This window comes from Ursus arctos, unplaced genomic scaffold (assembly GCF_023065955.2).
Source record: "Ursus arctos isolate Adak ecotype North America unplaced genomic scaffold, UrsArc2.0 scaffold_31, whole genome shotgun sequence".
Taxonomy (NCBI): Eukaryota; Metazoa; Chordata; class Mammalia; order Carnivora; family Ursidae; genus Ursus; species Ursus arctos.
This window is the reverse complement of record NW_026622997.1, coordinates 30,996,211-31,140,389: the sequence shown is the minus strand read 5'-3', so window position 1 is coordinate 31,140,389 and position 144,179 is coordinate 30,996,211. Positions and strand designations below refer to the sequence as shown.

Genomic DNA, 144,179 nt, shown 5'->3' with positions numbered 1-144,179 from the left:
GCCTGCTTCTTCCTCTCCCACTCCCCCTGCTTGTGTTCCCTCTCTCGCTGGCTGTCTCTATCTCTGTCAAATAAATAAATAAAAAAATCTTAAAAAAAAAAAGAAAAGTTGTTTCATTTAGTATCAGGCTTAACAAAGTTTTTGAACACTCCATCTGAAGTGTGTACCATAGAAAACATACAGACATGGTGCCATGAGTGCGTTAAGGGCTGTGGACAAAGAGAGTCGCTACAGCAGGATAGCCAATATGTAGATTAGTAAACACACAATGCAAGATAAAAATCTACTTCGTAGCTAAAAGCACTTGCACGAAGGAAGTCAAAGCATGCAGACCTCGGAAGAAATCACCATAGGTTTTCCAAGAACTGGCAAATCCATCGAAATACAGGTCAGTCTTCCAATAGTACCAGCTACTGTAAGGCCATTACAATTTGTCCAGGCAGTTAAGGCCAGAAGGCGCTTCAAGTAGCTACATAAGCAGAGCAAAGCACAATTTACCACATTATGACAATTAGTTATTTCCACAAGTCATCCTTCATAACTAGTTGAACCCTTTTTTTTTTCCCAGATAGAAGAAATTTTTACTATTAGGTAAAAACGCACTTTATTGGTCATAATCAAATTGTCAAAATTTAAATCCTAGATCTGGTTCTTTCTAAAACAACCACTGAGACCTAAGATAATTCTTTTCGGTTCTCTGTAACAAAAGTAAAAGGTAGAACAAACAGTTAAGGAAATCAACTTAAGGGTACTAGGGTAATTACAGAAAATAAGAGAGGAATATTCTCTTCACTTCTAAGTGTTCTAGGCAACTCCAAGAAAGCATCCACAGGCCAGAGAGTTGAAGACGAGGAAGAGGACCAGTGGCAGGACCTCCCTGATGCTACTGCTGCGTGTGAGCCACAGTTTTCAATGTGACAAAACCCATATGGACAAAGCCAGAACATCAGTGTTTGGAGGGTAGGAGATCCTCCTGGTGACAGGATGGACTAGAAGAAGACTTAACCTACTTTCTTCTCTTCCTGGTTGTCAAAATAGTAATTTTCACTGTCACATACACAAAAATTCTTAAGGTACTCTAAGTTTGTGGACACACATGAAAATTCCAACCTTTTCTGGGAAAAAAAATTTCTATGTTTTCAAGTTGGGAGAAGAAAAGGCAATTAATCTAGTGAAATATTTTTCTTCTTCAACATTTATTAGGACACTTGCTTTTAGTGTCTGAAGTAAAACTGCTTTTTAAAATGAGAGAGAACAGGGGCGCCTGGGTGGCTCAATTGGTTGAGTGCCAACTCTTGGTTTTGGCTCAGGTCATGATCTCAGGGTCTTGAGATCAAGCCCTGAGTCAGGCTCTATGCTGGGCAGGGAGTCTACTTGAGATTCTCTCTCTCCCTCTGCCCCTGCCCCTCCTCCCTTAAAATAAATAAATAAATAAATTCTAAAATGAGAGAAAACAAGGGTGCCTCGCTGGCTCCCTTAGCTGGTGGAGCACGCAACTCTCGATCTCAGGATTGTGAGTTTGAGCCCTACGCTGGGAGCAGAGCTTACTTTAAACATTTTTTTTAATTAAAAAAAATAAAATGAGGGGCGCCTGGGTGGCACAGCGGTTAAGCGTCTGCCTTCGGCTCAGGACGTGATCCCGGCGTTATGGGATCGAGCCCCACATCAGGCTCCTCCGCTATGAGCCTGCTTCTTCCTCTCCCACTCCCCCTGCTTGTGTTCCCTCTCTCGCTGGCTGTCTCTATCTCTGTCAAATAAATAAATAAAATCTTTAAAAAAAAAAAAAATAAAATAAAATGAGAGACTATTTGAAACCAGTGACTGCAAGTGAGGAGTAGATACGACAGGAAGGGGTCACCACAAGTTTTTTTTTTTAGCTCTATTGGCATGTTTTATCTCACGATCTGGGAGCTATGAACATAGGTGCTCATTATATTATTCTTTGTCTTTCTGTAAGTATTTCATAAAATGTTTGAAAAAAATCAAAGGAAGAAATGAATAAAGCAGAATTAAGGAACAAATTTAATACACTAAGGAAATTCATATGGAGTAAGACAGCAGCTAATGGCAAGTGGATTATAACTCATCAGCTCCATCATCCTCTAGTTAACATCTTTTAAGAGTATCACTTCTATTAAAATGAAAGAAGGAAGAAAGTTTTACACATTTAGGAAATTCATGTGATTACCTAGGAAAGGAAAACCACAGCAAGCAAATGCTGTGATCTCTGAAAGAGAAAACAGTATCTGGTGGGTAACAGAGTTGTGAAACTCATTTTCTCTCTTCCTGTAGGCTACAAACTATTAAGTCTTGGTAAAACTATTTTCTAACTGGTCACGCTTCTCAAAACCAATGGCATTTGAAATAAGTTAGCACTAGACCTGAAGAGACATTCTGTATCCTCACTCTCTTCTAAATATGACGTGCTGCCAGCCATGTCCACTTGATATTCCTAGTCAACTGGACTTACAAGGCAGGGCTTCATTCTTTAAATAAATAATACTGTTTTTGAGCTAGATGGAAGAATCTACATAGTATAAACAAAAATAGTTTCTAAACTAACAATATATAATTAGCTTTAATACAAAAATTAGTATTTCTTATACCTTTAGGGAAACTCTAAGGATTATTAACAACCAGTACTAAAAGAATCTCTCAAGGAGGGGACTAATTACAAAAAAAAAAAAAGAGAGAAAGAGAGAGAGAAAGGTAGAATAGAAACAAGACTTGTAGAGATCTAAAACTGCACTGTCCAATGCAATACCAATCATGTGTGATTAATTAAATTTAAATGTAATCTAAATAAAATCTAATAAAACTTGAACTTTGGATTAAAAACACTCATAAAACTATGAATACCAAGGAACTTCTCTGGCATGATGCTTCCTCGACATGATAAAGAGCATTTATTGAAAAATACACAGCTAAAATCATAGACAGTGGAGAAAGACTGAAAACTTTCCCTCTAAGATAAGAAGAAAACGAGGATGCCCACTTCACCACTGCTATTCAACACTGTACTGTGAGTTCCAGCCAGAAAAACTGGGAAGGAGAAGGAAAACCATCTCTATTTGCAGATGACACAATCCTATGTATAGAAAATACCAGAGAATTTAAAAGAAAGCTACTAGAGCTAATAAACAAATTGAGTAAAGATGCAGTGTACAAAATCAACCAATTATCAGTTGTGTTTCTATACACCAACAATAAACAACCTGAAAAGGAAATTAAGAAAATAATTTCAGGGGTGCCTTGGTGGCTCAGTCAGTTAAGCATCTGCCTTCAAATCAGGTCATGATCCCAGGACCCTGGAATCAAGCCCTATGTCAGGCTCCCTGCTCGGCAGGGAGTCTGCTTCTCCCTCTCCCGCTACCCCTTCACCCGCTTGTGCTCTTTCTCTTTCTCTCAAATAAATAAATAAAATCTTAAAAAAAAAAAACACAAAAGACAAAAAACAAAAAGAAAAAAGAAAGCAAAATTCCATTTATAATCTTTTATTCTAAAAGAATAAAATACCTAGGAATAAATTTAACCACGAAGGTGAAAGATTTGTCCGATGAAAAGTATAAACCACTGCTGAAAGAAATTAAGAACTAATAAATGGGAAGACATCAGTATTCATGGATAGGAAAACTTAATACTGTTAAGATGTCAATAATACCCAAAGTGACCTAAAAATTCAACACAATCTCTATCAAAATTCCAATAGTCTTTTCCGCAGAAATGCAAAAGTCGATCCTCAAATTCGTACGGGATTACAAAAGACCCTGAAGAGCCAAAACCAAAACCAAACACTTCACAGTGAGAACAAAGGTGAAGGATTCATACTTCCTGAATTCAAAACTTACCATATAGTTTCAGGAATCAAAACAGTGTGGAACTGCTATAAGGACAGATATACAGACCAATGGAACAGAATTAGCTTTTGACAGAAGTGCCAGGCCCATTCGGGGCGGAGAGAATAGTCTCTTCAACAAATGGTGCTGAGACCACGGGATTTCCACGTGCAAAAGAATAAAGCTGGACCTCCAACCTGACATCGTGTACAAAAATTAACTTGAAATGGATCAAAGACCTAAATATAAGAGATAGACCCATACAATTCTTAGTAGAAAACACAGTAAATCTTCACAACCTTGAATTTGGTAATATATTCTTAGATATGACATGAACAAAAGAAAAAATAAATTGGAACTTTAAAAAATCAAAATCTTAGTACATAAAAGGACATTATCAAGAAAGTGAACAGACAGCCCACAGAAGGGGAGAAAATATTTTCAAATCATGCATTTAATGAAGGTTTAATATCCAGAATATATGAAGAACTAAAAACTCAACAATAAAAAGACCACCCAATAAAAAATGGCTAATGGACTTGAACAGATATTCCTCCACAGAAGATACACAGATGGACAATAAACACAGGAAAAGATGTTCAACATTATTGTTCATTAGGGAAATACAAATTAAAATCACAAAGAGGTACCACTTCGTACCTATGAGGACGGCTATAATTTTTTAAAAAGGGAGCAGGGGGGGAGGTGGAAGAGGACGGAATAAGTGTTGGTGAAGATGTGGAGAAATTGCTCATATCACTGGTGGGCAAAAATGATGCAACTAACTGCTGTGGAAGACAGTTTGGTGGCTCCTCAAAAAGCTAAACACAGAATTACCATGTGACCCAACAATTCCACCCCTAGATTTACACCACAAAACACTGAAAGCAGAGACTCAAACGAATAACTGTATGCCAATGTTCACTGTAACATTAATCACAACTGCCAAAGGTGGAAATAACCCACGTGTCAACGAACAGATGAGTCCAAGAACAAAATGTGGCCTACACACACAACGGCCATCGCAACATAACGGAACATAACAGTTCTGGGTAACATGCTACGACACGGATGAACCTTGAAAACATTATGGCTGAGGGAAATAATCAAGAAATAAAAGAACAAATATTGTGTGATTCCACTTATAAGAAATATCTAGAATAAGCAAATTCAGAAAGTAGAAGAGAGGAAACCGGAGGCTGTGGGAAAAGAAAAATGGGGGAGTTATTGTTCACTGGGTACAGAGTTTTGGTTTCAGGTGATGAAAATGTTTTGGAAATAAGATAGGGGTGATGGCCGCACAACTTTGTGAATGTAATTAGTGCCAGTGGACTGTACATTTTAAGATGATTAAAATGGTAGATTTTGTAGGCATATTTTACCACAATAAGGAAAAGTTAAAATGGCACATTTTATGTTAATACATTTTACCGCAGAGATATTTTTAATCAGTTCCTAAGTTTCACTAGCCACATTTTAAGTGCTCCATAGCCACATGTGGCTGGTGGCCACCAACCACCATAGTGTACAGCACAAATATAACACACCTGCAACACCACAGAAAATTCTATTAGCGCTTATCTAGAAGCCACCAGCTCTAAATGCAAGCTGATTAATACAGGAGGAAAACAGGGAGAAAACTGCACTCAAATAAAGAGCACTCTGCTCTAGAGGTCGCCTCAGCATGCAGATTCATTTAAAAATCATAAATAAGAGGTAGCTGCATTCTTCTCTGGGCAAAGGAAGAATATGTGGGCCCAGCACATTCTCCAAAGGTTTTAAGAAGAGAAGTTCTAGAAATTAGGGGAATAGGCAACAAATAAAATAATGGAAAGAAACTGTGACCTGAGTCATAAATAACAGTTTTGGATCTATCTTCTCTGGGTTTTGGTTTCCTCACATCTATAAAAACAGGGGGTTCCATTAGAGGTTTTCTCACATCCTTCTAGGCCCCCAAGTAGATAAGTCCAAATTCTTAACTTTCTGATCTCATGGGTATATTAAAAAAAAAAATGAGGGAAGACTGCCTAACTAAGTAATTTTTTAAGGATCAGCCTAAAAGATTAAAAATAAAAGTCAAACGGGTTAAACTCCAGTTGTGCTCGACACCTGCTACACACTAGAATCAATTGGGGACTTAAAAAATATGCCAGAGCCCATGCTTTGACCCCACATCAACTGTAGTTGAGTCTCTGGGGTGGTGCCCAGGCATTTGGAGTTTTTAAAAGCTCCCTAAAATATTTTGATGAAAAAAGAGGGTTAAGAACCACTATGCTAGACTATAAGCAATTGCACACTTCAGGCAAGAAAAAAAATAGAAAACACTTCCCTCTTCCCTTGTCAGGCCACCAAAACTACACCCAAACAGATGACAACTGACACGATGGGGGTTCTGGTATATTACAAATACAAATCCTCTGATTTTGATTTTTATGATCCAGGAGAATATCTGTCTCAAAAAGAGCCAAGCAGAGAAGAAATGGTGTATTACTAACATAAGAATCTTGAAATGAATTTTCATGTATTGAAAAAAAGAAGCCCATCGTAAAAAATCTAAATGCTAGGTTTTCTAGTTAAAGCTCATAGAAGGAAAAGAAGTACGCATAAAAAAGGAATATTTCTTACAGGCTGAAAGCTAGCATTCTTTTATTTTTTCGAGAGAGTATGTGCATGTGCAAGAGAGGGGAGGTGGGGGGCGGTGGGCAGAGGGAAAGGGAGAAAGAGAATCTCAAACAGGTTCCACGCCAACATAGAGACCGATGTGGGGCTCGATCTCACAAACTGACAAAAACCTGAGCTGAACTCAAGACTCAGATGCTTAACTGACTGAGCCACCCAGGCGCGCGTGAAAGTTAGCATTCTAAAAGAGTCAGACACCAGGGAGTAAGCAGCTGTCTGTGAGATAAAACCACAGGGCACAGCTGCTTTGAAACCTTTCTACCAGTAGCCTGCCGAGGGGACCCACCTTTACTACTTGTTACAATAGTTAAATAAAACAAAAAAATTAAACTTCAATGATTCAGAGGTAGACAACAGAGTGGGAAGGTAAAGGAAAAACTGTTTCCCAAAAGTCGCTAATGAAGATGATGACAAATATTTCCTGGCAGGCTCTAAGAACTTTCCAGATACTATCTCACCTTGTGAGGTATATACCATTAACATTTTATGGTTAAGGAAACCAGGAGATAGAGGTTAGAAAATATGGTCTAAGTCACACAGCTGGGAGTAAAAGAGGTAGGATCTAAACCCAGGAAGTCTGATTCCAGAGTATGTGCTCTTGACTAGGACACCCGGCTGTCTCTCTCTCTGCACCACTCTGGTTATCTATGTAGGCATAAGTGTCTGTGGCTGACTGAAGACAGACGGAGCTACAGATAATAAAGGAGACGAGGGGGAGAAGGGAATAGAGCAATGCATCAGAGTAGTATGCTCGGGAAGACAGGCTAAAGGATGGGACTCTGAGATACGTACCTGAGGAAAGGGGGAATTACAAATTTTCCCTAATTCTCTTAGCCTGAACTGTAATGTATATGCCACATTTCTAAGATGCAGACATAAGGTGAATGAAGTAAAGGACAAAGGAGAAACACTAGGTATTTAAACTTAGAATCTGGGAATGAGGAGCAATAATAATAATAGGGAGACAGAGCTCTGTATCAATGCAGAAATATTCAGAGGGAAATAAACAGCTTTGCCTGAGGGGCAGAAGTTTTTCAGTTCATTAGGAACGTACATTTCCTCTAGCAGAAGATAGAACACGTCGATAGGCAATATGAACACCACAGTCACCACAGAAGTATATCCCAAACTGTAAGCAAGTAAACTTGATGTTCTGGTTTATCAACTCAATGAGTTTGCTTAGGTGAGGGGCTGAAACAGCTTTTAGGTCTCTAAGCATGATAGAACACATTCATAGCATAACTGCAGTATCTTTAAAGCTCAACCAAACCCACTCCCCCCCAAGCTAGTCAGATGAATTTTACAAAAATCTTCAAACCTAATTGTAGACACATAAGTCAGCATTCTTTCTCACCTGAACATTTTCCCCAAGTGAAAGAAATGGGAGTTCCAACAAACCTATTCCTAAACCATGAAATGGGCATGCAGCAGATAGGAAAGGACCTAAAATAAAAGGGCCATGATAAACTATAAACTAATAATAAATCTGGAAGTAAATTAAGGTTTGGCTACACTCCAGGCTAAAAACAAAACCGTACTGGGAAAGAAAAAGGCACACGTCAGGATGACCTTATCATTTCTTGTTTTTATTATTTGTTGTTAAACAACAAATATAAAAAGAGGCAGCAGGTCCATCATTATAGGGACCAAATACAATCTTTTTAACATGTAAACCAAACATAAAAGCTAAAGATACCCCTGATTTGTAAATGGGTACCTTGTGCTCATTAAGTGTTGGACAAGCAGACTAAACCAGTCATTGAGATCTGGAGCTTCTCAGGAATACGCTCAGGTTGCAGAACTGCTGTGGGAAGATTAATATAACAAGGGACTCACTGCCAAAAAGATGAAATGTGAGAGATGTAAAGAGTTCTCCAGCTTATGAAGAATTTTTCCAACTCACGCAATTAAATTGAAGCCTCTTTCTTGACAAGGCAAGATACTAAGCCAGAGGGCAGATCTCGTAACACATATCTGAACTATTGAAGCAAGTAACTGAGAGCCTTCCCTAGAGATAGATAAAAGCAATATACTTCCGTGGACACTGGAATACAAGAAACAAGAATCCAAAACTTTTCAAAGGATACGGTCTGTACCAGGAAACAACGTTCTTCCAGTCAACAGCTCGGCCATTATGCATCCCACTGACCAAATATCAACTGGCAAAATTAAAGAGAAAAGGGCATATGATATCACTGTTATCATACTTGACCACAAATGGAACTATAACTAGAGGTGAAATACTCAAATTAATATATAATACATCCAAGTTTCAACAATCATACTCTTCTTTATAGAAGCAAGCCTATTAAGACATTTACCCGACTAAAGGGCTTCTTAGGTAGGACGTCAAAACATAGTTAAAGCAAGAGAAACAAGCTGCTCGCAAAGGGGCACAGATTCTTATTGGTAGGAATGGTAGATTCTCCAAAGTAATGTGGAGAGGTTAAAACTGAACCCATTGTCTTCAGGTGGAAGTACTCACAGAATATGTTGGAAATCTAAATAAGTAAAAACCCAACTGCTAAATCACAAAGTTTGAAAGCTGTGTAAAAAAACCCCACTTTCTATCTGAATACCTGAAATATTTCCTGTAGACTTTAAAAGGATCACTGGGTGGGGGGGAAAAAGATGTTTCCTCCCACTCCCATCATCTCCACTTCTGAGAATCCCAAATACCCCCAACGTCGTGACTAATAAGGTGCTAAATAACCAATAAAAGCAATACCTGTCTGGTTGTAATGCATCCAGTTCAGCATGATCTCAGGAGCCCTGTACCACCTGGTGGCCACATAGCCTGTCATTTCATCATCTGTATGTCGGGCCAGTCCAAAATCCAAGATCTAAGGGAGAGAAGAGAAATCAGGCACTGGAACAGTCAAGCTCCTAAGACTTATAAAGCAGGAGGGGAAAAAACTCTAATGCCTTAGAAAAAGGAAGAACAATATAGTACTTTCATAAACATACTTCCTAGTCCATGCTTAGAATGTATGATAAATGCAGCAAAAACTTTAAAAAATAAAATTACAAAAAGCTAAACAAAAAATGCTACTCCTAGGGATTTACCCCAAGAGAAATAAAAACATACATCCACCCAAAGGCTTGAATATGAATATTCATAGCAGCTGTACACAGCCCCAAACTAGAATTAAAGCAAACGTCTATCAACAGGTAGATGGATAAACAAATTGTGGCATATTCATAAAATGAATACTACTCAATACAACACAGATTTCAAAATATTATACTGAGCATAAGTTAGATACACACACAAATACTGTAGGATTCCATTTATATGAAATTCCAGACAAAATAAATCTATTCTAAGTGTCAACGAGCACATCAGTGGTTGTCAGAAGCCAGAATTAGGGGTAGTGGAAGGGTGGGGGCGGAGGACTGGCTAGGAAGGAGCACAAGGCAACTTTCTGAAGTGATAAACTGTTTTTATTTTAATTGTGTTGGTGGTTAAATGGATATAAAAATTTTGCCAAGCATACACTTAAAATGATGCATTTTATTATATTTAATTATGTTTAAAGATTAAGAAGAAGAAAAAACATTCCAGAGCTGCTTGCTCTCTACAGACTACCTACATTCTATTTGAATTATTTTGAATGAGTGGCTTCTGCCATTTTTCTCTTAGGAAACTGATCTAGTAATTATTTCTTCAGGATTGCTTACTTGATATTCAGATTATACTTTTCCTTTATTATAACTTATAAATTAAATTTCTTACTTAACTTTACTTTAAAATGAAAACAAGATACCTGATGCCATCTTCAATGTCCTGTAAACTAAAACTTACGAAGTCTGTGGTTCAAATTTCAAAATCTGATATTCCTAAGGACGGTATGAGTTTTCAGATAAAAAGTTCCATTACTGGAACTGTTTCATTACTCTGCCTGGTTAGCCAAACATAAAATTACACATCGAAACAAACAATTACCAGTGTCTCTTCATCTCACCTTCAGCTCACAGTCTTCATTCACAGCTAGATTACTAGGTTTTAGGTCCTAGGAAGCAAGTACAGAGAGGACACGATCAACATCATGATACACGGTAGGTTTTCTCCCTACAGGTAATGACGAAGATCCAAACATGAAGGTAAGACTTTATCCAGCCATCAGTGATCTCCATCTATAGTCATAGCTAGTCTTAATTAGCCTTAAAAAACTAAAAACTATACATCTTCTTTCTTTAATCAGTTTAAACCTAAAGCAAAGTTAGAATCAATCAATAGTTCCATCGCTAAAGTAAATTCAGATTAGGATTTTGGCTGAATGCCAGTTCTCTCCACTTCAGTACCCCCCTCCTCCCCAAATAATTTAATCAAAATCACAATACATTACCCTGTGAATTATGTCAGCTGAATGTATATACTGTGAAAGAGAAAAGTCAGTTAATCAAAAAGTTATCTCCAAACTCTTACAGTCATATGACATAGTTGAAGTATATTTTCATGAGCCAATAAGAACTGCTAGTATTAAATAATGGGATTAGAAATGGGAACAAGTAATTAACAGTAATCTGTTCATTTATACATATCTACAATGATTTCTATACCATCAACTCTACTGATAGAGTTGAGGCATGAGTTAAACAGAGCTTTCAACCTGTTTTCTGGTGGGTGTTATGGAGCTCAATAAGGACTCAAAGCCGCTAAATGTCAAAGGTGGCTTAATTTTAAAACATTACTTACCTGCCCCTCCCACAAATAAATTAGGCTCCTTGAGGAGGTTTTTAAAGTTTCAACATGACACTGACCAGATATTAGATTATATCAAGAAATTATTACTACTCTTTAGATGTAAGAATGAAGTCCTGAGCTCTTGGACATACATACTGAAATATCTATGCGTGGAATGACAATATGTCTGGACCTGCCTTAAAATAATCCAGGGATTGAGGAATACAAAAGAAACAAGATTTGCCCATATGTTGGTAACTGTGGTCACTGAGTAAACATAGGGGTTCACTACACTGATGTACTTGTGATTTTGTGAGTGTTTAAAATTTTCCATAAGAAAAGTTTTTTCCCCCTCCCTTTTCTTAAGCCTTGGAATGGAGAAAGGAAGAACATACCTTGAGACCTCGGAGAATCTGGTAGATGAGGAACTGAACATGGTCATCTGTAAGCTTCTGACATTTCACAATGTTGTTCAGATCTGCTCCCATGAGATGGGTCACCAGATACCTAGAAATTAATGGAGAGTTACACAACAATCCAGAACCCCTATGAAAGCTCTTATCTTCATAAGACTTCCAAAAGTTTTTAAGAAGAGGCCACTCCTAAATGGCAACCTACTGAATAGAAGATATTTGCAAACGACATTATCTGATAAAGGGTTAGTATCCAAAATATATAAACTGATACAACTCAATACCCAAAAACCAAATAATCCAATTAAGAAATGGGCAGAAGACATGAACTGACATTTCTCCAAAGAAGACATACAGACGGCCAACAGACACATGAAAAGATGCTCAACGTCACTTATCATCAAGGAAATGCAAATCAAAACTACAATGAGATATCACTTTACACCTGTCAGAATGGCTACAATTAAAAACACAAGAAACAACCAGTGTTGGTGAGGATGTGGAGAAAAAGGAACCCTCTTGCACTGTTGGTGGGAATGCAAAATGGTGCAGCTGCTGTGGAAAATGGTATGGAGGTTTCTCAAAAAATTGAAAATACAACTACTCTACAATCCAGTAATTGCACTATTGGGTATTTACCCCAAAATATAAAAGCACTAATTCAAAGGGATACATGCACCCCTATGTTTACTGTGGCACTATTTACAATAGCCAAACTACGGAAGCAGGCCAAGTGTCCATCGATAGATGAATGGATGAAGATGTAGTGTGTGTGTGTGTGTGTGTGTGTGTGTGTGTAACGGAATATTACTCAGCCATAAAAAAGAATGAAATCTTGCCATTTGCAACAGCATGGATGGAGATAGAGAGTATAATGTTAAGCGACATAAGTCAGTCAAAGACAGATACTATATGACCTCATTCATATGTAAAACATAAGAAAGAAAACAAATGAACAAGGGGGGGGGCAGAAAGAGAGAGACAAACCAAGAAACAGACTCTTACCTACAGAGAAGATATCTATACAAACCAGACAAGAGGTGGGTGGAATGATGGGTGAAATAGGTGATGGGGATTAAAAAGTACAGTTATCATGATGAATAAAATAAAATAAAATAAAATAAAATAAAATAAAATAAGTCACCCAGTAAGTGCCACAGTGATAGCTAAAAACTTAATAACTACTCATGGGGGCTCATTTTTAACACCCCTATCCTAACTTTACCACCTACCATCTATTTTTCTAAAAATTTCTATACTCGTTCCTACTTGATATTAGTTTTTTATCTAAAGAGAAAAGAAAAAAGCAAAGATGAAAATTAGAATGATGTATGTGTTAGTATCCGTTTTTTAAAAAAGTGTCGTTGCATGAGAAATATGCAGGGCTACTAAATGCACTGCTGTAATAAAGTATCTTGGATTTTTAAATCTATCATTATATTTCCACCTCATTATAAACCAAGTTGTAGACTCTAAAATCGTTATCTTTAAATTTTCAAATTATAATTCTCCTTTTTTTAAGATTCACTGGCAAAAGGATATTGTTCACTGACAATATTCCTGCATTTACTTTAAAGGAAGGAAGAACATTATCTATAAGCAAGACAGAACCTCTCCTCACAGGTGTGGTGCTGGTTATTAATCCTACGTGGTCAGATTAGGGAACAATTACATTCAAGTCCAACAGGTTCACCATGGATATTCTAGATGCAATGCCTTACCCACTCATTACTGTATTACACAGCCATGGGAACATAAAAACCAGATCAGTACTAAAAAGGCTGAATTTTTAAAAAGCAGGTTAGGTTTTATCTACCATGTAAGAATCACTACGCATTCCTGAGGCTGAATAATAATGTATACCAGCTGAGCTATAAAGAATGCTGATTTCATTTCATTTCCATTTTTATTTTTTATATAAATTGGAGGGAAAGAAACCAGGCTAGTAAATTTAAATCTACTATTAATATATTGTATAAATAAATATGTACAGACTTCTCTACACACACACACACACACACTATATTATTATTTAAATTTCCTCAAAAAGGAATTGAATTTTTTTCTGTTTCATAATTTCCCTGTTGGGATGATATGGTCAGTTCCCAATTTCACAAAGATCAACAGAACTTAGCCTAGATGTAAAATTAAGGTTTTAGCATTTCATACTTTTAAAGCTTGCACAATTCAACTGCCTTGAGGAAAGGGCAGAGTCTAAATGTAACTTAAAGAAAAAACTGGACTGTCTGAAATGTTTCATGGAGGTAATTCTCTTGTAAGAGATGTTTCAAGCTGAACACAACATAACCAGAGGCAGTCAGTGTGTATTCTGTGCCAAGCACTATTTATGATGCCTGTGTCTCATGGTCTCTTCCCGACAACTCTGTAAGGTTAAGTTCCATTAGCGCTCCCATTGCATTGATGAGGAAACAAGAGACAGAACAAGGATATGTAACCTGCTCAAGTTTTAGAGTGGTAATGTCAGGGGTGGAATCGAAAACTGTCTGCTCTCAGGACCATTCATGTTCTTAATCACAGCACACACTGCCTCCAAATTCTTCCAGATGACTTCAAATTTAAGTCAAGAGAATGATCTTTTTTAAAAAAGTTTTGTAAGTATCACAATAATCTGGGAAGCAGTATCTCCAGATAATTTCCGTAGTAATTCTCAATACTTACTATCAAAGTTAATCTTTAACGAAAGAAGAAAGCTGGCAAAAACCTAGCAATATTCCATTAATCACAGTCACTGAAGTTTTTAACACCAACTGACACATAATCTGACAAATAAGAGAATGTTGCCAATAACTGGTTAATGTTTTGAAATCAGAACTTCTCCCAGAAGATCTAGTATAATGGTTGCCATATCCATATCAATTATGACAAATTGCAAAGCTTAGGCTGAGGAAGAGAGAATCTGATTTCTATTTCATAAGTGTGTTTTGCATAAAATTACATTTTATGACTTTGGATAGTACAAGGATTATTCTCTCAACTTTAAAAAATAATTTTAAAGAGAAAAGGTAAAGAAATTGTTCTAGATGATTCCACTTAGAATCTATTAATTTGTCTTGAAATAAAACCTAAAAATCTTAACTAATAGGTCTGTGCTAGTTTACAAACATGTTAAGCAGTATTACCAATGCAACCATAGTAACTTCAAGTATAATTACCGTGTTTAAATGGTTACCAGTAGGGGCGCCTGGGTGGCTCAGTAGGTTAAGCATCTGCCTTCAGCTCAGGTCATGATCCTGGGGTCCTGGGATCAAGCTGTGTCGACCTGTGTCAGGCTCCCTGACGAGCAGGGAGCCTGCTTTTCCCTTTCTCCCCACCCCCCAACTCGTGCTCTCTTGCTATTTCTCTCTCTCTCAAATACATAAATAAAATCTTAAAAAAAATAAAATAAATAGTTACCCATGACTTAAAGCCTACACAGCCAGAAGACCACTGATCGCACAGTCTGAGAAAAAAAGAGCATGCTTTTAATTAGAATATTCCACCACTGTCCCCATCAGAAACCACATCCACTTTATCACTAAAATTTCCAGACAGAGGGTGAGACTGTCAATACAAAAACATGATGTAAGGATATAAGATTAATCGGTCGAAATGGTAGTAACTGTCAAGCATTGCCACCAGGCTACAATGAAGTAAACTGAAAAGCATTATTCATGGCTGAAGTGTCTTGCAGGAACTAACCTAATGACTGTATGCCATTTCCACGACTCCCAAAGACCAATCTGCAACCACCAATTGTCAAATTCCAACTCATCACATATAGAAAGGGTTCCAAAAATAAATCTTCCAACAGTGGACAAAAGCAAGCATCACACAAAGTTACTGAATGTTTATGGAAGTGGTATGAACTTTTAAATAGTGAACAAGGGAGTGAGAGGAAAATACAGATGAGCACATTTTAAATAAGTCAATTCCAAAAAGAGCATTCACGGATAACCACGTAATTTCTACAGCATTTGTCTCTGGAAAGCAATTTAATTACATTTGAGTAAAGACGTAACTACTATTGTCAGTGTTCCTAACACCTCAAACAAATCAACGGAGGTTTGACTTAAGAACAGCTGGAATGCTATCTAGTTCTCCCGTCTTTTTTTTCCCTCCTTGTTTATCTTTAAGCTAGAAAGGAAAATCAAATGTAGAACAATTATGATGGACTTTTCGAAGGAACGGGTACCACAGATTTGGGGCCCAAGTCTAGTCAGGATTCTAAAATACCTAGTTTCTTCAACCCGAGTTGGGCAAAGAAATATACTGAAAGTTTTCTTTCAGAAAAGGAACATTTGACAATATAAAAAAACATTTATTTTGGGGTAAGAGAGAGATTTTCCCCAAATAACAAGATGAGTTACAGTTACACTATTTCAATAATTTATAATTCAGCCAGTCACAAAGAATGAGGCCTATATAACCATTTTTCTCTTTAAATGAGAAGCTGAGGCACAAGTGGAGTGGAAAAAATATGATAAATCTTAAAAATTCAAATGACAAGTTCCTTTTGGCTAGAGAGTGAGACAAGGATACCACACAAGCTCAGACTGTGCAATCTGTAAAGACAGTGATAAAGTGACTGCTTCACAGATGAAGACAGACTTACAAGGGACCTCCCCCCGCCGCCCCCAGTGTGTGAGAGGGAAAGGAAAGAATGTATTTTAGCATAATATGCAGTTGCATTTACACCTAAAGAAGGGCTATCAAAATGAATATTTGAGCAGTTCTCCATGGTAACTTTAATGAGTCTACATTTCAGCTCCGTGTCCTCAACACCTTCTATCTGCAGCTCAAAGGCACACAGCATCTGCCAGCCATGCCCACAAATTCCTGAGGTCCCAGCTGAGGGCCTCTGCCTCTGAGCTTGACAGTGGTTAACCATATCCAGAAGGCTCTGGAAGAGGTCTGCTGGGCAGCAGGACTGCTGCTGCTGCTAAGAGGCCTCCTGTTGGACTGGAGACCAGCAGCCAAAATAATGTCCAGAAGCAAAAATCCACTGGTGCGTCAGCAAAGCAGGATGTTTGGCCTGTCAGCTTCATCCTTCCCCCTCTGAGCTATTCTGAGGACCTCCCACCGCAGCTGCAGGCCACGAGAGCAGAGAGATAATGTAGGACAAGATGACCATGCTTATGATGGCAAAGAACATCAGGATGAAAATATCCAGCATTATGGAGTCCTTAGCCAAGGAGGCCTCTGGATTCCAGGCAAATGTGAGCTGTGAGCACAGAGGCTGCAGCTAGTGGAGAGAAATGGCTCCCTATTCTCCCTTCCCTACTCCCATCTTTAAAAATGAATTAAGTAGGGGCACCTGGGTGGTACAGTCAGTTAAGCCTTGGACTCTTGGTTTGGGCTTAGGTTGTGATCTCAGGGTCGTGAGATGGGGCCCTGCATCAGGCTCCACACTCAGCAGGGAAGGGAGTCTGCTTGAAATTCTCTCTCTCTTCCCCTCTCCTTCTGCCCCTCCCCCCCCCAAATAAATAAATAAATAGTTAAATAAAAATGAGGTAAGTAAGTAGGACCTTATTACTTTAAAGGCTTAAAAGACTATTACATGGTCTGACACAAATCTCATTTTTCACTTTTCTTGTGAAGATGGTCTCCTTTAAATTTATTCAAACTTAAGGAGCACAAATTACCATTTTCACTTTCTACCCTACGATCAAAAACGCAGAACTCTATAATAAATGGTTTTCAGTACTCTAGACAGCGCCCGTTCTAGAACTTCATTTATTAAGCACTTCTTGGACAACACCCAATTGTCAAGAGCCCTCCCCTACCACCTTTCTTTTTAAAGCATTATACGACCAGAAAAAAAAAAAAAAAAACTTATGTAGAAAAAAAAGCCTCTTTTCTATCTATAGATTGGCATGTTTACTACTGTCAGCCCTATTTGATAAAGCAATTACCAAAAAAAAGCAGAAAACATTTCCGTATTTAAACAAAGTATTTAAAATAATCACAGGGATTGACAATTTGTAACCACAAGGCTCTGAAATACATCAAGTGATCCTTGGGACTTGTTACAGTCTATTTGCAACACAGCAGCAGAGTAACTCTTTAAAAGTAAAAATCAGATCATGTCACTTTTCTCCTCAAAAGCCTTCCCTTTTCATTTAGAATAAAGATAAAAACCCCTTCAATGGCCACTAAAGCCTTACATAATCCGGTACCCTGTCCTCAGTTATCTCTCTGCCCTCATCGTCCACTTCTCTCTGCTGTTCACATTCAGCTCCACACTGGCCTCCATGCTCCAGGCACACAGGCCCCTTGCTGCAATTCCAATTCAGCATGGGGGTCTTCCACCCCGGAACTTTTGCAGCGGCTGTTCCTTCTGGTTGGAAGGCTTTCCCCCCAGATATCCATGGGTCTAATTCCTCTCCTCCTTCAAATGTTTGCTCCAAAATTCCCCTTCTCAATGAGGGGAAAAGCATTATTCATCTAAGCATTATTCAGTCTATCCTTGGCCACCCATTTAAAACTGCACCTCACCCCCTACCCTCACACTCCTAACTCCCCTTCCCTACTCTACCTTTTCTTTTTGTCCACAGCATTATTGCCTGCTAATATACTGTCAAATTTTTTGTATGCTCGCTGTTTATTGTTACCTACCTGTACAATGCTCAAGGAGGACAAAATTCTTTTTGTTCCTGTAGCAGCTAAAGGAACTAGAACGGTGCCTGGTAGATAGTAAGCACTCAATTACTACTGAACAGAATCAAATGACCCAGGACAACGCATATAGATATACTAGTAAGACCAAGCAAGACACATCTCATTGAAATACTCCTGCCAAAGATCTTCTGGTCAGCAGACCAGATGGTTCTAATGTAAGGAGTGAAAGCACCATTTAGCAGCCAAGTAGACAGCTTAGCCAGCTTATTGCACAACAAACTATTCTCCTCATCTGAAGCAAAGACTACTGAGAGGTGTCTTCTACATGACCCGCATCGACCAAACTAGACTCCTTAGTCTCCATATGGTAGAAAATTGAGTCTAGTTATATCCTGTATATCCTGTTACAGGATAAAAACAAAAAAAGCTACTCAAAAGAGAATGCACTGAGCGAACTACAGGAAAACTAGACCATCAACCAGCTATAAACAAGACAGCACAAGGGTATTTCTTCTATCACTCCACCAATAAATATTAACCATTGAGCACTGGGGATGCAATGATAAACAGGATGAGAGGAAGGCATATATAAGCATAAAATAATAATAGAGCATGATTAGAACTGATTAGAACTAGAAAGGGAACGCCAAGGTGCTAGAGGGCCCCAACCCAGACTAGAAAGGGAACACCAAGGTGCTAGAGGGCCCCAACCCAGACTAGAAAGGGAACGCCAAGGTGCTAGAGGGCCCCAACCCAGACTAGAAAGGGAACGCCAAGGTGCTAGAGGGCCCCAACCCAGACTTAGGAAGGAGTTAATGAGGGAAAGATTGAAGGATCCAAACTCTAAGCTAGACCCTGAAACGTCTCTACGTTTTGAAATCAGTCCATCTGAGAAAAGGGGGCATCTTACTGACATGTCAGACAAAACTCAGAGGTATTTTCTTAAAGGATGTGTAATTTATTCAGTTTTCAAGTGTACGTCAGTGAAGGCATCTACAAGGAGCTTCACCTCCTTCATCTTTCTCCCAGACTGATTCTCTTATATTACCTATCTTGGACACTCAGCCTATTTTCAAAGAATGAAAGTATGTCTGTAAGTCCGAACAATGAGGCTGGGTACTTCTTTCACAGTGATGGAGGAAAGCATTATTTCCAACTAGATAATGTTTATTTGCTAAATCAGGAAAACAATTCTTCTCTGCTATAAAAGTCAATCAATCAGAATTTACCTACAGTTTTTATCCAAATACAAAAGAAAAATCAATGGTTATCTATCTACTCCTTTAACATTCTCCATTAAATGCAAATCTCTTTTTCTGTACAATTTACATGTTTTCTTTATTTCTTTGACTGCCTGGAATAAATTTTAACCTCTACACCCATCCATATTTATCTGTTTCTTCAGATAGTTATTACCTTCTTCCTCCACTAAGTTTCTCTCATATTCTGATATCACTTTAACACCCTGTATGTTGCTTCCACATTACAAATTTGACTTGGTCGTTTAGCTGTTTTAGGCAAACATTTATGCTTCATCTCATTAATAACAGGCACCACATGCAACTGGAAGGCCTTTAGTTTTGATATCTTACACAGAACTGATCACAGTATTTACCCAATAAGAAGGGTTAGTAGACTTTTAAATAATAATCATAGCCCTGGATCAAGAAAAATGTGATCAGAAATAGATTTAGAACGAAAAGACCTGAGATGTGTGCAATTCGTAGGTGGTATTACAGAGTTGAGTTCATCTCTCTCAAGTGCAGTTTCCTCATCTGAAATCTCTAAGCACTAAAGATTCAACAAGGAAGGAAACAAACTCCCCACTCTACTACAGCATATAAGCCAGAGAGAGAAAAGACACAGTAACAAACATGGGATGGTAAACTGTGCTAAGAACCAAGTGGAGTTAGGAGCAGACCTGATAGCGGAGGCAGGTTGCAGCTATGGTGGTGAGGGGGAAAGAGCTCCTAGTGAAGAGACCCTTGAGGAGGGTCCTGAAAGAAACGAAGGAGCCAGTCGTGTGGATATGTGGGGAGAGTGTTCAGGCCCACCTTAGAAACCAGGGCAAAGGTCCTACTGAGAATGTGGATGTCTGTACTCAAGGAAGAATAGAGGCCAGAGTGGCTGGAATGCAGAGAGTGAATGGAAAGAATATAGACGGGGTCAGAGAGTACCCAGGAACAAATCATGGATCCTTCAGAACTGACCACACTGTCTTTTGTTTGATTATTTAAAATTTTCTTCTCTCGAGTGCTTGGGTGGCTCAGTCGGTTAAGCAGCTGCCTTTGGCTCAGGTCATGATCCCAGGGTCCTGGGATAGAGTCCTGCATCGGGAATCCCTGCTCAGCAGGGAGCCTGCCTCTCCCTCTGCCTGTGCTCCCCCCACTTGTACTCTCTTTCTCTGTCAAACAAATAAATAAAATCTTTAAAAATTTTTTAATTTAAATTTAAAATAAAATTTTAAAAAATTTTTCTTCTCTTCCAGTAGGAGTCTGAACTCTATCATCAGGGATCATGTTTATCTTATTTACTGCTACATTCCCCAGAGACTAGCCCTGTGCCTGGTACAGGTTGTGCATTCAAATACCCAAACACTGGGCACCCAAAAGCCAAAACACTGAATGAAATCAGGTTAAATGTAAATCCAGAAACTCCCTTTACCTATTCGGTATGCCCAGCAGCTTTTACATTGACATAAAAGGCTACACTGATTGGTTAAACCATCATTTTTATCAAACGTGACTCTAAACTAGGTGATAATCTGCCCACTGGTCTTCATGAAAACAATGGCGGCTGACCAACCCTGTTGGAAGGTCCTCTGCTAGATGGTAGAAGAATCCACAACTCTACTTCCATTTCTGTCTTCAAGAACTAAGGAGAGGTAAGGAACTCAGGTATGAGAAACCTGCAATGTCAAGTTGTAAAAAAATGGAAAAAGCGGTAAATAGTAGGGACAGACTGCCTTCCACTTAGATGACAATTCAGTTTTCCTAACATTTGAGGAAATAGTTTCCACTAAGTCCAAAAACTCTTCACTGCCTCCTAAGCTTGGTTAGAGAACCTCTATAGCCAAGAAAAGGCAACAGTGTTGCACAAAGGTGCAGCTTACTCTAGGGGTTAGGTTCTAAGACTGGCCATTTAAAATTTTTTGACTTCTATTGGTAACTAAATATTTGCAGCATGCATATGCATATATATGCCACCTCCTGCCAAATATTGCCATTTAGAAGCCAACAGAAATGTCCAAATGATTTCCAATCATTTAAAATGTCTAGTTATATCTCTACAAAATTTTGCTGTCTGTGCAACCACATCACACAGCAGTCACCAAGAACAACCTGATATATTCATCTTTTAATTTCACATTTTCCAAACAATATCGGTTAGATTCAGTAACTGCACGTTATTCCTAATGATCAAAACTCACTACCTATTGTTCCTTTCTTAAAAGTACAGTCTTATAAATGAAGTATGCAGAATGCCTATTAACCAAGAAGTTAAAAATTCAGTAAAAATTTGAATTGTATGATAAATGAAAAGTGCTAACTGAAACATAAAGGCACAAATACACACAACACATAATTAAGTTACTGTAAATATGAAAACTAGATATTTTATTAATTAGCATGAAAAGTTCATGTTCAAAATTATAGCCTGCTCCAAAACTGGCAGCCTGTAGAACCACTCTAGCCTTCAGCGTGTTTCATTTGGCCAGAATACATTTTTTGTTTGCTTGCTTGTTTTGTTTTAATGTCAATTTGAGTGCTTTTAGGAAGTGCAAGTATTCTGTTTCACCACAGATCCTACCATTTCCAGTTGTATAATACTGAGCCTCATTTACGTTATTTGTCTGACCCTAAAGGTATTTAAATTTGCAAACCTTGCAATTGTTGGTGAAGATGTTTGGCCTCTTATGCAAATTCTGAAATGACTTTGGAAAACACTGAAATAACCACAGTCCTGATAAGCGCTAATTTTCTTTCAGTGATACAAACATCATAGAAAAATAAACAATGAAACATTTTCGTAAGGCAACCTTAGGGTTACCACTCTATTTTCAGAGATCCACTTCAGGGGCGCCTGGGTGGCTTGGTGGGTTGAGCGTCCGACTCTTGATTTTGGCTCAGGTCATGATCTTGGGGCCGTGGGATCTAGCCCCCATCAGACTCCCGGCTCTGCACTCAGTGGCAGAGTCTGCTTGAGATTCTCCCTCTCTCTCTGCCCCTCCCCCTCCTCGCGTGCTCTCTCTCTCTAAAATAAATAAATAAAATCTTAAAAACAAAACGCTTCAGAAGTCCACCACCCCAACTTTCATCACTTGCCTACCAGGTTTGATTAGAGAACCAGTGGGCCCACAGAAGCAAAGTAACTTGTCCAGGTCATACAGCCAAGTAACTTGGTTACGAAAGTGTTCTTGAGTTTACTTCCTTCCCCAGTTAAGATTCTGATTTCATCAAGGGGAAAGATTAGTGTTTCCCATTATTTGGAGACTTTTTCTAACACCCCCCTCAGCAAGCATTCAACAAGTGGTACTGAGATTTGCTCCCAAGAAATGAACTCAGTTCCTGTTTATAAATAACCAGAACCCAACACACACAATGTTCGATGACTATTATATCTCAATAGAGCTGGGAAGGAAGGAAGGAAGGAAGGAAGGAAGGAAAGAAAGAAAGAAAGAAAGAAAGAAAGAACGAGCCAGAACTCAGCTAAATTCAAGTAGAGAGAACAGATTCCTACTCAGCAGTGACAGTATTTGTTGAATGAATGAAGAAATAAATGCAACTTTAGTTCAGTGGGTATGCTTGTAATCAGTGGCCTTCAAATGGATAAAGAGCCATTGGCACAACAATGGATAAAACTTCACCTTTCAAATAGACACTAGCCTTAAATAAGATCTTTTCACATGGAAAAAAACAGGTTCATAATCCAGTTCCATAATGCCTGACTAAGCCAAAATACAGATTTTCCCAGTCAGCAAATCACCAAATCCTTTGTTAAATAATAAATCCATTCTCATGATACCTAAAATTTTAGGGTATAGCTCAGACCTGATTCAAAATGTTTTCCAGGGTAATTCACAAACACATTACTTCAGCATTTCTTCCACATCTAGGCAGAATATCAAAACTCACCATTCTTAGAGCAGTGAAAATACTCTGTATAATCTTAAATGTTAATATGTGATTATGCATTTGTCCAAATCCACAGATTTACAGCACCAAGAGTGAACCCTAAGGTAAACGACGGACTTTGGGTGATCATGATGTGTCACTACAGGTTCATCTTCGGTTAAAAAAAAAGAAAAAAAAGGGTACCATGCTGGTGAGTGATGTTGACAATGGGGGAAGCTACGCATGTGCGTGGGGGGGAGGGCAGGGGCATATTTGGGAAATCTCTGTACCTCCCTCTAAATTTTGTTATAAAGTTAAGGATGTTCTAAAAATATTCTTTAAAAAAATAAAAATTAATTTTAAAGGGGAAAAAAACCCCACATAATTCTGCAATATTCTTTTCCAAGTACAGCCTAACAGGAGGGCTCAACAATTTGCAACACATGTGCCCTTGCCTGGGTAGCATCCAATAACCTTTGGAAGCCTCCACATTCCAGTGCCAAGCAGGGCGGCAGGTTCTTAGTTAGTGCCTATTTTTCCCTTTGTTTCTTTTTTTAAGACTTTGAGAGAGAGAGAGAGAGAGAGAGAGAGAGAGAGGGAGCATGAGCAGGGGGAGGGGCAGAGGGAGAAGCACTCCCAGCTGAGCAGGGAGCCTGACAAGGGGCTCAATTTCAGGATCCCTGGGATCACAACCTGAGCCAAAGGCAGACACTTAACCGACTGAGCCAGCCAGGTGCCCACCCTTTGCTTGTTTCTTAGACTTTCATTAGCAGGATCAAGGTTAACATGGGTGGAAATTCTCATACCTGGACCAGATTCTTCACTTTCATCTTCTATTCTTAGCCGTATCATCTTCCAACTAAGTTCACAAGGTGGGAAAAAATTTCTGCTACCTTTCCTGCTTCTTTCTACATTTCATGTTCTATGTTTCTTTTTCATTTTTTTCTTTCACCCCTTTCATTAGACAGAACACACAAGCTCAAACATATCCCCCTGCTTATTCTTTGGGAAAGGAGCAAATGATGCTTGCAGTCAGCCTAGGATAAATGAAGTAGGAGAAACTGAACACAGGATAAGGGTGGGGAGAAAGTAAGTTCAGCCCTGGGGACAACGGGGAGTAGAGGTTAAGAAGCAGCCATGATCTGCAATTCTGTTTTGATTTTCACAACAGTCATCCTTTCCAGTAGTAATGCTAAAATTTCAAGAGGACAAAATGTATAACTCTGAATTTAAGGTGTTCCTTTTCTCTATGGTAGAGTATATCTGTGAACTGGGGATGGGAGGGAGGTGGGCTAATTCAGATACTGGGAAAGCTACAGTAGATAGCTCCTACATGCACAAGAACACCTGCTGGAATCGATCTTGTACTCACACATGTGCAATCTGGGTATGTGAGGGCATTAATGCCCCCTGGAGCAAACCCTTGCCAACAGGGTCAGGGGCCAGGGGATAAATGCTCCCCATCTGAGGTGCATTCAAACTGCTTCCTAGAAGATCCTGGTAGTTTTCAGCCCAGTTGCCCACAATGGTGACCTACTAAATAAATATTCTCACACCAGCTTTCTCTCCTGTTTCATTTTCCCAACCCCCCACTACTGGTTCCTGATAATCTCAGGCTAGCACTGGGAGAACTAGCACTATGCAGTAGCTTTCTCAATGCCTGAGGCCCACCCCTTGTCTCAGGACAGAAATCCAGTACGTCAAGGAAGAGCATACAGGTCTAGTACCATTTCCACATGCAAGTGGGACAAAAGAGAGAGAAGAACTTATAGGGAACCAGGGCCTGGTTACATTTCTTGATGTGAATGTAATGATGTAAAGTGTAAAGGTGTCCCTTTAAAAGTGGGACAGGCATTTTGAGAACAAAAATCATAATCAAAACTCCCTATGCTCCTTTCCATGGAACTCCTGCAAGGACTCACCACTGAATCTTCACAATGTGCCTGGAACGATGAAAATACTAATAGACAGTTGAGCCTTGAGCAATGCAGCGGTTTGGGCGCCGACCCCTCCCACGCAGATTTATACCACACATGATATACAGCTCTGTATCCATCCCCTTCCCCTAGGGGAGTTGGATCATAGGAATAAAGAATCCTTTGAAGCCTGTATACTACTAAATGGTGCAGGAACAGAAGTGGGCTGCTAATCTTCATCATCCAGCTGAGGAAGGCAGATGCAAAAGAATCACTCACACATCATTGAATTCCTCCAGAGACCTTGCAGGTGTAAAAACATCCAACAGACCAATCACCTAGGAGAGAATAGAAAAATCAAGCAGTAAATAAATATAGAACTATAATATCCATCAGGTCTTAACCATTTTAATAGGAACTGATTTCAAACCCCACTATTTCAGTTCAATGACATCACACCATCATAGACTTAACCACGACTTATTTTTTTACCCAAATTATGCTTTTGATTTTTACTTAATAGCATCACCTCCCAGAATAACATATTTTACCATTAAAAACATCATTTCTTTAGAATTTGTTCACATATAGCCATTAGTTTATCAAGAAGCAAAAAGATTTAGGGCTCTTGACTTACACATGCCCTAACAGCCTAATGAACAAGCGGAAGAAAGTCACACTGCAACACCTATTACTATAGTATCATTTTTCTTTTCTAAACATATTATTATTCCATGAAAATTTTAGATATGTAGTGTTCAAGACTGACACTTTTTGAGCCCCATAATATTCTCTTAGTATATTCTTGGTGTTATTCTTATAATACTCTTAATATTCAGATACTTTTCTTAATTATCATCAGGTATTTAGATCAGACTATTAAAAAATGAAAAAACAAAGGCCATGTTTATACAAGGATAATGCAAAAACTACTTAATACTCGGTAAGCCACGGTTTTTGAGCAGTTTTTCTGATCATGGAGTTATACTGACTAATCCATATATACCACCACCATTCCCCAACCACCGTCAGTTACTCCTAAAACCAAGGTTAAGAATATCTGGAAATGAAACAAACAAAAGCTAAATGGCCTTTATGAATACTGACCCATGACTGGGCCTCATTAGCATTCTGCTCTAACCTAGCAAGTTAAAGAACAGCCCTGACAGTAAAATATACCAATGCTCAAAACATTACCATAAAAAAAGAACACTCTTAATTAGAATGTTACTTCATTCACCCATCAGAATTTTAAAAGTAATTTCAATTACACAGCCTGAACCCAAAAGGGAAACAAGCCCAAAAAAAGGCCTTGGAAGTCAAGGAGAATAGCTTTTCAAGACTTTGCATCTTATTCCAAAGGGAAGATACGGTTATCCATAAGATCATTACCCAGACAACTGCATACAAGAAAATCAAAATTACTTCTAATTGCACTACCTATTATAACTATCATTAACATTTTGAGATATTTCCTTTGATGTTTCTGATGTATGTACATTAAGAGTTGGGGTTATACTCTGCACAGTTTTATATCCTGCCTTGTCACTTACTATATAATGACTGTATCTTCAAATATTTTTCATGCTCTACCATTTGTATATACCATAATTTAACCGATTTCTCATCTTTGGACATTTAAGAAACACAGCAAGTGTGTGTGCATATGTGTATGTACATGTGTGTGTAATATATATTTTTCACATTTTGTACTTCCTTCCAGAAAATAAATTTCAAGAAATAGAATTATAGCATCAAAGGACACCAATACACTTAAGGATCTTAATATTGTCAAATTGTCCTACATAAAGGTGAAGTCAGCTTACATTCTCACCACCAGTGTATCCCTGACCTTATGAAAGCTCTGAATAGTACTTTAAATTTAAGTCAAATCATTTTCTTTTACCTTCCGCATCTAAACCATAATTGTTTTCCTTGAGTTTGATATACTCCTGGCTTAAGACCTCTGGTCTTTTGATTACTCTCCCCATCGCCACTTGTACTTTAGGTAACTGAGATCTAGAAGCCAATTTTATTCAACTGTTCCTTCTTGCTATGTGAGATGTCCCACCTCCCCAATACAACAGGAAAAGTTTAAAACAATTTACACTGTTTTACATTATTTCAATGGTGATTATGAAAATCGTCTGATTAAAGTAAATCACGAGAGATCAATTTACACAGGCTTTTTCACGCAAGAGTTACCTCAAAGACAAAGTAAAACAAAATAAGTCCAAATCATTTTCAAATAACTCCAACTTCAATTTGAAAACACAAGCATTTTGGAATCCAACAGCTGTAAGTCTGAACTCCACAGTCAGTTTGTGATTTCCTGGATCCATGAACTTATGTCTTCTTCAATCCAATAATCCAGCACTTGGAATAGTGCCTGGCACACAGTACTTCAATTAATATTTGTTAAACAAATGAAAGAAAGGTATCTTCTCCAAGCTTCACTCCCTCATACAGATGAGAGAGGGATGCTTATTTGGGAAGATTAAGTCGACAATGTAACTGAAGGTGCCTTGTCCAAAGGCCTGACCCTCTGTTGATTACCAAAATAAGTGGTGATCACAATCCTTAAGTTTTATAAAGAATTACAAAGTACAAATCACAGAAACAAACTATTTGAAGCAGCTACTTCCGGTACAAAATTTGAGATACGAAGCTAAGCTGAATTATTCAAATGATTAAGAAGCATGACTGCCAGAAGCACAATAAACTAATTTGGAAAAAATAATAGAACAAGTATGTTAGTAAACAGCCTATCAAATTTTAATTTCCTAAAAAGGATACATTTTATAAGATTAAAACTACCCATGTTACATCAAAAGTATTTTTAATTTTCTGTCGGCTTTTACAAATATCCCTTCTCCATTTGTTGTATTTATGGAGTATTCATCAAAAGGAAAATACTGTAAAATAAAGTTTCCCAGCATTAGAATAGGTCTGGGGAACTTTTAGGAATATTCCATAATCTATTCATTTCTCATTTCTTAAACGGAAACTTCCTTTTAATTCAAGTTATATTTTAGCCTATTTCTATATTCTTTTTTCCAATATGTTTTCAGACACCCAAAAGTAACCCAGGAATTATTTAGAGAACGCATTTATAATAGAAATAATCAGCCAATGTCTCGGATGACTGTCCTACAATGATCCAAAAGCTGACAGACAGAAGTAACATATTTTTACTAAACTGGCACATACTCAAGAAAAAACCCACTTTAACTCTGTCACCAAAGACAGCATCTAATGTATTTAACACAAGTGCACCAAAACAATGACTTGGTCTACCACGGTAGGGTTAAATCTAAGGCTCCCAAATACAATTTATGAAAGGATTCCTTGGATATTTTTAAATTTCAAAATGTACAGATCTCCAGGCCCTAACTCCAGGCAATCCTCGTAGCACCTACCCAGAAAGCAAAAAGATGCAACTGGCAGGCTGCTTCCCTTTCATCTTTCCTTAGAGCAGGTGTTAAGGAGATCAAGGTCACAAGTTCAACCAGGAATGTACCAGCTAACTGTTCACAGAGTAACTCTTACAGGCACAGAGGACACACCCCTAGCTCCTATTATTCATCTGGTAAATGTGTGTCTGTCACTCATTATCACTAATAAAAGAAATAACTTCAGATGAACCATTGATTCTGAGTCAGGCATTTTTGGTAAAAGATCACATGTGCACTTGGCACCTAGAAATTACATTTGTTACCAATACTTAATATTGTCAAGAGTTTTAAGCTGCTGCTGTTTTTGGAGGACTAGTGGCTAGTTAAAAATTATACAGCAGCCCAAAAGAGTCATTCATTCCTTCATTCATTTAAAACATTTTATTTTTAAGTAATCTCTACACCCAACATGGGGCTCAAACTCACAACCCTGAGATCAAGAATCTCATGATCTACTGAGTGGGCCAGCCAGATGCCCCCCAAAAGAGTCTTTTTTTTTTTTTTTTTTTTTTTTTTTTTTACGATTTTACTTATTTATTTATTTGGGAGAAAGAGTGAGAGAAAGATATAGAGCACAAGTGGGGGGAGGGAGAGGGAGAAGCAGGCTCCCTGCTGAGCAAGGAGCCCAATTCGGGCTCGACCCTGGGATCATGACCTGAACGTAGATGCTTAATGGACTGAGCCACCTAGGCACCCCCAAAAGAGTCACTTTTTTAAAAGAAAGAGGGAGAGAAAGAGGAAGATGAAAGAGAGGAGCTCCTCTTAAAATCCTCAATTACACTTATTTGGAGGTCTTAGCTCTTCCCTGGGTAAAACTACCTTTACAATTTGAGCTTCTAACAAGTGTTTGTGGAATCGGGTGACATTCAGGAATTTTCCTGTATTTTCCTATATTGAGTCTGTTAGCCCCTGTAACAAGAAGAGAACTATAAAACATTCAGCCATATGCCTTCTTTTGTTCAAAACCAAATCACCAATATTTAAGTACAGATGAGCCTCTAATTGATACTGCTAAAAACTAACCATGTTAACATGAAAAGACCAACTGCTATTAAGCAAGCTGCTTATGAAACAACTTATGTAAATTAAAATCCTGTGTTCCTAATATTATCAGCCCCTCCTTTCTTTTAAAAGATTTATCCATTCATTTGAGAGAGAGAGAGAGAGAGAGAGAGAGAGAGGGAGAATGCAACATGGAGGGGCAGACAGAGAGGGAGAGACAGTCCCAAGCAGACTCCTTACTGAGCATGGAGCCCAACACAGGGTTCGATCCCACAACCCCAAGGTCATGACCGGAGCCAAAACCAAAAGTCACATACCCAACGGACTGTGCCTCCCAAGCATCTCATCAGCCCTTTTTTTTTTTTTTTTAAAGATTCTTGTAGCCCTTCCTAAATTAGAACAATCATATCCCATCACTGTGGCCTCTTCATTTCTACAGAGTGACCCAAATGTAACCAGCCTAATACCATATAAGACACATTTTGAAGTACCCCATACAGAAAATTAAAGCATGATAAATAATCTTGTTTCTTATGATTACTAGAAAAGCTAAGGCATGGATTCAGATAATCCAAAATAATCTTTGCCCTAAACATTGGCTTAAATGGTCTATGAAGAGAAGCAGAACAATAAAGTATAGTGCTGGTAATCTAAGCCAGATGCTCATAAATGAGCACTGGCAACATCAGTGGGATCCCAGGGCCTCCTGAAAGTGCTTTGGGGTTCCATAAATGTTTCGCTTGCATTCCATTTTCAAAGTTTTCTTTATTTAAAAAGCTATGATAATGTCTTTGTCACATTTATTAATGTGTAATGAAAAACAGCATACACACTCAACTGTGTTAAAAACCAAATGTAAACGCATCAGTTAAGCTGCCAGGCCACCTTGATTGTACGCAGACCCTGGAATAAAGCTCCTCCTGGTAGCTTTTTCCATATATCTCAACTTGTAAACATGTCACTGATGAGGAAGGCTGCAGCACTGCACTGAACTTTTTAAAAATTCAGCTTTGCACATGGATGCTTACAGAAATCATACCTAGGAATAGAGGTTACCTGGGGAAAACAGAATTTGCTCAATAGTACGCAATTAAAATAAACCATGAAAACAAATAAGCTAGAGCTGGGATTACAACAGCATTGGTAATCCAATTCCAAATTCAAGTCTCAATGCTCCCAATTTAGAAGAAATGTATACCCTGTGAAACAAGCGTATATTAATAAAGCATCACTGATCTCTAATTTAAAAAAATTTTTTTATTCAATTAAAACAGAAAAGGTCTGAATAGGCAAGTAATAAATTTACACACTCTGAATTTTTTTCTACACAGTAACAATAGGGTGAAATGACTAAAATCTCTATGGCCACTGTTTCCACAATGCTACAAATTTTACAGTTCCTTTCATATGGCAGTCACATAAATTCTTTTAACTTGATTTTGAAATTTAGGAAAATAAGTATCCTCCGGTAATTGTTTTTTCACTTTCAGCTAATAGTCCAATTGCATCCTTTTATTTAATGTATTAGGATTGTGAAGCACTCCTTTGCAGGATGTCATTGCTCTCAAATTTCCAAACTGACAGAAAAGAAAAAGTTGTATTTAACTTAAACAATGTCTTCATCACATTTATTAAAATACCTGAATCTGGAAAAGCTGTCTTGAAGAAGATCTAAAAGGAAAATTATAATATTAAACTATCCATAAATTAATAGTCACCTTCAATAGGACATCCAGTGAACCTAAGGCATACTGCCTCAAACTTCCCCACTGGAATAACCCATAACAACACAAAATAGCCTTGGACTCCCATATTCGGACACTACAACCTTAAGTATATCCGGGAAAGAATGCAAAATCTGTTTGTAATATTTTCTCTTAAAAATCTATTAAAAAAAATGTTGGTTAATGCTTTCCCTCTAAAACTGTCTGAGTAACACTCGAACTCCAGGAAGATGTACCCATTGATTCCCAAGGCTTTGGGTGGCTATCTGGCATCACACAGCAGCCACAAACACCCCAATACCAGGAGCGTGGTCCAAAGTTTGACGCATTCTCGAGTACTCCCATCTGCAGTAATTAAAACACCATTTCTTCCAGTCTGTTCAAGAGCAGCATTTATTCTTCCTTGCATGAATAACTTACATTTTCATGTTTCATATGTTTAAGTAACCGCAGTTCTCTGTAGGTCCTTTTGGCATGAATAATGGACTGAAATGGTCTGGAGAGCTTCTTCACTGCCACACGTAACCCAGTTTTTGTGTCAAAAGCAGCACTAAGAAAAAAAACACAGACATGAAGAATTCACCATTGAACATGCTCTAAATACTTCAAAATTAGCATTTATAAGGAAGGCTATTTCGTTTCCAAATTAAATGGGCCTATAGCAAAGTACAAAGTATAAAAACTAAAACGACCTATAATCCCCCTATCCGAAGTAATCTTCTTTTATTATTGGTGTTTCCTTCTCATCTTTCTTTCTATGCATCTAAATCGGGGATCAGAAAGTTTTTTCCATGAAGGACCAGAGAATAAATATTTTAGACTTTGTGAGGCTTAGGGTCTTTGTTACAACTACTCAAGTCTGTGGTTATAGCCAGAAAGCAGCCAGACAATAAATTTAAAAATGGATGTAGCTGTGTCCCAGTTAGCACAAAAGCAAGCAGCCACTTGATCTACATGAGCAAGAGACTGATATACAAAGAGCTGGATTCTGTCTCCCCTGCCTTAGGCTTCACAGTCACCTTGCCACCAAATGCTGCCTGATCAGAGTGGAGGGCTTGGAATGACTTCGGGACGAGCTGGCACAAAAATTTCTTGAGTGCCTACAAAGTATCTGCCACTCTTCAGAAGCTAAAATACAAGAAGGACAAGTCAACAAATCCCTGCCCTCAAGCGACGGGCAGAATCATACAATAATTTCCAATAGTGATGAGTGCTATGACTAAATAAAACAGAATAATGGGGCAAATAACAGAAAGCCAGTGGGGTTTTGCTACTTCAGCTAGGATGTCTGAGCAAGTAGGTTCAAGCTGAGACAACTGAATGATGAGAAAGTTAGCAACCATCTAAAGGTATAGGGAAAAAGAGCTTCAAACAGAAGAAAAAAACAGTATTATTATAAATACTAAAATAGTATTATTAACATTTAGTATTATTAACAATAGTATTATTAACATTTATAATAAAGACTCAATAGGTTTTATTACATACCAGTAACTGTTCTAGACCCTTAACGTTAATTTTTAAAATTAAAATTAAAATAAGTTTTAATCCCCAACACCGCTGTGAAGTAAATGCTATTATCATACCCCCACTGAGAAATGAGGAAACTGAAGCACAGAGACGCTAAATAACTTGCCCACGATCACAAAGCTAGAAAGTGGCAGGAGGAGGGAATCTGGACCCACAGCTCATGCTATTATAACTTTGCCACACTGCCTCTCTGAAGAGCAAGTGCAAACAAAGGAAAGAAGAAACAGAGGCAGAAAAAACAGGGCATGCTGGAGGGTGTAAAGATGGCCTGTGTAGGTGGAAGGCAGAAAGCAAGGGGAGAGGAGAAAAGAATGAGGTCGAGGCTAGATCATGTAGGACAACTATAGCAAGAAACTTGATGTGTATTTTCATTATTTTTAGAGACTGGGCTAATCCGATCATGGCTCATCCTCCCGTTTATCTCAGTCTCCAACGGGCATCCAAGATTTCCAGATCATCTACCATGACCAACTCTTTTCCATGTGACTCTGTACTTACTTCAGAAGTTCCCCTCCTCTCCCTCCCAAATTCTTAGACTAAGTCCTCACTCTTCAACTCCCAATTTGTTATAAACTCCTATAAATCTTCATCCCCTTTCTGAGCCTTCCCTCCATTTCTTTAATTGAAACTAGGCTCTACCTTAAAGACACTACTTCTCTTACAGCCCTGCCCTTAGAGGGGATTCTCTCTCATATCCCAAGTCCCTTGTGGCCAGCAGGTGGGGCAGATGTCCTCCTCACCAACCATTCCTACTTCCCAACTATAATTCTCCATTTGTTTTACAAAAGCCCGGACTCACGGCTATCACTACCTCTCTGCTGCTGTAATCCACTGACCTGGAATTTTCCATTATTCACTGAAAAGTTGGTTCCTATCTCCAAGTCTCTCTCCACTCCCAATTTCTGTCATCATTCTTGGCAACTTCAACATCCAGGTGGAGGACACATCCAACATCCTGGCCTCTCAGCTTCCTGACCTCTCCAGGAAACTCCACCTCATCTAGCCTCCTCCGGGGTCACGCCCTGGACCTCTATCACCAACAAAAGCTGCCCCGCCTACACAATTTTGAATGCCAGCACCCATTTTCCATCACAAACCTATGCCTTTTAGTTTACTTCTGGTTTACTTACACGCTGACTACAGCGATTTGTGGACCTCATCATCATTGGCTTCAAGCCCTCTCCCATCTTCATTTCCCTTCTCGACTGGCTTAGACTACATGCTCCCTTGTGCCTCTGTCCCTGCCTCTGTCTCCTACACCCACCTGGATAAAGTCTAACTTTGGGTGATCTCAACTACTTAATTCTCCTTGTCTGAATCCAAGAACTAATTGTGGTTCAAGAAAAAAGAATGTACAATCATACAGATGGGTTTCATTCTTAATTTGACCTTAACCTCAAATAAGGCTCTCAAAACTGCCACTTTTTTCTAGGAAGTGCGTTTTCTTACTCATTTGACACTGTCTCTCTCCTCAAACCTCCAATTCACCCTCTTCCTTCAAAAGTTGTCCCTGCCTTCATCAAGAAAATAGAAACCAGCAAAAGGAAGCTCCATCTGCCTACGGGTAAATCTACAAACCCATCTGCACTTGGACCTATCTTCTCTGCTTCCTCTCTTGCTATACCCAAGGACACATGCCCTTTCTTACAAAAATCCAAGACCTCAATACATGCTCTGGAGCCACCTCCCTCATCCCCTCAAGGACTTCACTCCTTCATTCCCTTTCTCTCTCCCTTCTGAGTCTCTCTCTATCTTCTGGATCATTCTCATCAACATAAATATGCCCATCCTCGACAAAAAAAAATTTTCCTTGAAAGCTCTCCACTACAGTTAAAATTCTCCAGTGGTTCTCCACAGTGTGGTTCCTAGACCAGCAGCATTTGTGTCACCTGGGAACTTAGAAGAAATGCAAATTCTCAGGTGCCACCCCAGACCTACTGAACTGGAAACTGAAGTGGGTCCAGTAACCTGTACTTTATCAAGCCCGCCACATAATTCTAACACACAGTGAAGACCTAGGACCACTAATCTATACCTCTGCTCCTCCACGGACGAGCAGCACTGGCATTATGGGGGAGCTCTTTAGAAATGCAGACTCTCAGGCCATAAAGTAGAATCTATGTTTTGACAAGACCTCCGAGTAATTCATATGTATCTTAAGGTTTGACTCATTTCCTCAGCTTGCATTCCTTCCTCAATCCGTTACACTGGAACTGCTCTTCTCAGGTCATTAATGACTTGTTATCAGACCCAAAAGCCACTTTCCTGGATTACCAGCTGACATGGTTAACATTTCCCCTTTCTCTAAACACTCTCCATTCTGGAGTCCATATCAGCACATTCTACTGATTTTCTGTGACCTCTATGGCACCTCCCTCTCTGACTCCACTGCATGTGGTCCCTCTACTTGCAACTCTCTATTAGTTCCTCAGGGCATGACACTGGGCTCTCTCCTCTCTCCCACATTCTTCTGGATGATTTCATCTATACCCAAGACTTCAAACTAAATACCATCTTATATTGAAAACTTGCAAATTTATGTCTCTTGCAAATCTCTTCTCTGAGCCTGACTGCCTACCTAACATCTCCACATGAAAACCACACAAGCACCTTCAAACTTAGCAGGTTCAAAACACCTAGAACTATTCCTCTCCCTGTCTCCTATATCTCAATAAATGGACTTTCCATCCAATTGTTCAAGCTAAACATTTGAATATCATCCTTGATTTCCTCCAGCCTACTGGCCCCATCCAAATCTATCAGCAAGTCTCGTCATTTCCATCTCCAAAATACATCTCTAATTCAACTTCTCTTCATTTCACTGCTACCATACTGGTCCATATCATCCTCATCATCGGCCTGACTTATTCTGGTCTCCCTGCCTCCTGTTTTGTTCCCTTCGTATATACTCTCCACAAGCATCCAATTCAATCTTTTAAAAATATAAATTAGATGACAACACCCACTGCTTCAAATCCTTCAAGGAATTTCCTTGGCATATAAAATAAGACGTGAATTTCCTACTATAGCCTACAAGGCTCAGGGGATCTGACCACCAACGACCCCTCCATCCTGCTCCTGTGCTACCCCTTCCTTACACTCAGCTACTATGTTTTGAACATGCTGGCTCCTTTTAGTTCCTTAAACTCTTCAATGGGCTGTTTCTGGTTCCTAAGCTGCTCTTCTCTCCAATCTCCACTCCACCCCACAGTTGAATCTCTGTCCTCAAGCACTGGTTTAAATTGCCATCCCCCTCGAGATTATCAACAGGTCTCAGTTATTCTCTGTCACACCCTCCTTGTTTCCTTCCTTATCCTACATAAAGGGAGGGAGCGTTCTCCTCTCTCCCACTCCTGTTCCTACAAACCCATAAAATAATAACTTCTTCCCTCTTGGAAGTACCAAGTAAACGTATACTCTCTTCTAAACCCCTCAATGGCTCTAGTGAGACAGAAAATGGTCATTGCCATGTGACCCACCCTCAACTCTCCACCTCAGTTTGCCTGCCCACCTGCAGGCTGAGCATGTTCCCCTCTCCTCCACTGTTAAGCCCTCTGGGACCTCCTGGAGCAAGGAATGTCATCAGGTTTCCAGCTGACCTGCCCATGACTCAATGTGCAAGTTCAATTCAGTAGGGAAGAAATAAGAAGCCCACTTGAGCTGCCTGTCCAAGCCATTCTCCATGCCAGCTTTACAGTAATAAAGTACATATTTTTTAAAAAGATTTTATTTATTAATTTGACAGAGAGAGACAGCCAGCGAGAGAGGGAACACAAGCAGGGGGAGTGGGAGAGGAAGAAGCAGGCTCCCAGCAGAGGAGCCTGATGTGGGGCTCGATCCCAGAACGCTGGGATCACGCCCTGAGCCGAAGGCAGACGCTTAAGGACTGCGCCACCCAGGCGCCCCTAAAGTACATATTTTTATCTCTGGCTTCTGTATCCATTTAGAGAAAGACAGGCTAGGATTAATCAGTACCCTACCGCAATAATCACAATTTATTATTATATGTTTATTTACCACCCAGCAGAGTGGTTGAATAAAGGCAGAGGCTTTGGTATTAGACTATCTGGTTTTAATTTCAGCTCTGCCACTTAGTAGTGTATAATCTTGAGAAAGTTAATTAAATTCTCTCAGCCTCATATATAAAATGAGGATATGATCTATATCTAATAAGGAGAATGCTTATTAAGATTAAATGGGGTAACTTTTGTAGTAGCTTTAGCAAAAGGGCCTGGCCCATAGTAAAGCTTAAATATTGGACATTAATAATGTCTGCCTTTCCCACTCTTAAACACCTTGAGGGCAGTTAGTGTCTTCTGTTTTATTCACCACTATCTTACACAGGACTGAGCATAATGCCCGGCATGTGTACATTCTCAAAAAATGCTTAACAAAAGTATAAAAGTATTTTGTGATGTAGTTATCTGCAACATGAAAGAAAAAACTTCAAATTATGTGGCTCTCAATTTTTATAAATTCAATAGCATCCAGAGGTGCCCAGCTGGCTTAGTCAGTGAAGCATGTGACCCTTGATCTCAGGGTGGTAAGTTCGAGTCCCACACTGGGCATAGAGATTATTTAAAAGTAAAATCTTTAAAAAAATAAATAAATAAATTCAATAGCATCCAACACGAAACTCATTTTACTGTTAAAAACCTATAATCACTAAGTGCTTTCTATTGTAAGGCACTGTTTTTAGATCTTTACACGAATGAGCATCTTTATCACAACTTTATAAAAAGACATTATTATGTTTTCCATTTTACAGATGAGAAGACTGAGGCACAAAGAAGTAATGGTGCCCACAGTATAGAAAGAAAATCGCAGAGCTGAAATGAGATTCAAGTGGTGTGTTTTCCAGCATCAACTCTTAATGGATACCACTGAATGGATCCTCAATGGATCTCTCAATAGAACTCCTACATTATCCTAATAGATAATCAAGTTCAACTTTGTAAAAAGGTCAGTCCATTTTAAATATATTCTAATTGTATGAACTCTGCTTTTCTAAAAAGCTTCCTACTATAATTAATTGCATTTCATATGGAAGAAGTTTTTCCTGTAATTTTACATTGAACTCAGGATAGTATTAATGAAAAGTATTTCATAAGAAATCACTTTTGCTCTATATGCATTACTTCATTTAGGGGAAGTTTTTCAACCTCTAAAGTTCTACTACTCCCTGTGAATCTAGAATACTGGAGGCAATGATGTGGTATCTTACAAATACCAAAATATCACTTCCTATTTACTGAAATATTTCTTTCATGAGATGCTTTGTGAATACAAAAGAAACATTAAACATTGCACCTGATGTCACAGAACCTACCATCTAACTGGAATGATGAAAACATACATGAAAGCAAACAATGCCTAATAATACAGTGCAACTATATACAGTTGACTACTTTTTTAAAACTTGGGTTTAAAAATATATAAATTTGGTTTAAAAGTTTACATATAAAAATATATAAATTGGATTCACAATATATAAGTGTTTATTGCAGCTTGTTCATAAGAACGAAACCAGAAACGACCTTAATGTCCAATAGGGGAGAATCTGGATTATGGTATTTTCTCCCATATATATTGCAGCCACTAACAAGAATCTCCATATAGTACTAAAATGTACATGTTATATTATTGAAGGGAAAGAGTACAAGTTTCAGAAGTAAAGAATGATCTGATCTGTGGGGGAAAAAATGTATACTCACACATGTGAGTAAATATACACAGAGAAGAAATGTCTAATATATTCAGAATTTTAACATTTTTGCTTGTTTTATATTTTTCTATCCTGATTTTTTAAACGAGCTTTTATCTTTAATATAAAGTTATTAGTAAAATTAGAACCTAAGTCATATATATTGTTGTTACCCTAAAACAAAAATAGGTACTAACTTTAATAAAAACACTATTAACATTATATTTCCTTCAAATGATACTTACATAGCTATACTCATAGTACATAAATTTTTATCCTCTATCCCTAAGGCATAAGTATTTTCCATTTTACTAAACATTTATTGTAATTTCATTAAATATCTGCACCACAATACACTAAACTATTCTCTTTATTGATGGGCATTATAGCCGTTCCATTCATTCACACACACAAATACAATAAATACTACTACAATGGACATCTTAATTCACACTGCTTCGTCAATAATTGCATGATTTCCTTAGAGCAAATAATTTTTACTTCAAAGGACATACACTCTCACTTTTTAAAACATATTTTGTTTACAAAAGAGAATAAGCAGGGGTTGTTCAGAGAAACTGCTTTCTGCTTACCAGTTAATGATTCCTATAGCAAAGCTGCTGAAGCAAGGAATATACTACCCATCCTCAACCCCACCTCTTTAAGCATTTAACTCCTCTGACCTAGCCTCCTGTTACTATCACTACTCAAAGCAGTATTTGGAAAGTGGAGAAATCTCATCCTAAATCAAACACTATGATTACCAAAAGCAAAAATTACTAATAATTTTTTAAATCACCTGATAAAACCAATTAAATCAAAGGAGAAGAAATTCAAATTTACTGAATACCCGTTTATGTCATGTATCATTTGGGAAATGTTTAATTTAATCCTTATAACTTTTTGAGATATATTGACTTTCCAAAATAAGAAACTAATGGTCAAAAACATTAACAACTCATCCAAGGGCATATAACTCATATGCAGTGGGATTCAAAGCCAGATTGGTCTAATTTCAATGTGCACTCTTTTTCCAGAATGCCAAGCTGCCCAGGATAAGGGCAACCCAGGACCAGCTATTCACTTTGCCTTTATTATAATGATTCATTTACTAGTATTACCAGTTGGGCCTCTTAATCACATTTTGAAATTATAGCTACAAATAAAACCTTGTTTTCATGAACAATATCATAAAATGGTAACTGGAATTACCTTTACAATGATCACGTTCTCCAAACTAAAATTCAGGATACATTGTTTAATAAGGTTTTCCTTCAATTATAAATTCACATAAGTCTCCCAAAGTTATAAAACTAACTCACATTTTATAAAATCACTGATATGGTAAAGAAAAAACTAAAGGAGGGGCGCCTGGGTGGCACAGCGGTTAAGCATCTGCCTTCCGCTCAGGGCGTGATCCCAGCGTTATGGGATCGAGCCCCATATCAGGCTCCTCTGCTATGAGCCTGCTTCTTCCTCTCCCACTCCCCCTGCTTGTGTTCCCTCTCTAGCTGGCTGTCTCTATCTCTGTCAAATAAATAAATAAGATCTTAAAAAAAAAAAAGAAAAAAGAAAAAACTAAAGGAAAATATATAAAATTCATTAAAAGCAGTGATTATAGTATAGGATGTCATACTCACTCATCTACTGCTGTGAATCCAGTGCCCAGGACACAATATTCAATAAAATTGTATGTCTTGTTACCCATTCAAAATTGCCTCCTCTCTCCCCCCCCAAAAGACTGGCTTATTAGATTTTTTTTTTTAAGATTTTATTTATTTATTTGACAGAGAGAGAGAGAGCATAAGCAGGGGGAGCAGCAGAGGGGCGGGAAGAAGCAGGCTCTCCACTGAGCAGGGAGCCCAATTCAGGACTCGATCCCAGGACCCTGGGATCATGACCTGTACCAAAGGTAGATGCTTAATCAACTGAGCCATCCAGGTGCCCCTGGCTTATTAGATTCTTAATATATCCTAATATAATTCTGTCTAACTTCTAAATTTATTTATCCCACTTAATTCCACAATAGATTTAAAGCAGTCTGGAACTATACATACATAACTTGAAATAACAGTGATTATAGGAAAATAAATTCTGTATGGGTGAGGTTAACATACAAATGATTATTATGAGATCCTTTCTAAACACCCATTAGAGTGGTTTTTTTTTTTTTTAGTGGGTTCTGAGCCCACTAAAGGCATCATACAACAAGAGAACACAACCAGTTAAGACATGAGTCACAGGAACCATATTATAAAAACAAACTAGGTACTCAGGAGAACTGAAGAGAGGCATAATTATTCCTGTAATAAAACCAGAAGAGTTCCTCCTGTGTATGTTTATGAAGGAGACACTGTATAATGTGGTAAAAATGTCCTAATGAACATTCTTACACAAATAGTGGGTTTCAGATGGTTCTTTTCTTAGAGTTATCTATATCAGTGGAGACTGTTTCATAAAGCCAAAATACAGTCCATTATTAGCAAAGGTGGGGAAGAGAGTACATAATAGCATGGCATGCTGCTGTTCTCTGATGGCCTTAATCTAAGAGGAAATCTTAAGTGTGTTGAGAAAAAAAGGTAAGCTCCATGTTCCTCAGACAATCCTCCAAAGAGGATTTCCATCAACTGAGCTTTTGATAGGTATGGAGACACAGAGACTATTTCTGCTCCATGGCTGCCACCTGGCTTGCAGATTTTCTATGCAGCAAGGTAAAGGCAGATCAATATGCTTTAACAGTCAGGTGGGTTGCTAGGTAGAGTAAGAGAGACAACCTCTTAAGGAAGGCAAGGTACTGCCTAACCAGGACAAGTGCTCACGTCAACAGAGCACGGGAGGACAAATGACTGTACCAGGTTTTTCTTCAAAAAACAATTTGGATTTTCCCCAGCAGAATGAAGAATGAGCAATCACCTGACAAGTCTCAGAGTAATTTGTGAGGATCAGAAGCGGTTTTACAATTTCTTTCAATGATCACAGATGACTTCCATAATCCCTGGAATGATGTGAATGAGTAAAAAATGAACCCTCAATAATGGCTAAAACAACAAACACAATTGTGTTTATTTTTGGAAATTAATGGAAAAATCTAAATATATTAAAATTTGGGGCGCCTGGGTGGCACAGCGGTTAAGCGTCTGCCTTCGGCTCAGGGTGTGATCCCGGCGTTCTGGGATCGAGCCCCACATCAGGCTCCTCCACTATGAGCCTGCTTCTTCCTCTCCCACTCCCCCTGTGTTCCCTCTCTCGCTGGCTGTCTCTATCTCTGTCGAATAAATAAATAAAAAATCTTAAAAAAATATATATTAAGATTTGTAGTTACAATGAATTAACAAATTCTTATTAATGCATCAAATTAATTAAAATATCTAAGGTGAAGGAAATAATTGCAAAAACATGACATCTCTTCTCCAGATCATACAATTTGAGGATTTTTTCCAATTGAATTTAGGTTAACTGCTAATAGCCTTTAAAATGTGCCTTCTAAATAAGTAATTTATACTACTAACTTGGAACTTTCTCTTTACCTATAACACCTGATGCAAATTTCAATAAATATCATACTAGAAATATTTTTCGGTACACATCTTCCTCTACTATAGAAACCTACTTTTTCTTCCTTCTAAATTCGAACAACTGTGCAAGTGTCACTGTAGTTTCTTTATTTTTATGCTCTACACCTCCATTTTGGAAGTAATGTCATGAAAATAAGGCAAATTTGTGCAAAAACTAGAACTCGAGTTTTGATTTAGGAACCTCAAAAAATATTCTTCAGAGAAGCAAGGGACTTAAAAGTGACTTTAAAAAACTCACCACATTTGAAACATTGTTAGCTTGCTTTTAATATCTTCACTAAGTCTCAAGTACCTTGTTTTTATGTTTATATAACACTTTTTTTTAAAGAATCACAAAATTATTTGACTACTTGCAGCTATATATAGTATTTTTAAGTGGAATTTAGTTTCTTACAATAACACTTTCATACTTACGGGAAGAACATCAGATGTTGTTAATACAACTGTTACAAGTGTGTACGATGCAACCAATCCCCAACCTTTCCGTTTTTAAATATTCCTCTCAAAGAGGCTCAAAACACAAACGACATATTAAACACTCTTAACAATAGATCAGTAAACTGAATAGAAAAGAGAGTCATTTAATTGACCATATACTTTGCCTTACACAACTTAATAGTTCAAGAACTTCTATGGAAATTGAGTATTTTCATGGAAATCTCATTCAGATTGGAAAGTGTATTTGTGACAGGATTAGGGACACCAGCTATGTGTCTGGAACTCAGAGCATAGCAACACATAGGCTAGATACCTGCCATTCCTGATTGGTCTAATTCCTGCTGCAAAACTTTTAAGCTACTGGAGCAAAAACGTTTTTCACAATTGCTTTAATTTTTATTAGCCTGATGAAAACTAAAATTCAAACAATGTAGAAATTTACTTAGACATGCAATTTAAAAATCCAAACCAATTTGTGATTAAAATGTGAAATGTAATTAATCTTCATTTGCTATAAGCTCCGTTTGAAAATAGAATCATTTTATAAGACATTTCTTCACTGAAGCTTTAAAGGCCACAGTGGTGTGAGTTAACATATTTCTTTGATTGCAAATGCAGTTGATACATCTGCATCAAGAGCAATAGTTATCTCATATTGATTACAAAAATATTACATGTGGATTATTTTGTTACATGTGGAGTTACTTTCCCAAGCCTCATTAGAATGTTGTCACCATGGGTTTATCTTCCCTACTTTTGTGTTTGAAAATTTCAGCAACAAATGTTTTTGAAGTTATCATTAACTAATTTTTACCTCCTTTTAAGCAAATATGAAATAAACTAATCTTGTATTACATTGTAACTATTTATGATTACTACCAATCAACTTTGCCTGCTGCTCCAATTAAAAGGCTTTTACAGTAATAGTGTTTATAGGCTTCATATCCAGAAAAGCACCCTACAAACATATGCTATAAACATGACTACAGATGCATATAACAGGCATTAGTGTGTTTTCACAATCTTTGGTTTGCTCAGTTTGTGACTCTCTCTCTTGTATGACATAGACATATATTTTACAGTAACACTTCGAGTTTTATTAAATAATAAATTACCCCCAAGCTTGGTGGCTTCAACAAGATTTATTATCTCACAGTTTCTGTGAGTCAGGAATTGGGGAGCAGGATAGTTGAGTGGCTCTGGCTCACAGTCCCACAGGAGAGTGCAGTCCAGATACTGGCCTTCGCTACAGTCATCTGAAGGCCTGACCGAGGCTGGAAGATCCACTTCCAGGATGGCTGCCTCACATGGCTTTGGCAGGCCCCAGTTCTTCACAACGTGGGCTTCTCTGTAAGGCTGCTTCGGTGTCTTCTCAACAGAGCTGTTGGCTGTCCCTAAGGCAGTGGTTTCTCAACAGAGGGCAGTTTTCCCCCCAGGGGGTATCTGACAATGGTTGCTACACCTGGGGTGTATGTTGGGGGGGGAGGTTACTGGCATCTAGTGGGCAGAGGCCAGGGTTACTGCTAAAACATCCTTCACAACAAAGAATTACCTGGCCCAAAATGTCAATAGTGCTGAGATTGAAAAACCGCTCCAGAGTAACTGATTTCAGAGAAACATTCAGAGAAAGAGCAAGATAGGGCCACATATCTTTTATGACCTAGCCTCAGAATCACACTCCGTCATTACTACCACACTCCATGTATTAGAGAAGTGAGTCAGTAAGTACCACCTTCACTGAAGGTGAGGATCATTAGCTCCACCTCTTTAAAGGAGAAGTATCAATTTATGGCCATATTTTTAACTCATTACATTTAGCAACATGGTTTTTTTAAACAAAATACTGAAATTCTCAAGAAATCTCACTTACTTTTGGGAATACTATTTAAGAACCTTCTTACTGCTCTAGAAAAATCACTGGAATTCCATTTAACAAAGCTACTTTTGCTTCCTAGTGAGTGGTCTCTGCAGTATTTTGATGGCCTAATCTCAAAAAAGTCTATTAAGCATAAACATATGCAGTCTGATACAGGGAAAAAATAAACTAGTAGTCAAAAGATTTGAGTTCTAGTTTTGGTTCTGGCACTTCCTAGCTGGTTATCTGGGACAAAGCTTCTATAAGCCTGTTTCCAAATAAATAAAATGGGAGTGTCACCTGCTCTGCTTATCTCATAATGTTGTTTTGAGGCTCAAATAAAATAATTATGTGACTGTACCTTATGAACTATAAAAGGTAGGTAGCTTTAAATGTTCTAAGTTGAAATAACATGATATTATAAAATAGTTTCATGACCAGCTTCCAGCATGGGGTTTATCACAAAGTAGATTTAGATATATATAAAATATATAGATTTTATATATGGATAAATAGATATATTTTTATATCTCTTACTCTCAAATTTGAGGTTGAGTAAACCTCTGAAATAACAGTAAAATAGGGAAATTAAAATATAATCGAGGGGGGCGCCTGGGTGGCACAGCGGTTAAGCGTCTGCCTTCAGCTCAGGGCGTGATCCCGGCGTTATGGGATCGAGCCCCACATCAGGCTCCTCTGCTATGAGCCTGCTTCTTCCTCTCCCACTCCCCCTGCTTGTGTTCCCTCTCTCGCTGGCTGTCTCTATCTCTGTCAAATAAATAAATAAAATCTTAAAAAAAATAAAATAAAATATAATCGAGGGACCAAATCCTTGACCATTTGTTATCAATGCTATGGATAACTAACATATTTGTTAGTTCTCCAAGTTAAAATGTACATTATTTAGCAATTATTAGATAAGGTCTAAGACTAGAATCAGCAATATAATGTAGCCAATACTTTAGACATTGAAATTTAAAAAAAATCCCTTTATTATTTGTTTCCAAATCCAAACTCTGTGGGAGAGCAGAAGCTATAGGTGATCTGAGTATCCTCAGAATCTAGCCCGGTGCCTGGAACATAATCCAAGATTAATAAATACATACCAAAGCAGATAGTTTCTGACCTCAAGGAACAGAGAAATCTCGTTGGAGTGTCAGAATAAACAGACACTCACATAAACAAATCACTGAAGACTTTTAAAAGCAATACATTTGCTTCCTCTAATCCATTACATACACTCCAGTCAGATCAGTTTTAAAACACTTCCTCAATACTTTACAACTCAAGAAATTTAATAGCTTTTCCATGGCCCAGAAAAATGCAATGCCTTAGCCCTACTCCAGACCTGATTCTTCATTGTTGGGGGTAGGATCCAAGCATCTGTATTTAAAAACTCCACGCTGATTCTGAAGCACAACCAGAATGACAGCCACATTTGGGTTTAAGCTACCTGAGATATTCTTGCTGTCAGGCCAGTCCATCTCATAACTAATTCTCTTAGCGGTGTTTTCTCCTGTTCCCTAAAAAACGTTCCCTTTCCTCTTCTCCAAATACTACCCACCTTTCAAAATAACCTTCAAATCCTTTTTCTTCCATGAAACCATTCTAACTACTATAGCCCACAATGCCCCCACATCCCTATACACATTAACACCTTTTTATATATACAGTTCACTTATATTTTATGTCTATTTCTTTTTTTGTTTGTTTGTTTTAGTAGGTCCATGCTCAGCATGGAGCCCAATGCAGGTCTTGAACTCACGACCCTGAGATCAAGACCTGAGCTGAGGTCAAGACCTGGACGCTTAATCAACTGAGCCACTCAAGTACCCCTTATGTCTGTTTCTTTTAACATCGATGGGCATTTAACACTGATGGATAACCAACAGATTTTCTTCACTACAGTAAATCTAAAACATAAGCAAATATGCACACACATTTCCAACTTTCAAAATCATGTTGCCTTAATACCTAGAGTTACAGAAATCTTCAGGTAATTGGCTCGTTCCCTGACTGTAATTTTCATGACCACTGTCATTCATCAGCGCTCATCTAAGCTTTCTTCAAATATCACACCTCCACATCTTTAAGGCTGAATCATACAAGTTTATAACATCAATCTATTCCTAGGATAGTTAGTGCTACATCTGAGATCATCCTCAAACAATGTTAAGAAAAATAATCAAGGAAAAGCATGAAACATTACATTTCAATAGACTTGAAAACCAAAGGGTTGGCTATTCTTGAGATAAGCTTTAGAAGTACAAATCTGGACATACGATGTACAAACAAAGCCACTGTTGAGACTGTATCATATGATCAACTGAAAAAGAATATGCACACGGGGCGCCTGAGTGGCAGAGTCGGTTAAGCATCTGACTTTTGGTTTCAGCTCAGGTAATGATCTCAGGGTCCTGGGATCAAGCCCCACATCAGGCTCCGTGCTCAGAGCCTGAGACTCTCTCTCTCTCTGCCCCTCCTACTTGTGTTGTCTGTCTGCCTATCTCTCTCTCTAAAATATATAAAATCTCTAAAAGAAGAAGAAGGAGGAGGGGGGGAAGGGGAGGAGGAGGAGGGAAAGAAGAAAAAGAATATGCACAGAAAGTATAGTTTTTCTATCTTTCTGCTGATGGAAGGTTCAAGTTATCCCACCTAGTTTTTCCTCGGGCCAATCAACCCAAATACATAGGGTTATAGAAGTGGTTCTCAACAAGGGTAACTTTGTCCCCAGGGGACATATGGCACTGTCTAGAGACATTTTTGTCTGGGATTGCTACTAGAATTAGCAGGTAGGGTACAGGATGCTGCTGAATATCCTACAATGCACAAGACAGACAGCTTCCCACAGCAAAAAAATTATCCCACCCAAAATGTCAATAAGCTGAGTAACCCTAGGTTATATTATATTTGGAAATGTAAATACAGCTTGATAGATGTTCATAATACTTACTGTTTTCTTAATTTGCTATTTTTCCCCTTTTGTCCCCTGTAGCACTGATATCATTTACCTTATCGAGACTGCTAATTTCAAAGCAGATCATTCAAATATAAGGCACTTAGGACACTAGACTAGGAACAGAAAATGAAGCAAGACAAACTTATAATGTCAAATGAGAAAATTATTAGAAGTTTATCAATATAAGATGCCAACATCAATATTTCACTTCAATTTAATACGAAAATCATTAGGGAGCAGAGGAAGATAACTAAGATTTTCCCAGCATTTGGTAGCCTGGAGAAGAAAACATAAATAGAAACTTATTATGCAAAAGTCTAAGTTCAAAAAGGCTCAAGCTAGCTAAAGCCCTAGATGGATTTGACAGAAGAGGGAAAAAAAGAAATATCTCTTGGGGATATTAAGAATAAAGCAATTATTTCTGGGAATAAAGTTGTATCTACTACAAGGATGATGAAATACAAGAAAGAATTCAATATACACTTGTATAAACCAGACACTTCAAGCTGAGTATCACAGGACAGACTAACGGCATGATTAAGGACACTTAATTTGTAAGTGAAGAAGACTGTCACAGGAGAGACACCACCCCAAGTGGAAGTAGAGGGCTGGGTTAAGGATCTAAAGGACCCTTACCCTCACAGTCCCCTGCTTCCCCTAACACATAGCCTCCGTGAGCCCTGGGCAGATCAAAAGAAGAAGTTCTGACCTGTTGTGGGCACATGCTGATGTCATCACTTTCTAGATCTGAGTCATCAGATGGAAAGGCTCAGAGATTTCCAACACATATACTTGCACAGAGTTGCCCTAGATATAAAAAGTGACCAGTATGTCACTAGAGTCAAGGGAGACAAAAGAATCTAGAAGAAAATTTCAAAGGAAGCATTAGAAACATAAAGGTAGATTTGAAATGGCAACTTAAGTGAAAGAATGCAGAAAAGAAAAGCTACAGAGGACTTCCAAAGCAATCTCTGAGGAAACAAAATGTCCCTTCTAGACGGATATTTTCAAAAGCAGTCACTCTTCCTGCTTTGTTTTCTTTTTTTATTTTTATAAACATAAATCTAGCACAGTGCTTAACACTGGCAATACTGAATTAATGAATTTAAGAAAACAAAGGGGACAACTGGTATGCTTTTGCCTTTGGGGGGGGGGCATAGTTGTGTTGTGTGATGCCTCTACCCGGGACCATAGGCTTGGCAAAACAACCAATGCATACTTGTGGGTAGACTGACAGTAAGACACACATACTCACATACCTTCCTTCATGTCATAGGCACAATGACAATACCACCAAGGCCTAGAGGTTTTGAGGAAAACAAGGAAATCTATAACAACATCATTCAAAGTAACAGGAGCCAACGTGTTCAGGGTCTAAAGTTACTCAGACAGCAGCTAGACAAAATAAACATTTGTTCTATTACCTTTTTGTTATGTTGCCATGGGAATCTGTGTTTAGGAACACTTATTTTCCCCAACCAGATGATAGAGCAGTAAAAGGGGGAGAGCTTCCATGAAAGAGGAGAGAAAGAAGCCTGTATATCTATAAAGGCAGGGAAGACAATAAACCTTTGGGTTTTTATAGGGTCACGTATGTGTAGAATCGTTCAATCTGTAAGACTTACTCAAGTTAATAAAGAAGTCCTTGGGGCCTCACAGCCAAAACATTAGTAACAGGTAACAATAATCAGACCTCTACTAAAATTACTATAATAGGGGGAAGGGAGAGGAAGGCAAAGGAGATACAGAGCCAAATAAAACAGAAAAATAAATGAGATCTTAAATGTTGAAGGTAGGTAAAAATATCTTTTAAAATGTGACCCAATTTTAAGAAAAAACCTAGAAGCCCAAAGAAGTTAGAAAACATTCAACCTGCCAGCAGGCTAATCTTCTTTTGTCAGCAGAAGTCTAGAGCTAATCTCTTTGCTCCCTTCCTTTTGGCAACAGAAACCTGAAAAAGTGAAGTAAGCCCGTGTTATTTAAAGAGCTGGACTGGAATACCCTGAATTTCTAGGGCCCAACAGAAGTACTGGCTCTGGTACTCTGAGCCTTCTGGAATGAGAGTTGTACACATGGGTTGGGGTTGGGCACCAATTCATCAGACTCCCCCACTCTACCCTAAACTACCATTAGCACCTCTAATGGGTAGGGAATAGAAATGAAAAAATAGAGACCCCAGAGCAGAATGATCTGTTAAAACATAAATTAGATCATGTCTCTCCTCTGGTCATAACCCTCCATGGCCTCCCCTCTGGCCCAGAATAAAAGGCACAGTTCTTATAAAGGCAAGCAAGGCCTTCATGATCCCTGCACATCTGCAGCCCCTCCACCCTGCCCTACTACTATTTGGCCCCTACATCATTGGGTACTAGCCAGACTGGTCTTCTAGCTATTCTGGAGAGAGAGGCCTCCTGATCCCTCAGCCTGGAATGTTCTTCCCTCCCCACCCAAGTCCAACCCATGTTCTATATCACCTCCTGCAGGTCTTTGCTCAGCTGTCACTTCATCATCGAGGCCTACCCTGACTACCATGCTTAAAAGGGCAACACAGCCATCCCTCCCCTTTCCTTGCTTCATTTTCCCCATAGCACCTATCACCTGACATACTATAAATTTTATTTATTACCTATTTCTACTTTCATCCCCCTTAGAATATAGTTTCTTATGAGCAGAAATTTTTGTCTGTTCATACTCCATCTCCAACACCTGAAGAATGACTCATACATAGCAGGTGCTCCAAGTATCAGTGTAACACACAGTCCTGTCCTCAAGGACATTAGCATGAACCCATCTTTCTCTCCCTTCTTTCACAATCCTTACAATACTCCAAAGTTCAGATAATGGTATGAAAATAGCTGTTTGTCCAAAACCAAAACTTCGGGGTCATCCTAGACTGCTCTCTTTTCTGTACTCTTTCTCCCCTGACCTTCAGCCTAGGAGCCAAAATGTCAGGATCCAAAACCTATTTGTTAAAAGTGCAGAATTTACAGACCACCATTTTCCTCTTTCCTAGAATAAACTCTTAACAGGCTGAAATGCTGGAAAACGGGTTCATTGTATGAATCTTTAACATGGACTTAATTTATGGAAACCCTGTGCAAAGACAAACTTCTAATATTGAAAGCTTTATTTACCAATAAACAAACAAATAAATAAAAATTTCAAGTTTGAAGAGTTCTTTTTTTTTTTTTGTCCTGAAGAAATATGTGCATGATTTCCAAGTACATGGTGACCGTGAGACAAAACCCCTGGGTTCCCTAAAGTCAGGGAAACCCACTTTACAATGAGGTTTTTATTGAGCATTACAGTAATGATACCTCTTAAATAGGAACAAATCAATACCAAATTTCACAGTAAAGAGCAAAAATCTAATGTATTTTCAAAGGCCTGGAGAGGCAGTTTCTTCTATTAATATCCTATACTTACATAACACAAACATGTACAGATAGTCCTAACTTTACAAAATGCACACTGAAGAATTTCAAACCAAAAGGATTCATAAATTCAGGAATTAAATATTTGCACCACCTAATAATTACTTGGGGAAAAAATTTGATCTGGGCAATGACTTAATTTTTTGGTCTACCAATTGTGAGGAAGAGGTGTGACTTTAATGAGTTCAGTCACTGCCCCTCAGGTTAGCTAGGCAATGACACTGGTGGGATTGGTTTTGTAGAGTCAAAGCTCTATTGAAGTGACCCGGCAACCCCTTTCTTCACGAAAAGAAGGGTAAGTACAAAGTACAGCACAAAAGAAGGTATTATACCACACAAACTCAGCAGCCTATATGTAGAGAACGTCTAGTGTTGAAACCCCAGAACCAAATCCAAAGTACCACTGACAAGTAAGCCATTCCTTCAATGAATGAGTCCAGTTCTTCATCTACATAGCTGGGTTAATAACAGAGATCCCATGAAGACTGAATAATAATGCTTTCAATGAAAATACTTTATAGTGTAAAATCCTGGAAAAATGACAATTTATACTAAAGTGAGAGTGATCTAGCCCAGATAATTCTTTCATCTTTGAATCCAAAGCCTCAGGGACTCAGCACCATCTGCACTGTTGCCCATGAAAGGCAAAGTCAACACACAGATCATCTCTACGGCTGAGTTAGAGGGAAATCAAAAACAGAGTACTCTTCATTATCAAGAAATTAAACTGGAAGAACTAAAAAGCCAGAGGTTCAGAATACCCTTATTTTAAAATGGGAGCCAATAGAAAAGCATCAGTAAAAAAATGGGATTCGATAAATAGGACTTTATAACAAATTTGACTAAGACTTTTTTTAAAGTCTTTATATATCAATAATATAAATATTTGCCATTATCTTTAAATATTTATTTGTCGGTACTGGTAATCTGCAGCCAATCACCGTGCTTTTGGTTACAAAGAAAAGCAAATGAGAAGGAAGATCAGTATGGGCCTATTATCGCCACTAGAAAAATAAAGGGCAAGCCCCTCTTACTGATCAGGAGCCAAGAAAGTCATCTTTGCATAGTCAACAATGATGTATTATCATTTATCTGTGCCCTGGCTCATCCTAAAAGAAAAAAAAAAAAAGATTTAAAGCAGTGAATGGCTATTAACACTAAAACTTAGCTTTGTTTATTTTTATTACACTTACGTATATACAGTCTTGTTCCACAAAGCATTCAGGAAGTTGGATTTGATTTCTTAGTAAATTTTGCCATCCTCTTACTAGAAGTCTTGTATATGCTTTATATACTGATGATAAATATAAACTATATAGCAAAATGCCTAGAACATAGTAAGCAATCCATAAAATGTAGTTATTATTTTCATTAGGCTGTAAGCTCCACGAGGGAATGGATTATCTGTCTTGCTCAGCGCTCTATCTCATGAAATCTAGCCCGTTCTCTAGTCCATAGTCGGTACTCAATATTGTTGAATAAACAAATGACTATGACTTAAGAGTAATTCTCAACTTTCACCTCTTTTATGGCTACCAGGGCCCCACCTCCTCTAATCAACAGCAAGGGTCTGGAAAAACCATACCCAGAGGAAAGGCATTTAAGTTCCTGTTTATGTTTCCTTAAACTCACCACAGAGTCCCCCCTTCTGTCCCAAAACCAGAAAATCAATGCTTCGCAACAAAGTACTCTTAAACAATTTTGCTTCATTTCCCCTCACAGGCAACGCACAAAGTTCCTTAAAACTTCAAGACTTATTTAGTTCCTTTTACCCCTTAAAAAGGAAAGGTACATTTATAAAACCTTATCAATTCTCAATTTCTAGTGTGATTCCTTGATCTTGGATTCATAGTTGGTTATCATACAGGTTGCTACTTGCTTTTTTACCATATACTTAGCACAAATTAAAATTACGAAAATAGGCTTAATTTAAAGAACTTTTAAGTTATACATCAAAGTATATGACACTTTGGAACAATCAAATTAGGAAACTGACACCCATTTCAGTGAGGCTGCATTCCTTAAAATACTTTCAGAGATTCTTTTTCGGAACAGACTTCAGATCCAGTTCTACAAGTCCCTCAAGAAATTCGGTCATTACTTTATAGTTACAACTCCTTTTTTTTTTTTTTAAAGATTTTATTTATTTATTTGACAGAGATAGAGACAGCCAGCGAGAGAGGGAACACAGCAGGGGAGTGGGAGAGGAAGAAGCAGGCTCCCAGCAGAGGAGCCTGATGTGGGACTCGATCCCAGAACGCCGGGATCACGCCCTGAGCCGAAGGCAGACGCTTAACAACTGTGCCACCCAGGCGCCCCACAACTCCTATTTGACCTAAAACAGTATGACCAACCTGAATGCCTAATCTTTTTCACCAGACTTGAGTACAAATTCTCTAAATTATTTGGATTCAGTTTGACTGTGTTATTCCCTAAAATCAAATCTGTTCTCAAAGGATGATGGTAGCGAAAAATAACATGGGCTCCAGAATGGATACTAAGAGAAATTAAAAAAAAAAAAAAAAGTTTTCTGCAACACCCAAAAACCTGCTAATTGAAAGGACAACTTCAAGTAATTCTGAATGAGATACCACTTACTTGTAAATCTAAATTTTGGTATTTTCAATCCAAAATCAGTTACATTTGTTTATAGTCAATTGTCACATAATATCAGATACATTTTCCTTCACCAATATACCATAGATTACACTTTAAATCCCTTACCAGAATTATTCCTAAAAAAAAGGGGGGGTGGGGACAAACTCTGCCACCCTGTAAAGACACATAAGAAACTTAACAGTGGTTGTCTCTGAGGAAAGGAACAGCATGGTTGGAGAACAAGAAAGGAAAGGATACCTTTCATTAAATATCTTTTTATGCCTTTTGAATTTTATACAACATGAACATATTACCTATTTTTAAAAATCTGTTTAGCAAAATTACTTCCAAGTGTCAGATACTGCTGGCTTCTGTAAGCCAGAAAAGTATAGTACTAAAGAAATGTAAAGGTCATTTTAATGACACTTCACTATAAATCTGAATCTTCAGTTCCACTGCAGAACTATTCATACCAAGAGTAGGAAACCTTGCAAGCAGTTCTTTTTGAGTTCACTAAACTCCCCCATAATTGAGCTATTCTGCTGTATCATTTCATTAAAGTTTAAACACCACTGGAAATGAGAACTTGGTACTACAAAAATTAATGTCAATTGAAGAATGAAAAATAGAGGTAAAATAGTAAGCTATTAAAGGAGCAATGATCCAAATAAATCTTTGAAAATGTGCAAATCACACACACACATATACATTTATACAGTAACATGTTGCAAATTCCCTTAAAACGTAAACTGCCATATTATAAAAATGGGGAAAAGATGTCAAGCATAGGGCCATCAGCAACATTAACTCAGGCAGCTTGAACTAGAAAATGCAATATGATCTGTTGCTTGACACAATTGCACAATCTCAATTACCCAGAAGATTCTACCAAACAGGAAATTCATGATGTGACTTTAAGAAACACAGGAATTATAAAGATTAACACTTTTTAAGAAACACAGGAATTATAAAGATTAACACATCCAAAAGTCTGGAATTTGTTCCAAAACAAAAAATAATTTTATAGAGCCCTTTTCAAATGATGCATGCACAGGAATACATGGATTAGTTTCAAATCAGCAGCTCTCAAGTTACAGTAAATCTAACATATAGTGCGTAATACCCAAATGAGTGAAATATTTCAGATCCAGAAATTTTATGGTATCAATTTAATTTAAAACACAGAGTGTGATTTGAAGTTAAGAAGTGTCTCTTGCTTACTTTGCTATATACTCCATATCGTTATGAAAACCATCGTGTGCCTCAATCTACGAATGTGGGTAAGCTCCCTGCAAACTCTCTGAGACTTTAAAAACACAATATTCACAAGACGCATTGAAATTAAAAAATATTTACAATACCTCCCAGCATTGTTAGTAACTTTTTGATCTTGAGCGCTCCAACGGATCTGAATCTCACTTGCTCCAAATGAGAAAATTGTTTTGCCAAACAATACTTAAATGAGCAGTGGTATGTGACTAATCAGTGAGGCCGCCAGTTTCTCAAGCTGCAATGTTCTTGCAGGCACTACCACCCACCCCCACTCTGCGAAAAGGAAATACGCTTTCAACCGAATCGGAAACACACCACTCAAGCTGGCACTATGCTGGCCGAGATAAAGTCGGTATTTTAGGTCTATGGGTCGCTGCTAATGCAAGTGCGAATTCAAAACGAATGCTTCTCAAGATGAGATTTCGAAAGAGGTTTGCAAAAAAGCCCGGACAGAACGCCCTTCGTCGTCAGTTTTGTTCGGACAACCGCAGTCTCCTGGTCGAGCTTTGCCCTTCTGCTCCTCCCTGCAGCTCCCCGGGCTTGTCTGCTTTGAGGGCAGGTTTCGGCGCTCAAAGTGAGCGCACCTCGGGAGAGAGCTTTTCTGCTCGACGTTGGCAGGGAGACCCCCCGAAGGGGCACCCCAGCCTCCGTGCCAGCCCCCGGAGAAGCAACCCCCCAAGAAGGGCTTGCGCAGGGTGCGAGCCGGGGCCGAGCTCCAGCACCCACAGCCCACCGTGGACTGCATCTTGCACACAGCTCACCACCTACCTGGGAGTGCAGAGTGCAGGGTGCAAGGGGTACACGGAGCGCAGGACAGGGGTCGAAGGGGCAGCGATGCCCTCCCCCACGGAAAATTCCTGCCGCTTGGTGCAACGCTGAGCTGTGGAGGCAGGCCTGGCCCTGGGGTATTAAGGGCCACCCAGACCACCGCAGACCCAAGCCCGGTGACACTCACCACACGGAGCCATAGGCACCGGAGCCCACCGGGGACAGATTCTGGTAACGCTCGGGCACCTCCCAGATTGTCTTGTTCAGCTCCTGCCGGTAGAACGTGGGCCTCTCCTGAGACATCTTCCAGCGGCGGCCGCGGGGCTAGGAGGTGGCCCTGAGGGGCCCCGCCTGCGCCCGCACCCACTCCCCGGCCCTCGTCGCCCGCCCAGGCGGGCGGGGACCCGGAGCTGGCAGTCGCCGCAGGTGCGGCAGACGCGACCCCGCCGACTCCCGCGCGCGCGGCCCCTGTCAGCCGCAGCTGCTGGACGCGCCTCAGCGACGGGGGCGAGCCCGGCTAAGGGCAAGGGCACGCTCCGGGGCTCAAGGCTGCGCCCACCACGCTCTCCCTGCACCCTCTCCCCGAGCAGGCCGACTCCCGGCTGCGCCGCGAGACTACCGCTCCAGCTGCAGCGCCCGCTGAGGTTCCAGTGGTCGCCGTTCCAGAGCCAGCGAACAGGAGCCTCTTGCCGTACTCTCGCGAGAACAGCTCCCGGGACTCTCCGCGAGCCGAGATTTTACCCAATATGGAACCCGCCCACGGGAGGGGGTTGACGACGGGAGAGGATGGGAGGAGCACTTCTCGCGAGAAAAGAGCAACAGCTGGAGACCAGAGGCAGGAACTCTTAGGGACTGTTCTTAAGGGCGCGAAGGCGTACCCGGGAAGGAAGGGATAAGCAGGCAACGTATGCCGCGTGCGCCCCACCGTGGTCGGCGGGGCAAATGCCTGGCTCCGTGGTGGAAAGCCACAGTGACTCCCGACACAGTCGGGAAAAGAGCCAAAATATCTTTGAACTGCCGGTAGTCACCAGCAGCCGAGCATCTGCTCAGCGGAACCCCCAATTTCCAAGCAATACTTACATTTAAAAGAGGAAGGTACTGGCCAGAAAGCCGTTGTATTCCATCTGCTCAAGGACATATGGCTTAATCTTCGGAATTGTGACGAACTCTATCCCAAAACCAAGTATTAGCTCTGCATTAAGGCTGAGGTTTTCCATCCAAACTCTCCTAGCGGTTCTTAAAACTTTTACGTGCAGAAGAATCACTTTGGGTGTTTAAAAATGCGAAGTCCCAGGACCCACAGGCAGTCTAAGTGGATAGGTCCATGATGCGTGCCAAGAATGCACATTTTTACAATACGCCACCAAGTAGTTCTGATTCAGGAAAGTTTCCGGTATCTCCCTTTGACAAGGATTTTTGAAAACATTCCTCTGAGGGTTTGAAACTGAATCCTGCTCTGAAGCTTCCAGTAAAGACGATTTTAAGCATTTGATTCATGCCTCTCAGATTAAGAAGGAGAGCAAGGCAGAGAGTGGTCTTCTGGTAGTGTGGCATTAGGCAAGTCCTTTCTTACACCCTAGTTCCAGTTTCTGCAAAAATAATTCCTGCCTTATACTCCCACCTAATAGGGGCATTTGTAAAGCTGAACAAGATAATAAGTGTGAATGGGCAACATATTACAACCCCATACCTACCCCACTGTTACCAACTTACTCCTTTGTTAAAGCTTGTTAAAATCTCTCCTAGAAGTAACTGGGCCCAAGCCAGGACGCTTCTCAACACTTACCATGACTATTCTCTTTGGTGTTACCCATCCCTTGGAGTGCTCAGATTTTGCCTATCTTGTCCCAGCATCTAGCACAGTGCCTGGAACGTCTTAGGAAACCCATAAATATTTATTAGACAAATTATGAATAATGACTATGATCTCAATTTAGGAGGTGGTGCAGGATCCTCAGATCTCCTCAAGGAAAAACAAAAAAAGTCATGGGTGATTCACGGAAAGCTTTTCCTGGGAGATTCAGTGTGGCTTAGCCTGGATTCTCTTGCCTATGAAGACATGCTGCTTGAAAATGTTCCAAGCCTACCTGCGGGTTAGGGAGCTTTCCAAGAAGTAATGAAGGTTGAAGGAGGAAGTGAGAGCAAAACTGTGCCGGTGAAGAAATGGTGGGTGGGAGTGGGGAATCAAGGTGATGAATGGATGGATGGAGAGAAGGGAGGAAACTCGGAAGTGGGAATCCTAAGGAATTCATGTAATTATCCAAAACATTGGGATAGTGAGGCGAGAGTGACTGAAAGGGTAAAGATGAAGTAAGCAGAACATCCAGTCACTCATTCAACAAATATGTACTGAATGCCTACTCAGTGCCAGGCGCTTCTGATTAGTCAATTCAAAAACAGACACAGTTGCTGCCTACATGGGGTTTACAATTTATTGAGCATTTACTATATCCACCACATTGTTTAGGCACTGGTAATACAGCAGTTAGTGAGAGAGAAAAATCCCTGCCTTATAGAGTGACAGTCTACAAAAAGGAAGGAATAGGTAAAGTGAATGTGTTAGACATTATTAATACAGTAATCGAGCAAGTGTAAAACTGCACTGGGCCAAGCAGGACTACAGGGCGTAGTTCGAGACAGTGACAGGGACTGAGTCAGCTTCAGAAGGTTAAAGGGCAGGGCGTTGGGGGGGCCCAGCAAGAGACCTGGGCAGAAGAGTGTCCTTCAGTGGGAGGGGCCAGGCTTGCGGGGCAGAGAGCTAAGGTTGGAGACCTGAGTGACCTTCCAGCCTCCGGTTTCCTCCTGGGTCTTCTGACATGGTCATAGGGTGACTAAGTGAATTACTGTGGGTGAAGTGCGGGGCACGAGGCCTGGCATCAAGGCCCCTAGTCAAGAGCAGTCAAACCCCAAAGAAAGTGGAGGCCTGGGAGGCACAGGTTAAGGGGCTTCCCGGCCCGGTTACCCCCGCCCCCCGCTCCCGACAGCAGCTGCCCGTGCTCCCGTTCCTCGCCCCAACTCCTGTCCCCTGCCCGCCAGAACGCCCGCGGGTTCGGCCGCAACGGCTCGGGAACGGCCGCCGTCCGCGTCTACAGCGCCGCCAGCCGGGCGGGAGCAGCGTTGGACCCCAGTGCCCGCACTCGCGCCCCCGCCGGGAACCAGGTGGAGTCGTGGCCGGGAGCCGCTGGGGGCCGGGGGCCGCAGGTTTGAGCGGGACGACCGCGTCCGGGTGCAGGGGCACCAGCTCCTCCTTACCCTTCGAAGTCCCCGGGCGGGGGCCGCGTCCATCACTGGCAGGGCCAGGCGCGTCGCGGGCGCTCAGTGTTTGTGAAATGAATGAATGACGATAGTCCCCGGGAGTTTATCTCTCAGAGGCATCGTCTGTACTTGTGAAAGGCCGCGGAACCGCAAGGACTAGAGGCAATGCGTGCGTTGCAACCGAATCCTTTCAGACTCATTGGTCTGAGTTGTCTGCAGCCCGAGGCATCTCCCAACACCCCATCGTCCGTGCCCAGGCGCGCCTTCTGCTTTCAGACCTCACCGCTCTGTTTGTTTGTTCCTTCGGGCTTAGCCCCCACTCCCACCTGCTTTGGTCCCTTTCGCTTGACTCTTGTTAATGTATCGGTGACCCCCTGGAAGCCTTCTCCAACATCCCCACCCCGACAATGAGTTTCTCTCCAACACACCCCACTGGTAATAGTCTCACCAAGTCTCATTAAAGGTAGTTGTTTCTGTGCCCGGTGGTCAGCTCCTGAGGGCTGTCGATTTATTATTCATCCCCAGCCACCAGACAGCATGACCGAAGGATAGGAAAAGCAAGGCACCTCGCTTGTGCCTTTGCTATATTCCAAATACATTCCTTATAAAAATGAGGTAGGGCAAAGGGCTGTTGTGTCTGATGGAATTACAAGTGCTTATTTGAAATTTTGGAGGTGAATTTTACCTTGTGATTATAGAGAATATAGGAAAGATGACGCTATGAGGGGAAAGATATCCTTGCCAATAAACTAAGGCTCAAGATTTCATATCTATCAGGTCAATAGTCAGAAAATTGGGTTGCATCTAAATTTTTTTATTCTTGGCTTTTTAAAATACTTTCAACACATTATGTAAATGAATGGATGGATGGCTGGATAGACAAGGGTAGTATGGGGGAGGCAGGGGCTAAGTCAAAAGTGCCTGTTTTTAACAATGCCCCCAATGTTAGCAAAGAAAGACTGACCAAGTGAAGATAATTGGCTGCATTTACAGTGATCCCCATACTTGACTGTTTATCGAATCACCTGGAGGGTTTCTCAAAGCAACTGCTGGCCCATCCTCAGAGTTTCTGATTAATTAAGTCTCGCTAGGTAGGGCCTGGGAATTTGCATTTCTAACACATTCCCAGATGATGCTGATGCTATTTGTGAGGGCACCAAGTGTGGACTACGTAGATTAAAGTAATTAGTTAGTTAGTAGTGAAGCCCAATGCCCGGAATCACATTTGAAGAATGACAAAATGACGTCTTAAGACTTTGGACCCATGGTCCACCCACCTAAATATGTTGTCCGATGTCAGGAAGCATCAGGGAATTGTTTTCTTTCCCTCTTCCTTCCTTTCTTTCTTTCTTTTTTTTAAAGATAGTGCGCGTGAGGGGGAGTTAGGGGCAGAGAGAAAATCTCAAGCAGGCTCTATGTCCAGCACGAGCCCAACGCATGGAAAATCAAGAGTTAGAGGCTTACCCGACTGAGCCACACAGGAGCCCCTGGGAATTGCTTTCTAAGTGGACACTTACCCTCAAGATTATGATTAGAGGGACACCTGGGTGGCTCAGTCGTTAAGCATCTGCTTTTGCCTCAGGTCATGATCCCATTGTCCTGGGATGGAGCCCCGCATCAGGCTCCCTGCTCAGCGGGGAGCCTGCTTCTCCCTCTCCAGCTCCCCCTGCTTGTGTCTCTCTGTCAAATAAATACGTGAAATCTTAAAAAAAAAAAAAAAAAAGATTATGAGTAGAGCTTAGCACATTGTTGATCACACTGTGTACAGAGGCCCATCACACTGATGCCTTCAGGAGTTAGTAACGGGGGCGCCTGGTCATTAAGCGTCTGCCTTCGGCTCAGGGCGTGATCCTGGCGTTCCGGGATCGAGTCCCACATCGGGCTCCTCTGCTGGGAGCCTGCTTCTTCCTCTCCCACTCCCCCTGCTTGTGTTCCCTCTCTCGCTGGCTGTCTCGCTCTGTCAAATAAATAAATAAAATCTTTTTTTAAACAAGGGAGTTAGTAACAGAGACCCCACCCCCCCTTTACACTGTGTCTCAGCTGAAAGGTAGGTTATCCCATCAGTGTAGTTTGGTAACTTTTTTCTGAAATGCACCATATTCTCCACATCAAACTGCACCTGTCCTCTTGTAAATAGGAGCTCTTGTCATCATACTTTGTCACAAGTATCCTGCTAGTGAATAAAAATGAACCACTAGGGTTTCTAGGAAATCCACAAAGACGTAACGAAGCTGGACAAACTCCAGAGATGACATACTCCAGACAACAACAAAAACCAGTAAGGAAATCATGTGTTTTACCCCGATGCCTTTTGCCGGTCATGTGATGAGCCCTGTAAGACAGCTTTCCTGCTGCCCCTGCTGGCCATCCTCCCTGTGGTCCCGCCCACGAGTTATGACTTGATTACTTTTGCCCTAAACTACAGTAATAGTAATGGTCTCCAATCGGACTTTTTGCCTCGGTCTCTCCTGTCCAATAAAACTCTCTGTGACGATGGAAATGTTTTATACCTGCACTGTTCTGCCGCATGTGGCTGTTGAGCACTTGAAATGTAGCTAGTGCAACTGAGGAACTGATTTTTTTTGTTTTATTTTATTTTAATTACATTTAAATAGCCACAGGTAGCCAGTGGCTACCATATTGGACAGTATACCTCTAGACCGTACCACTGACACCATTCATCCTCCCAAAGAACCTCCCTGTGCATATTACTTGTCCTGCTCAAGCACTTTATTTTTTTATCATGATAAATGTACTCTTTAATCCCCATCCCCTATTTCACCCATCCCCCACCTCCCCTGTAGTAACCATCCTCTTATTCTCTATAGTTAAGAGTTTTCTTGATTGTTTCTCTCTCTCTGTGTCTCCCTCTCTCTTCTTTTGCTCATTTGTTTTGTAAAATTCCACATATGAGAGAGATCATATGGTGTTTGTCTGTCTCTGACTTATTTCACTTAGCATTATACTCTCTAGCTCCATCCATGTTGTTGCATATGGCAAGATGTCATTCTTTCTTATGGCTGAATAATATTCCTTTGTATAATATATACCACATCCTCTTTACCCATTCATCTATCAGCAGACACTTGGGTTGCTTCCGTAGTTTGGCTATTGTAAATAATGCTGCAATAAACATAGGGGTGCATGTATCCCTTTGAATTAGTGTTGTGTTTTGGGGATAAATACCCAATAGTGCGATTACTGGATTGTAGAATCATTCTATTTTTAATTTCTGAGGAACCTCCATACTGTTTTCCATAGCAGCTGTACCAGTTTGCATTCCCACCAACAGTGCAAGAAAATTCCTCTTCTCCCACATTCTTGCCAACCCTTGTTTCTTGTGTTTTTAATTATATCCGTTCTGACAGGCGTGAGGTGATAACTCATTGTGATTTTGGTTTGCGTTTCCCTGAGGATGAGTGATGTTGAGCATCTTTTCATGTGTCTGTTGTCATCTGGATGTTTTCTTTGGAGAAACATCTGTTCATGTCTTCTGCCCATTTTTTAATCAGACTATTTATCTTTGGGGTATTGAGTTGTATCCATTCTTTATATATTTCAGATACTAACCCTTTATTAGACATGTCCTTTGCAAATATCTTCTCCCATTCCATAGGTTGCCTTTTAGCTTTGTTGATTACTTCCTTCACTGTCCAGAATTTTTTATTTTGATATAATCCCAATAACTTATTTTTGCTTTTATTTACCTTGCCTCAGGGGACATATCTAGAAAAAATGTTGCTTTAGCCAATGTCAGGGGAATTACTGCCTGTGCTCTCTCAAGGATTTTTATGGTTTCAGGTCTTGAACTTAGGTCTTTATTCCATTTTGAGTTTATTTTTATGTATGGTGTAAGAAAGTGATCCAGTTTCATTCTTTTGCATGTTGCTGTCCAGTTTTCCCAACACCATTTGTTGAAAAGACTGTCTTTTCCCCAGAGTATATTCATTCCTCCTTTGTCAAAGATTAATTGACCATATAATTGTGGGTTTATTTCTGGGCTTTCTATTCTATTTCATTGATCTATGTGTCTATTTTTATGCTAGTACCATACTGTTTTAATTACTATTGCTTTGTAGTATAACTTGAAGTTTGGAATTGTGATTATATCCAGTTTTGTTTTTCTTTTTTCAAGATTCTGTGGTTATTCAGGGTCTTTTGTGGTTCCATAGAAATTTCAGAATTGTTTGTTCTAAATCTGTGAGAAATGCTGTTTCAAACACTTTAAATAGCTAAAAAGTCCAAGTTCAACCCAGCTATTCAAGACCCTGTAGGAATAGGCCTCAACCTCCTTTATGGGGCTTGACACTGACTTTACTCAGACCTATTTTTTTTTAAAGATTTGTTTTATTTGTTTTAGAGAGAGAGCACATGCATGAACAAGGGAAGGGGCAGAAGGAGAGGGAGAGAAACTCAAGCAGACTCCCTGCTGAGCACAGGGCCCAATGCGGAGCTCAGTCTCACAACCCTGAGATCATGACCTGAGCCAGAATAAAGAGTCAGACACTCAACCAACTGAGCCACCCGAGTGCCCCTTCATTCAGATCTATTAAGTTACTTGCTTTATATTATCTCTTAATTTTATCTTATTCTCTTCCTGCAATACCTTATTCTCCTCCCTGCCCCTAGTTTAGACAGAGCAGCTCCTAACTCCCCCAGGAAGCCTTTCTCATCCCCCTAGGCTGGAATTACGAATCCTACTCTGTAGGAGATCACATGGTATTAGGATATGGCATGTATTTTGGAATCAGAAAGATGGGGTTCAGGGGTGTCTGGGTGGCACAGCAGTTAAGCATCTGCCTTCGGCTCAGGGCGTGATCCCGGTGTTATGGGATCGAGCCCCACATCAGGCTCTTCTGCTGTGAGCCTGCTTCTTCCTCTCCCACTCCCCCTGCTTGTGTTCCCTCTCTCGCTGGCTGTCTCTATCTCTGTCAAATAAATAAATAAAATCTTTAAAAAAAAAAAAAAGAAAGATGGGGTTCAGGTGCTGGCCCAGCTATTTAAGACTTGTATGACTCTAAGAAACTCACTAAACTCATCAGTAAAATGGGTATAATCATCATGAGCAAAACAGTACCTCTCTTGAGATGATGGGGGAAGAACCTGGCATATGGCAGGGCAGCAATAAATGTTAACACCTGTCCTTCCCACCTCTCAACTCTTACAGCACTATATTTTGGCATTTTTATTCTACTAAACTATAGAGTCTTTGTTCTTTGGTATCCCCATAGCACCTAGCATTCAGCAAATGTTTGTAGAACACTAAATTAATTGACCACAGATGAAATAGCACATGAATTCTTAAGTTAGAAACAAATGAAGGGCAAGAGTACAGATGGTAAAAATTTATAAAATTGTGAAAATAAAAGCAGACAACTTACCGAAACTTAGTCTAATGGATGGGAGCTACCGCTCAAAATATAAATGATGGAGATTGAAGACAATAAAATGAAATCCTACTTTCTGTAAGTGAACTAGTAGGATTCAATACCTCCAAAGGGCATGACAACAGAAAACATAATGAGCTTGGAAAGAGAGGTAGAGAAATTCCTGGGGGATAAACTATAATTCGTGATGGGAGAAGACGAGGATACTTTGTGTCTTTGACAACAAGGCTCTTGGTACAGAGGTCACACACTGATGGTCCACAGGCTGAATCAGGCCTGCAGAGGGCTTTTGTTAGATATGTTCTGTGTTTTTTAAAAAAGAAAAGTGTGTAAAGCAATTGACAACATTTCAAAGCCAGAAGACTTCAGATAAAAAGTTGCTCATCTTGAGAAAGATCAGACCTGGCCTGCCTGGGCCCCACATGCCCCATGCCAGCCATTGCTGGAGCCAAGGAGCTGTTCCTGCCTCCATCAACCCCACTGTTCCCTCTGTGCCTCGATGTCTACATGTTGCCTGCTTCATGCCAACCCTGTCTTGGTGCCACTTTCAGAAACAAAATGCTAGATTCAAAACCCTGGATCGGACCCAGGATGGCAGTTTTCATAATCTCAGTGTAACTGGCAGGTTAATTAGGCTCAGTTGCCAGGAACAGATATATTCTGGCAATGAAAGCTTATCGTAAGATTACATGGGAAAAGTAAGGAGGACTGGATGAATATTCCTATGGGTGGGGAAAGAAAAGGAAAAATATTACCTGTTTTAATGCACAATTCTGTTTTTTCTGTGAAAAACACAAATTACTAATTCTCTTAAGTGATACATTGTAAAATACCTCTTCCATCCTCTTCTATATTCCCCAACCACATTCTCACTTTATAGAATTTGAGATCTTTAGTTCATAGGTGTTACACAACACATGACTGCTACCCAGTGCTTTGAGGGGTAAAAATACAATCTATGTCTATGGCCCAGTTAACTTTTCAAAATGTATAAAGTGATTGACTTGGTTTTATCACCCATAAAATGAGGATAATAACAGTACTAGGATTGTTGTAGAAATTATGTGAAAAAACTCATGAAAAAAATTGAGAGCAATGCTTGGTATATAGTAAGTGCTTTATAAATATTGGTGATGATGATACATGATCATTCAGGAGGAAAACAAAGTTGCTGATACATTAAATTTGTTTTCAGCCTCACTTATAAAAGAACTACTTGAGGGGCACCTGGGTGACTCAGCTGGTTAAGCGTCCGACTCTCAATTTCTGCTCAGGTCATGATCTCAGTGCCGAGGGATCGAGCCCCACATCAGGCTCACACTCAGCAAATAGTCAGCCTTGGAATCCTTCTCCCTCTCCCGCTGTCCCTCCCCCTGCCCACACTCTCTCACGCTTGCTCTCTCTCACTAAAATAAATAAAATCTTAAAAAAAAAATAGATGATCAACAATGATTAGACTTTCTCCCAGAAATGGATCTAATTCTTCCTTCTCATTTTCTTAAAAGAGCAGGATGGTACAGATTTTTAAAGCTTAACGTGACCCTTAGAGACCATGTGTTCCAGCCATGTTATTTTATGCAAGAAACTGAAGGAAACTGACACTCAGACACTTGCCCCTAATCATATATCCATAGTTAGAAAAACAGCCAGGGCCGGAACCCCAGTCTCCTGACAGCCTGTGCAATGTTTTTTCTGCTGCACCATGGTACCACAACTGGGTACTTGACAGTCACCCAAGAAATATTTGTTGAGGGCTTGCTAAGTGTCAGGCAGTATTCTGGTACCTGGAGATACAGCCATGAACAAAATCCTGCCTCTTGGGCTTGCATTATAGTGTGGGAAACAGAAAATGGACAGACAAATCTTGAATCAGGTCCTGACAAGTGCTATGAAGAAAAGGAAAGGATACAGGGAAGAAGATAGTGTATTGACCACTTAACCTTCAGTGTTTTTGATGAAAATTGATGGTTTTACTGACCTCTTATTCATTTCCCCGCAACATAGCAACATAATTGAACATAAAGAAAACTAGGTTTCCTAGCAAGACATTTGGGTTCTAGTCCTGATTCTGATTATTAAACAGCCAAGGCTGTCGAAACTTTTAGGTTTCCCCATTGGGAAAATGAGACTAATACACACCGTGCATTTTTAATAGGGTAGCTTTGAGTGTAAAACTGTACAAGAGAAAGTTTTTTAAGACAACAATGTGTTGGGACGCCTGGGTGGCTCAGTTGGTTAAGTGTCTGCCGTAGGCTCAGGTCATGATCCCAGGGTCCTGGGATCGAGTCCCATATCAGGCTCCTTGCTTAACAGAGAACCTGCCACTACCCCTGCTTGTGCTCTCTCTCTCTCTCTCTGTGACAAAAAAATAAATGAATAAAATCTTTAAAAAAGGACAGCAATGTGTTACGCAAATATAAGATATCATTATATGGAAATTTTATTTCCATAAAAATGTGCCAAGAATCTAGATTTTTTTAAAATTGTTTTTTGTTTGATGTCTTCCCACTCAACCAGGAATGTTGCAACCAGAGAGGAGCGCGCAGGGTTTTGGCTATAAATACAGGCAAAATTCTTTCATGTATGATGTCAAGAGAGATGTATACAATGAGGAGAGCTTTCAACAGGAACACAGAAGGAAGAGTATTTCCTCTGGGAACTTGGACATCGACATCACCACCTTCAGACACCACGTGCAGTGCCGGTGGGTGTGGGGGGTCATTCAGCTGCCTCCAAGCTGGCAGCCCTAAAACTCTACCTTAGTCCTTCGGTGCCTACCTCTGTCTTCCTCCTCTGAATTCCTGTCAACGGGACCCTTGAAAAATCACTGTGTGATTTTTCGTCAGTTGTTTGTTTGTTTATGGTTTTTCCTGTAGCACCCTCTTGATTAGAAATTTCTTGGGCGTAAAGTCCTTGGATGTCCCTGACAGCATCTAGGGATGATATTTAATAAATACATTGTTTGTTACTATTACCAGTCTCCTAACAACCACCACAGAGGTAGCGATGGTGGACTAATTAGTGGTAGCAGAATGAGATCCTTCTAACCTCGTATTCCGCGGAGCCTATCTAGTACTTGAGTTGTACGATCGTACAATGTAGAGCTCACTGCCTCTGATAGGCGCTCTGACTATGTGGGTTCCACAGTTCAGGGACCCTTAACCCGTTTTTGTGCTATGAGCCTTTTAGCAGGCTGCTAAAGGTTATGGACATCTTTTCAGAATAATTTTTTTTTTTACTTAAAAAAATACTGGTAAAATACATAGAACAGAAAATTGGCCATTTTAACCGGTTTTAAATGTACAAATCAGCAGAATTCATGACATTTCATGATGTTCTGCAACCATCACCACTGTTTTCAAAACTTTTTCATCACCCCAAACAGAAACTGTACCCATTAAGCAATAATTCCCCATTTTCCCCTCCTCCTCACCCCTGGTAACCTCTCCCCTACATTCTGTCTCTATGCCTGTTCTAGATATTTCATTTAAGTGTAATCACACAATTTTTGTTTTTCCATCTGGTTGATTTCCCTAGCATAATGTTTTCAAAGTTCATCTGTGTGGTAGCAGGGATCAGTATTTCATTTCATTTTATGGCTGATGATATCCCATTGTATGTAAATATCACGTTTTGCTTATCCATTCATCTCTGGGTGCACCCTTGGGTTGTTTTCACTTTTTGGCTATTGTGAATAATGCTGTCATGAGTATTGGCATAGGAGTATCTGTTGGAGAACCTGTCTTCAACTCTTTCAGTTATATAACTGAAAGTAGAATTGTTGGATCTTATGGTGACTCTATGTTTAATTTTTTGAAGAACTACCAACTTTTTCATACAAGCTACACCACTATACATTCTCACTAGCAATGTACAAGTGTTTTTGCTCTGTATCCTCTTCAACTTGTGTTATTTTCTTTTTTTTTTTTTTAATTATAGCTATCCTATTAGGTGTGAAGTGGTATCTCATTGTGGGGGTTGGGTTTGTTTTGTTTTTTGCGTTTCCCTAATAACTAAATACATTGAGATCTCTTCATGTGCTTACTAGTCGTTTTTATATCTTCTTTGAAGAAATGCCTATTTACCTCCTCTGCCCTTTTTAAAATTAGGTTGTCTCGGGGCGCGGTTAATTGTCTGCCTTCAGCTCAAGTTATGATCCCTGAGTCCTGGGATCAAGCCCCAAGCCCCATGCTGAGCAGGGAGCCTGTTTCTCCTTCTCCTGCCCCCTGCTCACGCTCTCTCTCTCTCTTTCTCTCAAATAAATAAATAAAATCTTTTAAAAATTTAAAAAGGAAAAGAATAAAATAAAATAAAATTAGGTTGTCTTTTTATTGTTGAGTTGTGGTAGTTCTCTGTATATCCTGGATATCAACCCCTTATCAGATATATGATTTGCAAATATTTTCTCCCATTCTGTGGATCGTCTTTTCTGTGGGTTGATAGTGTCATTTGGTGCACAACAGTTTTTAATTTTTATGAGATCTGGTTTATCTATTTTTTGTTTTGTTGCCTGTGATTTTGGTGTCATCTTTAAGAAACTATTGTGAAATCCAAGATTATGGAGATTTTCCTCTATATTTTCTTCTAAGAGTTTTATAGTTTAAGCTCTTAAATTTAGATTCTTGATCCGTTTTGAGTAAATTTTGTATATGGTATAAAGCTAAGGTCTGACTTCATTCTTTCCATGTAGAGATCCCATTTTCCCAGCAGCATTTGTTGAAGAGACTGCTTTTTCCCCATTGAATGATCTTGGCCAGAATATTCTTTTAATGCATAAAATACATAGGATTATAAAGGAAACCAAATAGGTTGAAATATAGTTATCAAAATATTTAAAAATATCACAATTATGTTACTTAGTAATGTGGATCTAAGAACTACCATAATTTCAAGGTAGTGATGAACATTAATGATATCTTAAGACCTCTGCAGCAATTTTAAGGTAATGTGAAAATAATTGCGATTTCTATTGGTAACAAAGTCAGGTTCTGCTGATACTACAGTGGTTTTTTTGTTAATATTCATAATTGACAGAAATGCTAAATTTCCGTTAGGAGGTAGTGAAAATGAAGGTATAATTTTTCCTAAGTTCACATACCTAAAAATTCTATCTACAGACCCCATGGGGGTCCATAGACCTCAGGTTAAGGACCTTTGTGACCTACATCATTATATCAACCCTAAGTATTCAAGATGTCCTCACTCACACTTGGGATCGATCAGTCTGTCTCATCCCTTGATTTATCACTGTGGTTGGCCTGTGTTGGGTGACAAGAGGAAGGCCTCCACACAGCCCTATTATAGACCTTCCTTCTCGGAGGCATTCTCCTTTGTCCATATCCTGCCTTTTGTAAGTTGTGGTCTTGGAGACCTTCCCCAGTCCTACATCACTATTCTCATTTTCTCTACTCCAGATGGGTCAGAGGTCATATGTCAAAGAGGGGATTTGGGGCACATTGACTTCGTCTCTACAAAAGGAGAGTCTTTTTTTTACTTTTACATCATCATAAAAAGGTACTACCAAAGAAATTTCACCCTGACTCCCCTCCACCTGCCCTATCCTTAAACACTTAAATCTGATCAGTTCTGCCTCCTCTGGGCTCTTCTAGTAGTTCTTATTTTTATTTCTAAAATGTACAGTTGAGTCCACTTCTGAATTTTTAACATGAAAGGTTGCACAACTCTGTGGTTAAGGGCGAGGCTCAGAAGTCAGATTGCCTGGTTTTGAATCCCAGTTCTGCTGCTTCCCAACTGCATGACCTTAGGTAAGCTATCTAACCGTACTTTGCCTCAGTTTCCTCATCTGTAAAAATGGGAATGACACTAGCATCTACTTGATTGTGAGGATTTAAAGAGTATTTGTAAGGCACCTAGCAAATAAAAAACACTATATAGGTGGTGTTTTTCAGTTAAAAAAAAATCTTTGAACTCCACCTCTTCCTTTTTTCCCCCAATTTATTTATTTATTTGAGAGAGAGAAAAAGGAAGCAAGTGGGGGAGGTACAGAGGGAGAGAATCTTCAAGCAGAGTCCACTCTGAGCACAGAACCTGACACGGGGCTCAATCTCATGGCCCATGAGAACATGATCTGAGCTGAAATCAAGAGTTGGACACTCAACTGACTGAGCCACCCAGGCGCCACAACCACCTTTTCTGCAGAAAACCTCATCTCTTTACTCATCTTCTCCCTTTCCATTAGCAACTACAGATACTCCCTTTCTTGTCAAAATGTCCCCTGTGCTTTCACATCGACTCTTACATTCCTCACTTTCAAGATCCCTTGAGTAAAATCCAGATTCATGTCGAAATGCTTATACTGCTCCACCACCACCACCACCACCACCCCCCCCCCCCCCCGGCTTCAATTCCTATTCTTCTATCTCCTTCCTTGATTTTCTTTCAGGTCTAGAGCCTCATCATTCCATGTCCACTGTATTTTTTTTTTCCATGCTAAAGAGCTTTCATGACTCTCCCTAGGGTGACTTGTCTTGTCTTCTGCCCAGTGGCACAGGGAGAGAAGGAGAGATTGGACCAGATGAGAAAGAAATTATCCTCATGACATGCTCTGCTCTCTCCTTTGGGGGCCATAATTGGAGAGAGCACACTGGGTATCCCTGCCTAACATCCAGGGACTCTCATAAAAATAGCAATGTGATGTTCCTTCCAAAATGGTCTTTGTCCTGGCTCCCAAACGGAATTAAATAGCTGTCAATATGAACTACGGTGGTGATAGAATGGAGAGAACACTGAAGTAGGAAACAGAAGCCCTGGCTTGTGGCCCCAGTTCTGCCCACACTACTGTAGCCTTGGAAAAATCACTTACACTTATTTTGCCTCGATTACCTTAGGGATAGTAATGCTCATAGTTGTGAGGGTCAAACGTGAAATTCTTAGTGCACACACATTTTAGCTTTGCATACACTAAAGTTCTATCTGTTGCTATAGTCAAATCCCAATTATCCAACTATAGCTCATACATGAAAAATCTTCATACTTTTTGCCTTCTGCCCATACTAAGATGTAAATAGCAAAAAGCGATTTAAAAACAAATCCATTTTACTGGTTGATTGATGAACCAATTGACTGATTGATTAACAAGGATTCTGCTGTTTTAGATGATTTAAAGGTTAATGTGGGTTTTCTCAATCTCAGCATCATTAACATTTTGGACCAGAAAATCATCTCTGGTGAGGGGGCTGTCATCCCTGGCCTCTACCCACCAGATACCAATAGCACCCCCTCAGTTGTGACAATCAAAAACGTCTCCAGACTTTGCCAAATGTCCCCTGGGTAACAAGATTGGTTCTGATTGATGTCCACTAGGTTAAAGGATAATAAGGCTTTATTTTATTGCCTATTCTTTATATGGCTAATCCTAAAGCATGGGATTCCATTACATTACCTTTTCTATAAATTTCTACATACTACAGACCAAAGCCACATAGAGTTAATGTTCAGTAAAGAAAATTGGTATATGGGAATGATGTGGCTGTGTTCATTTCCCCTGCCTCCCACCAATATCACATCTCAAAACATTGTCCTTATCAACAGATAACAGTAACAGTCCATTTTTCTACTGGAAAATTGGTAGGTTTAATTCTTTCCAAACATCCTGTTTTGTATGCTAGACGATAAGGCTTAGTTCTGGTCGTATTTATATGACATTTGGATCTCAACCAGAGGTGCTTTTGCCCCCCACAGAACATTTGGCAGTGTTTGGAGACATTTTGGGGTTGTCACAACTGGGGGAGGGGGTGCTATTGGCATCTGGTGGGTAGAGGCCAGGGATGCCACTAACCATCCTACAGTGCACAGGACAGCCCCACCACAAAGAGGCTATCCAGTCCACTCTGTCAAAATGTCAATAGTGCTGACCAGAAACTCTGCTATACAGGAACGATTATGCACTGTGCCTTTTCTTGACTATGTGGGCTTTTTCTTTGGAAAGTCTTATCAAGTCTCTGTTCTTCTTTCTCGCAGCTGCTCATGGCACAAGTTCCTAAGATGCATACTAACGATCTTTCCTTTCCTGGAGTGGATGTGTTTGTATCGGTTCAAGGACTGGCTTCTCGGAGACTTACTTGCTGGTATAACTGTTGGCCTTGTACAAGTTCCCCAAGGTAAGGAAGATTCGAAGCCTCTTCACCCACAACCCATCAGACCTTGTCTGCTCACCCAGAGTAAACAATTACCTGTCTTAGATGAATAGAAAAAATAGGTGAATTCCATTCACATTACTATTATCTGTTCCCTTACCTGTCAGATTTCTAACTCTTTTGGGGTGGTTCCAGAAGATTCAGTTAGTTTTGGGGCTCCTGGGTGGCTCTGTCGGTTAAGCATCCAACTCTTGGTTTCAGCTCAGGTCATGATCTCAGGGTTGTAGGATTGAGTCTCAAGTCAGGCTTTGCACTCAGCAGGGAGCCTGCTTGAGATTCTCTCCCCCTCTCTCCCTCTTCCCCTACCCCCAGCGCTTGCTCTCTCTCTCTCCCTCTCAAATAAATGAAACCTTTAAAAAAAAACTCAGTTAGTTTAGATAGAATACTTTCAAGAGTATTTGCAATGCCCATTCAATGGTCATTTTTTGTTTTGTTGTTTGCTTAACTAGTCATTTCATACTCACACAACTACAACAGACCTCAGTTGGCATTGGTTTTCCTTAGGAAGGTAAAGGATAGGAAACACAGCATGCTAGCATCTCTTCAGTAAGTTACAAACAAAGCAGTCCAGGGGCCACTCTTTAGTCTTCCAAGTGGCAGTTCAGATAGAAGACAAGGTCACAGAGAGGTGCAGGAGTTATATGGGCTTCAGAAGCCTAATTTTCTTTTTCTTTTTATTTTTTTAAAGTTTTTTTATTATATTATGTTAGTCACCATACAGTACATCCCTGGTTTCTGATGTAAAGTTCGATGATTCATTAGTTGCGTATAACTAACCCAGTGCACCATGCAAGACGTGCCCTCCTTACTACCCATCACCAGCCTATCCCATTCCCCCAACCCTCTCCCTTCTGAGGCCCTCAGTTTGTTTCCCAGAGTCCATAGTTTCTCACAGTTCATTCCCCCTTCTGATTAACCCCCCTTTCTTTAACTCTTTCTTCCCCTACCGATCTTCCTAGTTCTTATGTTCCATAAATGAGAGAAATCATATGATAATTGTCTTTCTCTGCTTGACTTATTTCACTTAGCATTATCTCCTCCAGTGCCATCCATGTTGCAGCAAATGTTGAGAAATCGTTCTTTTTTGATAGCTGAGTAATATTCCATTGTATATATGGACCACATCTTCTTAATCCAGTCATCTGTTGAAGGGCATCTCGGCTCCTTCCACGATTTAGCTATTGTGGACAATGCTGCTATGAACATTGGGGTGCATATGGCCCTTCTCTTCACTACATCTGTATCTTTGGGGTAAATACCCAGTAGTGCAATGGCTGGATCATAGGGTAGCTCAATTTTTAACTTTTTAAGGGACCTCCACACTGTTTTCCAGAGTGGCTATACCAACTTGCATTCCCACCAACAATGTAGGAGGGATCCCCTTTCTCCACATCCTCTCCAGCAATTGTTGTTTCTTGCCTTGTCAATTTTTGCCATTCTAACTGGAGTAAGGTGGTATCTCAGTGTGGTTTTGATTTGAATTCCCCTGATGGCTGATGATTTTGAACAAGAAGCCTAATTTTCTGAATAAGAACCAACATCTCTTGTAATTCTCATAACTGTTGCTTCCAGGGTCCCACAAATGGCATTTCCAGTTACAAGAGTTATTGTGCTCAGAAAAGCTCAAAGCTAAGGATTCCCACTGGATATTTATCCTTCATTCACAGTCTTCTTGGTCCAGATATAGTAAACTAATCAGGCTCGTTTTTACCATAACCAATGTTGGCTGGTAACACAGCTGACATACCACCATTACCAGGTTTCCAAAGAAACAGCTAGAAAGTTAACCCAACAACAAATTTATCCACAAAGAGAAAAGATTTTATTAATCCTTTACTCACAGTAGTTTGCAATTCCCTACATAGTACTTAAACACTATTTCTCTATTCTTCTGGGACCAGTGAGACAGGTTTGAAACCTGTGATAGTACAGCTTGTACGAAGCACGGAAGAGGCCAAGCGAAGGGGCAAGTGGTCGCTAACATCGAACTCTGGCACAAGGCTGTTAGTTGGAGGAGAGGGATCCCTTTTTAAATAACTAATTATCCTGCAGTAAAATTGACTTTTTTTTCCTTTTGGTGTTCAATTCTATAAATTTAAACACACGTATGGATTTAGGTAACCACCAACACAAGGAAGATACGAAACAGTTCTGTCAGCCCCAAAACACTCCTGTGCCATTCCTTTTAGTCCCATTCTCCCCTGGCAACCGCTGCTCTGTTCTCTGTTACCACAGTTCTGCCTTTTTGAGAATATCATCTAAATGGACTCGGACAGGGTGTAACTCTCAAAGGCTGGCTTCTTCAATTCAGCATGATGTCTTTGAAATTAATGGGAATTTTAATGTACATCGATAGCTTGTTCCTTTTCATTGCTGAGTAATTGTCCATTGCATGGCTGTTCCACAGTTTACCCAGTCACTTGTCAGTAGACAGTTCATGGCTAGTTTTTGGTTGTCACAAATAAAGTTACTATGAACATTCAGAAAACATAGTTTCCATTTCTCTAAGGTAAATACCCAGGAGTGGTATTGTTGGTCATACAGTAGGTATGTGTGTAACATCATAAGAAACTGCCAAACTGTTTTCCAGAGTGTCTGTACCTACCATTGTTCATTCCTACCAGCAATGTATGAGAATTCTAGTTCCTCCACACCCTTCACTTGATGTTGTCTGTATTTTTTAATTAAACTTCTTATTTTGAAATAAAGATTCACAAGGGGCGCCTGGGTGGCACAGTTGGTTAAGTGTCCAACTCTTGGTTTCGGCTCAGGTCATGATCTCAGGGTCATGAGAGTGAGCCCCACATGGGGCTCTGTGCTCAGTGCGGAGTCTGCTTGAGAGTCTCTCTCCCTCTCCCTCTGCCTCCTCTCCTTCCCACTTGTGCTCTCTCTCTCTCTCAAATAAATAAATCTTTTAAAAAATGATAGATTCACATGCATTTGGAAGAAACTACAGAGACATTCCTTGTATCCTTTCCCCATTTTGCTCAGTGGTAACATCTTACAAAACTACAGTTCAATCTCACAACCAGGATATTAACATTGATACAGTCAAGATACAGAACATAGCCGCCACTACAAGGCTCCTTCATGTTGCCCTTTATAGTTACCCCCACTTGACGCTTGCCCCCATCCCCTCCTTAAACCCTGGCAACCACTGATCTGTTCTTCATTTCTAGAATGTTATCATTTCAAGAAAGTTATATAAATGGAGTCATACAGTTTATAACTCTTTGCAATTGACTTTTTTTCCACTCATCTTCATTCTCTGAAGATTCCTCTAGGTTTTGGTATGTATCAATAGTTTTTTTTTTTTTTCCTTTTTATTGCTGAGTAAGATTCCATTCTATGGATGCACCGTCATGTATTTAAACATTCACCCTTAAAGTATATCTGGATTGTTTCCGGGTTTGGGCAATTACAAATAGAGCTGCTACGAACATTTGTGTGTAGGTTAATAAACACAGTCTTCATTTCTCTGGGATAAATGTCTGGGAGCACGACTGTGGGATTGTAGAATGGTTGTATCTTTAGATTTTTAAGAAACTGCCAAGCTTTTTTCTAGAATGGTTGTATCATTTAATATTCCCACCAGCAACCTGTGAATGATCCAGTTACTCTGCAGCCTCACTAGCATTTGGTGTTGTCACTACTTTTTTGTTTTTTCTTTTTGGCCATTCTAGTAGGGGTGTCTGAGATCTCATTGTGGTTTCAGTTTGCATTTTCCTAATGCCTAATGATGTCTAAGATCTTTCCCTAGGCTAATTCCCCACCTGTATATTTTAATGAAATGGCTCTTCTTATCTTTTGCTCGTGGTCTAATTGGATTATTAGCATTTTCACTGTTGGGTTTCAAGGGTTATTTATATATTAGTCCTTTGTCTTCTGTGTTTTGTAAATATTTTCTCCCAATGTAGCCTGTCTTTTCATCCTTTTAACAGAGTATTTACGGCGCAAAATTCTTCATTTTGATGAAGGCCAGTTTTTACTATCTTTTATTGTAGCCATTCGAAGAGGTATGTAGTGATGTCTCATTGTGGTTTTAATTTGTATTTCCCTAATACCTAACGAGGTTGAACATCTTTTCCTGTTCATATTTGCTATCCTCATAACCTTTCTTCAAAGATTTTTATTTATTTATTATTTTATAAAGAGCGTGAGCTAGGGGGGCAGAGGAGAGATAATCTCAAGCAGACTCCACACTGAGCACAGGGCCCTATGGGGGGGCTCAATCTCATGACCCTGAGATCACAATCTGAGCCAAAACCAAGAGTCAGATGCTCACCCAACTGCACCACCCAGGCGCCCTGTCCTCATGACCTCTGCAGTGAAGTGCCTGTTCAACTCCTTTGCCCATGTTTTAATTGGAAAAAAATTTTTGGTTTCTTATTGTTAATTTTTGAGACTTCTTTATATATTCTGGATACAAGTCCTTCGTCAGATATGTGGTTTGCAAATATTTTCCCTCAGTCTGTAGCTTATCTTTTCATTCTCTTGATAGTGTGTTTGACAGAACAAAGGCTTTAATTTTTTGATGAAGTCCAATTTATCCATTTTTTTCCTTTTATGGATTGTGCTTTTCCTATCATGTATAAGAACGTTTCACCTAACCCCCAGGTCACAAAGGTTTTCTTTTACGTTTTCTTCTAAAAGTCTTAGTTTTATGTTTTACGTTTGGCTCTATGATCCATTTTGAGTTAACCCTTTCATAAAGTGCGAAGCTTAGGTCAAGGGTTATTTTTTGTTACATATTCAACATCCATTTTTAAGGAAAGCTAACCTTCTGTAACTCATTGACTTGTTTCTGCACTGTTGTCAAAGATCAAACAGCCATATTTTTGTGGGTCCATTTCTGGACTCTCTATTCTGTTCCCTTGATCTACTTGTCCATCCCTTTACCAATATCATGTCTTGATTATTGTATCTTTATAATGAGTCTTAAAGTTGGATAGTGTGATGTCTCCATTTTTGTTCTTTTTCAAAATTGTTTTAGCTATTCTTCTATATAAATTTTAGCATCAGCTTGTTTATATCTACAAAGAAAAATCCCACTGAGGGACACCTGGGTGGCTCAGTTAGTTAAGCATCTGCCTTTGGCTTAGGTCATTATCCCAGGGTCCTGGGATCAAGTTCTGCATTGGGCTCTTTGTTCAGTGAAGAGCCTGTTTCTCCCTCTGCCTGCCACTCCCCCTGCTTGTGTTCTCTCTCTCTCTCTGTCTCGGGCAAATAAAAAAATAAAATCTTAAAAGAAATCCTACTGAGATATTGATAGTTGTTGCATTAAGTCCATAGATCACTTTGGGGATATTCGATATCTTTATTATGTTGCGTTTCCAATCCATGATCACAGTCCGTTCAATTTGTTCTTCTTTGATTTCCGTCATTAGCTTTTGTAGTTTTCAGCGTACAGATCCTGCACACGTTTTGTTAGGATTATACCTAAGCATTTCATTTGGGAGGAGATATTGTTTATAGTAATTAAAAACAGTTTTGATTTCTAATTGTTCATTGTTTACATATAGAAATACAATTGATTTGTGTGTTTACCTTGTATCCTGTAACTCACTAGTTCTAACAATCTTTTGTAGATTCCATGGGATTTACTACATTGATAATAATGTCACCTGTAAACAGGGACGGTTGTGTTTCTTTCTCATCTGAACGGCTTTTATGACTTTTTCTTGCTTATTGTGCTGGCTAGGACTTCCAGTATTATGTTGAACAAGAGTGGTGAGAATAGACATTTTTGCCATGTTCCTGATCTTAGTAGGGAAAGCATTCAATCTTTCACCCTTAAGTATGATGTTAGCTGTAGAATTTTTGTAGATGCCCTTTATCAGGTTGAGGAACTTTCCATCTATTTTAGCTTGCTGAGAATTTTTATCATGAATCGGTGTTATATTTTGTCAAATGCTTTTTCTGCATTATTGATATGACCATGGGATTTTTCTCTTTCAACTGTTACTATGGTAGATTACATTAATTGATTTCTATATATTGAGCCAGGCTTGAATTCCCAAAATAAAGGAATACCTTTCAAAATTTCCATGTGGCAGCTATAAACCAAAATGTTCCATTTGTGTGAGTGCATTCACTTCCAGAAAAGTATCAGTAAGTCTCTACCAGGCTACAGTGAAAGACCTGAACTCTTGGCACTGATGTTTTATCTGTGAGTCCTCTTCTGACTCCCACTTACTAAAGGTCCTTCATCTATGGTCAAAGTTGAGGACATACCGCTGCTAAATTATCAAATCATCAGTGTAATTTCATACCAAAAGAAGAATGGCATTAGGATTTGTAAGTTTACCTAGCATCGAGCAGAGTATCTAGCATATAGTGGGTACTCGAGATCTTTGGTGAATAATAATAATCACATAACTACGCCAATGAATGAATCTGAGCAACTCTTGCTAACTGACAAAGGGATTGTGTATTAAGTAGTGTGAATAATGAAATAATTTGTAGTGTAAATAATTCAAAAGTTTTATTTACATTTGAATAGATAGTACCTGACAACTTAATAATTTCCTTCAAATGACACAAAAATACTATATGGTGAAGAACTTCTTTAAAAAGTTCTAGATCTTCCTTACAGAATTCCAATTTATAAACATCAAAGAAGATAGAAAATCACCATTAGGGAAACATCACAGTAATAATTGTCGTAGATAAAATCCACTAACAGATGTTAAAATGAGTGGGTAAAAGTTTGCAAACTATGTAAGGAGATAGTTTTGAAGAATCTTCCTCAAGATATTTGCTAACTAGGGGCGCCTGGGTGGCACAGCGGTTAAGCGTCTGCCTTCGGCTCAGGGCGTGATCCCGGCATTGTGGGATCGAGCCCCACATCAGGCTCCTCTGCTGGGAGCCTGCTTCTTCCTCTCCCACTCCCCCTGCTTGTGTTCCCTCTCTCGCTGGCTGTCTCTATCTCTGTCGAATAAATAAATAAAAAATCTTAAAAAAAAAAAAAGATATTTGCTAACTAGTTCATGACTCTACAGTAGAGAACTTGGGAGAAACAGTCTGAACCAAGTAATTGATGCTACGTCTTCACCAGCAGTAAGACATATAGAGACTTATGAATCCTGTGATATGACACACAAAGAAGTACACGACATCATGTCTGTAGTATTCTCACTGAAAACGTGTAACCTTGGGGCCCCTGGGTGGCTCAGTCAGTTAAGTGTCTGCCTTTGCTCAGGTCATGATCTTGGGGTTCTGGGATCAAGCCCCACATTGGGCTCCCTGTTCAGCGGGGAGTCTGCTTCTCTCTCTCTCTCCCTCTCTCTCTCTCAGATAAATAAAATCTTTAAAAAAAAAAAGTGTAACCTTAGTACAATCATGCAGAAACCTAAGACTATCCCAAAATGAGGGGCATTTGACAAAATAACTGATCTGTTAATACTCTTTCAAAGTGTCAAAGTCAAGTAAAGATTGAAGAACTATTACAGATTCCAGGGCTAAGGAGAAATAACAACTAAATGGAATGTGGGATTCTGGGTAGAGTCCTGGAACAGAAAAAGGAAATTAGTGGGAAAACTAATGAGATTAAAATAAAGTCTTTAGTTAATTTATAATGTTAATTTCCTGAATCTGATAATTATACTATGACTATATAAATTGTTAACATTAGGAGAAGCTAAGTAAGGGTTATATGGAAACTATTATTTTTGAAACTTTTCTGAAGTCTAAAATTAGTTCAAAATTTAAAAATTTTTTTAAGTAGTGGAAAGTTTGGAAACTTGGTTTCCCTCTGTTCTCCATAGCCTAAGCTTAACCGAGATTAGACCACTTAGTTCTCAGGCTCTTACCAAGTAATTCTCTTACTTCCTTGTATTGGTAAGTTATTTGAAATCCTACATTTCAGGGCTCCCAGGTGGCTCAGTCAGTTGGGCAGCCAGCTCCTGATTTCAGTTCAGGTCATGATCTTGGGGTCCTGGGATCGAGCCCTGCATCAGGCTCTGCACTCAGTATGGAGTCTGCTTGAGGATTCTCTCTCCCTCTCCCTCTGCCCCTCCCCCTACTTACTCTCTCTCTAAAATAAATAAATCTTTAAAAAAAAAAGAAAAAAGCCCTACATTTCAAAAGACTTTCTCTTTGTGCTGTATGTTGCTTATCAAGAGTAAATAAGGGCTGGGGCACTGGCTGGCTCAGTTGGTGGAGCACACAACTCTTGATCTCAGGGTCGTGAGTTCAAGCCCCACATTGGGCATAGAGCTTACTTTAAAAATAAATCAATAAGATATATTTTTAGGGCTCCTGAGTGGCTCAGTCGGTTAAGTGACTGCCTTCAGCTCAGGTCATGACCCCAGGGTCCGGGTGCCGAGCCCCACATCTGGCTCCCTGCTCAGCAGGGGGGTCTGCTTCTCCCTTGGCTCATGCTCTCTCTCTCTCTCACTCACTCTCTCTCTTTCAAATAAATAAATAAAATCTTTTTTAAAAAGATATATTTTTTAGAAAGAGTAAATAGGGCTATTCAACATTATACTTGAATTCACAGGCAGTATATTAAAGCAAGCAAAAGAAATATAAAGTATAAGGATTTTAAAGGAAGAAATAAAACTTCATTATTTGCAGATGATTATTTTTTAATGAAGAAAATAATCTACAAATAAATTAATGGAATTAATAAGATTTTAACCAGTTTGCTGGATACAAGGTCAGTATATAAAAATCAAGTATATTTTTATACACCTGCAAGAAACAGAAAGTGAAATTTTACAAAAGATACCATTTACCAAAGCATAATAAATATGAAATAAGTTGCAATGAAACTAAGAAAAGATATGTAAAACCTCTTTAGAGAAATTACATTTTACTGAGTAATATTAATTAATTAAATCAATTGAAATTAATTGAAAAATAGCGTGCTCATGGGTTAGAAGAGTCAATATTTAAAGATCCCAGGGGCACCTGGGTGGCTCATTTGGTTAACTATCTGCCTCCGGCCCAGGTCACGATCTCAGGGTACTGGGATCAAGCCTCTCATTACGCTCCCTGCTCAGTAGGGAGCCTGCCCCTCCCTCTGCCTGCCACTCCCCTTCCTTGTGCTCTCTCTCACTCTCTCTCAAATAAATAAATAAAACCCTTAACAAAAATTTAAAAAATTAAAGATCTCAGTTCTCTCAAAATAAACTTTATAGATTCATTACAATTTTAATGTAAATTTTCCCAACAGGATTTTTTTAATGGAACATTATAAGCAGATTCTAAAATGTATGTATAAATGCAAAAAGCCAAGAATGGCCACATTCTTTTGAAAGAACAGCGCAGGAAGAACTGCTCCTCCAATTATCAAGATTTAATATAAAGTTATAATATTTAAGATAATGTCCACCCAAAGTAGACAGAATAAATAAACGTTCATATATGCATCTATTGGAATACATGGAAGGAACATGAGCCATCAATCAACTCACCACAACATGGAGGACTCTTACATACGTGATATTGAGCAAAAGAAGCAGAAATAAAAATTGCGTACAGTGTAACTCCATTAATATAAAATTCAAACTGAAAACTCAAACTGAACTAAACTGTATTATTTAGAAATATGTACACTACTGGTAAAACTATAAAGAAAAGAAAATTATTATCACACAAGTCAAAATAATGAATACCTTTGCGGGGATAAGCAGAATTGTAATCAAAGATCTGGCTGGTGGTAACAAAGGTGTTTGTTTTACAAGTATTTATTCAGCCTCTGTTTTATTTTTTGAAAGATTTCTATTTTTTAAAAGATTAATTTATTTATTTGAGAGAGAGAGAAAGAGAGACTGTGCGTGAGAGAGCACGTGAGTCGACGGAGGGGCAGAGCGAGAGAATCCCAAGCAGACTCCTCACTGAACACAGAGTCCAACCCAGGGCTTGATCCCACACCCTGAGATCATGACCTGAGCCAAAACCAACAGTCAGTCATTCAACCAACAGAGCCACCTAGGCACCCCATCAACATCTATTTTAATGTACTTTCTATATGTATATTTCACAATAAAAATAGGCTTTTTTGACTAACTTATCAAAACTATTACTAAACCAATTACTATAAAATAGCAAGGCAGTGTTTTATTGCAGAGACAGACCATTAGACTAACGGAAGAGATAAGAGACACACAAATACGTGTTGCAGAGTTTATATTGAATGTGTCACTACAGAAACCAACTTTTTAATGAATGGTATGAAACAACTGGATACTTACATGAAAAAACAATTTTTAGGGGCCCGTGGGTGGCTCAGTCAGTTAAGTGTCTGACTCTTGACCTCAGCTCAGATCTTGATCTCAGGGTCATGAGTTCAAGCCCCATATAGCGCTCCATGCTGGGTGTGGAACCTACCAAAAACTACAATAACACCACCAAAAAAAAAACCCAATTTTTAGACCTCTTCCTCATGCCATACACAAAAATCTATTCCTGGTAGATAAAAGGCCTAAATGTGAAAGGTAAAACAATAAAGATTTTTTAGAATTATGTAGGAGAATATTTTCATGATCTTGAAGTAGAAAATGATTTCTCAAACAAGACATAAGAAGCACTAGCTTGCCTAAAAGGAAAAGACTGATAAATTGAATTAAGTAAAAGCCTTGTTCATTCAAAGACACGTTAAGATTGAAAAGCAAACCACAAAATGGGAGAGATCTTTGTAATACATACACCTAACAAAAGATTTCAATCTGTACTGTAGATATCCCTACAAATCTGTAAGGAAACCACTCAATGAGACCGATCAACATTATTGGCAATCAGTGAAGCGAAAAGTGAAGCTTAAATGAGTTACAAGCTAACTCATACACACTAAAATTTAAAATCTGACAGTATCATGTGCTCACACAGATGCGGTTGATGGGAACCGTCCTACAGTGCTGGTAGGAGTGTAAATTGTATAACCTTTTGGAAAACAGTTGGACATTTTCTGGCAGGTGCCCCAGCAGTTACGCTTCAGGATGTAGAATCCCAAGAAACTTGGACATCGCTGCAGCAAGAGGCGTGTAGAAGGATATTCATGGCAATGTTGCTCGCTGTAGCCCCAAACCGGAAACGACGACAGGAGACTGTGCAGCCTGGAGTCAGAGAAAATAGGGAGATCCCTGCCTTAGATCCTGATAGTTTTTTAGTTCCGGGGCCAGTCTATGATGACGCCTAACTGTCCTCTGTACTCTTTCAGGAAATCTCCTGTTTTGCTCAAGCTTATTTGAGCAATTTTTCTGTGTGTGTAGTGTTTTTCCGGGGTTGGCTTTTTTTTTTTTTTTTTTTTTTGGTTTTGCAATCATTAGAGCCTTGCTTAGGAGAAAAAAAAATGTGGAAGGAGAAACTATAAATTACAAAGATTTAACAGATCTATCAACCAATGTGAGAACCTCATTTGAATCCTGATACAAAGATTGTAAAAGATAGTACAACATATAATAGCCAATAATGTTTTTAAAGGTCACCCCAAAACCCACCAAATCTTTGGCTGAAGGTTTCTCATGTGCTGTAGTCAAGCTGTCAGTCATCTCAAGGCTCTACTGAAGCTGGAGATCAGCCTTCAGGCTCACTCATGTGTTTGCTGGCAGGCCTGAGTTTCTCACCATGTGGGCCTCTCTAAGAGCACTTGAGTGTCCTCCTAACATGGCAGCTGGTGGGATCAGCTACATGCAGAACCCCTAATTCAAAAATTATTCAGAATTTCAAGATGGTCAGAGTAGAGCATTAAGCCAAGTGTGAAAACTTCTAAGCCCTGTTTAATTGCATAAGTCACACACTCTTGAAGCCAACTCTGGCAGCTGGTGACCTGTATGAAAGAGACAGTGAGTCAGAGAGCAACCAAGACAGAAGCCACAGTCTTCTTGCAACCTACTCTCAAAAGTGACATCCTATCATTTTTATTGTAGTCTGTTTATTAGATGCAAGTTACTAGGTCCATCCCATACTTAAGGGGTGGGGATCATGCGGAGGCATGAATACCAATTAGCCATTACAGATCGTCTTCAGGGCCCTCTACCACAACAACCATTTATGAAATAAGCAGGGAAATTTGAACATTGACTGGATATTTGATAAAGAACCATTATTAATTTCTTGGATATAGTGATGGTATTGTAGTTAAATAAAAAGAGGGTCTTCTGGGGTGCCTGGGTGGCTCAGTTGGTTAAGAGGCTGCCTTCGGCTCAGGTCATGATCCCAGGGTCCTGGGATCAAGCCACACATCAAGCTCCCTGCTTGGTGGGGAGTCTGCTTCTCCCTCTGCCTCTGCCTCTGCTCATGCTCTCTCTCAAATAAATAAATAAAATATTTTAAATACATACATACATACATATATACATACATACAGGATCTTCTTTTGGGGCACCTAGCTGGCTCAGTCAGTAGATCTGACTCTTTTCTTTAAGATTTTATTTATTTATTTGACAGAGATAGAGACAGCCAGCGAGAGAGGGAACACAAGCAGGTGGAGTGGGAGAGGAAGAAGCAGGCTCATAGCGGAGGAGCCTGATGTGGGACTCGATCCCACAACGCGGGGATCACGCCCTGAGCCAAAGGCAGACGCTAACCGCTGTGCCACCCAGGCACCCCGGTAGATCTGACTCTTGATCTCAGGGTTGTGAGTTTGAGCCCCATGTTGGGTGGAGAGATACTTAAAAAAAAGAGAGAGAGAGAGAGAGTCTTCTTTTAAAGATCTATACTGAAATATCTACAGATGAAATAATTTCATATCTTGGATTTGCTTAAAAATAATATGAAGTGGGAGAAGAGAGAGGGAATAGATGAGACACGGTTAGCCATGAGTTGACCGCTGTCGAAACAGGTGGTAGGTACATGGGAGCTCATTATACTCTGTTTTTGTATGTGTTTGAACTTCTACACACACACACACACACACACACACACACACACATAGCCTTGCTTGTCTTAGACACTAAATTGGCTCACTGAACTCATAACTGAATTCAGATGAGCACACAGTATGATGTAAGTTGAAGATAGGCCCTCAGGGGTACCTGGGTGGCTCAGTTGGTTGATTGTCAGACTCTGGATTTTGGCTCAGATCGTGATCACAGGATCATGACACTGAGCCACACATGGGGCTCCACCCTGCTCAAGATTCTCTCTCTCTCTCCCTCTCCTTCTGCCCCACCCCCCCCAACACTTCCCCGTCCCCGCGCATGTGCATACATGCTCTCTCGCGCTCTCTCTCTTTAAAAAAAAAAAAGAAAGAAAGAAAGATAAGCCCTCAGGGCAGGAGCTGTGGGCTTGAGACATCAAAGGATGACACCATGCATGTTAATCCATTTGCTTCAAAATTTCCAAATTCTCATGGTGTTCTTGGAAAAGAAAGTAAGTATTGAAGGAGTTGGTGAAGAAAGAGACCGAAATGACTGGCATATGGAAGAGAGACAACACATCCCAACGTGGAACCAAGCCAGTTAAGTATGATTCTTGCCTTGCTCTCCAGCTTTATTTCTAGTCCTGGAGGATTCCCAGGGCCTTCTACTACTACACTAGGGGTGAAATGGGGCTGCTTCTGAGCTGTTGGAATCAGAGGTCTTATTGTTGTGACGTCTGTTTTCCATGATTAGCATGAAGACCTTGAAGCGCGAGGTGTTTAAGCCTGTGATTTAGAAGCGAGGTGTAAAAGCACGTGGTAAAGTAGGAGGAGAAGCTAGGTGTCGGAGGAGGTAATAAAAGGGACTAATGAAGGGCTGTATGTCAAGAGATATTATTACCACAGACAACTAGACACATGGATCATTTTTATTTTAAATATTCTTTACAGTTTTTATTGAAGGTGACTTTTAAAAGCCAGCCTACCTTTTCTTACTTAAATTATCTTGTTTTTCAGCCCTGACATTTAGTTTGCTGACAAGGCAACTGATTCCTCCTCTCAATGTCTGTTATGCAGCTTTCTGTTCTTCAGTAATTTATGTCATTTTTGGATCATGTCATCAAATGTCCATTGGTGAGTTCAGTACTGGAACCACACAGGTGGTGGATGGACTTTCTGCCTCAATCATTTCCTTATTGCTAAGAACCCAAATTAAAGCTATGTTTAAGGCAGAAAAAAAAGGAGGCCAAAGATGGACGTTCTATCCATAGGGTGAGTGTTCAGAATGTAGAGATTGTGCCATTATTAATGTCACTGCCAGACAAGCTGGCCAGACAGCTGTTCCCCAAAGGAATTAGACTGAAGAGGTACTTTGGTTGGTGAAATTACCACACATTGAAATCTGACTGCGCTCAACCCAGAAGATCCAGAGGCAGTTTTGCCAAGATTCCTAGAGTGGATCCATCTTTCAGCTGGACCTGTAATCACCCAAGTCCTTGGGCCTACATTTCCATAACTGTGTTAGCTTATTAATTTACAATGAGAACATGCCGTCATGTAATCAAAGCCCTCAAATCCATATGATAAGCGCTTTCCTTCCTTGAGTCAAAAGTTCATCTACTAATTTATAATGAGAAGTAACTGTTACAGGGACCAAACCTGTTGAAGGTCATATAAGTAGCACATTTTCTTCACTTAGGTAAACTGGGAGAGAAACCAAACCACGAAATGCCCAATAATCTTGGAAGGGCATTGCCAACATCTACTTAGTAAAGTGCCTTTCTCGTGGCTTCCCCACTGAACAAACATTGATCATTTTGACAGACACGTTTTCTCCAGATACATTTGTGTATTCGGTCTGGTTACCAGCCCATGATTCTAGATGCAGAGTGCTATCCTGCCTTTTTACAGGACAATATCACATGTCTTTACTAAAATCCATTATGTGTTGATTGTACATTTGGAGACAGAACAATTTTATTCCCATATTTCCAAGTTTCTGGGGAATATCGCAATCATTTCCAAATACTGATAATAAGGCTACTAGAGTTTGGTTTCTGTTAGGTAATTTAAAGGTAAGATTTGCCTTTGCTCCCATATATGACAGTGTGGATTGGAGGACTGCACGAAATCATGTCTGAAACAGGTGTAGCTCAGCGTCATTTTGCACCTAGTAAATCCTTCATAAATGATAGGTGTTATTTTTCTTATTATTACTGATTAGCTTTGTTTTCTGACCCGGTCCCACCATCTCATCCACCATCTCTAGGCACAGAGACAGTTGATGAGACTGATAGCATTTCCAGCCAATTTCCCTTTGAATCCCACCCCACATGCCAATAGAGCAAAGAGGTTACTACCTGGACCACCAAGATCTAACCTCTGGAAGCTGGCCATGGCACGTGGAAACAGAGTTCTTTTCTTTGCTCTCTCTTGCTTCCCCAATGGCCACTTTCAAAAAAGAAAAGTTCTTCAGATCAAAGACAAAACAACATCAGACCATGCCTTGCTTTTGTCAAATATGTCAGGTTACCTGGATATAAAACTGCACTTTCTGCCTCGACACCTTCTTTCGTAGGTTCCTTCTTCCTCATGAGTGCTCTGATGATCAACGTCCTGAGACGGTACCCATTCAACAATGGCCACCTGATTCTGGGGACTTTCATCAGGGATGACTTTTCTAAGCCCTCCTTCCTTGCGGACTATAACAGATCCTTGAGTGTGGTGGCATCCACAACTTTTCTGACTGGGATTATTCAGGTAGGATTTGAGTCTCTGAACCCCTGAAGAATAAACAAACAAACAAACAAACAAACAAAGGAGCTACAAATGGACCCCTTCCTTTTCTTGCTCCTGTTATCCGTTGTGATAAATCTGGAACTTCAGTGGTTTGTTTTTGGAAAACTTACAGGATGTGTGGATAGGCTCTCCTCAGTGACTAAACTTCTCCCCTCCTCAGAAATCATTCGCCATTGATTCAGGATGAGACACTGAACATTCTCATCAGTCGCTTCTCTAAAACTAAAGAAGGGTCCTAGGGACTACGATCTAAAGTTCTATTCATGATTTCATGTTAAAAAAAAAATCTTTATATTCTTTCAACAAGAATAGCACTCATAGGCTCACATACTATTTTTTGGGTTAAGTAAGCATTAGAGTCAGACCTGGAATCCTTTTTCTACGATTTCAGGAGCACAGCTATAGAACAATAATATCAATGACTTATTAAAATATCAAAACTTTTTTTTGGTGTGTCTCTTATTTTTTCTCAGGGTCTACCATCTAAAGCTTCGCCCATTAAACTAAAGTCGCATATGCTAGTTTTATTTCTCTTTCTTTGCAACCAGTCTAATTTTTGCTGATCTCTCCTGGGACCATCTTTTATTAGGTAAAGTTTAATTGAAAGCCTACAAAGTCCAGCCCTGATACCAGCTATATGACTTACTTAAATCACCTTACCTTTATAAGCCTTGGTTTCCCTGTGTATAAAATGGGAATAATAACATTTATTTTGTAGGGTTCTTATGAGGACTAAGTGAGAAAATACATGTAAAGCACTCAGCACAGAGCCTGTTACATAGTAAGCATCAATGTGTTATAACTACCGGGTACAGAAATATGAATTTGGTAATTTGACAGAGACCAAAAATAAAAAAAGAAGATGTAATTCCTGTGGTTAAAAACTTCAATCTTGTAGGAGAAGACGAAACAACAGGCAATAAGTCAGCAACCTATGAACTATCTACATGACCTGGGCATGTTCTCTCACCTCCTTTGAGCCTCAGTTTTTTTCATCTAAAAAAGGAGGAGACATTCCATTTCCAGGAAGATGAAATAGATGTACTTTTCCCTATCCCTCCTGCTAAGTACAACTAAAAACCTTGGGGTGTTATATATAACACAAACATAAGAAGACTCTGAAAAGTGGAAAGAAGAGGGCAAACTGGCTCGGAAACTCAGGATCCAAGGAACAGCACAGTGGTGAGTTTCCAGGGTTTTATTTTTGCTTCTTGTATTTCAAACTTGGTACTGTAGAAGCCAGAAACTCAAAATGCTAATACCTATGCACACACACACACACATACACACACACACACAAAGCCCGAACAGAAGTCTGTTCTTTGTAGCCACAGCACCAAAAAAGGCTAGCAAGGCTGAAAACTTTTACATAAGAACTACTATACTCCAGACAAACACCAAGGAAAAACAAAACAAAACTGTGGTATCAACCCCCTCATCCCAATAAAGGTCAAATGAGGAGCCTAGACTTTCACCCTCACCCACCTGTAACAAAGTGCCCACGAACCCCACCCCCCCGACTGGGATGTTGTCAGGGAAGGCCAAATAGGGAGTCAAGACTTTCATTCCCACTGTGCATTAATGAGACCCCCTTTCTACTCCTCGCTGGGGTGATGTCTGAGACGGCCTAGTGAAGAGGACAACCCCCTCTGCTATAGTGTCAGTGGAGGCCAAGTGGGAAGAAGTAAGGCATTCCTGTCTCTTCTGGCCAGGATAATATCAGCAGAGGGCTAGCGGGGAGCCAGAACTCCCACCCCGGTCCAGCAATAACGAAGAGTCCTTACTGCCACAGCTGTCGGTGGAAGCTTAGGGGAGAAGCTGGACTTCTACACCTACAGTAACAAGGTGGCACCTGCCCCCTCCCCTGCCATCGCATTGTCAAAATAAGCAAGCTAAAACAGAAGGCTTAAATAAGATCCAGCATCTCATAGCCGGGTCAAAATGTCTACGATTGAACTGAAAATTCCTTGTCATATCAGGAACCAGAAAAATCCCAACTTGAATGAAAAAGACAATAAAAAGATGCCAACACTGAGATGACAGAGCTGTTAGAATTGTCTGGCAAAGATTTTAAAGCAGCCATCCTAAACATGCTTCAGCAAGCAACAATGAACATGCTTGAAACAAGTGAGAAAATAGAAAGTCTCAGCAAATAAACAGAAAATGTGAAAGCAAATGGAAGTTTTAGAACCGAAGAGTACAATAACCAAAATTAAAAATTCAGAGGATGGGCTCAATAGCAGAATAGAGGAGACAGGAAAGAATGAATGAACTCAAAGAAAGAACAATAGAAATCGCCCAATCTGAACAACACAGAGAAAACAGACTAGAAAAAAACTGAACAGAGCCTCAGGGACAAGTAGGGTGAGAACAAAATATCTAATATTTATATCATAAGAGTCCCAGAAAGAGAGGAGAAAAAAGATGGGGCTGAATTACTTGAAGAAATAACAGCTGAAAACTCCCCAAATTTGGCAAAAGATATAATCTTACGGATTCAAGAAGCTGAGAAAATTTCAAACAAGATAAATCCATAGAAATCCACCCTAAGACGAATCATAGCCAATCTTCTGAAAACTAAAGACAGTGAAAAAAATCTTGAAAGCAGGAAAAGAAACACTCGACCTATGGGGTGAAGGGGGTAACCAACTCATATGACAGCAGATTTCTTATCAGAAACCAGAGTCCAGAAGAAAGCTGCACAATATTTTCTGTTTGCTAAAAGCAAAGAACTGTCAATCCAAAATCATATACCCAGTGAAAATTTCCTTCAAGAATAAAAGGGAAATCAAGACATTCTCAGATGAAGGAAAACTAAGAGAATTTGCTATCAGCAGACCTACCCTAAAAGAATGGTGAATGGAAGTTCTCTCAACAGGAAATGATTAAAAAAAAAAATCTTGTAACATCAGGAAGGAAGAAAGAACAATGGAAAGAGTAAAAATATGGATAAATATGATAGATTTTCCTTGTCCTCTTGTGCCTTCTAAATTATGTTTGATGGTTGAAATGAAATTATAACACTGTGATGTGGTTCAAATGTATGTAGAAGAAATATTTAAAACAAGTAACATGGACCCCAGAACAACATGAGTTTGAACTGCACACGCCCACTTATATGCAGATTTTTAAAAATAAACACAACACAGTACAGCATTGTAAATGTATTTTCTCTTCCTTACAATTTTCTTGATAACATTTTCTTTTCTCTATCCTACGTTATTGTAATGATAGAGTATGTAACACATATACCAAATACATGCTCATCATCTGTTTATATGTTATTGGTAAGGCTTCCAGTCAACAGTAGGCTAATAGGAGTTAAGTTTTGGGGGAATCAAAAGTTATACACGGTGGGGGAGGGGGGTGCCTGAGTGACTCAGTCAGTTAAGCGTCTGCCTTCGGCTCAAGTCATGATCCCAGGGTCCTGGGATCAAGCCCTGAATGGGGCTCCCTGCTCAGTCCAGGAGCCTGCTCCTCGTTCTCCCTCTACCCCTCCCCCTGCTTGTACTTTCCCTCTCTCAAATAAATAAAATCTTAAAAAAAAAAGTTATAGGTGGATTTTCAACTGGGGTGGGGTGCCCCAACCCCTGTGGTATTCAAGGATCGGCTATAGTTTTGCAAGATGTTACCAATGGGGAACAAATAACATTTATTGTTATGTGTTAGTCATTGTTCAAAACACTTTACATGTATCCGTCGCGTTTGATCCTTACAACTCCTTGTATGAGGGTAGGTATTACTATGATCCTTATTTTAAGGAGGAAAAGGTATAGAGAGGTAAGTGAATTGCCCAAGGTCACGCGGCCAGTAAGATCCCAAACTGGGAATTCGGCTCAGGGCTATTTACCTCCAGAATCTGCACTTCAGATCATTTTGTTTTGGTTTGGTTTCGTGGGTTTTGTTTTTGTTTTTTAGAGAGATAGAGCGCGAGTGGGGGTGGGGAGGAGGGGCAGAGGGAGAAGGAGAGAGTCTTAAGCTGGCTCCACACTCAGCACGGAGCCTGACTTGGGCTTGATCTCACAACCCTGAGATCATGACCTGACCCGAAACCGAGAGTCGGACACTCAACTGACTGAGCCCCCCAGGCGCCCCTGCCCTTTAGATCATTTTAAAGTGCAAACTAGTATTAACAGAAGTGAAGTGTTCAATGTTGAAACAGTGTGAAGTACATAAATAACCTTTAGTTGGTTGGAGTTGTCTGTGAAGGAAACAAACATGTATCGAGACTTTCCTTCATTCACTGAATGTTTAGTACTTGCTTTCTAGAAGAATGGCTGATAGATTTCATGTCACAGGCCAACTCTGACTGACTGACATTGGCTGCCTAGAAAATTGGATTAACACAGATTGTGATGCCACATTACAGCTGAGCAAAAGTTTTATGGCTACAGGTATTTGCCACTGACAAGGTGGAAGGAAGAGACGGCACGAAGAACGAGTGATAATGGGTCTGCATCTGTCGCTACTCTCAGATTTAAGTGCTTTACATGTATTACACAGTGTAATCCACACAAAACACTGCGTGTTGAGTATTCACTTATAGATGAGGAAACAGGCTCAGAGAGTTTAGTTAATTTGTCCAAGCTCACACAGCCAGTGAGTTGCAGAGCCAGGATTGAAGCCAAGTTCTTCATCCCTAGGAATCATGCTCTTTTCACCACCTCTCCTGAAGAAGAGGGATTTTATTGAGTTCTTGAAAGAGATGATGAGCATGGATTGGCGGAAATGGCAAAAAAGAGGGATTCGTGCATAAGCACGGAAATAGAAATCAGCCGATCACACAAAAGACAGGAAGCTGACGGGGTAGAGCATACAGGACAGTAATGAGCAGAGATTATAGAGACACAGTGCTCCACTGACTGAAAGCTTGAAAACAAAAAGCTTTTAAACCTCAAAGTGCTAACAGAAGTAGGCTTCAAGACTGGTTGATCCTTCCCCATCTTCTTCATTAGGCTGTGCAAGTTTTCTTAACCTACTTTCTTAAGGGGAATGGGGCTCACCCTCTATCCATCAATTTTTGGATTGTTTTTTATTATAAAAGATGGGGGCACCTGCTGGCGCAGTCAGTAGAGCATGCAACTCTTGACATCAGGGTCGTGAGTTCAATCCCCACATTGGGGATGCAGCCAACTTGAAAAAAAAAAAAAAGATGGCCATGTATATTGCAAGAGTCTCAAATAATAGAAAAGTGCATAAATCTTAAAGTATTTCCCCAACCTTTAATCCCATACCCCAAGAAGTAACTTCTGTTAATAGTTTGGGGTCTACCCTTTTAGAGCCTTTGTATATTTTAAAATACATATATATATATACACATATATAATATACATATATAACATATATATGCATGTGTACATATAAAACACTATATTGTAACTTTATATTTAATGTATAATTTGTGGTATTTGTAATTATATATAAATATAGTATTATATATAATTATATATAAATATGTATTCGGATAAATTATATAAGTTGTAATTATATAAAGTATATAATTACATTTACTTACATAACATAAATATATAAATTATATATTAAATGTAATATAGTGTTTTACATGTATGTATGCATATATAATATACAAATTATATTTATTACATATACTGGATTTATAGAAACAATTTATGTCTTCTATGTATTATACAATATATACATATTATCTATTATATATATAATCCTGAAGGTATAAATTCAGTTTAATCATTCTTTGTAAAGATAAAAGTCAAAGGCTGAGGAGTTTGAGCTGGAACCCCGGGCTTTTTAACTTGTCTTTTCCTTTGTGAAAAGCCCCGTTCCTCATAGAGATATTAACATCTCCTGAAAAGGGCGTTCCTCATAGGGATATTAACATCTCCTGAAAAGGGCTATGGAAGCTTCTAACGAAAGGGCCCTTAAAAAGGCAAAAGCTGGTTCTGATCACCACTTGGTCACTGTTAACCTCACTTTAATAAGGTCAGTAGATTCTAGGGCAGGAGCTTAAGCTGAAGCGCTCCTGCAGAAAGAAGGGTGGTCCGGTGCCTGTACCGAGCTTCTGAATCAACACCAGGAGGGAGCTCGTGGATTTCAGTTGCTGAGAGGGAGACGCAAGAGTTAAGGGGTCTGACTGACCTTTTTTGTCGGAAACCTCCCGGAGAGCGCCTGATGATGCCTTTGCTGGTTTGCCGCCATTCTGTCTCACTCCGGTTTTCTTTTCCATCTGAACCTCCCCCAGCTCTCCATGGGCTTGTTAGGTTTTGGCTTCGTCGCCAAGTACCTTCCGGAGGCTGCCATCAGCGCATACCTGGCCGCCGCGGCGCTGCACGTCATTCTGTCCCAGCTGACTTGCATCTTCGGGATTATGATTAGTTTCCACGCTGGTCCCATCTCCTTCTTCTATGTGAGTAATTCCTACCCTCACCCAGAGATACAGGTGCCGCTCCCCTTGCCTCCAAAAGGAAGTGGACCCGAATGGAGAGGCTGCTGCGCAGGCGGCTGGGTCAACAAGGTCTTAGAAATAATTTCATCTCTTCTAGATTCACGGTCTTAGTTAGTTGCACATGCCAGTGGGACCACGTTCTCAGTTGCGGTAACCATTTTGCCCAGTCCTTTGAAACAAACATGGTTTACGTTAAAATTCGGTTTTTAAAATACTGTTATCTATCATAATTCTTCCCATTGCATGCCTCATAGCAGACCTAAGATACCTTCGGTATCTTAAAATACCGAAAGAATATAAAATGCGACCTAGTCCCTTCAGGCAAGAATGGTATAGGAGCCGTGCTAAGGAACAACTATGGTCTAGAAAAATTAGTAAAGAGTAGGGTCCTTTCCATTACCCTGAAACATATAAAGTGTATTCTCTCTTACTGGGCATTATTATCTTTTAATATCTGTTTTTCAATTTAAAAAAAAAATATATATATATATATATATATATATATCTCCTCCCATTTGCCTTCACTGAGCTCATAAAGACTTTTGTGCCCAGAGACACTTCCTAGGGATTTCTTTTTGAACTAATCTAGAGTGTGTCATTTTCTAGATATAGGCAATTATCACATCCCTTTCTAAGCCTTTGTAATTTTGTTTTCTTTCAGAACATAGTTAATTACTGTGTAGCTCTCCCGAAAGCTAATTCTACCAGCATCCTACTATTTCTAACTGCTATTGTTGCTCTGAGAATCAACAAATGTATCAGAATTTCTTTCAATCGGTACCCGATCGAGTTTCCCATGGAAATTTTTCTGGTAGGTGTTTTGATGCCCCAAATTCATGGTTAAGATCATTTGAAATGCCTACTTTGTAAAAATAATAATAATAATTAATTAAATTAAAAAGCCAGCAACCTAGAAAGGGAAAAGATTAGAGGAGACTATAAAAATAATGATTTTTTTAAAAAACATAATGTTGAATTGTGACAAAGTGGAATAAATTTAATTTTAAATACTAGCTTATATTTGTAAAACATGCTTATTTTTAAAGTATTTTCTCTATTGCCTCTTTCATACTATTTCAGAAATAGGGTTTTTTCCCCTTATGGAAGTAATGCAGCTCACTCTAGCTTTATTTATTTACTTATTTATTTACTTATTTTTTTTTTTTTTTGAGAGCCAGAGAGAGAACAGGCAGGGGCAGAAGGAGAGGGAGAAGCAGACTCCCCCCTGAGCAGGGAGCCCACTGTGGGGCTTGATCCCAGGACTCTGGAATCATAACCTGAGCCAAAGGCAGCCGCTTAACTGACTGAGCCACACAGGTGCCCCTCATTCTAGCAACTTTGAAAAACACAAGAACAAAAAAATGGAAGAAAAGAAATTTCTGCACCTTCCAAAGTTAATCACAATCGATAATTTTGGATTTTCAGTTATTCACTGTTTACTTCCTTCAAATATGCATGACAGGCCTAGGCCTATGCACAGTGTTGGTGAATTTCCGTCTTCTTCTATGTAGAATGTTGTTCCTATTTTTTTTTAAGATTTTATTTTTAAGTAATCTCTACCCCTAATGTGGGGTTTGAACTCACAACCCCGAGATCGAGAGTCGCATGCGCTACCAACTGAGCCAGCCAGGCGCCCTCATTTCTATTTTGTTGTGATCATACTGTTATTCAGCCTCCTTTCCTTCTCACATTGCTACAGTAGGGAAATTGAGGGAGATGAGATGTCCAGTGGATTGCCTAATCCACGTCATTAATAAGTCAGAGCTGGGGCTCACCACTATCTAACGATAACATTTCTTCTTTCTTTTAAAAAAATCTATTGGTAAAACTTTTCTTTTGCCGTTATGATTAACATTTTTACAATGATAAAGACATTTTCATAAATAAAGCTCAGGCTTTTAAAGTCAGCATTTCTCCTATTAGGATGGCTGAATGCTTGGGTGTCCATGAGAATTAATTTCCCCTTACGAAGTGTTCTGGGGCAGAGATGCTTCAAGTTCACCAAATGTCCATGTGTTGCCCTGTATTTCCCAGCTGCCCTGTAGTTAGGCAGGACCACGTGACTTTGGGGCCAAAGCAGAGGAGAAAGCATGGGAGTCCCCACGTTCTCTCTCTCCCTGCTGTGGTAATCATAGGGCTGCATGTGGAAATAATAGGGCCCCCACGTGGAATCAGCCTGGATCCCTGAGGCACCGCTTGCAAAGAAGTCAGTGTCCTGGAGAGACACTGACCCACAAGAGACTGTGTGTGGGCAGAAAACGAACACTACGGTCTCATGATTTGTATGTTGCCACAGTATAACCTGTTCTATACTAAATAATCCAGGTCTCTACTCTGCACGACTGAAAGAGTATGAGAATTGCTTTGGAAATTGAGACCAAGCTCTGTCTTGTCCCTGTTGTCCACTTCTTGTGAAGGTGTGTATTCTTTCTTCCCTGGAGTAGTTGAAAAGCTATTAATTCATGAAGGCCAGAAACTGAAAAACTACTTGTACCAAAGACTTCGCAAATCACATAAGTAATGGTGCCTTAGAGCCCAGGGGACAATGTGCAGATGGAGTTTGGGGAGTGGAATCAGGGGAACCTCTCCTTTTCACGGAACCCAGCTCAGCTCTGACACCTTAGGAAGCCGAGGCTTTGGAGTCACCAGCAGATGGCATCTGTGACACAGATCTTGATGCTCTCTTTCTTTAATTTCAGCTTTATTGAGGCGTGATTGACATATAAAGTGTACATCATGGTGATTCCATATGCATACACATCGTGAAGGGATTCACCCATGTAGTTGATTGACACTTGCAGCACCTCACGTATTTATCTGTGTGTGTGTGTGTGTGTGTGTGTGTGTGTGTGAGAGAGAGAGAGACAGAGAGAAGCTGTAAGTTTACTCTTAGCAAATTTCAATTATACGATGCAATGTTATCAGCTATAGTCACCATGCGTTACATTAAATCCTCAGACTTTATTCATCTTAAACGTGAACGTTCATACATTTTTATCGACGTTTCCCCATTGCCCCACCCCCAGCTCCTGGCAACCCTTTTCTACTCTCTGTTTCTTTGAGTCTGACTGTTCTGTTTTGTTTTTGCTTTTAGATTCCACATGTAAGTGCCACTGTACAGTATGTGTCTTTCTCTGTCTGACTTTTGTCACTTAGGATATTGCCCTTAAGGTCCATCCACATTGTGGCAAATCAGCCCTCTTTTAAGAGACATCAGCAGCAGGGATCACAGTGATATTCCTTTAAGCAACCTCAAAGACAGTGAACGTTAACCAGAGTTATTAGAAAAGGCGAGAAGTAAGAGTATAGAGGATTCCGAATTGATTGTGGCTGACAGATTGGTTTGTGAGCCCAGTTAAGACATTCCTTTTGGGGAGTGCTATAAATAATTAGGGTGTACCACAGAGTGAAAAGGGGGAGGAAAGTGAGATCCAGGAATAAAAGTTGGTGGAGTCTTAGAGTTGTTGCAGTTTGGGCATTAAACTTTTTTGTGAACTAATTTATACTCAAAGGTTATCAAGGCCTGCAATATAGTCCTTACACACATGTCAAGTCAAGGGATCAGGATCACTGTCTGCCTAGTAGCATGGATTAGAGACGTCGTTTAGAACATTCATGTTTCCCTGGCAGTGAGGCAAATGGGAAAGGGAGGATGAGAATTCCTATGCCCCAGGGTGTAAAAAGCTTCTCACAGCACCCACCAAGACACTACTGTTGAGACGTGCTGGAGGAAACTGCACATACCCACCAATCTGTCCTTAACACATAGAGTCAAATAGTAGAGGAAAGTTTCAAGGCAATATCTGGGATCCAGGTAGAAGATACTGACAAACAATTCAAGAATCCTAAGGCTCTAAGATATTATATGTATTATATGTTCATAATTTATATATATATTTATGAGTATTTGTGTATCTGTGTATGTGTTTATTTAAGTTGTATAGCAAACACCAAACAAGTATCAAAATAGTTGTCTTTGGGTGATTTATTTCTGCTTTTTAATTTTTCATATTTTCTCTACGATCCTTTATGAGCCAGCATTACCTTCATATTGGAAAAAGAGTTCCTTGGCTAGGTTCCGCACTCCTTGTCCCTTAACTATATAACAAAAAAACTTTTCTCTGACTCAAGCTATGATCCAGATTTTCCTTTCCTTTCTGACCTTTAAGGTTCCCAGTGATCTTCATCAGATCACAGCATCACAGATAAACCAATTGCTGTTCTGCTCAGTGTCTGAACTCTCAGCAGAGGCTGGGAAAAGATTTATGTGCTAGTAGGGAGAGTGGGGTAGAGCAGCGCTCTATGACCTGGGCATTGAGTTCTTTTGTCCCTGGCTTAATTTGCTTTGGTGTGAGGTCTCCAATAGGGTGTAAAACCTGCTAGGTTGTCTATTTTGCCACTAGTTGAAATAGAAAGGAGACTTGCTATTTTAGGAGTAAATTAAAGGGAGATAAAAAAGCAAGTCATGGGGCACCTGGGTGGCTCAGTCAGTTGAGTGGCTGTCTTCAGCTCAGGTCATGATCCCAGGGTCCTGGGATCGAGTCCCATGTCAGGCTCCCTGCTCAGTGGGGAGCCTGCTTCTCCCTTTGCCTGCTGCTAACCCTTCTTGCGCTCTCTCTCTGTCTCTCTCTCTCTGGCAAATAAATAAATAAAATCTTAAAAAAATAAATAAGGCAAGTCATTGCTTTGCTGAGGACTTTTTCTTTGTGCTATCAAATGCTGCTCCATATTTATTATGAAGGGTTAGTCAGTAATATGATTCTCAGTATACTTCGACAAGCTCCCTAAGGCTTATTTATATTGGCACAGTGTCCCTAGATCTAAAAACGTTTACAGCATGTTTATATTTGGTCTAGATGTTCCCAGTTGGTGAAGACATTCATTTGTTCCCATTGTTATGTCAGAGACCAAGGCTGAAGTTGGTTTTCATTCTGGCCACAGTGCTAAAAAGCGCTAAGGGACGAGCATGTGGGTGACTCAGTCGGTTAAGCTTCTTTTTTTTTTTTTTTTAAAGATTTTACTTATTTATTTGACAGAGATAGAGACAGCCAGCGAGAGAGGGAACACAAGCAGGTGGAGTGGGAGAGGAAGAAGCAGGCTCATAGAGGAGGAGCCTGATGTGGGGCTCGATCCCATAACGCCGGGATCACGCCCGGAGCCGAAGGCAGACGCCTAACCGCTGTGCCACCCAGGCGCCCCCAGGTTAAGCTTCTGTCTCTTGGTTTCTGCTCAGGTCACAATCTCCTGGGATCGAGCCCTCAGTGGGACTCCGTGCTCAGTGGGGAATCTGCTTGAGAATCTCTCCCCCTCCCTCTGCCCCTTTCCCTGATGTGCTCGCTCTCTCTCTCTCAAATAAATAAATCTTGAAAAATAAATAAATAAAATAAAAAGACCTTAGGGAGCCAAGAGTCAGGGAAGATTTCTGCCTTTCTTACTCCACTGACCTGGCCCCGCTCTCTCTCCCACTTTCATGCTTAGGGACTGTCATATATTTCAGTCCCTGTCTTGCCAAGGCTATAAGCACCTCTGCTCCTGGAAGCAATTCATGATTTTTAGATGATCGTATGCATTTTTTTAACCCCTACAGATTCTTGGCTTCACTGCATTTGCAAACAAGATAAGCATGGCCACAGAAACCAGCAGGACGCTCATTGATATGATTCCTTATAGGTCAGTAACTCCACTTTTGGGGATTACTTTTTCCTTCCTGTTACCTCCACTTAGCCTCTGACCACACAGCCTGATTGGTACTCTCTACTAGCAGCCCAGCCACAGACAACTACGGGTGATGGGCTTAAATTCACTTTAGAATACAGAGGGTCGTGAAAGAAGATCGGCTAGGACAACCCTTTGTTTCTCTGGTCAGCCTCTTACGGTCTTCTGAGCCCATCCCCTTACACACGTAAACTGTTGGATGCACTGGGTCTCAGAGAGTCACACGGTTTTTGCACAGTACATCACGGGCCTTCTCGGCCTCCGTACCTATCCGACTAACTCTCAAGGATGGAACAAGAAATGCCTCTTTTCCTGGCCTCTCTCCTGGAGCTCCGTGCTCAGGAGACGAGTGTTCCTCTGCCTTCCCCCACTTCAAGGGAAGCCGCGTCCTGGAGGAGCGTTAGTTCATTAGTCCGAGTAGAAACCCAGCTTCAAATAGTCTGGCATAGGGAGTTCTTAAGGGCTGGGAATTAATTTACATTATAATTCCTACCAGTGACCATGGGTCACCCTTGATTCTGTTAGGAAATTTTAGTTCCGGTACCCGCAATCAGATGAATACTGCTTTAGCTAGGAGAGGCAGTGCACGGCGGTTCCTTGACTCCCAGGCAGGCTCTTGAAGAGCTTTGTTTATTTCCTTACGCTGTTCAGTGCGGGGATACTGCCGAGTCAGTGGTAGTGGCACACTCCGGGAGAACACAACATAGCCTATTTTGATGAAAGCAGATTGGATTAGTCACGTGTCTTACCAGTTCTCCATGAAATTCAATGATGACTAAATCATTTGCCATTCTGTTCAATTAAAAAATATATATAAGGAGACCGCCTAGGTGCCAGGGAATGCAATGGTAAATAAGACTGACTTTCTGCTCTCAGAAAAAAATAAAAAGAACAACAGTGAGATTAATGATAATTATTTTATCTCATTTGTAATTCACAGTAATACTCCTTTTTATGGATGAAGAAAGTAAGGTTTACCCATTTAAATTACTTATCCAGGGGTGCCTGGGTGGCTCAGCCATTAAGCATCTGCCTCTGGCTCAGGTCATGATCCCAGGGTCCTGCGATCGAGCCCCACATTGGGCTCCCTGCTCAGCGGGAAGCTGCTTCTCCGTCTCCCACTCCCCTTGCCTGTGTTCCCTCTCTCACTGTCTCTCTCTGTCAAATAAATAAATAAAATCATAAATAAAATCATAAATAAATAAATAACTTATCCGCCACCACGCCATTGGTCAGGGGCAGAGCTACTTTTGAACCTGTTTCTATTTAATTCCAAAATCTATGACTATAATCGTTCTCTTGATGACTTAAAAACCATGGGGTCAACATTTGCTTATTTCATCCAAAGATTCAGGGTATAGATAGGTAAGCATTTCAAAAATCTAATTTTATGTATTGCTTTGAACTTCCCTTTTTATTATATGTTTATCCGAGTTTGCTAAAGATTAGAAAAATTGAACAATTTAAGTTAGTTCTTTCTATGTCCATGTGTCCTGGTAATCTAAAACACTAACAAAGAATGAAATGTTAGAGAACAGCAGAGAGGAAAACAGTAGTTTGTGTTAGCATACTAAATATTTAAGGCTTACCAACATAGATTTGGGCAATAAAGTCCATTTACTGTATACCTCTTCGGGACAGCCACATTTTTCTCTATCTTCTTAAAAGTACAAAAAGGGGAACTTTAACAAAAGGTTAAATATCTGCCTTTGAGCATTCAGTTATATTTCTATCTCGCTCATTACCTGGAAAACACCAACATGCTTGTAAGTTCTATGTATATTATAAATAGAGAACTAAAACAGACATAGTTAGATGGTGAAGGAAGAGATATTCAAAAATAGGAATTTAGATTCCCGTACATAAGAATAATGAGAACTAGGAAGACAAGAGGAGATAGTACTTTGAGGTGCTAAAAGGGATGCTTCCTACACTAAGGAAAATAATATTGAAAATGCATAAACTAATAACATTTCATTAGATAAGGGTTTAAAAATAAATATATCACCAAATTTATTTTAAAATAATTTTCCCAAGTGGCATTTAACACATCGTTTATTTTACTGAATTTGGGTTTTACACCAAACTTTGGAAGTTAGTTATTGAGTCCTATATCTGTGTCTTGATGAAATGATAAAAATAATCAGAAGAATAAACATTTCAAATAGCAAACTTCATCTAAAACATTGTGAAGATTTTTTTTTTTTTTTACTTAGAAAGTAAACCTAGAGCTATAGAAACCAAAGCATATGTGCGCTTCCAAATTCAGTTTGAAGGCTTATTCTATGGATCTATGGGAAAACAATACTGCCCCCCAAATCATGAAGATTTCCTTTCCTTTGTAAGTCTATTAATATCATGATTGATTTTTGAATGTTAAACGAACACTGCCTCCTCGGACGAACCTCACTTGGTAATGATATATTATTATCATTTTATATATTGATTTGCTAAAATGTTAAGAATTTTTGCATTTATGTATATAAAGGATATTGGCCTGAGAGTTTCTTTTCTTGTAATATCTGTGTCTGGCTTTAGTGTCAGAGTATTGTAGACATTATAAAAGGATTTGGGATGTATTCTCTTGTCTTTAATTTCCGAAGGAGTTTCTATAAAACTGGCATTATTTATTTCTTAATGGTAGAATTCAGCAGTGAAGATATTTAGGCCTGAAGTTTTCATTGTGGGAAGGTTCTTAACTACAAATTCAATTGTTAATAGGCTATTTATTAAGTACAACTACTATTAAATTACATAAACATTCTCTATAAGTCAGGTTATCTATTTCTTCTCAAAAAAGTATTCAATTTTGGTGATTCAAAGAATTTGCCCATTTAATCTAAATTGTCAAATATATTGGCAAAAATTTACTTATAATATTCTCTTACTATCTTGGTTTAGTAACAGCTTTATTAATATATAATTCATATACCATAAAATTCACCATTTTAAAGTGTACACTTCAGTTGATTTTAATATATTCTCAAAGTTGTATAACCATCATTGCTATCTAATCTTAAAATATTTTATCACCCCCCAAAAAGAAACCCTGCTCCATTTGTCCCCCTCCACAGCCCTTGGCTACCACTTAATCTACTTTCTTTTATCTTAATTTTAACTTTTTAATATAAGTAAACTCCACATCACACATGGGACTTGAACTCACAGCCCCAAGATCAAGAGTCACATGTTCTACTGACTGAGCCAGCCAGGTGCCCCTTAATCTGCTTTCTACCTCTAGGGATTTGCCTAGTCTGCAATGGAATCAAAAAATATATGGTCTTTTGACTCTAGCTTCTTTCACTTAGCATAATATTTTCAAGATTCATCTGTATTGTACCATGGATCATTCCTATTTATGGCTGAATAATATTCCATTACATGGATGTACCACCTTTTGTTAATCCATTCAACGGTTGCTAGACATTTCGGTTATTTCCAACTTTTGATTATTATGAATAGTGCTACTATGAACATTCATGTGCAGGTTTTTCTTTTGAGTACCTGTTTTCTTTCCTTTTGAGTTTATACCTAGGAGTAGATTTGTTGGGTCATATGGTAATTCTATGTTGAACTTGTTAAGAAGCTGCCAAACTATTTTCTACAGCAGCTGCACCCTTTTATCTTCCCACCAGTAATGCACAAAGTTCCAATTTCTTCCTATGCACACCACATTTGTTATTTTTTGTTATTATTGTTGTTATTACCCTCTCAGTAAGTGTGAGGTGGTACATTATTCTGGCTTTCATTTGTATTTCCTAAGAGCTAATGATGTTGAGAGCATCTTCTCATGTGCTTACTGATCATTTGTATATCTTTTCAGAGAAATATCTATTCAAGTCCTTAGGCTATTTTTAATTGGGTTATTTGTCTTTTTGTTGTTGAGTTTTAGGAAATCTGGATACTAGACCCTTCTCAGATATACAATTTTCAAGTATTTTCTCCTATGCTGTGCGTTGTCTTTTCACATTCTCAACAGATCCTTGAAAGCACAAAGATTTTTAATATTGATGAGGTCCAATTTATTTTTTCTTTTGTTATTTGAGCTTTTGGTATTACATTTAAGAAACTATTGCCTAATCCAAGGTCATGAAGATTTACCCCAAGTTTTCTTCTAAGAATCTAAATAGTTTCAGGTCTTACATTTGACCCTTTAAACCATTTTGAGTTGTTGGTGTAAGATAGGGCTCTGACTTCATTCTTTTGCATGTGAATATCCAGTCGCCTCCATACTATTTGGTGATGAGACTGACTGTTCTTTCCCAATTGAGTGGTCTTAGCACTCTTGGTGAAAATCAGTTAACCATAAATGTTTGAGTTTATTTCTGAACCCTCAATTCTATTCTATTGATCTGTATACCAATCTTAATTACTATAGCTTTACAGTAAGTTTTGAAATGGAGAACCCTGAGCCCTCCAACTTTACTCTTCTTTTTCAGGGTCATTTTTGGCTATTCAGGGTCCCTTGCAATTCCATATAAATTTTAGAATCAGCTTTTCCATTTCTGCAAAAAGGGTCATTGAAATTTTGATAAAGATTGCATTGAATCTGGGGCGCCTGGGTAGCGCAGTCGTTAAGCGTCTGCCTTCGGCTCAGGGCGTGATCCTGGCATTTTGGGATCGAGTCCCACATCGGGCTCCTCCACTATGAGCCTGCTTCTTCCTCTCCCTCTCCCCTGCTGTGTTCCCTCTCTCGCTGGCTGTCTCTCTGTCACATAAATAAATAAAATCTTAAAAAAAAAAAAAAGATTGCATTGAACCTATATATCACTTTGAGGCTTTTACTAGCCAAACACATAAAATATGTTTAAATCTATGAATATAAAAATTCTCAAACAGCAAACTCATTTTTTCACCCTCTCAAAATGCTGTAGAACCAACTTGTTAGTTTGAAAATTATTAAATAAAAAAGAACAAATTAAGTGTTTATCATGCCTTTCCTATAAGAACTGACCTTTGGGGTATCCAAATCATTGATAACAAGACATTTCACTTTATAGAAGTATTACAGCCATTTAAGGGAGAAGGAATTATAGAATAAGGATATCACCATTAAGGGATACTAGTGTATCATCTGTTAACATCACAAAAAGACACAATAATGAACTATCAGAAAGAGAAATTAAGAAAACAATCCCATTTACAATTGCATGAAAAAGAATAAAATACATAAGAATAAATTTAACCAAGGAGGTGAAAGACATATACACTGAAAACTATAAGACATTGATGAAAGAAATTGAAGAAGACAAAATAAATGGAAAAATATTCCATCCTCATGGATTGGAAGAATTAATATTGTTAAAATGTTCATGCTATCTAAAGCAATATACAAATTCAATGCAATTCTATCAAAATTCCAATGGTATTTTCCACAGAAATTAACAGTCTTTTTTTTAAGGTGTGTTTATTTATTCTAGAAAGAGAACATGAATGTGAGCAGGGGGCAGGGACAGAGGGAAAGAACCCCAAGGAGACTCCCCACAGAGTGCAGAGCCCAATGCAGGGCTTGATCCCAGGACCCTGAGATCATGACCTGAGCAGAAGGTAGACGCGTCACCAAATGAGCCACCCAGGTGCCTCTAGCTATTGTTTTTAAAAAAGAGAATTAGACATTGTGTGCCTCCTGACAGAAGTATGCACCACCACCTATGAACTATTTTTGCCCAAAAACCTATCCTATATCTGACCAAACCTGAAGGGCTAACTACCCATTTACAAGAAATACAAGAGAGGAATGTGTTAAATGATAATGTACGGATGCAATCAGCGAAACCTTTTGGTGAAAGGACCAATGTCCAGGTTTCTTTAACAACAACAACAGCAACAACAACAACAACAGCTTTTGTTGCAGGGAAGAAAAACAAAAATATAAAGCAGGAACCTACAGCTTAAAAGAGATTTAAGAAACATAACAACCACTTATAACATACAGGCCTTATTTGGCTTCTAATTTGAACAAACTATAAAATATATGTTTATGAGACATTTGGGAAAGTTTAACATTAGTTGTGTATTTGATAATATTGATCAATTGGTAATAATCTTTTGGTGTATATCTTTTAGATAGGTACACTAAAATGTTTACAATTAAAACTATATAATGCCTGGTATTTTCTTCAACAATCTTGAAGTGGGCGGTGGGTAGGAGTACAAATGAAATAAGATTGATTATAATTTGTTAAGTGTTGAATGTGAGTGATGGGTACACATGTGCTCACTATACCACCCTTTCTTCTTCTGTAAATATTTGGAAATTTTCCACATTAAAAATAAATTACCAATTATTTATGAGTGGTACTCAATGATGCATGCATATGAAGGGAACCAAAAACACAGTCTCTGACTCCTAAGAAGTCAGCCTAAAATTGACCACACAGAAGCTGACTTGGGTACTCTGGACAACAGAGTGAAATTCCTAAACCCATACACAAACAGACAAGCATCCATTCCTACAAGAATCAGGATAATCTTTAATTCTCTGATCATCAATCTGATAGTAATACTGTCAAAGAAGAAAGTTTATTGTCTTAAGGAGAGTTTCCTAGTTAACAATATGGTGGAAGATACACCTGGGAAGAAGTTCTAGTCATGGTTATATGAGATTGGCAATGTTTTATATGATGTGATCTTAGTAGAAATTGTATGTATTGACTTAATAGAATTAGACGACCATGACGACCAGCAAGATGGACAAGTCTCAACGTTCTGGTAATCTCAAAACAACAGGAGTTTAGAGAGGCTTTGGGGAGATGGTGAAATAGGAAGCACCAGGAATCTCTCTTCCCACCTAGACAAAAATTGCACTGGCAGAATCTGTCTGATATAACTATTTTGGAACTCTGTAGCCTATTGAAGGCTTGTCACTTTCAGGGGAAGGTGTAGATGGTAAATTGCAATTAATTTCAGTAAAGTTCAGCTCTTAGCACAGTGGCAGCTACCATCCCCCATACCCAGCCTTATGGCAGGCAGTGGTGCAGATGTTCCTGGAGCAACTTGCACACAGCTTGTGGGAACAAGCGTGGGCAAAGAAGACCCTGTCCTCCAAAAATTGGGGTTCTTTGCTCTGATTGCTGATTGCAGCTTCTGATCACAGAGGTGCAGACAAAAAGGTGAACAGCCATTGTTGTTGCACCTCGCTCCCATTGTTTCAGGTCCCTCATCCTCTGGCAAAAGTGACTTTCAAGGGATTTAAAGAGCTAGTACACCTTTGTTCCTTCATTTTTCTCTTTTACCTCCTTTTGGAAGTCATACATTAAAGATTAGGACATTAAAAAAAATAACTGCATGCACAGGACAAATTAGAAAGTAACCACACATGGCCAAAGAAAGGTACAGGCTCAAAAAAGCCCTGAGAAAACCTTAGGTTTATACATCAAGCTTATCCTTGGCATAAAAACAGCCTACAACAACAACAACAGAACACTGACAAAAAAACAGCAAACCCTGGGAAAGGGGAGAATCTGATTTCCAGAGTTACCACATTATTAGATTCAAATATACAGTGTTTAACAAAAATCTGAGGGCAGATAAAGGAGCAGGCAGTATGGCTCATTCAAAAGAAAAAAGAAACAACAACAATTGTCCTGAAAAAGACCTGATGGCAGATATACTAGACAAAGACTTTTAAACACTGGTCTTAAAAACAATAAAGAACTAAAAAAATAACTAAAGGAAAATGTGGAGAAAGTCAAGAAAGCAATGTATGAACAAAATGGAAATATCAAGAGATAGAAAACTTCAAAAGAAACTAAAAAGAAGTTATGGGGCTAAGAAGTACAATAACTGAAAGCAAAATTCACTAGAGGGATTCAAAAGCAGATTTGTGCAGTCAGAAGAAAGAATCAGTGAACTTATCAGTGAACTTGAAGATAAGATAATGGCAATTATTGAGTCTGAGGAACAGAAGGAAAAAAGATTAGAGAAAAGAGAACAGAGTTTTGGGGACCTATGGGACACCATCAAGCAGAGCAACATATACTTCACGGGAGTCTCAGAAGGAGAAGAGACAAAGGGATGGGAACAATATTTGAAGAAAAAATGGCTGAAAACTTCCCAAATTTGATGAAAGACATAAATGTAAACATCTAAGTCCAACAAATTCCTAGTAAAAGAAACTTCAAGAGACCCATATCTAGATACATAATCAAACTTCAAAAGACAAAGAGAGTCTTAGAAGCAAAAAGAGAAGTGACTCATCATACACAAGGGCTTATCAATAAAGTAATGAACAGATTTCTCATCAGAAACTTTGGAAGCCAGAATGCAGTGGGCCAACATATTCAAAGTGCTAAAAGGAAAAACAAAACAAAACAAAACCAAAAAACTGTCAACCAAGAATCTTATATTCAGCAAAATTTTCCTTCAAAAGTGAAGGAGAAATTAAAGCATTCCCAGATAAACAAAAGCTGAGGGAGTTTATTACCACTGGACCTGCACTGCAAGATATGCTCAAGGGAGTTTTGCAGGGTGAAATGAAAGGACACTAGACAGTAGCTTACAGCTGTATAAAGAAATAAAGATCTCAATAAAGGTAAATATTGGAAAACTATAAAAGCTAGTATTGTAAATAATGGTTTGTAATTCCACATTTTATTTTTTACATGATTTAAGAGACCAATGCATTTAGAAGAATTACTAGTTTGGGGGCACCTGGGTGGCTCAGTCAGTTAAGCATCTGCCTTCAGCTCAGGTAATGATCCTAGGGTCCTGGGATTGAGCCCTGCATCAGGCTCCCTGCTCAGTAGGGAGTCTGCTTCTCCCTCTCCCTCTGCTCCTCCCCCCTGCTTGTGCTCTCTCTCTTGCACTCTCTCTCTCTCAAATAAATAAGTAAATTCTTAAAAAAAGAATTACTAGTTTTTGTCTCGATGTACATGACGTATAAGGGTATAATTTTGTGACATCAATAACCGAAAGGGGTGGGGAGAGAGCTGTAAAGGAACAGAGATTTTGTATGTTATTAAAGTTAAGCTGGTATAAATTGAAACTAATGGATGTTAAATGCAATACCCATGGTAACCACAAAGAAAATAGTTATAGAATACACAAAAGGCAATTAGAAAGGAATTTAAACATTTCATTACAAAAAAAATCAACTAAACACAAAAGAAGATAGTAATGGGAAAAGAAGGACATAAAACTATAAGGCTTATAGAACACAAAGAGCAAAATGACAATAGTAAGTCCCTCCTTACCAGTAATTACTTTAAATGTAAATGGATCAAACTCTCCAATCAAAAGACAGAGATCGACAGATGGGATAAAACACATGATCCAATTATATGCTGTCTATAAGAGACACACTTTAGATCCAAAGACACAAATAGATTAAAAGTGAAAGAATGGGGAAAGATATTCCATGCTAATAGTAACCAAAAGAAAGCAGGAGTGGGTATTCCAATATCAGACAAAATAGACTTTAAATTTAAAAAGTTTATAAGAGACAAAGAAGGACATTGTATATTATAGAAGGTCCAATACAGCAAAAAGATACAATACTTATGAGCATTTACACACCTAATGACAAACTATCAAAATAAATGAGGCAAAAAAGGACAAAATTGAAGAGAGAAATAGAAAGTTCTACCACAACAGTTGGTGACTTCACTATCACACTTTTGTAATGGATAAAACAACCAGGCAGAAGATAAGTAAGGAGACAGGACTTAACAATTATGATAGAACAACTAGCTCTCACACACAAATCCAGAGCACTCAACTCAACAACAATAACATACACATTCTTCTCAAGTGCACGCGGGACATTTTCCAGGATGGACCACATGTTAGGTGACGAGTTATGTCTCAAAAGATGTTAAAAGAAAGATATCATACAAAGTATCTTCTCTGACCACAATGAGATGAAGTTAGAAATCAATAACAAGGGGCTCCCGGGTGGCTAAGATGGTTAAGCGTCTGCCTTCCGCTCAGGTCATGATCCCAGTGTCCTGGGATCGAGTCCCACATCAGGCTCCCAGCTCAGCAGGGAGTCTGCTTCTCCCTCTGCCACTCTCCCTCTCTCTCTCTCAAATGAAAAAATAAAATCTTAAAAAAAAATCAATAACAAAAATAAAACAAAAATTCCAAAATTTGTGGAAATTAACACACTCTTTTTTTCTTCTTTATTTTTTAAATAATTTTTCTCTCTTTTTTTAAAGATTTTATTATTTTTTTTATTTATTTGACAGAGATAAGAGACAGCCAGTGAGAGAGGGAACACAAGCAGGGGGAGTGGGAGAGGAAGAAGCAGGCTCATAGCGGAGGAGCCTGATGTGGGGCTTGAACCCATAACGCCGGGATCACACCCTGAGCCGAAGGCAGACGCTTAACCGCTGTGCCACCCAGGTGCCCCAATAATTTTTATTTTCTTATATTAGTCACCATACAGTACATCCCCAGTTTTTGATGCAATGTTCCATGATTCATTATTTGCATATAACACCCAGCGCACCATGCAATATGTGCCCTTCTTAATACCCATCACCGGCCTATCCCAATCCCCCACCCCTCTCCCCTCTGAAGCCCTCAGTTTGTTTTCCGGAGTCCATAGTCTCTCATGGTTCATTCCCCCTTCTGTTTACCCCCTTCATTCTTCCCTTCCTTCTCCTACCAATCTTCCTATTTCTTATGTTCCATAAATGAGTGAAACTATATGATAATTGTCGTTCTCAGCTTGACTTATTTCACTTAGCATAATCTCCTCCAGTCCCGTCCATGTTGCTGCAAATGTGTAATCGTTCTTTCTGATGGCTGAGTAATATTCCATTGTATATATGGACCACAACTTCTTAATCCAGTCATCTGTTGAAGGGCATCTCGGCTCCTTCCACGATTTAGCTATTGTGGACAATGCTGCTATGAACATTGGGGTGCATATGGCCCTTCTCTTCACTACGTCTGTATCTTTGGGGTAAATACCCAGTAGTGCAATGGCTGGATCATAGGGTAGCTCAATTTTTAACTTTTTAAGGGACCTCCACACTGTTTTCCAAAGTGGCTGTACCAACTTACATTCGCACCAACAGTGTAAGAGGGATCCCCTTTCTCCACATCCTCTCCAACATTTGTTGTTTCCTGCCTTGTCAATTTTTGCCTTCTAACTGGTGTAAGGTGGTATCTCAAGGTGGTTTTGATTTGAATTTCCCCAATGGCTAATGATTTTGAACATTTTTTCATGTGTCTGTTAGGCATTTGTATGTCTTCATTGGAAAAGTGTCTGTTCATATCTTCTGCCCATTTTTTGATTTGATTATTTGTTTCACGTGTATTGAGTTTGAGAAGTTCTTTGTAGATCTTGGATACTAGTCTTTTATCTGCAGTGTCATTTGCAAATATCTTCTCCCATTCCGTGGGCTGCCTCTTAGTTTTTTTGACTGTTTCCTTGGCTGTGCAGAATTTTGATCTTGATGAAGTCCCACACGTTCAATTTTTCTTTTGTTTCTCTTGCCTTTGGAGATGTGTCATGAAAAAAGTTGCTGTGGCCGATGTCATAGAGGTTGCAAACTATGTTCTCCTCCAGGATTTTGATGGATTCCTGTCTCACATTGAGGTCTTTGAAACCTTTGGAGTTTATCTTTGTGTATGGTGTGAGAGAGTGGTCTAGTTTCATTCTTTTGCATATAGCTGTGCAATTTTCCCAGCACCATTTATTGAAGAGACTGTCTTTTTCCCACCGGATGTTTTTTCCTGCTTTATCAAAGATTAGTTGCCCAAAGAGCCGAGGGTCCATTTCTGGGTTCTCTATTCTGTTCCATTGGTCTATGTGTCTGTTTTTGTGCCAGTAGCATGCTGTCTTCGTGATCACAGCTTTGTAGTATAGCTTGAAATCCGGCATTGTGATGCCCCCAGCTTTGTTTTTCCTTTTCAACAGTTCCTTGGCAATTCGGGGCCTTTTCTGGTTCCACACAAATTTAAGGGCTGTTTGTTCCAGTTCTTTGAAAAATGTCATTGGTATTTTGATCGGGATGGCATTGAAAGTGTAGATTGCTCTGGGTAGCATAGACATGTTAACTATGTTTATTCTTCCGATCCATGAGCATGGGATGTTTTTCCATCTTTTGTGTCTTCTTCAATGTCTTTCATCAGTGTTCTGTAGTTCTAGAATATAGATCCTTTACCTCTCTGTTAAGTTAATTATGAGATATCATATGATTTTTGGTGCTATTGTAAATGGAATTGATTCCCTAATTTCTCTTTCTTCAGTCTTATTGTTCGTGTATAGAAATGCAACTGATTTCTGAGGATTGATTTTGTATCCTGCCACATTACTGAATTATTCTATGAGTTCTAGTAATTTGAGGGTGGAGTCTTTTGGGTTTTCCATATAGAGTATCATGTCATCTGTGAAGAGAGACAGTTTGACTTCTTCTTTGCCAATTTGAATACCTTTTATTCCTTTTTGTTGTCTGATTGCTGTTGCAAGGACTTCTAGTACTATGTTGAATAATAATGGCGAGAGTGGGCATCCTTGTCGTGTTCCTGACCTAAAGGGAAAGGCTTTCAGCTTTTCCCCGTTGAGAATGATACTTGCTGTAGACTTTTCATAGATGGTTTTTATGGATTGAGGAATGTACCCTCTATCCCTATACTCTGAAGGGTTTTAATCAGGAAAGGATGCTGTATTTTGTCAAATGCTTTTTCTTTATCAGTTGAGAGGATCATATGGTTCTTGACTCTTTTCTTGTTGATATGATCTATCACACTGATCAATTTGTGAATGTTGAACCACCCTTGCATCCCACGGATGAATCCCATTTGGTCTTGATGGATAATCCTTTTAATGTACTTTTGGATCCTATTAACTAGGATCTCGTTGAGAATTTTTGTGTCCATATTCATCAGGGAAATCGGTCTGTAATTCTCCTTTTTGATGGGGTCTTTGCCTGGTTTGGGAATCAAGGTAATACTGGCCTCATAGAATGGGTTTGGTAGTTTTCCTTCTGTTTCTATTTTTTGAAAAGCTTCAGGAGAAAAGGTATTATTTCTTCTTTGAATGTTTGGTAGAATTCCCCAGGGAATCCGTCAAGCCCTGGACTCTTGTTTTTGGGGAGGTTTTTGATCACTGCTTCAATCTCTTCATAATTAATCGGTCTGTTTAAAAAATCAATTTCTCCCTGTTTCAGTCTTTGTTGTTTATAGGTTTCCAGGAAGGCATCCATTTCTTCCAGGTTGTTTAATTTATTGGCATAAAGCTGTTGATAAAAGTTTCTAATGATCCTTCCTATTTCATTGGTGTTGGTTGTGATCTCTCCCCTTTCATTCATAATTTTATTATTTTGGGTCCTTTCTCTATTCTTTTGAATAAGTCTGGCCAGTGGCTTATCGATCTTATTTATTCTTTCAAAGAACCAGCTTCTAGTTCTGTTGATCTGCTCCACTGTGCTCCTGGTTTCTAATTCATTGATCTCTGCTCTAATCTTGATCACCTGCCTTCTCGTGCATGGGTTAGGCCTGTTCTTTTGTTCCAGCTCCAGCTTCTTGAGGTGAGAATATAAAAACTGCATTTTAGATTTTTCTATTCTTTTGAGTGAGGCTTGGATGGCTATGTATTTTCCCCTTAGGACCACCTTTGCAATGTCCCACAGGTTTTGGACCGATGTGTTTTCATTCTCATTGGTCTCCAGAAATTGTTTAAACTGATTTTTAATTTCCTGGTTTACCCAATCATTTTTGAGCAGGATGGTTCTTAGTTTCCAAGTGTTTGAGTTTCTTCCAAATTTTTCCTTGTGATTGAGTTCCAGTTTCAAAGCATGTGGTCTGAGAATATGCAGGGAATGATCTCAGTCTTTTGGTATTGGTTGAGACCTGTTTTGTGACCCAGTATATGGTCTATTCTGGAGAAAGTTCCATGTGCATTCGAAAAGAATGAGTATTCTGTTGTTCTGGGGTGTAGTGTTATATATATATCTATGAGGTCCATCTGGTCCAGTACGTCATTCAAAGCTCTTGTTTCTCTGTTGATTTTCTGCTTAGGTGATCTGTCTATTGCTGAGAGCAGAGTGTTGAGGTCCCCTACTATTAACATATTATTATCTATATGTCTTTTTATTCTGGTTAAGAGTTGGCTTATGTATCTAGCTGCTCCCCTGTTGGGGGCATAGATATTTATAATTGTCATATCCACTTGATGGATACATCTTTTAAAAATAATATAGTGTCCTTCTGTATCTCTAACAACAGTTTTTAGTTTAAAATCTAATCTGTCTGATAGGAGAATTGCTATCCCAGCTTTCTTTTGAGGTCCATTGGCATGAAAAATGGTTTTCCATCCCTTCACTTTCAGCCTGGATGTATCTTTAGGTTCAAAATGAGTCTCTTATAGACAGCAAATGGATGGGTCATGTCTTTTTATCCAGTCTGCAACCCTATGGCGTTTATGGGAGCATTTAGTCCATTCACATTGAGAGCGATTATTGAGAGAGATGATTTTAATAATGTCATGTTTCCTGTGAAGTCTTGGTTTCTATAGATTGTAAATTTCTGTTCTGTATCACTCTTGGGGCCTTTCTACTTTTATAGAATCCCCCTTAATATCTCCTGTAGGGCTGGTTTCATGGTTACGAAATTGGTCAGTGACTGGCGATTCTGGAAGGTCCTTATCTCTCCATCAGTTCTGAATGACAGCCTTGCTGGATAAAGGATCCTTGGCTGCATGTTTTTCTCTGAAAGAGCTTTAAAAATGCCCCCCCAACCCTTTCTCTCATTCCATGTCTGTGTAGACAGGTCTGACGTAATCCTAATATTTTTGCCTTTGTACGTGAGAAATTTCCTTGCCCTGGCCGCTTTCAATACTGTATCATTGGATCTAATATTTGTGAAATGCACTATGACGTGACGTGGCGTAGGTTTGCTGTGGTCGACCTTGGGAGGGGTCCTTTCTGCCTCTTGGACACAGATGCTTATTTCCTTTGGCAGATTAGGGAAGTTTTCAGCTACAGTTTGTTCAAATATCTCTTCTAGACCTCTCTCTTTCTCCACCCCCTCGGGGATGCCGATGATTCTAACATTGGAACGTTTTCTTGAGTCAGTAATCTCCCGTAATCTACATTCTTGAGATTGGATTTTTTTGAGGCAAGTTTCTGTTTTAACTTTCTCTTCTATCATCCCATCCTCCAATTCACTAATTCGTCTTCTGCCTCATTTACCCTGGCTGTCAGAGCGTCTAGTTTAGACTGCATTTGATTCATAGCATTTTTAATTTCTGCCAGACTCGCTCTCATTTCTGCCCTTAGAGATTCTATATTCTCATTAATATTTTCATTAATAGTTTTTTCAAGCCTACACATCATCTTGACCATTGTTACTCTGAACTCCGTTTCTGACAATTTGGTTATATCCATATCCATCAGTTCTGTGGCAGAGGCCACAGACTCATTATCTTTTCTTTGCTGGGGGGGATTTCTCCTTCTTGTCATTCTAATGAGGAGAGGTTGCGGGGATGCCCAGAGCCCAAATTATTGACCAGGACCCAGGCAGTGTGCTCTTGTTTTATAGGGACTTTAGGGATGTCGGCTTGTTGATTTTTTTAGCCCACCTTCTGGGGGAGGGGCCTGCCGCACTGATATTCATGCAACCGTGTTTGGGTAGAGTTGCCCCGTCCCCTGCGAGGGGGGATGGGAATGGGCACAATGTGAGCCGGTATTTCCGGGCTTTTGTTCTCTGGCAGCTTTCCCTGGCGGTTTGCTGTGCCTCTTCTGAGAGTAAGAGCAGCAATGGCCATATCCTAGCCTCGTCTCAGAACAGAGAGATTGCAGTCTGCTCTCCACTGAGCTCTCTTGGCCACTTTAACTCTGTTTCTGTCGGTGCTGCTGAAAACCCTGCAGCGTCCCAGGATGTGTGGCCCACAGCCTGTGTTCCAGCCCTCACTTCCAGGGCCGGCACATCTCTGTCCCTTGTGCTTCTTTTATTATTTTTTTTAAAGATTTTATTCAGTTCTTTGACAGAGAGAGAGAGACAGCCAGTGAGAGAGGGAACACAAGCAGGGGGAGTGGGAGAGGATGAAGCAGGCCCCCAGTGGAGGAGCCTGATGCGGGGCTCAATCGCAGAATGCCAGGATCACGCCCTGAGCCGAAGGCAGACGCTTAACGACTGAGCCACCCAGGCACCCCTGTCCTTTGTGCTTCTAACACTGCCAGCTGCCCCCGGTTCCCGCGTGCGCTCCCGAGCTCCCTGTTTCAGTGTGCTTCGCGCGCACTATGGAGCACCGGTTTTCAGTCTGGTCGCAGGCGGTCCCAGGCTCATGGTCTCGGTCTGCTCTCTCGCAAGTCCCGCCTGCTCCCCAGTGCAAGTGGCTACCACTTCCCGGCACCCAAGCATGTTGGCTCCCTCCCCCTTCCGTTTATCTTCTGATATATGTGCACGGATTCACGGCTCCCCATTTCGTACCTCAATATTCAGCATTGGAAGTGTTCGTTTGTAGAGATCCAGATGTATCTTCCTGCGTCTCAGGCTGATTCCATGGGTGTTCAGGTTGGTCTGGTACCTATCCAGCTCAACTCGGGACCAGCTGAGAAAGGGGTCCCCTACTCCCCCGCCACCTTTTCTCCTCCTTGCAGAAAGTGGTCACTTTTCTGTTCATAGAGTTTCTGCTACTCTTTTCCTCATTCTCCAGTGGCATTCATAGGTATTCAGAATGGTTTGGTAGCTCTCTAGCTGGATTCCTGGGACCAGACAAACTTTAGGTCTCCTGCTCCTCCGCCATCTTGGAACGCCTCTATTTCTTCTTTTGGAAATTAACACACTCTTAAACAACAAATGGATCAAAGAAGAAGTCACAAGAGAAATTAAGAAATACATGGGGATAAATGAAAACAAAAATACAACACCACAACATATGGTATACAGAAAAAGCAGTGCCAAAGGGGGAATTTATAACCAAAAACGCACATATTAAAAAAAAGAGAGAGAGAAAGATCTCAAATCAACAACCCAACTTTACAACTTAAGGAAGTAGGAAGAGAAGAACAAACTAAACCCAAAGCTAGCAGAAGGAAGGAAATAAAGATTAAAGCAGAGATACATGAAATAGAGAACAGAAAAACAATAGAGGAAATCAATGAAACCAAAAGTTGGTTCATTAAAAAGATCAACAAAACTTGTCAGTTTGTCAACCTTTAGCTAGATGTACTCAGACGAAAAGGGAGAAGATCGTAGCGGAAATTAAAATGAGGATATCACTACCAATTCTACAGAAATAAAGAGGACTATAACAGACTACTATGAACAACTATGTGCCAACAAATTTGATAACACAGATGAAATGGAAAATTCCTAGAAACACAAAATCTACCAACACTAGATCATGAAGAAACAAAATCCAAATAGACCTATAACTAGGAAGGAGATTGAATCAGTAATCCAGAATATCCCCATAAAGAAAAGCTCTGAACGTGATGGCTTCATAGGTGAATTCAACCAGGCATTTAAAGAAGAACTAATATCAATCCTTTTCAAACTTTTCCAAAATATATGTATAACAGCAGCATTATTCACAATAGCTAAAATGTGTAAGAAACTGTAAGTGTCCATCAATGGGCACTATGTTGAGTGGACTACCCAGTCACAAAAAGACAAACACTGTATGATTCTACTCGTATGGGGTGCTTAGAGTAGTCCAAATCGTCAAAACAGAAAGGAGAATGGTGGTTGCCAGCAATGGGGGAGGGGGGAAATGGAGAGTTATCAGTTAACTGGATTAATACAGTTTCAGTTTTACAAGATGAAAGAGTGCCAGGCATGGATGGTGGAGGTGGTTACACATTATGGTACACTTAAAAATGGATAAGATGGTAGATTTCATGTTATGCATATTTACCACAATAAAAAAAAATGGGGGGGACTACAGGAGGGAAGTTATGGGTAGAATGGAAAGTAATTTGTACAAAGGACAATGACTAAATTTATACCCTGAAGGATTTGAGTGAGAATAGAAGGGAATTCATTGAGCTTTTTAGCTCTAAACCATCTTTGATGTGCTATCTGCCTGTTGCTTATCCACTGGTACGGTCTCTAACAGCGTAGATGAGCCATTTTCCATCAATCTTTGTGGCTTGCCTGTTCTGTTTGTTGCTATTGCTACATGTCAAAAACGTTGACCTAGAAGATAAAAGAGCACGTTCTCGCAATGGCTTTTGTAACCTGGCTGGGTTTGCTTGAGGTTTGGGCAGGCTGCTGCCTAGGTTGCTCTTCTTATCTCTTATTGTTATTTAAAAAAAAAATAAAGGGGTCAGGCCAGCCGCCCCATATAATAAGGGTGGCGTGGGGGAAGGGTCAATAAGTCGTTCCTGCTATCTAGGAATAATTCCACCATTTTATTCCAGCTTCCTGTTTCCTGTGACACCAGATTTGAACATTCTTCCTGAACTTATTTTAGAAGCCTTCTCCTTAGCTTTAGTGAGCTCCTCTCTGCTCATATTTCTGGGCAAGAAGATTGCCAGTTACCATCACTACCGTGTGAATTCCAACCAGGTGAGATGACAGGCCTTTCTCTTATTTTCTCTGACCCTTACGTCTTTGTTTTCTGATCTGAGCCTCCTGCTAACATGAAGACTGCACTCTTGGTAACCAGAGAGTCAGTGGGACTGTAATGTGAATTATAATTACCAAAGGATTTTTGAGGAGTGTGGCATACTTAACTTTGAAGTCACTTAAATTAACATGAGTGTTATTCCCCCAGAACAGCTATGGTGTAGGGAGGCAAGAAGATAACATATGGCATCGTGTTGTTAAGCTAGCAGAAATCCTCTCCTCTTAATTTTATCTTTCTTCCCAGGTCCTTAGGACTCAACCACATACTGAGGCACAATAAGGACTGGGCATATCAAAGCCAGGCTACTAACATAATTACATAAATACATAATTACAATTTCTCTCCCAGAAACGGTCCTTCTTTGTTTGTTTGTTTAATCTCCCGACTCTTCTAAGTTTGGCCCTTTTCCTAGAACTCCAAAGAGAAATGTGGAGGCAAGACGTGCCCCACTTTGATTTTGAGATAGTATATAAGGGAGGGGAAATACAGTACCATGTTTCCCTCTGCCATTCTAAGTCCCAGTAATCACGGGAAAGGGAATAATAAGACAAAAAGTTCATTTCTCACTTTGAAAAAGTGCTTTTCTTATGTTGGCTAATGAAAATGAAGATTCAAGTTAACCCAGGAATCAGATTTGCTGTCCTTTTGTTCTAAGAATATTTCAGTGTTGTCTGAAGTGACGGAAACAATCTCACTGACATACGTAAGAAATAGACAGCATACCTTGAGTTCGAACTCAAACCTGCATTCTTCAACAAACAGTGGGCCAAATGGGTTTGCCGTTCCTTTACAGGATTTAATAGCCATCGGTCTCTGCAATGTCGTCAGCTCGTTTTTCAGATCTTGTGTGTTTACTGGTGCTATTATCAGGACTATTATCCAAGATAAGTCTGGAGGAAGACAACAGGTATGTTGGAATAGAATTTTATCTCTAATATAAAACATATTTATATCTATTCATATGTATATTCATAGAAGAGTATTTATTAGTTTAATCATGTTGCTGCTTTATTTTTCTTAAGATTACAATTATTTATTTGAGAGAGAGAGTGAGCGAGAGAAAGCATGAGCAGGGGGAAAGGGCAGAAGGAGAGGGAGAAGCAGACTCCCACTAAGCAGGGAGCCTAAGGTGGGGCTCAATCCCAGGACCCTGATATCAAGACCTGAGCCGAAGGCAGATGCTTAACTGACTGAGCCACCCGGGTGTTCCATGTTGCTGCTTTAGTGTTATGTTTGTTAGGGAAGATCTCTTGGAGGAACTTGGATTTCACACTTGTCTAAATTTTTGCTTAGACTTTTGTCTTAAAAGCTATTTGTCAATGTAGAACTTGAAAGTCAGTTTCTATAGAAATATTATTCTATGTGAGAGGTTTCTATGTATTAGCCCATAAAAACCCATTTTCCATGTAACATCCCCCAAAGAATAATATTTCAGGTAAACTAACCAGCACCTCTTAACGTTGTTTTCCGTGGAAGGATATACGCCCAGTCCTCGTCTGAGAAAGCAAATAATACAACTCTTCCCATCCTAGAGGTAGAACTAGAAACTTTCCTAGCTTCCTCAAGGGGCATGGCAAGAGGCTTTCATGATAGAGAGTAAAGCCTTTGTCAAGATGAGCCTAGAGAATTTATGACTGTTCTGCCTTTGAATATGAGCAAATTATCTAGGTCAGATTCTCTTTGGGTATGCCGAATTAGTAAACTAAATGTGAGGGTCGGAGGGCAGCGGGAAGGGAGGAATGATGGTAGAGAAGGCTCTAAAGGCCAGCTCTTTGTCTAATTGCAGGCATGAGATTCTGTGAGTCCAATGTCCACGGGTTCTGAACTGACTAGATAGAAATTCAGCTCTGCCACATGGAGGTGTCCCTGCTCAGCTCTGCAGCATGATGAAATGTCAGAGAACTATCAGAATCAAAACTGGAGTAAGCCCAGAGAATGGGTCAGGGTTCAGAGGGCAGTGACGGAGGTCAACAATGAGCTTAGGCCACAGACACGTGGTAGAAACTAAAATGTCAGATGAATAGACACTATACTTTAATGGGGGAAGAGAAGTGTCCCCATCCATGGGTAAATAGAGGTGAAATGTAAGGTGAAAGCCAACGAAAGCAGGGGAAGAGAGCCTGGTCTAGAGTAAGACCATGTAATGTCACTTCACATGGACTTGGTTTTGTCACAGAGCTTCTGCCAGACACACTGGTCTGTAAGGTGTATTCTTTTCCACCACCCTTGGACAGAAAGAAGGAAGGTGGGCTCTGTGAAAAAGGAGGATGTTCTCTGCACATTTGTACAAATGTTCAAGTCAAAAGGAGAGGATTTCATGATAAGAAGCGGAAATGGGGGCGCCAGGGTGGCGCAGTCGTTAAGCGTCTGCCTTCGGCTCAGGGCGTGATCCTGGCGTTCTGGGATCGAGCCCTGCGTCAGGCTCCTCCGCTGGGAGCCTGCTTCTTCCTCTCCCACTCCCCCTGCTTGTGTTCCCTCTCTCGCTGGCTGTCTCTCTCTCTCTGTTGAATGAATAAATAAAATCTTTTAAAAAAAAAGTGCCATAAATACTACAAGAAGGAAACAGATGGAGGAAGTGGACTTTCATGGATTACTGAAAGAAGGTTAGGATTAGGGCACCCGGGAGGCTCAGTCAGTGAAGCGTCTGCCTTCGGCTCAGGTCATGATCCTGGGGTCTTGGGATCGAGCCCCATGTCAGGCTCCACGCTCGGCAGGGAGTCGGTTTGAGATTCTCTCCCCCTCCCTTTGCTCTTCCCCCACTTGGTCTCTCTCTCTCCCTCTCTCTCTCTCAAATAAATAAAATCTTCAAAAAATAAAAAACAGAAAGAAAGAAGGTTAGGCTACAGATAGATAGAAGGAAGGAAGAAGGGGTTCGGTTCAGCCTGAGTCGTGTTTAGCCTGTCGGACAAAGTGCCCACATCAGAGGCAGCCTGGGGCTCTCATTCTATTTTCTGCTGCTGCTGCATTGTTCTCCTGCGCCGCCCATTTCCCTACCAATGACTCTCCCTGCAGGGCAGTGACGCTTCTTGGAGGGGCATTCTCCTAGGGATGCTGGTCAGCCCTTCCCTGAGACCCTAATTTGCCCAGTAAATCACTGGTTTGAGCAGAGAATGCCAGTTGGCCCGTGGCCGTGGAGGCACTGGGGCTCCCCAGCCTCCATTCTGAGTTTCTGATTTGGATAAGCAAGGGCCTCTGAGATTCATTCAGCCCTCTCTATCCCACAGCAGTGGGGTATTCTCTCTATCCCTCCTCTCTGGGGATTTTTGAGTCACTTTGCCTGAGAACACCCTCATTTCTTCGAAGTTCCTCAGGACTATAGGAGAGAGAAGCTAGGGGGCTGGCTCTGTACCTCTCAGACCTGACCTGCCACCAAAGGCCACTTTATTATTTTTTTTCAATCTGGATTTCCCTGTAATTTTCCTTGTCTAGAACCCAGTTATCTTCACTGGTTACAGCAAAATCTATTGGATCTGCCAGCCGTGGCCGGGGCCTACAGTGTTGGCAGGCCAGGGCAGAGGGATGTGAAGAGCCCCAGACCTGTGGTCAGTTGGACTGTCCCCCACTCCGTCTTCTGGCTCATCTCATTCTGACCACTGGGTTTCCCTGTCCTCCATGATTGCACTCCTTTCCTTGTTCCCTGCTTTCCAAGGACTGGCCTTCTTGCCATGTCCCCAGGCCCTCAGAACTGCTTAAAAAATTATTATTATAAAAGAAAGAAAAGAAAGAAATAATAAGAGAAAGAAATGTGTTGTGTTCTTCTTAGAGGAAGCAAATGGGGCAGCTGGAGAGAGCCTAGATGTTGGAGTCAGCGGTTCCTAGATGACCTTTGGCAAGTTACTTTTGCTTTTTGAGGCTCTAGTCCTCATCTGTAAAATGATGATAAAGATAACTTTTCAGTTATGAGAATTAAATTACATGATAATAATGCCTATCATAGCGCCTGTCACTTAAGAGGTTCCAAAACTGTAGCTTCTACCCCAGGTCCCTAGGGCCCTGACCAGTGCTAGGCAGTCTGCTCTTCAACTTCATGGAACCCACTGTGTATGGAGTAATTGGTGTCTGAGGTCCGTCTGTTGATAGCGGCTGTGGCTCGTGGGAACTCACAGCGCCTTGAATACCCGAAGAGAAGGCAGAGTCTGTTTTTGTTCAAGAAAACCTGAGAAAGCGATGGAAAATGAGAGCAAAATAGCAAAATATGCACAAGTTGTAAAGTTCTACAAGGTTGCTGTCTTTAGACCCTGTTCAGACGCTGAGTCTGAGATTCTGAGAGCCATCAAGCATCCTCCTAAAGCCTGATGCCCTCGAGGATGGCCCTCAGATCCCAAAGTCCACTCCTTTGCGTGCACAGCCGAGGGAGACACAATTATTGGCAGGCCTCCCAAGCCTCTCTCAGCAGCAAGTTTTATGGGATTCAGTGTCTGATTTGTACTCATTTAAATATTTAGGTTTTGCGCAGCTTTTTTTAGCATCTGCATATCTTTGTTTCCTTCAATCAGAAGAACTTGGAGAAAAGAAGCGGTAGGTAGGTCAAGCCTACCCAGGGACGCCAAAAAACCAAAACACCGAACCCAAACAAAACAAAACAAACAACAAAAAAGAAGTGGTAGGAAGGAAAAGTCCTGATGTATTTTCCTGTGCTAATCAAAGTAGAGTTTCTACGGCGCCAACAAAGACCATCCAAAGGGACACCCTTATACTAGATCCCGCAACGGGCTGATGAGTTCATTGGCTGGAGGGGCTTCTGGTCTCATTACCTGTTTCAGTTCTACGGGGTATAAAATGCTTGTCCATAGAACTCCCTATGTTTCCGTTGTCGTGGTGCATTTTCCTGAATCCTCCCATCAACACCACCGTCGCGTGGCATCAGCTGTGAAGCAGCCGGAATGGGAAAAGAAGGAAGTAGGAAAATGATTTCCTTGCTATTACTTTCAGTGATGCATTTATATGCAAATAGCAGTGAGCAGCAAGAAGGAATCCAGGAGAAAGGTTTCTCTTTTGTTTTTTTCCACTCCTAAGAAATACAGAGAAAAATTAGAGAATCATTGCTGATCGGTCACGTAATGGTTTAGCTTTGAGGGACTCCCTCAGTTCTTGCTTGTTTCTGCCATTGTTCTGATTTGTGGTTTGTTTTATCTTCCCCCACACACAGCCCCCAACGCAGTGGGAGGTTATACTGCTTTGTATCGGTTTTTGTTATTAGGGGCTTAAAGCTTAAATGGTGATTTATCCCTGGGGGGCCATACTGAGTCCAAGTCTACCTCCAGAGAGCCTTGAGATTGTCAAGGAACCATGTCGCTCAGCTTGCTCTCTCTAGTTGCGATCAGAACTACCACTTACCAAGCAACACTGCGCCCAGAATCATCCACCCAACTAGGATAGGACCCAGAGGTGCTATCTGCAGCCCTGACTCACATTTGTGACTTTTTTTATGGTAATGAAGCAGAGAAAAACTGAGGAACAGCAGAAATGATTATCATTGCAGTTTTAAGATGAAGCGCTTCTACGCTGTTCAATGGGAAGAGAGCGAGGGGGGAGGTCTTCACTGATAGGGGAAGCGCAAGGGTTGGGATTTTAGGGTGGACAGTGATGAGTCTACTAGGGCATTTCTAGACTGTTCCAGGAGGAGTTAAAGTTGGGAGGGACTGCAAGCCCGACCTTAGGAGACTCCAGATTTCACAGCGCAAAGCTAGGGCAATGAAGATGCAAATAGCCAAGACGATTTAGCACATTTCAGAAAGCATTCATGCATTCGTTCCACAAGTATTTCTTGAGTACCTAGTGTATGCTTCGCACTTTGACAAGTTCTGAAAATGTCAGTTCAACAAAAATGCACTTAAGCTGGATGGTTACACTCAACTCCTTTTAAGAAAAAAAAATGAAGGCCTCGGTAGCAGACAGGGTCCAATACGTTCCTGATGGTCTCTCTCCAACTGGCTCTGTCTCCTCAGTTTGCATCTCTGGTAGGCGCAGGTGTGATGCTGCTTCTGATGGTGAAGATGGGACGCTTTTTCCACGAAATGCCAAATGTAAGTAGAACTGATAGATAACTGAGTGGGGAAAGATCAGATCTCCAGGTCGCATCTTGGTGGGACATTCACCTCGTCCCCAGTGGTTGCCCTGTCCTTCCTCTCATCCCTTCCCTTTAAAATAATAGCATCCACCTCACAGGATTGAGAGTTAAATAAGGTAATGTTTATAATATAGAGAGAACAGCGTTGAGCTAATCGTAAGTGCTCGAGAAATATTAGGTATTATTGTTACGAGTCTCATTCTCATTAATCTTCTTTTTATTGCTTAAGCTATAAAGTAAGTTTTATAAGTAAGGATGCAGTTCAAGATGACCGAAATAGACTTCAGATGCCAGAACGCCCCTCACCGACTCAGGCTTGGAAACTCATTGTGTATTCATGCCATCTGCTTTCCTAAGCCGTTTCCAGAAGGCCTTGTTCTGCATTCATATGAACTCAATCCCCCTATTATTGCCGCTCTGCCTGTGTGATTAGCTTACACTAGAAAGCAGGGTCTGAAAGTTGGTTTTTAACCCTGTTCAGCTGGGACGCCTCTATATAGTTGCCATTTCTTCCCTTTGCAAGAGACTGATCACCTTGCATTTAGAGACGTCAGGTGTGTTAATGATGGGCCGTCCTCAACTTGTTGTCCGTTACAATACAGATCAATGCTCAGTGACCACAGTTTCCTTGTAAATTTCCTTAATGTTCCCTTTCGCCATTTTTAGTTAGTGCTGAGGGAGGTGGGAAGAGGTTTCATGACTGGGGGAGCAGCTTGGTTACACACTGAGGTGGCAGTCCGTGAAGCTGGAGTGATTGTAAATGTTATCCCCATCCTTTTGAACACCTCCGTCCCACCTGGTAAATATCAGGTCTTAGAAGAGCAGGACCCCCTCAAGGCTCCTGCTGCCTTCTGCTCCTGTGATTCAGAGATCTTGGAACTCAGCCCCCGAATCTATGCATGGAAGGTGGGATTAAGCTTGTATTTATCACACAAGCTGTCCTCTGATTCCCAGCAGAAGTCATCTCCAGAATTTAGCTTCTGTAGCAAGGTGCTATAACTCTTAGACTCTATTTTAGGAGAGCCGCTCACTCATTCACTTTGAACAGTGATGGGGTTTTTTTCTGTATAGCTAGAAGAATCAGAATTGTTTTAAAAGCTGCAAACAAATAAAAATCTTTCAGAATTCAGTAATGGCACTCCTTTATTATAAATACGTTGGGGACAGAACAGCCATTGCTTTTGGCTCACCATGTTATGTCACGTCATTTTTATAGCATCTAGTTAGGATGTTTCTGGATGAGAAGATGTGAACACCGTCTGATCAGTGGAATAGCTGAACTGCTATAATAACGGTGGTCTATGAGTATTAAACTATGAATGATCTCTTCCTTCCTTGAGAGATTATGGATAGCTGGTTATAAAATTCTTATTGGAGTAATTGGTGGCACGTCCTGGCTAGGATCTCAACCAGTTAGCAAGGGGACCGGCACAATTTTTTTACAAACATGTTTCCCAATAATAATCTTCAATATTATTCCAATTTTGTGTAAAAAAAAAATACATCGCACATACCAAAATGTTAACAATGGTTATCTCTTGGATGATGGAAATTACATAAAAGTCTACTTTCTTCTTTACACGTGAGCATGTTTCACCTCATTATTCAGAAAGGCAACATTTTTATTATATATTGTTTTATGAAAAGATTTGCCAGAAATCTTGTGAAAACCCTATGAGGTGGAGTTTCTTTTCCTTTCCACCACATGTCCCTGCAAATTGCAGAACATTTAGAGATTCTTGACTGAAAAGAAGACGAAGATGGGAAAGAAGTGATGTCTGCTGACTTCATCTTTGCCCATCCCTCCTCTGCTGACCTACTGAGTCCATTGGTCACCGAGTCACCTCAGAAAACCAGAGTAAGCTTGGACCCAGCCATTCCTGGTGATAGGATCAGTTCTGATTCCCAGGCAGAGCATATCGAGGAGATGGCGAGGAAAGGGCTAAGAAATGTGAGGCTAGTGCAGGGACTTCATGAAAACAAGAAAATGTTTCTTAAAGTACATTAGATTCTGCTTGGAGGCCCTGATAATTTTTACATTTCTGAGTGGCATGGCTGACTTTTTTGTGGTTCCTTTGTGAAGATTTGGGAATGTTACTCCCGAAGGGAAAATGAAGCAGGGTTTACCTTTTCCCCATAGGCTGTGCTGGCTGGTATTATTCTGAGCAACATCCTACCCTACCTTGAAACCATTCACAACCTACCCACTCTGTGGAGGCAGAATCAATATGACTGTGTGAGTATGGGTGCACTGGCGGAGGTAGGGAAGGACCGAGGGAAAGGTTGGAAAGACGGAACGAGAACAGACGAAAGAGATCAGGGTGAAGGACGCTAGCGATTCTTTGATAACTAATACTCTAGCTTAAAAGGGGGGGAGCAGTGAAGGTTATTGGTGCGTAGAAATACTGAGACCTCATTCCAAAAACTATGCAAAAGTTATAAAAAGGAATCAAGCGGCTAGAGTTAGATACAAATCTAGTAAAAAGGGTTTGTCAGACTTGACATAGTTGAATGACTTTTAATCCAGTTAGCGTGAACACATTCCAGGAGAGGAGACACAAATCTTACTGAGAGAAGGCAGTGCCTTGCCAGGCAGACTAACCAATGGAACAGCATCCTTCCTTCGAGAGCACAGCACTGGGGACATGAAGGGGCAACAGCAAAGAGTAAAAGATGGGGGATGTAATATAATGAGAGGAGAAGGGCCCAGGAGAGGCAAAGAGACATGAAAGGGGATAGCTTTGGAATCCAGGTTCCTGAGGAGCTAAGAGAAGATGTGGTCCGGGACACAGGTGCCACTTTGGCCCAGGAGGAGGAATAGCACTTCCAAGAGGACCCAAGAGAATGAGGGACAGTTAAGTATGGATACTAAGTAACAAGTGGCAGGTAAAGGGGGAACTAAATATTTAAGGGAATTTGAGCCCATCCACTCTGCGAAGATGAGTCAGGTCGCCTGCCGAGAGTGATGGAGAAGGTGGCGGGGTAAGGGCTTGGAAAGTTGTTAAAGTTTCACCATAACCATGATAGGTCTTAAAACAGCAACTACCATTCATTTGGTGAGTGTTCTGGGTCGCTTTAGGATCAGTATTTCTAATCTCGACAAAGCCTGTAAAGTAGATATTGTCATCCCTATTCTGCACGTGAGGTTTCGAGAGAGAATCGAAGAGAGAAACAACCCAAGGATGCCTACGAGAGTTGCTAGACAGCCTTGGAACCCAATCATTTGTGATGGCGTCCGTCCATATGGCTGTGGAATGTGTGCTCTAAATCCCAGGCGTCGGGAGGGAGAGGAGGGGGAAGGGGAGTTGAGAGAGAGAACTGGTGGTTTTCTCAATTCTGCTTGTTGTCATGGTCTTCCCTTGCCCTTCTTCCCCCTTTTCCTAAGGTTATTTGGTTGGTGACGTTCATATCTGCCATTTTCCTGGGACTGGATGTTGGACTACTTGTGTCAGTAGCGTTTGCCTTCCTCATCATCACTGTTCGGTCGCACAGGTACTTTGTCTCGGGTCATAGGAGGCTGGCCGTGGTGAGGTAAGGCGACGACGACCTAAAAGCAAATACTTTTCCTTTCAGAACGAAGATTCTCCTCCTGGGCCAGATCCCTAACACCAACATTTATAGAAGCTTCAATGACTATCGGGAGGTAAGACTCCAGATCAGTCCCGCTCCTTTGCCCAAAGGCCTGGACCCGGCCTGCTGCTTTGTTTTTCCACAAAATCCCTTTGCTTTATTGGCTGCACGACAGAAACGCATCGGCCAGGGCGGGAAAGGGAGGCGGGAAGGCAGAGGCAGGTGACCTCAACAGGTAGGTCCTTGGAGTGCAGTAGCCAATGAAGGATCACGTCCTTGAGGTGGAAGGAGGCCAAGAAAAAGAAATGAGCAAATGGAAGGGGAAGAAGAAGGCAGGAAAAGGAGGGGGTGAAAATGGGTGGAAAGAACTTGCTAATTCTGGCCTCTGATGAAGAATACAGATTCTCCAGGGGGTTCTAAAGATTTTTTTTTTCTTACTCCATAAAAGAGCTGAGCAATTGCCCTCGGCTTTACATTTGTCTTGCAGGTTACAAGCCTTCCTGGGGTGAAGATCTTCCAGTGCTGCAACTCCATCACATTTGTCAATGTTAACCAGCTAAAGCACAAGCTCTTGAAAGAGGTGATGGCCGCCCCCCCCACCCTTCTGCACCTGCTCCCCTCCCGCTCCCCAGGTGCCCCTCTCCTCGCCCACTCACCATCTGTATGAGACCTCTCTTACTTCTCTCAGGTTGAAATGGTAAGGGTGCCTCTTAAAGAAGAAAATATGTTCCGGCTGTTTAATGAAGAAGGCTCACAGGAGGAAAAGACGTGTCGGTGTTCCTGCAACTGTGACGAAATAGAGCCATCCCCCAGGGTTAGAAAAGTCTCTTCCCTTCTGCATAACGTTCTCCACATTTTATAAAGACGTGCACTAGCCTTTTAAAAAGAAGTAAGGAAAGAAAATTGAAACCCCCTCAGGGATCTCGACTCTTAGATGGGCTCTGGGTAATTGGAAGTCAAAGATTTCTACTCAGAAATGAAGACACGGGTCCCACTTTGAGATTTAGATCTTGACCTAAGTAGGTAGGAGGAAATGTTCGAGTCCCTACTCAATGGCCAATGACTAATCTGAGCACTGAGAACACACTCTGCCTACTGAGATTTATACCTATTTCCCTGACTTTTACCTGCCTGGCTTTAGATTTCTGAAAATAAGTGACTTACAGGTTGTTTTCTAGGGGTGTCTGGGTGGCTCAGTCGGTTAAGCATCCAATTCTTGATTTTGGCTCAGGTCATAATCTTGGAGTTGTGGGATTGAGCCCCGAGTTGGGCTCTGTACTGGGCATGGGATTCTCTCTGCTCTCGTCCCCCCTCTAAAAAAAAAAATCGTTTCTAATTCCAACTAGGGCAGCAGAGTCGAGGTGGCTGGGGTTCTCGAGGATGTGCCAGGGTATTTTAGCTGATGAATTCCAAAGTGTTCATTATTTCTGACTCGGTCTCAATTAATTCCCTTTGTGTAATGTTTATTTCCTTTCCACACAGCTCATTTCTAGCTTTGGGGCCTTTCACCCAGTCTCTACCTATATCCTGGAGGGGCAGTTCTATCTACACACACACACACACACACACACACACACACACTTACTCCCCCGACAAAAACACCTCCTGTCCCCCTCCTCACGTAGGCACTTGCAAACACTAAGCACCCGCTCTCATTCCCGTATACCCTGACGGAGCATAGGTTCTACTCAACTCCCTGAAAACACCAACGTCCCTGCCAAGAGGACAGAATTAGCACTCTAATTTTTGTTTCCACACTGCACCGGGCATCGTAGAGGGTGTTTACAGGGCATCAACGCTTTAGAGTAGAATGGGATTACCTGGAATTTATTGAGCTTCTACTCGACATCCAGAACCGTGACACTCTGAAAAAGGAAAACGAATTCGAAGGCTCTCTGTCCTCAGGTAGTTCTTTTTTTCTTTTTCTTTTTTATTGTGGTAAAACACATCACATAAAATTTAGCATCTTAACCACTTTGAAGTGCACAGTTCGGTTGTGTTTGGTATATTCCCGTTGTTGTGCAATCGTCCCTACCGTCTATCTGCAGATTTTTTTTCATCTTGCAAAACTGGAGCTCTGTCCCCATTAAACAGCAGCTCCCCGTTTCCTCCTCCTCCCAGCCGCTGGCTTCCTCCATCCTACCTTCTGTCTCTATGAATCTGACTGTTGCAGATCCCTCATTAAGTGGGATCATACTGTATTTGTCTTTTTGTGACTGGCTTACTTTGCTCAGTGTAATGTCCTCGAGGTTCATCCAGGTTGTTCTTTTTTAAAAATGTTTTTTCATGGAAATTTTGAACATAAGCAAAAGTAGGGACAAGTATAATGAGCCTCAATATACCCACCACCCACTCTAAGATTTATCAACTCATGGTCAATTTTGTTTCATCTCTATGCCCACCCATGTATAGCCTCTCAAAATCACAGAATTATTTTGAAGCGATTCATGGAATTTTATTTTAGTTTAGTTTAGTTTAGTTTAGTTTAGTTTTCTTTTTAAGTTTTCTTTACACCCCACATGGGCTCGAACTCACGATCCTGAGGTCAAGAGTTACATGCTCCACCAACGGAACCAGCCAGGCGCCCCAATACATGGAATTTTAAATCAGACTAGGGAGATGACTCCCTATTAATGTGACCTACAAGGCTATTACTGTATTTTATCAATCCTAAGGTATATGTTCTTTTCACATCTCTGAAATTTGGATTCATTGTGTAATTGATGGCATGTCACAATTTAATTTGCGGTGATTTGTTTTTCTTTCTTGACAACACAGAAAAGTAGTGGTCCATCTTTAAATTGATGAAGTAGGGGTGCTTGGGTGGCTCAGTCGGTTAAGCATCTGCCTTTGGCTCAGGTCCTGATCCCAGGGTCCTGGGATTGAGCCCCAGAGTCCCAGGACCACATCCTGCATTGGGCTCCCTGCTCAGTAAGGAGTCTGCTTCTCTGCCCCTCTCCTGGCTCCTGCTTTCCCTCTTTCCCTCTCGCTCTTGCTCTTGCTTTCTCTCTCTCAAATAAATAAATAAAATGTTTTTAAAAAATTGATGAAGTAGGGGCCCCTGGGTGGCACAGCGGTTAAGCGTCTGCCTTCGGCTCAGGGCGTGATCCCGGCGTTATGGGATCTAGCCCCACATCAGGCTCCTCCGCTATGAGCCTGCTTCTTCCTCTCCCACTCCCCCTGCTTGTGTTCCCTCTCTCGCTGGCTGTCTCTGTCGAATAAAGAAATAAAATCTTAAAAAAAAAAATTGATGAAGTAGGACAGTCCACCATTCCATACGGTCTACTGTCATGTTCAGAACTGTGTCTTTAGATTTTAACAACTCCAAGACTTCAGGGAAAGAGAGATTGGCGTGAGTTCAAAAAGAAAGGCGAATCTCCTGATACCGACGGACTTGAGCTAGGCAACAGAGAGAAATTTGGATTTAGGTCCGATGGGGAAGAAGAGAACTCCTGGTCTGTGGATAAGGTTGGACAAAGACACTGGGGTGGGAATAAGTATGGGGTCCTCCGAGGAAGAGGCTTGGCCTGGGAAGTAAGTTCAGGCAGACGCGGTGCGAGTGGATCTTGAAAGTCACTAAGGGACAAGAGTGTGTAGAGTGGATGAGGGAGAGTAAGGGGAGGCTCTCAGAGGTCTCCTTCTGCCTGGACGAGCTTGCATCTCCCCGCCACTGAGCCCGTCCTCCGCTCTTCCCCCAAAGGCCTGGCCTCGGTGGCTCTCAAACCTTGAGGCGCACCCCCCTCCTTTGAACTGTAATTTATTAGCCGTCCACACCACTTTTTTTTTTTTTTTGCTATACAACATATCCTACCTTGTACAGTTTTTACCTTCACGTTTTATGTTTTTAACATTTATTTCGTAAGCAATGTTATTAGCAGAAACATCACCCCCAACTATACCAGTCTAGCAAATTAACTCATAAAAAATTTTCCGTATACCTTATAGTTCTTGTCCACCCATGTTGTTGTTTATCCTTTGAATGGACGCGCGCCCTCTCCCCAGGCAGAACCTGGTACAAAGCGAGCATTCACACCTTGCATGCCGTTGTATTCCCGGTGCTTGGTACTGTCCTTACGCTATAGGCAGGCGCTCCAGGCCTATTAGGATGAAAGGAGCAAAAAGTAAAGACAGCCCCGCTCGAGTAACTTCTATCTTCCGAAGGAAGTCTGATGAAAGATGGAGGTGTCGAAGGGACTGATGGGAGAAACACTTCGAACAATGTATTAGGAGGTGCTGGAGACAAATTAGAACCCAGGGAGGAGGGGAAGGAATAAAGCAGCAATGATTTTAAATGTGGCCCACAAGACAATGAAATCATCACTGGTACACGGAGGGAAGTTGGGAGGGAGACGCTGCTGAATGCGGTTTTAGTTGGGAGCTCAAAGTGACAGGGAGGCATCCGAGTGAAATCCAAGCACCTAGTCCATGGGGAGCTTTCCTGCGAGAGAGGGGGGTGAGTCCGTAGACAGAAATGGCATAATCGTAGTCCTCCTCTGAGCCTCCTCACGGTCCTCCCCTAACTCTGTTGTCTCAGGTTGCCTACACAGAATTATTTGAAAGTAAACGGGACCAAGACTCCTCCTCCATTAACCTGATTCGCTGCTCGCGTTTCGAGAGCATGAACACGAGCCAGTCCACATCCGATGAACAAGTACCATACACCACGTCTTCCACGTCTCACAGAAATCCCGGGCCAAACTACAAGGACGTGGACAAAGCTTGGCTTTCTAATAACCCCTCTAGAAAGAACTCGGTGCCACTCCCCAGCATTGCTGAAAGCCAGGAGAGGAACAGATCATTCTTCCCCTACTCAGATACCTTTCACCTACCCAGCATTCACACCATCATCCTGGATTTCTCCATGGTACAGTTCGTGGATCCACAGGCTTCGGTGTCATTGAGACAGGTTAGTACTGAGGAGGCTTTCACAAGAGCCCTGATCCCTTCCTACCTCAGCCTGCCCAGATCCCGAGTGAATATGGTCACTGATCAGCTGCTGGGTGACTCCGGGGCCAGTAGAAACTTGGCCACTAAAGACAGTTTAAGGTCAACCAGAGTAAGGGGCACCTGGCTGGCTAAGTCAATGAAGTGTCTGCCTTCGGCTCAGGTCATGATCCTGGGCCCTGGAATCGAGCCCCACGTCGGGCTCCCTGCTCTGCAGTGAGCCTACTTCTCCCTCTCCCTCTGCCTGCGTCTCTCCCTGCTTGTGCTCTCTCTCTGTCAAATAAATAAATAAAATCTTTAAAAAAAAAAAAAGTCGACTAGATTAAAAAGAAAATGAACCACTCTGATTTATTGAACTGGGGTTGGTTCTCTAAGCATGGCATATTATTTCTCAAAAACTCAAAATGGGAAATTTTAATACCACGGAGGTGGCGATCTGTGCTGAACACCCCGCCACTCCCAGGACATCCTAGGAGTTCACTGCAGATCTTTGCAAGAACAGATCTGAATGTCTCCGGAAAAAAAGCACACTGAGAATCCTCCCCCATAGCACAGCTCTGCAGGAGACATTGTCAAAGACACTCAGATGTGAAGATGTGGTAAGAGGACACCACGAGCCTGGGGCTGCCGGGACCAGGACCTACAGGGTCTCCCCGGTTCCTTCCTCCTTGCGCACATCTTTGGGTAAGATGCTGTGTCCCTGAGTCCTGGCTTCTGTCCTACATTCTGGTTTCTCCGACAGTTGTCTTTCCTCTTCTTATGCCATGTGGACAGTTCAGACGCACAACTAGCCATATCGCCTTTACTGTTAATGTCTCGTGAGTACAATATCTACTTTTCAGCCAGCTTACCTCCCCCTACAGCCCTCGGTCTGTCTCTTGTCCCTGTTGATGGTGGCTCAGGTGTGAACATCCTGAACACTCACTTCCCAGGTCTGACGGCACCCACTTTTTTTTTTTTTTTGAGATCTACTCCTTTGGTTGATTTTCCTTCTTTTCTCCTTTGATCCTATCTTATCAAACCTCCTTATTCCTGAAGAGCTATGATTCTCTCTTGAGTGATTCCAGCTCCTCTTTGGTCTGAAGCACCAGGAAACTTCTCGGAGCAGAGAGAACTCTGGCTGGCTGGGTGTGGTTGTGTCCTCTGTCCTGGCTTTGCTACCGTTCGCCGTCCATCTGACCCAAGCTAGTTTAGTAAATTCCACTGCGTCTTCATTTCCTCATCTATCAAATGAGAGGCTCGGGAAAGGTTAATGTTAAGGGCTCCCCCATGCAAGACATCCTTGTCTCCACCCCATTTTCAGATTCAGTTATACTCGATGTCTTATCTTTGGGGCTTTTCCGTCTTCGGTTGCCCTGCTGGGCTGTGTCCTCTTCTGCTCTTGCACGGCAGTTACTGCTTTAGATTTCATTAAACCTACATTGTCAAATGCCTGCTACGTGCCAGACTGACCCTGGGCACATCCATATACGCTATCTCATTTAATTCTCTTGATATCCCAAGAGGCCAGCCATATTTCCCCTTAAGAGTTCCAGGCTCATGGGAACTCAAAGCCTTCAACTTTATACCATTCTTCTCTCTGCTCTGTAGCACAGTTGTGCCATCCCGTCCTCCTCTCTCTCCCCTCTACCCTTCCTTTTTTGTGGAAGCACCATATGTTCTGGTCCTTGGCATAACCTATCCACACCTGGCCTATGTTGATGACTTTCTGCTCCAGCCCCAACATGGAGGCAATGTAGACAGCCTTTACAGGCTTCAGAGATTCGTGGTGCATTTTCTCACCTTAAAGGTACAGGTTTCTTCATTCCTTCCGTAATTGTTCTATACAGCCCTATTGGAGGAAATCACTTTGTGTTTACTTTATCACTGAAAACTTAAATTTGCCAAGAAAAACCTCAGAAGTCATTTGTTTTTCATTTTTTTTTTAAGATTTATGTATTTGAGACAGAGAGAGACAGCAGGAGGGAGGGGCAGAGGGAGAGAGAGAGAGAGAGAATCTCAAGCAGACTCCCCACTGAGCTCGGAGCCCAACACGGGGCTCATGAGGTCGAACCTGAGATCGTGACCTGAGTTGAAATCAAGAGTCGGACACTCAACTGAATGAGCCACCCAGGTGCCCCCCAGCAGTCATTCTTATTAGAGAAAATCACTCGATTTACACTTCTTCTTAATCCATGGGATGTCACTCTCACGTTGCTCGTCATTTACAGTACGTCTGTAGTGGCTTTTTATGAAATAACTTCATGATTTACTACATGATCAAGAATGGTTTTCTTGGGGCGCCTGGGTGGCACAGTCAGTAAGCGTCTGCCTCTGGCTCAGGGCGTGATCCCAGCGTTCTGGGATCGAGCCCCACATCAGGCTCCTTCCTAGGAGCCTGCTTCTTCCTCTCGCACTCCCCCTGCTTGTGTTCCCTCTCTCGCTGGCTGTCTCTGTTGAATAAAAAAAAAAAAAAAGAATGGTTTTCTTGTCTCTTCTCGGTGGTGAAAGAAGTAGAATCTGTTTTATTTGTGTCTTTTGCTATTTTAACGGCTCAGGGTTGGAGTCCATTCAATCCGAGAGCATCAAGGTTAATACTGACTGTACGAGTCATTGCTCTAGACCATATATATTGGCTGAAGTAAACTTGAGGTCAGTATCTGATGTTTAGTAATCTGATACTAATAAATACCTGATGTTTCACTAAAGTCAAATGCAATTTTGCAGAGCAGTTCTGAATAGGAGTCTCGGGATTCCCGAATTCCATTCTCTACTGTGTCACTTGACCAGCTCGGGCCACTTTTTTTTCCCTCCTCTGATCAGTGAACTCCAGGGAGAAGGGGTCACATGCTTGTACTGAGCGATAATACCAAGATCTGGCTGTTCCTGAGGGCTGTCCTGTGTGTTCCCGTCACGCCCGCGCTGGTCTCTCTCCTAGGCCTGTCCTCAGGAGCCTGATCTCTTTATGTTAACTGTTTCCCACCTGAGACCGTGGGCAACACTCCCTCTCACTCCCCACCCCTCATGAGAACATCTCATTCTCTTTTGTATTCCCAGCACTTTAGACCTTTCCTGGCATATGGAAGTCCACTCATCAAATGTTTAGAGAGCGGAACTGGAATGCAGGGTTGCATATACTCCAGACAAGTGAATGACCAAAGGGGTATTAAAACTTAGCGAATCAGAAGGCCCTTTCCTAGTGAGCGTGAAGATCACTAACGCTGATTTACTCTCTCCTCACAGATGTGCAATGCTTTCCAAAACGCGAACATTTTGATACTCATTTCAGGGTGTCACTGTGAGTATCCTTCACCCTATGAGGGGGCTGTTTGCACCCTGGGCGCTCTCCTCCCCAGGTGTCTGACCCTGTGTGTTTTCTGGGTTTGGTTTGTAGCTTCTGTGGTCAGGGCATTTGAGAGGAATGATTTCTTTGACGCTGGCATCACCAAGGCCCAGCTGTTCCTCACCCTCCACGACGCTGTGCTGTTTGCCTTGTCCAGGAAGTTTCCAGACTCATCTGAGTTAAGCATGGACGAATCTGAGACAGTGATACAGGAAACCTACTCAGAAACAGACAAGGTTGGATGACGCGAAGGATCGCGGTGGGGGGTGAGCGGGGGAGACACCCGATTAAGTAGAGATGAGCAATGTCCAGGAAAGGTTTTTTTAATATGGCTGTGCCAGACTTTGGGATGTTGGAGGGCTCCCTTACCAGCTGGTAAATAGCAGTGGAACTGAGTCCCAAGTTCCCCCCACTGCCATCTGGGCACCATTCAGCACGCTTTTCCAACTGAAGAGAATGTTACCTAACCCAGCAGAGGTCTCAAGGATCCTTTTAGAGCAAGCTTGGTTAGTGCCACTGCCATCCCAATTACTGCATATTTTAAACATCTCCCCTAGCTACACCTGTAGAACCCATCCCTACTCCACCCCTGGGATGAATAACAGAACCGACGAACCAGCGGAGGTAAAGCTCTGCCAGTCCAACACTTTGGCTCTTATTTACATTGGGAGTAATATAAGATTTACCCAACCTGGTGAACACAAAGGAAAATGATCTATAAGCCAGAACTTTTAGCCATTTATTAATACTAAATCAAGACCTGGGCCTATTTCCGTGTTTTTAAATCAGTGCCTGTGAAGGTTAAAGGTATCCCCTCGCCCTCCCCCCACCAAAGAAAAGGAAGTTCAAATACAGATGGGCACCAAATATGATCCAATAGCTAGAAATTATTTTTTAATTAAACCCCTGATTCTTTGACTTAATTCATTTTAATTGTGTTTGAATGTTTTATGATAAGAGAAGTATTAACCAGAGAAAGAAGATTTTTTTGAACACCTTAAGAAGTAAAAGCCCAGCTTGTTTCTTTTTCATTTTAAGTAAACTCTGTGCCCAGTGTGGGGCTTGAACTCACAACCCTGATATCAAGAGTCGCATCTTGTACGGACTGAGTCAGCCAGGCACCCCACTTTCTTTTTCTTTTTAAAGTAATGTATTTCCCTTGCTCATTGAGAATTCTCACAGGTTATGTGCCTCTGCTTATCCAGAGCAACTTTTTCCTCAATGGACATATTTTTTTCTATTCTGCTCTGCACTCCACTCCCGTCTACAAAATCATAGTCACAAAATCTTTCAACTGGAAGAAACCTCAGAGTTTCTCAGGTCCATCCCCACCTGGAGCATTAATTCTCTTAACAACATTTCTGACACGAGGTCCTCCTGCTTATGCTTGGAGATTTCCTGCAGCTCTCAAACTTTAGTATGCATCAGAATCACCAAAATAGGGGCGCCTGGGTGGCGCAGTCGTTAAGCGTCTGCCTTCAGCTCAGGGCGTGATCCCGGCGTTCTGGGATCGAGCCCCACATCGGGCTCCTCCGCTATGAGCCTGCTTCTTCCTCCCACTCCCCCTGCTTGTGTTCCCTCTCTCGCTGACTGTCTCTCTCTGTCTAATAAATAAATAAATAAATAAATCTTTAAAAAAAAAAAAAGAATCACCAAAATATGCTGTTAAAACACAGACTGCTGGACCCCCTGGCCCCTTTATCTCCTGAATTTCTGATTCAGAGGGTCTGGGGTAGGGCCTGAGGATTTGCACTGCTAACAAGTACTGGTTAATGCTGATACTACTGATACAGAAGCCACACTTGGGGAACTACTGCCTTAGAGATTCAACGTCCGTCTTTCACTATCAAAGTCTAGTGTGCCTGGTGATCTTTGGATGTGTGCCAAACATTGTATTTAGAAAATGTTTATAAGGGCGCCTGGGTGGCGCAGTCATTAAGCGTCTGCCTTCGGCTCAGGGTGTGATCCCAGGGTCCTGGGATCGAGCCCCACATCAGGCTCCCTGCTGGGAGCCTGTTCTTCCTCTCCCACTCCCCCTGTTTCTGTTCCCTGTCTTGCTGGCGGTCTGGTCTCTCTGTCAAATAAATAAATAAAATCTTAAAAAAAAAAAAAAAAAGAAAAGAAAAGAAAATGTTTATAAAAATAATTTGAGGCCCAGGATGATATTTTTCTTCTCGAAAGAATTTAATTGTTTCGCCAGGTACCTGGAGCACACGGGGTAACTGAGCTGATTTCAGGACTTGAGGTGTTCTAGGCCGTCCGGATGACCCACAACCCAGACATAATCCATGGGAAGGTGCGCCGCAGCCCCCCCTTGGCAGACCCTGGAATGAAACTTTGGCAACTCTTAAGCCCTTAAAATTGTCAAAAGCACTGTTCTGTATATATGGGTCACTTTGAGATCATCACCTCTACAAAACTCGTCCCAGATGCCAGACTCACCTCTGCAGATTTTCACCTTTTCCAAATCTTGGCCTGGTAGTTCTTCATGATCTTTGTTACTTTTATAGTGTCTTCAAGCAGAAGTTTTAAAATATTTTACCCAGCTCTTGCGGCTGTCCTCAGTAGGAGGTCTGAATTATGTAGTCTGCCTTTACTATAAGTGGAATTTTCTCTATTTTATTTATAATTATGATATACTTGGCAGATTTGCTTTACATATTACGTTGTGTTTCCTATATTAACCTTTTCTTATTTTCCACTTGCCTTTGGTTTAGAATGTCATCTCACTTAGGAAGTAAATTAATCATTTGTATTTTCTTCTAGATTTTTAAATTTTAAGTATTTGTATATTATACCCTTAAATCTAGTTAGGATGTATTTCCGTGTATGGTGTTAAAGAGTAATCTCTATTTTTTACCTGTACAGCTAACCATTCCTGGCTAACTCCTCTATTGGATAAACTGTCTTTCCTCCACTGATTAGAAATGCTATTTTTATAAAATATTACATTCTTATGAAAACTAAAGTCTATTTCCAGCTTAGGGTTTTCGTTGTTGAGTATAGCTTCAATACAGCTTTGTAATACATTTAGCATTTGGTTAAGAAGCCATGTGTCACCAGTGCTCTATTTCAAACTCTGCTAAGTCATTCTCACCAATTTATTCTTCCAAACAAACTTTTAAATCTTTTGTCAGCACCCCGCCCCACCCGAAAAGAATCCCATTGGAATTCTCATTAGAATTACATTAAAAATATAAAATAATTTGACAATTGATATCTTTACAGTATGTGTTCTTCTTATCTAAGAACATAGGCTGTCTTCACACTTATTCAGTCTTTTTAAATATTGCATTCATAGCAAGGTTTTGTGATTTTCTTTACACAGACAAGTTCTAAATACTTGATACTTTGTTTTATACTTTTATTGATTTTTAAAATGAACATTCTTTTTCATTATATTTTCTACCTGGCCATTTCTAGACTACAGGAAACCTATTGATTTGTATGAAATTATTTGGCCACCTTTGTCAATCCTTTTATTAGTCCTAAAAGTTTTTGTTGTTAATGCTCTTGAGTTTTCTAGATAGAAAAATATTTTCTACAAATAATATAAATACCTTATTTTCCAATTGTCAAAATTCTTATTTCAGTATCATATATTATGGCATTAGCTAGATCTCCCAGAACAATGTAAGTGATAATGGGCTGTCTTGTCTTACTCCTGAATTTTATGAGAAAAACTTCTTATGTATCTCTATTAAGGATAGTGGTAACAGTTGGCATAAGATAGAATTATATTTATACCATCTTTAAAAAGTATTCTTCTAGTTTATTAACATCCTTATCAGGACTTATACTAAGACTTGGTATTGAATATGTCAAATTTTTTTCTGGCATCTAAGCTAGGGAACTTAGGAGAGGACCAAATTCTACTTCGGATGTATTAAATTCAAGATGCTTGTTAAACATCCAAGTAGAGATATCAGAATGGAAATGGGTATATGAACGAACAGATCAGGGGAAGGGTTATAACCAAAAAGTCATTGGCACATAGATGATAATGAAAATTATGGGACTAAATAAAATTGCCTATGGAAGGAGTGTAGGTGCAGAAGAGAAGGTCCCAGGATCGAGCCCTGGGGCTTGCCAACATTTAGAAGTCCAAAAAAAGTAAGGAGACAACGAATAGACCAGAAAGAAGCAACCAGGAAGGAAGCAGGTAAAGCAAAAGAGTGTCATATGGTGGAAGAGAAAAAATTGTTTCAGGAGAGATGAAAATCATTAATTCTATGGAATGCTGCTACAAAGCTGATTCACCAAGCCTGTGGGGCATCTGCTATGTGACAGGCTCAGTGCCCGGTACTCAGAAACCAGGCACTGCCTTACCTCAAGGAGCTTAGAGTCTCATAGGGGAAATAGATTTGTAAATAAATAAGGCAATACATTATGTGCTAGAGGTGTGCATGAGGTATAGTCGGAACACAAAGGATCCCAGTTGGTCATCTTTGATCTGAATTTGGAATGGTGAACAAGTGTATGTGGACAAGGTAGAGAAGGACAAAGCAGGCACAGGGAGCAGCATGAGCAGAGGTAAGCAGAAGTCAGACATCTTTGGTTATATTTAAGGCTAGAGCAAAGGGTAGAGACTACAGATGTGGGTAAAGCTGAAGAAGATGGCAAGAGGCAAGGTCACAAAGGGCCTTACGTCCCCTGCCAAAATTACACTGGGGGTTGGAAAGGCAAGTAAGATCAAGAAGACAAGATGTTTCAGAATGCTGCCAAGACCACTGCTGTTTCAATGGTTGACCATGAAATCCAGGCTAGCTAGGAAAGCCAAAGAAATCAGAAGTTATGGATTGACAGAGCCTGAAGAATAGGGAGTAAACAAGGAACCAGAGGGTGCAAAGATGAAAAGCAGATGTGAGCCAGAAATATTATCTACTTTGCCCGGAATTCATGATTTCTCGTATCTTAAGTCCTATTGTACCCTGAAATTCCTTGACTGTTTAAAAGTTAAACTTAAATGAATCATCGAGCCTTACATCGAAAACTGGGGATGTACTGTATGGTGACTAACATAATATAATAAAAAATCATTATTAAAATAAAAAAAATAAATAAATAAAAGTTAAACTTAATTGGAAATGTTAACCCTTCTCATTGTGTGTATTTTAGAATGGAGAGTCAGGACTTAAAATGAGCGACAGTCTTCTAGAAGTCTCCAAAAACATAAATCCAGACTACACCATGATTCGGGAACCAATGACAGAGGAGGAGTCAGAGCTAGACCTGGAGCTGCAGCCCACACTGCGGTCAGAACAAGAGCCTGAGCTGGATCTAGAGCTGGACCTGGATCACGAGATGGAGCCTGAGTCAGAGCTAGAGCCTGAATCTGAGCTAGAGCCCGAACCAGAGCTAGAGCCTGAGTTGGGGCTCCAGCCTGAGCCCAAACCCAGACCAAGGGCTCAGACTTATCCTCGGCAGCAGTACTGGCCTCTGTATCAGTCTACGCCTCCCAGCTCCCCAAGTCAGGATCAGGCTAGGGCACAGTCATTGGAGAGGAGGCGTCAAATTAGGAATTCATATTCACCCAAGGGCAATAAAACTGTGGATCCTTAGGAAGTGAGCTGGGAACAAGAAGTCAGATTCCCTTGGCAAATCCTCCTCACCCAAATGGGTTCACTTGGTCAGAAGACCTAGACTACTTACAAACCAGCAATACTTGTTTTGGGACCTCCTCCAACTGCTGGCCTCGTGCATGCTCAGCAGTGGGACCTCACTCCCAGATCACAGTACTAAATACCAAGAATTATCTCTGAATTCCCTATCTAGGCTTACCTCATTTCATCTTCAGCAGATATTCTAGTGAAAGATTTCCTTCTTTGCATACCCCATACCTCTGGGGATATTGTCCAACCATTTCTAACTTACTCCTCTCCTCTGTTTCCCTTTCTCCAAAGAGATGAGGCTCCAATAAAATATATGACTCTAGTTACATTTGGACCCTTCCTGCATCTTTCCCTTCTCTGTATTCCGTATACCGAAGGAAACGTTGGGTGGGAGAAATTCCAGAAGTGGGTGGACGTGATGAAAAAGAGATGAGCAAGAAAAGGAAAAACTGGGTAGCACTTGAATTTTATATGCCAGGTATCTTCACTGCACTCAGGGTGGAAATTCTGAAATAGGTAGGTTAAGCTAGGCCAGCCCGTGAGGCTTGTAGTACAAGGAATTGTTAGGCCGGAAACAATTTTGCCATCACTCCCAGGTCAGGATCTTATCCTACCACTGTTTCAGAAGACCAGTCAGCTGTACCAACTGATGAGAATGTTAGCTCTGTAGAGCTCTCTTTGGTATTCAGATTGACATTCACCACTGCTGCTTTCTTACAAGTTTTTAAGATACAAACAATCTCAAATCTGATTCTCGGTGGGCCAAACTTAAAGTCTGTGACAGACACAAACCTCTTAGGAATTAGAAAAGTCATTCCTTACCAGTTTGGTCCAAATCCATGCAAAAAATTCCCCACTCCCCTGTTAAAAAATATCTAGTATTAAGCTGTAAGCAGAAGAGAAATAATGGACCTCTGGGCAAAGTTATATGGAATCCTGAATTTTCCACTCGATAAACAAGATTCCTCTACTTGGGTACTCCATTTCTCTCATCTGTTAGATGAAAGAAATTCTTGTTAAAATATAGATATCTCTTTTCATAGAGATGACCTGTGCAATCACTCATTCTATATTCACTAAGCGTCTGCTCCACGCACACCCCAAACTGCGGGGTAGATAGAACAATATTAGCCCTACTTTACGTGCATAAACTGAGACTCAGATAAGTTTTGTAACTAGCTCGAGGTACCCTAAAAAGGATGGGAGCCCACATCACAAGCCTCATTTGTTCATGTTTACTCACTGCATTTATTGAACTCCTACTATATGCCAGGTACTGTCCCAAGTGCTGAAGATACGAGATGAGCAGAATAGATGATAAAAATAATTACAAATTGTGATAAGTACCTTGCAGGTAAAATACAGTAAAGTCTGAGGGCCTGCACCTGTCTCGGGTGTCAAGGAAGTCCTCCCCATGGCCATGACCTGTGACCTGGCACCTGAAGGATGAGTTGGAGTTAGGCCTAAACCAAGTTCCAATGACTGCGAGGAGGGCAGAGCCAAATGGGGGACCAAGAGTGGTAACCATGAGTAAGTACAAAAGCTAGGCACCCAGGAACACAGCCAGATGGAGTCTAGTGGTACTTGCTATGGCACCAAGGACTTAACCAGAAACTGGGTCGAACTCGGAATGAATTGTCAAGGTGGCAGGGACAGGCGCAGAAGTTTGTCAAAACCAAGAAAATATTTCACACTTCAAACAGGAGACTAGAAAGTACATGGAGAGCCCAGTTTCTGCAGGCTGCCGCCCTCTCACACCAGCTGCCTTGTATTGCCCACATTTCCATCAGAAGAAGGTCTTTAAACATGGAATCAGTGGCTTCTGACACTTGAGCAAAAGTGGTAGAGTTTAGACTTTGGTCCTTTCTGCTGCAAGTGCAACATAGCCGAATCTTGGCTTTGGTGCATGACCCCGGAAGGACCCAACTAGATGCTTGGATGACAGTCTATCTTTAACATCCATCCTTTCCCAACATAGTAAGATAAATAAAAATAGTTAATTGATTGTTAATAGTACAGC

General features: G+C 40.4%; 2 protein-coding genes across 4 annotated transcripts in view; one reads left to right on the top strand and one right to left on the bottom strand.

Moving 5' to 3' along the window:
• Positions 1 to 56,259, bottom strand: part of MAPK14 (mitogen-activated protein kinase 14) — a 72,355-nt gene extending 16,096 nt beyond the window's left edge. The window contains exons 1-8 of one of the 3 annotated variants that reach the window (XM_026482745.4): positions 55,765 to 56,259; positions 31,865 to 31,994; positions 25,543 to 25,601; positions 11,598 to 11,709; positions 10,865 to 10,894; positions 10,481 to 10,528; positions 9,244 to 9,358; positions 8,603 to 8,674 (exon numbers count right to left, since the gene is read on the bottom strand). In XM_026482745.4, the coding sequence (XP_026338530.2) occupies positions 8,603 to 8,674; positions 9,244 to 9,358; positions 10,481 to 10,528; positions 10,865 to 10,894; positions 11,598 to 11,709; positions 25,543 to 25,601; positions 31,865 to 31,994; positions 55,765 to 55,880 (682 nt within the window). In that variant the 5' untranslated portion in view covers positions 55,881 to 56,259. The remainder of the gene's footprint in view (positions 1 to 8,602; positions 8,675 to 9,243; positions 9,359 to 10,480; positions 10,529 to 10,864; positions 10,895 to 11,597; positions 11,710 to 25,542; positions 25,602 to 31,864; positions 31,995 to 55,764) is intronic. The other 2 variants (XM_026482744.4, XM_026482743.4) reach the window with 2 other exon arrangements.
• A 10,479-nt stretch (positions 56,260 to 66,738) lies between these two features.
• On the top strand, positions 66,739 to 142,109 carry SLC26A8 (solute carrier family 26 member 8). Its single transcript, XM_026482463.3, has 19 exons — positions 66,739 to 66,923; positions 72,200 to 72,339; positions 86,198 to 86,314; positions 87,759 to 87,940; positions 94,197 to 94,361; positions 95,062 to 95,211; positions 99,988 to 100,070; positions 118,433 to 118,580; positions 119,435 to 119,548; positions 124,590 to 124,667; positions 126,852 to 126,947; positions 128,097 to 128,203; positions 128,285 to 128,354; positions 128,769 to 128,861; positions 128,970 to 129,095; positions 132,816 to 133,187; positions 136,448 to 136,502; positions 136,599 to 136,783; positions 141,666 to 142,109. The coding sequence occupies exons 1-19, from the start codon at positions 66,739 to 66,741 to the stop codon at positions 142,107 to 142,109; spliced, it is 2,910 nt and encodes a 969-aa protein (XP_026338248.3).
• The last annotated feature ends 2,070 nt before the right edge of the window (positions 142,110 to 144,179 follow it).

Bases quoted from the DNA above. Each gene is read 5' to 3' on its own strand.
- SLC26A8 (XM_026482463.3), top strand. From the start codon at position 66,739: ATGTTGCAACCAGAGAGGAGCGCGCAGGGTTTTGGCTATAAATACAGG. The intron at 129,096-132,815 runs GTTAGAAAAGTC...CTGTTGTCTCAG, and splicing joins AAATAGAGCCATCCCCCAGG to GTTGCCTACACAGAATTATT. The intron at 136,503-136,598 runs GTGAGTATCCTT...TTTGGTTTGTAG, and splicing joins ACTCATTTCAGGGTGTCACT to CTTCTGTGGTCAGGGCATTT.